The sequence below is a fragment of the Canis lupus genome, chromosome 12 (genome assembly GCF_011100685.1).
Source record: "Canis lupus familiaris isolate Mischka breed German Shepherd chromosome 12, alternate assembly UU_Cfam_GSD_1.0, whole genome shotgun sequence".
Taxonomy (NCBI): Eukaryota; Metazoa; Chordata; class Mammalia; order Carnivora; family Canidae; genus Canis; species Canis lupus.
Window position 1 is genome coordinate 18353123 of NC_049233.1, and position 144179 is coordinate 18497301.

The 144179-nt window shown below is 36.3% G+C and overlaps 3 long non-coding RNA genes and 2 pseudogenes across 3 annotated transcripts; 4 read left to right on the plus strand and 1 right to left on the minus strand.

Annotated features, from left to right (window-relative positions):
• The first annotated feature begins 13671 nt into the window (after window positions 1–13671).
• LOC102154881 lies at window positions 13672–19537 on the plus strand. Its single transcript, XR_005367398.1, has 4 exons — window positions 13672–13722; window positions 15398–15463; window positions 15761–15824; window positions 19490–19537. It is a non-coding gene; the product is annotated as an uncharacterized LOC102154881 (long non-coding RNA).
• Window positions 19538–24080: 4543 nt separating this feature from the next.
• On the plus strand, window positions 24081–24205 carry LOC119874370 (annotated as a pseudogene).
• A 28288-nt stretch (window positions 24206–52493) lies between these two features.
• On the minus strand, window positions 52494–73688 carry LOC111098157. The gene is made up of 3 exons (XR_005367399.1): window positions 73567–73688; window positions 58835–58971; window positions 52494–52622 (listed from the first exon to the last, which is right to left on the minus strand). It is a non-coding gene; the product is annotated as an uncharacterized LOC111098157 (long non-coding RNA).
• Window positions 73689–74005: 317 nt separating this feature from the next.
• Window positions 74006–74356, plus strand: LOC100685999 (annotated as a pseudogene).
• Window positions 74357–91103: 16747 nt separating this feature from the next.
• LOC119874270 lies at window positions 91104–109570 on the plus strand. The gene is made up of 3 exons (XR_005367401.1): window positions 91104–91350; window positions 97871–98063; window positions 109447–109570. It is a non-coding gene; the product is annotated as an uncharacterized LOC119874270 (long non-coding RNA).
• The last annotated feature ends 34609 nt before the right edge of the window (window positions 109571–144179 follow it).

Consider the following 144179-nt stretch of genomic DNA (forward strand, 5'->3'; position numbering starts at 1 on the left):
AATGATCCCCTAATTCTGGAGCAGCCTGGATAAAAAGAAAAGGCAATGATAATCAATAACCATTATTTACACAGCCTAATATGAAATACAGCAACTTTCACATTTGACTATGTTCACTTATTCTGTGCTCTTTTACATCATAGGAAAGAAGATCAAGCATTCTCAAAAGAATATCAATTTTCCTCTGTCATTAGAATGCACCTTTATTGACTAAGTAATTTATTTAGACTGATAGAAAAGCTGTCTACCTATGTCCATTAAGCAAAATGACTCCCAAACTTAAGAGATCATGGGTTTAAAATAGGATGTGATCAAGGACTCTCTTTTAGGAAGCAGGCCAGCCCTAGGCAAAATAACAGTGTTGTCTATTCAACAACTCCCTATTCCCCTCTGTTTCTATCTCTTCTCTCAAGCTCCTCTTCTCTTGAGTTTTTGAGCCCCTGCTATATAGACAGGCTCACAATCAAGGGGCCAAGCCTCAAGACACACTTCTCTACTAAGCTCTGCACTCATATCTCAACATATTTTTTTTCTGTGACTCCTTCTCTCGGGAATATAGGAAGTAGAATTTAGCTAGTTAAACTCAACAATTGAATCATTTCTAATAAAGACCCTGACAAAAATTATTGTATCATCTCATCAAGATACTATTCTTTTAATCATTCATTCAATAAGCAAATGCCTTTCATGTTCTAGATGACACTGATGTAACGATTACCAAGACAATAGTCTCTGCCCTCCCAGAGCATACAAACAGAGGATGCAGGCAAGTAAACAGGTGGTTTTAATATAGAATGACAAGTTTAATTTTGGAAAGTTTATGCGCTATGGCAACATATCTAAAAAACAAAATTATGTAGAATTCAAGGATCAGCAAATCATTCCAGAATAAAGTATAGCTAGGAAAGAAGGTACAGAGTGATGGTTAGGAGTTCCAAGGCGTAAAGCCAGGCTAGCTGAGCTCAAATACACACCTGCCACGTATGAGTCATGTGACTTCCAACTAGGGACTCCATGTCTTTGGGCCTCATTACCTCTCCATAAAATGAAGGTGATAGTGGCAGCACTAAACTCACAGGACTGTTGTGAAAATTTAAATGAAATGCTATACACAACAGCTTAGAAGAAAATGAAATAAAACAGTACACACAATTGGCATATGGCATATGCAGAAATACAAATTACTATCATTAAATTAAGACCATAAAAATGAGTAGGAGTCAAGTGAGCTAAGGAAAATGAGGTAAGAGAGAGACAAAGAGAACAGTATGTGTCAACCTTAGAAATAGAAAGCAAGATTTTCTGGGACACCTGGGTGGCTCCATAGTTGAGCATCTGCCTTTGGCTCAGGTCGTGATCCTGGGGTCCTGGGATAGAGTCCCACATCCAGCTCCTCGCAGGGAACCTGCTTCTCCCTTTGCCTATGTCTCTGCCTCTCTCTGTGTGTCTCTCATGAATGAGTAAATAAAATCTTTTCTTTTTAATAAAATCTTTTTTAAAAAGCAGTATTTGCTGACAAATTAAAGAAGGTCAGGGTAGTGATTTCTGCTTTTAGCATGTTGGAAAAATGAGGACTTACCTTCTCAGTTTAGACAATTAATACTGGAAAAATACATGAAACAATATTTTTTAGTCATTAGACAGTAGGCAACACTGGACAGTGACCCTGAGAGAAGGGAAACAAATAAGGTGAAGTCAGCCCTGCAAGTGCCTCACCTCCATGCATTGTGGGATTTTCCAGATCACAGCACCTGGTGAGGCAAGCCAAATGGATTACCAGAGTTTCCCTGAATGGAGGAGGCAAAATTGGAATTCCAGGAGGCCAAGATGGCTAGAACTTGCAGAGCAGAGTATCACAGGACAGAAAGCTGCACAGACAAAACTCTGTCAACCTTCACTGGGGCCTCCAGGTACTTAACCGCATATATATATATGAGCAAACTACTGAGACTGGAGAAAGAATCATCAGAGAGAAGCAGGTGAAACTGTCACCGAAGTTCATACAGGGCAAGGAAGAATTCATGTGTCCACCAGCCAGCATGGTGAGCCCTCCTCACAAACAGAGAATCGTGTGCAGAATGCAGAAGGGCACTGCCTCATTAGTGACACTAAAGAAGCCCTAGACTACAAGCTGTCTTGTCCTTCCTAACAAAGCTCACAAACAAGCCTCAAAAAGATGAAACTTAGCTGCAGCCCAAAACAAAGCCCTAAATATTATAAGAATTGGAAAAAAATCCAGCAATAACAATATAAGATTCACAATGTCTGGTGACCAATCAGAAATTAATAGGCAGATTAAAAGAAACAAAAATATTACTCATTAACAGGAGACAACCAGATAATAGAAACACATGAGAAATAAGATACTCTAAAATTAAACAAAGACTTTAAAAGAACTATCATAAATGTATGCCACACATTCCAGAAGGTAAAGGACAGTATAAGTATGATGAGGCCAGAAATGAAAGATATTTTTTTTAAAAGTGAATTCCTAGACATGAAAAACACAATACTTAGATAAGAATATCAATGGATGAAAATAACAGCAGATTAGACACTATAGAAAACAGAAAACAATGATCTTTAAAACCTAGCAATAGAAATTACCCAGAATGAAACACACAGAGGAGAAAAGATGAAAGTAGTTCAGTGTAGGTTTGGCAGAGACATCAAGGAAAAGTAACAATGGAGAAGAGGTAGAGAAGGAATAGAAGCCAACTCATACAGGAATGAATAAGCTCCATTAATCAGGTTATAGTTAATGTGTCAGCTAAAGGGAATATTTCAACAAGGAATTTCACCATGTAGGGTTCTGAGTAAAGGTATATTTGGGCAGAGGGGTTCCTTTGTAGCCCTTCAAAAATTGCCATTTCAAAATTCCAAAATGTCCATCAAGAGTTGCAAAAATGAGTAAATTGTGGTATACTCACATACTGGAATACAGCAGAAAAAATGAAAAATCTACAACCACATATGGCAAAATGGGTGAATATACTAACATAATGTTTGACAAAGAAAGCCAAATTCAAAAGAGCACAAACTGTATAATTCTATACTGAACAAAAACAGGCAGATTAATCAATGGTGTTCAAACTGAGAATGGGCGTACGCTTGGAGGTAGTGACATGAAGCAGGTGCAGGGGGGCTTCTGGGGTCCCAGTAAAGTTATGTTGCTTAATCTAAATTGCCATTACGTGGAGAAAATTCAGTTTATGAAAACTCACTGGCTGACATTTTTATGATACATGACTCTCCTGTGTGCACATTTCTCTGCAGGAACCTGTTTTTGAAGTGTGCCACTAAGAAGGTTGACTATCGGGATCCCTGGGTGGCGCAGCAGTTTGGCCCCTGCCTTTGGCCCAGGGCGCGATCCTGGAGACCCGGGATTGAATCCCACGTCGGGCTCCCGGTGCATGGAGCCTGCTTCTCCCTCTGCCTGTGTCTCTGCCTCTCTCTCTCTCTCTCTCTCTCTATCATAAATAAATAAAAATTTAAAAAAATTTAAAAAAAAAGAAGGTTGACTATGAGTCGTATCTGATGAGAAGCAGCTAGGAGAGGGACAGGTACAAATGGATAATTCAGACAGTGTTTAGACTGATGTAGCAATATTGATAGAGGTGGTAGTGGTGTTTTGCTTTGTTTTGTTTTGTTTTTCCCAATCAGAATCTGCAGATTCCAGAAACCTGAGCTGGAGAATTTGCACTAGGGTTACCTCATTCAGTCCCTAATGCCACAGGTCAGGCAGTTCCCCGAGGCACTCTCTCAGCGGCTCTGGTGGGTTCTGTTTTCACTCACTCTGTTGATAAAATTCTCAGAGCCCAGGACACAAAGGAGCTTCAAGTGCATGATAACTTCAGCAAATGCTTCATCTCTTATTCCTTCTTTTCCCATTTTGCTTACAGTCAGGCATATCCTAAAGGTATGTGAACTTTCTTTTACAGAGCGTTTATTGTGTGTCATAGAGCACAGTCCCTTGATATGAGAAGAGAATAACTAACTTATTTATTAGCATTTGAAGGAAACTTTTGACAGTTATTTGAAACTTGATTGTAAATGCTACTGAATTATGACTATTTTGCCTTCTTTTTCAAACATCAGGCTTCATCCTACTAATTTTTCTTTTTAGTTAAATAGTAGCAATGTAACAACTGAAATGTCTCTTCTATTAGCAAGGATACAGGTTTTTTTTTTTCCCTCTACATTCCCCCTCTCTCTCTCTCACTGTATTGTTGTTCTCCTCAGATGCACAGATAATTTTTACAATCATCCAATAGGACCATTAGCCAAAAATAGAAAAATAGAAATTTATCTATAAATGACTTGGGTAAGAAGATGATTAAGATGGTTAAGTAGTTAGTAGATGATAGAAATAGGTAGATAATGGTGATAGATGATGATGATGATAGATAGATAGATAGATAGATAGATAGATAGATAGATAGATTGAAATATAACCTCTATTTAAAAAAAATAAAAAAAAATAAAATAAAAAAAAGAAATATAACTTCTATTTAACCAAGTATCTGGGCACAGACAGCAGCTCTTTGGGTATGGCCTTGTAAAGAATGGTACATTTATTGTTCTTTAGAAGAAATATTATACAACTCTTTTAAAATAAATCTTGTAACCAAATGTTCATTTTTTTTTAAATGTTAGTCTTTACCCAAACTCATACAAACATCTCTGATTAAAGTCTGATTCTGTTCACACATACCAATGTCCACAAATGAAACAAAATTGTTAGAACTCTATCACTGGCTATAACCTTTTACATAATTTGAAAGGTTTGAACAGGGCAGCCTAGGTGGCTCAGTGGTTAATGCTGCCTTCAGCCCAAGGTGTGATCCTGGAGACCCAAGATCGAGTCCCACGTCGGGCTTCCCTGCATGGAGCCTCCTTCTCCTTCTGCCTTTGTCTCTGTCTCTCTCTCTCTGTGTGTGTCTCTCATGAATAAAAAAATAAAATATTTTTTTTAAAAAAAGGTTCTAACATTCACCTGTGTGTGTGTTTGAAATTACCCATCTTAAAAGTAATAGTAAAGGACACAGTGTCACTTTGCTGTATAGTTAATTTTTTTGCAAAGGACAAGCACATAGGGAGTCACACAAGACCACATGCCTCTCCAGGTACCTATTGGCACAGACTCTGTGAGCCACCAAAACTTTGTAAAAAACCTGTGCTCCAATCCCCTTTAAGAAGTGTTTCTCCTAGACATGGAAGGCAGCTTCTAGACCCACAGCCCCATATCCTATAGCATGCCACACTCATCAGTCAAGGCCTTTTTCTTCTGGCGCTAAGAAGCATTCCTTAGCCTACAGATCTAAGCCCACAAATATTAATCATTTCTCTGAAATCACAGTCCCCTCAACTTTTAGAGCAAGAAAAAATTAAGATGATATGAATCTAATAAAATGCTTGATGTAAAGTAAGTATTCATTGTGTGGCTGTCAATTATTAATTAAATTAACTCATTCAGTCTCTTAATTCCACAACTGAGAATCAGGTTTATTAATTGACTTTCTGTGACTATGAGTCATTTCTACCTCTAAAGAGATTTTGCCTTCTCCATCACTTTGGTCACTTAGCATATGTCTTAAATGTGTGCTGTCAGATTTCATAATCTCATTTACTATCCCTAATAGGCTATAACCTTCCAGAGGGAGAAACTGTATCTACACACCTGTGTTATAGTCAGAACATTCATGGTTATTGTTGGTGTGTGTGTGTGTGTCTGTGTGTGTGTATGTGCTTACATGCACACACATGTATAGTCATAATAGGCAAAACTAAATTTATAGTAGGGAACATGTGAACCTCTCTCCCAAACAAAGAACCTTTTTTTAGTTGGAGCCCTGAAAAATCTTCCTCAGGAGCCAGGAAGTTTAGTGATTTTTTTACCCATTCTTAAAAAAACTAGCAAGAAGCAGAAAATTACCAAGGCTGATATAAAATATTAAAATAAGGAATGTGTATTTATAAAGTTTGCATAATCCAAAATTACAGTTACTCTATGTAAGCCATGCTATATGATTGACAAGGAAAAATGGAAGCAGGTACATTTAGCTTGATCACAAAAATATATAAAACTTTGTAATACGTTCATGCTACATTATTAGGTGTGGTAATGTCTGATTGGATATCTGGGTGCCTCCTTAATGTCCCCTATATTTTATCATATAATGTCCCCTTTTTCATAGCAAAGGTGTTGTGAGAAGCTTTCCCGACACTACAATTAAATATTTATTTGCTTTGCCCAAAACACAGTTCTGCAAAGAAACGCAGCCAATAGCTCCAGAATCCTCAATTTTCTGGACTATTAGTATACCATTTGTATACAAAAAGAGAATAACAAGGATGCTGTGAGGTCTAATCTCCTCACCTGTGGTTTAGACATTTCAGATTCGGATAATATGGGAGACAAGAAAACAGTATGCACCAAGCACTCCGCTTGCTTCTTCTTTCTTTCTCAGAAATAAAAACAATAACAAGCCAAAAGGTTATTAAAAATATAAATCTTTCAAAGTAGTGTGAAGTTAAAAAGAGCATTTTTGCTTTGCTCTTGGGCAAGTAGAATGCATTCCTGCTGGCACAGGGCTACCCTCAAGATTTTCCACCTGGGAATATTTGACAATCTGAGCACAATTAGAGGCTGAGAATCCATTCTTGTCCCCAGGAAGAGAGATGTTAAGCTTCCAGCTGTATTTTTGAGCATTGCACAGATCTGGAATGACAAAATTGTACACTTTGAGGAGCCTTGATCATCAAGGTGGTCTACCCCATAAGATATCTGCCAAACTGTAAACCAGTACATGGTATGATACTAAAAGACTGATATAAAGTCTCTTAAAAGCAGGGAGAAATTCCCAGATTTCTATTAAGAGTGCTTGACACCTCACCCTAGGAACTTGAATGAACAATTGGCTACATCTCACTAACCTACAACTCAAGACTTAACCCAGGCAGTCCTTAATTGGATAAAAGCGATCAGATTCCCATTCTAACTGGCTGGCAAAGGAAAGGGAAAATCCTCTCTGAAGGAAGATAACGTTATCTGAAACTTTTTAAACACAATATCCAGATGCAATAAAACCTCCAGGCATAGGGGCTATCTGGCCGATAACCAAAATAATAATAGATAAGAAAACAAATCCACAAATTGATATAGTATTGGAATTTGTAAAGAACCTTTACAAATATAATTAATTTGTTCATGAAAATAGAGAAAATGATGGGCAAATATAGACTAAAGTTATAAAATTTCTCTTAGAATTATAACCTCTGAAAGGAATCAAATGGACATGCCAGAAGAAAAAAATATAATATCTGATCTGAATGAAAATCTGTAACAGCAGATTAGACACAACAGAATTAGAAAACTGAGAGAATGGGCAACAGAAAACACATACTAGAACACAACAGAGTATATTAGACTTGTAGGACACATACAGATAGTGTAACGTATGTTTAATGAGTTTAATAGGAAGAAAAGAAAAAAACAATATTTAATAAGTAATGGTCAAGTGTTTTACAATACTGATTTTGGTTTTTTTTTTAAGATTTTATGTATTTATTCATGAGAGACATACAGAGAGAGGCAGAGACATAGGCAGAGGGAGAAGCGAGGAGCCTGATGTGGGATTCGATCCCAGGACCCTGGGATCATGACCTGAGCTGAAGGCAGACGCTCAATCACTGAGCCACACAGGTGCTCCTGCAATACTGATTTAAAAAAATCAATTTCCAGGTTCAGGAAGGTCCATAAATTCCAAAAAGAATAAATTCAAAGAAAATCAAGCCTGAATAAATCCCTTACTGCTGAAAACTAAGTAAAATCTTAAAAGCGGCCAGAATAAAGATCTAGTATCTTCAAAGGAGCAGCAAGATTGACAACCGACTTTTCTTTTGTTTGTTTTCAAGAATGTTTTTTTAAATAATAAATTTATTTTTTATTGGTGTTCAATTTGCCAACATACAGAATAACACCCAGTGCTCATCCCGTCAAGTGCCCCCCTCAGTGCCCGTCACCTAGTCACCCCCACCCCCCGCCCTCCTCCCCTTCTACCACCCCTAGTTCATTTCCCAGAGTTAGGAGTCTTCATGTTCTATCTCCCTTTCTGATATTTCCCACACACTTCTTCTCCCTTCCCTTATATTCCCTTTCACTATTATTTATATTCCCCAAATGAATGAGAACATACAATGTTTGTCCTTCTCCGATTGACTTACTTCACTCAGCATAATACCCTCCAGTTCCATCCACGTTGAAGCAAATGGTGGGTATTTGTCGTTTCTAATGGCTGAGGAATATTCCATTGTATACATAGACCACAGCTTCTTTATCCATTCATCTTTCGATGGACACCGAGGCTCCTTCCACAGTTTGGCTATTGTGGACATTCCTGCTATAAACATCAGGGTGCAGGTGTCCCGGCGTTTCACTGCATCTGTATCTTTGGGGTAAATCCCCAGCAGTGCAGGGGCAAGATGGCGGAAGAGTAGGGTCCCCAAGGACAACTGACTTTTCAATAGAAATCAGGAAATCTAGAAGCCAACTAAGGAGCATCTTTAAAAACGCTGAAAGGAAATAGTATGATGGTGTTTGGGGGAAAAGAGTTATTAAGAATATGTTTTACTCATAATATTCTTCAATGAGATGTACACCAAATATTTTGGAAAGACATAGGAAATCTATAGGTTAGTGGCTCCTAGCAGGGGTATGTGGAATATCCATGAGCATAATAAATACTTGCCTAAACATAGACTTCCCTAGACTTCTTGAGGGAAGCTAGAGAGCAAAAATCAGAAAACTTGAAAAGAGATAAAGTAATAAGATGCCAAACTCACCCTAGCCCTGAGAGGGAGCTATGAGTATGGATGTTCCTTTTCCAAGATGAAGTAGACATGATCTCTCTATAAATGATTCAGTTGTTCGTAAATGGTACAGTTCTCTGTGTGCCAGGTCCCTCAGCTCCAAACCTTCCTTTTCACACTCTATGCACAGTGCTAGGGTTGAGATATTGTAAACCACATTTTGGTTTTGCCAGATGGCTTTCTCTTAAGGTCTTCTAATGCGGGCCACTGAATGCAGGTTGCAAGGCTGGAGGAGGAAGAGGAGGCTCTTCAATTCTCTTTTGGATGCTGATACTGCCAGCGTTGCATCAACAACAGGGCCCTACTCTGGCAGTGGCAGTTCTTTCCAGCTTCTGGCTTCTTCAAACTCTCCCTGGGTAAATCTTATTGTGCCCATCAGCAGGGCATAACCTCCTTAGAGGTGAGTGTCAGCTCTGCAGAACCACTTATTCAAGCTTCTAAATTCCAATAAGCTCAACCTCTTCCCATACACACACTACAAATACACAGATGCACACATGTGCAAACACCTCTTACTTAATTCACACAAATATTTCGGTGACGATAATTGTTCAAAGCACCTATCTAGTCACTTCAGTTTCATGTGTTTTTAAAACAAAGATGATCTATCTACATGTTTTGTTTTATTTTTTTAATGTATAGTCATAAACAATAATGCCTCTAATGTTAAAGGAAATGTAAAAATATCTGTTTAAGGAAAAAAAAATTCAAGATACAAATGTGTAGTTGGTCATCATCTTTGGAAGACAGAACTGTAGGTAGCCTTTTTCCCCCCACATATTCTAAATTTTTTAAAATGCTATAGTATGAAAACAGTGCCCATTTGAAACTACTTTGTGTTATTAATGTGATACCAATCAATATTTGAGCAGCTTAAAATCTAATGAATTGCCTAGATACACTCACTATTTTTACTGCCTTTATCCTTATTTGCTTTCTAGGAAACAAATGCAATTTGGTTTCTCAGAAGCCTGATAAAAAGACCTGCATTTGCTACTGTGCACCTGCATTCCTAGACTGGTAGTTTACAGCCTGTGTCCGTCTGTTGGGTTCAATATTTTTATGTCATTACTTTTCAGCAATTTAGGCCTCTGTTCCTCTCATTGCCCTGACTGGTAGAAACCACAGATGTGATTGTCAGAAGCTTTTTGCCTAATCACTATTAAGATCTGATGTTAGGCTTTTCTAGCAAACTATCTCCTTTATCATTTGTGACTATAAATTACTATTAGTAATAACTATCATAATTTCTGTATCATCTTACTAATATAGCATTAATTATAATAAAAACTGGGACTCTGGATAAAATATCCTCAAGGGGGAGAAGGAGAACAGTGAAGTCCTGACTGCTTTGGTCAGCAGCCTTCTGTTATTTCTCCTATACCAATGTTTACCTTTTCAACCCATTTAATTTATTCTTTAAAAAAGATCCAGTAGAATCACTCACATTAAGATATGCATCACTGCTACAACCCAAATCATTCTTTAAAAAAAAAAAAAAAACCAGGGTTACAAATTTCCCCACAAATAGTTTTGCTAGAAACTTTGGAATTTGTGTGTATATTGCTTGTATTGACCTTTTATCATACCCTAGTTTTCAAAAGTCTTATACAACAATTTATGATAATTGACTAATGCATGATTAAATAAAGATATTTACATATCATTTAGACTTTTAAGGTTTTTTTTTGGGGGGGGAGGGGCTTTACTGTCCTATTTCCACCATGATTTTCCCTGGTTTCTCTCCACCATGAGGTCTGGGTATAGGAAAAAGATATTATATTTTGACCTCATGGCATTGGAGGAAGGAGCTGGTTACCTCATATATACAAAGTGGTGACCTTTGAAGGTAACTGGTCTGATTCTGAGGCATCTTCCAGTGTGAGTTGCCATTATTTGTAGATTAGAGCATTCATAGTCATGTCTCTGGGCTTTGCCATTTTCCAGTGCTAAAGATTTCCACCTTGTAGTCCATCTTGTCTTCTGTCCTAAAATAGCCTATCTCAGCCTTGTGAAAACTGGAATATGCCTAGGTGAGGCATGAATAATAATATTTTCCTTCTTTTATCCAGCTGTAGTAAACCCACTATCCAGCTGTGTAAACCCACATTTACACAGATGTGTAAAACCCACAGATGGACATTTCCTGAAACTTTCTCCTAGCATCCAACAAAGCAAAGTTAAATTAAGAGAGAGAGATAATTCCTTTGTATGATCCAATTTTCTGCTCCCAGAGTGTAGGAATAAGAATCATGCTATTGACTCATTAGTAAATAAATAATCAAGCAGTTCACTTGGCTCTGGTGAAAAATGCTGATATAAATTATCTTTATAAAGAAGAGATAGATTAGTGAAACTGGCATTCTTTTTGCAGTTTTGGCTGTCTATGGCTTCTCTTTCCTTATTCTTCCTGGTTCTTCTAGTCTTTGTTCCCACACTAGCTATCTTTCACGTTGTTTCTCCCAGCAGTTTTTCTCTCAGCTTTATAGAGACCCAATAAACTTGTGAAAATAAGAGAAAACTAGCAAGCTTTAGCAATGCTGAAGGACTATAATGAGTAGTTCCAGCAAAGACTCTAAAATGGCATGATATGCCACTAAGTATAATGAAATCCCAGAAGCAAGTAGAATGGTTATATACAAACATAGCCATAACCTCTCCTCTCACATGTAAGTTACTTTTGCAGCAGTAGAAGAACTCCAGGGTGAGCTGAATGTGGAACACATCAGGTTAGCCCCGAAGACCTTAGTGAATTCTCCGGTGGTACAGCACCTTCAGTTGATGTGCAGTGAACTGCAGGGCAAAGATGATAGCATCTGTTTGTCTGTGGTTTTCTAAGGTGGCCCTACAAAGTGTTACTGAGGTATCCACTGCCCCCGAGCCATCAAGGCAAACAACTGACAGTTTCTGAACGTCTCAGCCCTAACAAGCTCTGGGAAGGTACTTTAAACAAAATTCACAAAAAGAAGTAGACTTAGAAGTGATTTCTGAATGTTTTCTTGGGAAAACACACAGGGCATTGGTAGGAGAGGTGTGATAATTGAAATGTGATGGATTTATAGTTTTTGCAATATGACTTATCTCTACTGTACATGGATCTGATATCTACAAGTTTATGTCCCTTGAAAGAGAGCCAAATACACAGCCAAATTAATCAGAACCTGATATTGAACTGGTAGCAAAAATATAAGTTCTGCCTCTTTCCCTTCACTCATCTCATCTATGTGTGTGTTTCAAAAATGAAGCATTAAAATTCACCTTTGTTCTAACAAGGAAAGAATCAAAAGCTAATAAGTTTAGCAATTCAAACAGTCCCTGCCTTAGCCCCTGGTCTAGAGCTGTCCTCCAATAACCATTCTGAAGTAGGTAGTAGGAGATCAGTCAGACCTGAGTTTATACCCCTACTCATCAATCTACTGCATGAAGACTTCCAGTTTTGCTTTCTCATCTTGAAACTGAGGAACATATTCCCTATTTCTAAAGGCCACTGTGAGTATAAAAGCAAATAGACACACTGTGCCTAGCATAGGTATTATTGGCCCTCAGTAAGAGAGATGTTATCACTTTAGCTTATGTCCTCCTCCAAGATTAAAAAAACAAGCCATTTAATTTATTCTGTAGACTTTAAAATAATTAATACCATCTCACACTTAATCCTGAGGGCACACAACAAAAGAACAGAGGAAATTGTTCAAAATATACACAATAAGTTAACATAATAAAATCGGTCTTATTGCACATAGGTCTGATTTCTGCTCTACATTTCAAGAGCCCTCCCCCAGAAAAATTCATATCAAAATTGGGTCATATCTATTCAGTGATGTTCCATGGGTACTTAGACTACGTGGTTTTGCAGCCAAAGGGCTTTGGAACTGAATTCCTACCCATATTCTCCACAGTTAATCCCAGTGGGAAATGCAACTGCAAACTTTGCTCAGCTCAAGTTAGAGTTAAAATGAGATCCGCGTGGGAGGCAGCGCAGTTTGGAACATTCACATACAATACAGGATGCATCTTTAATGCAAGAAAAGGGCTCATTGGGAGCAGAAGGCATGAAAGCTTGAAATACCAGAACTGATGTTGGGAGCAAAGCTTCCCAGTGAAAGGAGAGCTGATTTACTTTTGCAGAAAGATACCAAGGGAAGAGTACATCCCAATTTGCCCTTGAATTGGAAAGCTCGTTGATTGCTTATACACCACTGCCAGGTCTTAAATTCATTACCAGGTAGATTTTAGATTACCTTCGGAAGAATCTGACACATTGTAACAATTGGATCAATCATTGTTTTATTAAACCGATATTAATTAAACATTTTCACCTTTTAGTGGGACTTGTTAGATCCTGATTAGCCATGACAGATCATTATTTTCAGCAGAACATGGTCAAGATCCAGCAACGAGCACTGAGATGTAATCAGGCACCAATGTATGCTGGAATTAATAATTATACTAAATTGGCTGTAATGAATAATTTATGGTGTAAATTCTTATGCAATTTGCTATGGTAACACACAAGAAGATATCTGCTGTATTTTAACAAAGCACAAGTTTCCAGGAATAAAATAATGAATAAAATAATAGGGAACCCACTTCAGGAGGAAAAGGCTTAGAGATGGGTAAAGTGCAAAAAACAGAAAACATGGAATGCTATTGTCATTGTCATCATTAATTAACATTCATTATTCATCCAGAGGTACAAAGGCCACAAATGAAGCATTTACAGGTTGTAGAGAATTAACTCCTTGCCCTTCAAATATTAACAGGGACACAATAAGTAGGCAAAGGCTGTTCCTTATTGCACAGGGTACTGCAGAGTGCGCTGATTGCTTTGGTTTGTTGGTTGTTTTATGGGTGAGTAAAAACACACTCAAACCTTTATTTACTCTATTCTATCTTAACAGTAAACATAAAATTAAAGAAGTACTTTACAGAAGGAAAGTGTTGCTAAGCAGGTTGTCACCAAATGTGGGTTCTTTGAAGAAATTGCACCTTATACCTAGTAAGTGCCCAATTCTAATCACCTGGGTACTAATTATTTCCCTGTATCTAGCCCCTTATGAATATGTTCTTTTTAATTCTAATATCAATCTGATGCACGGGGTAGATGAGGGAACTTCGACTCTAAACAGTCAGGCATGTTCAGTAAGCTGAAAAATTACCAAAACCATGATGCCAGAGCATCATAAAGTCCACAGAGTTGGCAAAGTATTTCAGTGCCTCAATAGATTGAAAAATTATGCTGCATAATCAAAATTTCTATCCCTACTATTTCAAAAATCAGATTATTAAGGGGTGCCTGGGTAGTGCAGTTGGTCAAACATCAGAGTCTTGTTTTGGGCTCAGCTTGTGATCTCAAGGTTGTGAGATCAAGCCCATTCCCCTACCTCCTTCTGCTTGAGATACTCTAGCTTCCTCTGCCCCTCTCCCACTCATGCTTGTGCTCTCTCTCTAAAAGAAAGAAAGAAAGAAAGAAGAAAGAAAGAAGAAAGAAAGAAAGAAAGAAAGAAAGAAAGAAAGAAAGAAAGAAAGATATTTTTTTAAAAAATCAGATTATTAAAAGCCAGCAGTTCACATTTTTTGTTTCTGTCTTGAATTCTAACCTGAAAGGTTTGATATAAATATAAGGGATCACCCTTATATTTAATAAAATGGGATCAAATTATTATATGTTTGTGATCATTGCATTTTTAAGTGCATGTTCAACTAGCTTATCTGGTAGATAATCTCTTATTAACTTATTTATACATTTATTTTTAATGCTTCCTTTTGTGGTCATCGTTCAATACCTAAACCTAACCAGAAGAAAAAGAAATATTTCATTTTAGTGAGAAGAGCTCAAATCAGTGGAGTCTGCAGTTTCAGTTAATGGAATCATTCATTATTATCTTTACACGAAGGCATGCTATCATCTATCTTATATAAATAACAACAAGCACAAGCTTGTGGCCAGACAGTAGCTTGTATTTTATATGCATTGTACTATCCAATATGTGTTATACCTCTGAGAATGTGTTAACTACTATTATCCCTATTTTAATGGAAACTGGCTCTTAGAAAAATTGACAAATTTGCCCAATTTAGCACGGTGAGTGTGTGATGAAGCTGAATTTAAATTCAGGTCAATCTATCATCAGGATTCACAATGTTGATAATTATACTCCCTTTCCAAGCTAGCGTCAGAAGACCCTGCCTTATCTTTACTGACTTTCTTCACACAAACAAAATCACTTCCCACTGGATGAGTAACGTCCTCAATTCAGAACTGTATTTATTTGACAGACAGTTTATATTTAATTAAGAGCAATTATTTCTGGGAGCAGTTATCACTCACTCACTTTTACCTTAATGTGAATAGGGAGGTGAAGGCAGCATTTGGTACAGTGAAGATAGAGCACAAAGAAAAAGAAAATTAAAATATTTTTGGTGGTTGATGGTGTGTGTGCATGTGTGTGTCTCCTGGGATGCAGGATACAATTTATTTTTCTTTTATTTTTTTTATTTTTTTACAATTTATTTTTCAAACCAGAGTCAAGCTTCCTGCTTACTTTTGCCCACATTCCTGTTTTCACCTAGGGATCAATCTAGGCTACAGGTGAGTGTGCAGACCCCAAGTACTTTTTGCCTAGTAGCTGCCCCAAGACCCTAAGCCTCTTCCCAATTGACCATTGCAACATCTGAGTTTCAATGCAATGGCCCAACCCATCATTTATTTCAGTCCAATCACTGTTGAGCTGTCCTTGTTTTGCTAATACTCTGCCAAAGGAGAGAAAAAAAAGGTGAAATGATGGTGAGAACTCTCTTCCTAGAACCTCCCCTCTTTGAAGGGAAGAATCGGCTTGTGTTTTTATGTAGGGTCTCTATTTTCAAATTTCCCTCTTTTTTTTCTTAGAAACTCTGCCCGCAGAGACTCTCCCCGATAAGGCTCATCCGCAGTGCTGATGACGACAGTGGTGGTAATGATGATATAATCCCCTGGAATACTGGATCCTATGAACATGAAAGCAGCAGGGCAAACCTCATCTGAATAATATAATCCTAAAGTAGATGCCACTCCTTACTTCTTACTTAATTACGGAAGTACACGTCCTCTTTCAAAATGTTTTCTCAAGCAGCCATAAGAAATCCCAGGGAAACAAACAACAGAAAATGAACCTGTTTTTCCCCTCTTCAAATATGTTTGACTTAGCAGCACTAGGACTTTCAAAGAAGATTAGTATTACCAATAAATCACTGTGCTCACAGATGCGGAGCAAGACAGAACACAGGGCTGCCGAGGCATATATTATGACAATAGATGCCTTAGCAACAGTTTTAACTGTTCTGCAACAGATTGTGCCCTAAAGCAGTAAATACCCTGCACACAGGAGGTTATTTAGCATTTGCTTTTTCTAAGTAAATAAGGAGGTAGACAGACAGACAGATCCACAGAACTTCATCGCCAACATTTTATGTTGTGTTCAGATCTGTGAAAAACTGAATTGGTAAAGATTAGGTAAAAGAAAGCTCCTAAGATTGATACAAATCCAAAAGTCCTCATATTTCCCTTATAATCTAGAATATACTGAACAAAAGGCATTCTTCGCAAAACTCAAGCTGGGGCTGGGAGCACCAGAATTAGCACTTGCTCAATCTGCAGAGACCTGAGAACCTGAGTCTTTCTTTTCTTTTCTTGAACTTAATCTTCCATCTATCTTATATTCTGACATTAGATGAATTCCAACTACCAAACATGTTTCTGGTATTTCTACCTAGAAGCTAAGAGAAATGTAGGTGAATTGAAACAGTAAACAACCCCAGGTGGCAACCATCGCAAACTGAAATAAAAGGCCCAAGAAACCAGGAGGTGGGATCACTCACTAACATCCTAGTAATATGCTTTTGGTACATGGTTTCTCTACATCCCTGAATGCAGACCGTGAGAATTCCACTCTACTTCCTCCTGCCTAGTCCTTCAGTGGTGACCTGTCTCACCTAGGGCTACGACTTCAGAAGCATTTCCTTGGCATTTTGCACTTCTCACTGACTGCTCTTTACCAATCACCAAGACACCACCCCCTCAATATAAGAAGAATCTCTCTCTCTCTCTCTCTCTTTCATTGTAAGACAAGCTAAAATCTATGTGCCTCAACTTTCCAAAGAAAATAGTAATGGTAGCCATGCCACAGTTTTGCTGTGATAATTAGCTGATGTAACTTGAAAGACTGATAGTTGTCTCTTATCCTTTTTCTCAGAATACTTTTCCTGAGAAAAGATGGTTTATTGTTCCATCTGAAATGCCAAGAAATCTCAGCATAATCAACAGGACTCATTCTCCTATCCATAGATTCTCCTACTCTTGCCTTTGCTTCTTCCTTGAACTAATCCTTTACTCACCATCATGGACGTAATTTCTGAAATTTGAATGTGAGCTAAAGAAAAAAGATAATTCAGCCCTGCATTCCAGGTCTCAAGCCTGTTTCTGACCCAGGTACAGGCAATGTTCCCCATAAACAGAATGGTGCACCAGAAGGCTGCTTTAGGAACCCAGTCCAAGTGCTAGGTTTTCTAGGCTTTTCTCTGTATAGTTCCCTTAAGAGCCTCAGCCAGTAACATGTGGTCAGAATAGGGGCAAATCCCATGTTCAGGTGACCCTCCATCTTAGCTATTTATCCAGATGACAATCTTTTCCATCTTTAATATCTGTCGTTATTTTGGTGGCCTGACAATGCCTGCAGGGGGGCTTGCTGTGTAATAGGACATCAAGGGATAAAGCTCCACATGAAGAAATAAAAGCTCTGAGGTTGAGAGAGTTTAAGAAAGGGCTTCAGTGTTCAAAATTCACACCTATGGTTTTACTGAGAAGAACAGACAGGCTTGTGTGGGGTTGTGGACCCTTGGAGGCAATGGTAACCTGCCTTTGCCTTCAGGAAAGAGGACGTGTTTGTCTCTAAAAAAATAAAATAAAATCAGAGGATGACAGAGAGCTGTCAGAGTTGCTAGAGACAAGAACAAATGAGGTGAGAATAAAAAAAAAATGTGGCTAGGGGTGGATAAGACGAGGTAGAGTCCATGTCACATATTCAGGAATTCTAACAGATTTCATGGACAGGATTATTCACTCTGGTGTACTCAAGGGATGCAAAATATTTGGGATGTACCATGAACAGGTGTCACTTCAGTTCAACAAATTAATGTCAAGTGGCTGGAGGGGCCCATGGTGTTTCCTCCACAGAGAAGAGACCCTGACCACACTCCTTGAATCTCAGGACTTGTTGCTTCTAATTTATTTTGTCGTACAAATGAGTAGATGAATCTGGAGCTTATTTGCTATTAATATAGGTAATTAGAAATATTTTAAGAAAGAGAAAGAATAAAGTCTACTTTATCTTTTAAAGTCTAAAGGTCAACTCTTTAGCCATTTGCTGAATACTATGCCAAGTTTGGCTTATTAAAACTGAAAAACCAGCAAGTTTGAGGAAGGACTTGCAAAGTATTCACAGTAAAAATCATTGCCTTAAGTTGCCGTGATTTTTAATAATTGAGACTGTCATTATGTTTGACCTATAAAGAGTAACCTTGATGGTTATTTGTTATGTATTCAGTTTTGTCTGACTTAGCTTAAGCTTAAATATTAATGGAAAAAAAGAAAACCTACAAAATCCCTCAAGCTGCACTGTAGGACTCCAACGCTTTTAGCTGGTGGCAATGAATATAAACATCACTTCTGTGCTAATTTTTAAAGACAGCAACAAACACTGAAGCAAATCATTTAAAAATGCTGGATAGAACATTTGACAATTTGCATATGCAAAACATATTGCTTAAATTCTGGGAGTCTCCTTTTTAGGATAAACATATTTAAGAATGTGGGAGATAACCTATAAAATATAGGAAGGGATTTCTCGGTTGTGTTGAAGAAATGTATGGTATTAATGGTGACTGGCTACAAAGCTGTTGAGAGCTCTCCTTATTCAGGTTACTATAGCCTGCTTGCCTTAGTGGCAATATAACACACTGGCTAAGAGTACAGTCTGCGCCAGTATTTTTCTAAGTTTAAATCTTAGTTCTACCAATTACTGTGTGACTTTGAGCAATTTAAAGTTTATATGCCTTCACTATTCAATGAGAATGAAAATAGCAGCTACATTATAGGTTTGTTGTGAAAATTAAATGGTATAAGCCTTGACAAAGTGCTTGTAATATGATAAATGTTTAATCTCTGTTAACTGTTTTTATTTGGTCATAACAAGGATAGCTGAAGAGCATCCCATTAGACATCCCTGACTCCACATATAAAGGCCTATGCTTCTGGAAATATTTAGTTTAAAATAGAAAATCTTGTTTTAAAAAATCAAGTTACTCCAAACATTTAACAAATGGTTATTAAGCAACTATTCTAAGAGTATAATAGGGAAATCTGTGATATTGGTAATATCAAGGAGCTTTCAAAGCATTTGAGTATATACAGTTGACTTTTGAATGATTCAGGATAAGGGGCACTAACTCTCTGTGTCTGTGAAATCTGCGTATAGCTTTTGACTCCCTGAAAACTTAACTACTAATAACTCACTGTTGATTGGAAGCCTTACTGATAGCACAACATATTAACACATATTTTGATGTAATCTTTATTATATAGTGTTTTACTACAATGAAGAAAGCAAGAGAAAAGAAAATGTTAAGAACATCATAAGGAAGAGGAGTGACTGGGTGGCTCAGTGGTTGAGCATCTGCCTTTGGCTCAGGTCGTGATCCAAGGGTCCTAGGAATCAAGTCCCACGTTGGGCTCCCTTCAGGGAGCCTGCTTCTCCCTTTGCCTATGTCTTTGCCTCTCTCTGTGTGTCTCTTATGAATAAATAAATAAAATCTTTTTAAAAATCATAAGAGAAAATTTATTTACAGTACTATATAGTATTTATGAAAACCATCTGCATATAATCACTCTCACAGTTCAAACCCAACTTGTTCAAAGGTCAACTCTCTAATTAAGTCATCAAACATTTATTGAGTGCCAATTAATGAAAAGCAGATATCAGTTGACTTGTGGGCATTTTTCATTTAACATTTCTCTCCTCTTAACCCTTACAACTCAAGTTCTTTATGTATGCCATATCATAGTAAATAAATAAGCTAACATGTAGTTGCAAGATGCTATGATTAATGCAATAATGGGGCTCTATAAAAGGCCTAGTGGTGATAAGAAGCGAGGAGTAACAACTTATTTCATTTCATTGGATTAGATAAGGCTTTTAGCAAAAAAGCAGAATCCTTGTAAGATCCAAGGAACTGCCAAGTTGATTAAAAAGCAACATGTGTAAATACCTACCATAAAACCATCATGGTTTAATGAAGTGACTGGACACAGAATATGTGGGAGCAGAGGAGGGAGAGAGGCTTAAAAAAGGAGGCTGGAGGATCTTTTGAACTCAGTGTACACCACAGTCTGCTCAGATTATTGAGCAGTAGATAATCTTCTCATAACTGATTTTCAGAAAGATTACAAAGAGGACAACATATTCAAATTAAAATTCCAGAGCCAGAAACAACATTGGATTCATTTATGTAATTTCAAAAATTAAAAATGTGCCCAAAATGACTTATTGAAGGTCACAAGCCAAAAGAGAGCAGGCAATTCAGTTACTGACAGAACCTGACTTGATCAGGGAAAGAGAAAAAGAGTGATGAAACCAAGGAGTAACTTCATGCAGGAACTCTGACTTACTACTAAAGGATTCATTGTATTTCTCATCATTTGTACCTCTTCTTTTTACCAGCCTTTTTTTTGCACCAATTTCCCAATCTGCCTTTATGTTTTGCCTGCACAAGTAAAGGTTAGTTGTAACAATAATAAGATCCTATTTATTCCTATTTATCATGTTCACCGATGGAACAAAGTCATCTTTCCATATTTCATTTAATACCAATAACATACCTCATTGTACCTTTGTATTCTTGCTTTTATATAGGAGGGTACTGAAACTTACAAAGAGCTAAGTGATTTGTCTAAGCCAAATAGTTAAGGAGTGGTATAATTTGGATGAGAACTCAAGTCTTCCTGATGGCATGGCACAGCTCATGAACTACATGCTATAAAATTCTCATTTAAAGATGCTAGGTTAACGTGTTCATCTTAGAAAATCCATGAAGCCTTTGTAGAGAGACCCCTATGGATAGATTAATGCCTCTGTAAGCAAATTGGACAAATAAAAGAAATTATATGCTAATGGAATTGGGGGGCAACCTCTCACTGTGTATCCATTGTGTCTTATAACCCCTAAGTTGTGCCAACTGACCCATGATTCGATAGGTCCAGAGACAGCTGGATAAGGACTGGAAAAAATCAAAACACAATCTTCATGATGGGACATTAGATCCAGTGGAAAAAGATGTTGACATTATGGTGGTTCCATGGCCTAAACATTTTGCAGGGTTTTTTGGTTTGATTTGGTTTTTCTTATGCTTAGTACCTCTTTTAGCAAGCCAAATTACAAAGATTTAATCATTCTTTTATGAACATAGGACTTGCCGTGCCTCTGAATAAGACCTTGCATAGATTTCACCAACTTTAGAAATATTACAAAATAAATACAATTTTGAAGAAAACAGGTATCTCTCTAATTCTTCTCATGCTTCTGCTCTAATGTGTCTTGGAAGAAAAGTACTCCAGATCTGAGAACAGAGTAGGTCAGATAGACAAATACATGGTAGAGAGGCACTTTCAATTTTGCTTCTAGAAGGAAAAATTCCCCTTTCCTTCCTCCAAATGTATTGAGTATTTCGACTTCTAGCTTTAATCGGCTACAGTTGGTTATACAGACAAAACAAAATAGACAAATATGTATTAACTTTATTTTTGCAGATGATGACTGAATTTGGACATTCATGACTAGTATTTCCATCAAATTCTGATCCTATTCTATACAATAATGACAGGTTAACTCCTTTCTGAATGTTTTACCATGCTCTCATATTCACATCATAGTCAAAACGGAAGTCATTAAGTGCCCTTTCACAAGTTACTTATTCTCCTGACTTGGCAGTTGGTTTTTTCCATTAATGGTACCACCATTCTCCACGTCACCCAAACTCATAAACTTCAAAATCTCTTTGGACAAGTTTCAGAGGTTTTTTTTGTTTTTTTCCTTCTGTGTGGTTTCATATTTATTATAGACATCTATAGACCTTGTTTGTTATCCATCTATATTTCAAACAGAACGCATGGACCTACTTTAAAGAAAGGAAGACTAAGAGGAATAAGAATTAAGACATGAAGCCTAGTTAGCTGCCTGATACACTATAAGCACTTGGGAATATTTATTTTGAAAAAATAAGAGATGAACCCAAATTTTATTTTTATGCAAATATATTTTGTAAAATAATATTTACATGAAAATATTTTCCTTGTCTTTGCTATTCTACCCAAAAGTTTCAGGTGCCTAACAAAGTGTTCTATATGGGTGGGTATATTTGCTGACAATATTCTGGAAGCAACTGAAATATCTTAATAATAAAGACAAAGGCATATTTTTGTCTTTAATTTATATAAACAATTGCTTCTTTTATCCTTCTTGATTTATGTAGCATAAATTTGAACTCTAGACTCTTCCTTTTTTGTCAGTATACAATCTAATTATGCATTCAGTCCATACCCTCAATACCCAGCTTTCTCTTAGTAACCTTGATGGGTCATATGGTCAACCCTGGTTTTGTTTGTATACTTATCTTCAAAAAGACTAGATCTGAGAACAGATTATTTAATTGATTTTTTACTTATAATCATCTTGCCACAAAGAAAAGTTGGGTGATTAAAGAATTTATTGCAATTCTTCAATAATTTCCTGATCATGTTATGTATTTGGGTGATCTAATTTGGGTGACTTTTTACACACTGGCAAAGAATAGAAATATAAAAATATCTAACTAAGAAAAGGAAAGCAATAGTAGATTGTAGCTATAGTGGAGCTTTGCAAAGATGGGGGGAAAATCTTATCTCACAGGTAGACAAAGCTGCTGGTTCATGTAAGGACAAGGAATTTGAATCTTATCATATTTTGTTATGGCTGCAAAAAGCTTCAATGACCTCCAGAAACAGCCCTATCTTTCTGTGAAGAGCTCTTATTTCAGGGGAATTCTACTCAGAGCTTTACTACTGCTTCTCTGAGGGATCATGCTTAAGTCATTCAATTTCTTCACGTGTTAAAGTTAGTAATAACTCTTTCTTAGTCACCTGAGAGAATGCATTAGAGTATCAGTTACATGGTTTCCTTAAGTAGTTTCTTGCTCCTAGAGAAAATCCCCCACAAAGACAAGGACTTGAAATATTGAGTATAAATACCATATAAAACATCTGCTGCAGCATTTGAAACCACTCCATCAATAATTTAAAAAAGCAATGCCATCTACATAATGGGTCAACAGCATTTGAGAAACAAACAAACAAAAAGGTAAGGAGGGAAGAATGCTTTTGAATTTAATTATGTTGAAAAGTTGACTCATTTCTTCGTAACTGTCACAGGACAAAAAAGTGAAAGGCTGAGAATTACATGCAAAACTGAGAAGAATTGAATCTGAGATGTCTGATTTTGATTTGGCTAGCCCATGCTGCTGTACAAAAATAGCCCTGGGCATTAATCTGTCAGGTCCATTATTATGCCTATTTCTGAGATTTATACATTGGTTTATGGTAGCAATAGACATTTATTGAGTGCTGATCACCTGCCAAGCTCAGTGCTGCACACCTTAGTAGCGATGGTCCCAACCCAGTGGGTTTTCAATCTAATAAGACAGGCAAGGCAATTAAGACACAGACTCAGAGGAAGAAAATGAGTAATGCATGCAGAGGAAACAGAACAGCTTTCCTTTCCTTTGCTACACCTTGTGTAGCCCACTGTGGTGTCTTTGTTCAAGGAAGCTAAAGAAGTACTTTATAGACCAAGAGAGTGTGAAGATGGATGTCAGCAGCATGCTCAGATCACCTGTTCACTTTGGATGTTTTGACATTGATGCGAGTAGCAGATTTTCAGATGCTTTACTGGTCCAATGCAGTTCCTTATATGAGTTATTTTCTTATCCTCTTTGTTGTCTCATATCTCATTTTATTCTCATGCATAGCTAGCCATCATTACCTTCTTTCTCCACCACAATTATTTAATGTCTCCCTTTGAAATACCTTAATGGCATCTCCTTCCCTCATTCTGGGTAATGTAGCATCTTCATCAAAAACAGTTATCAGCTTTGCTCAGTGGCAGTATCAGAGCCAATGAGGTTTATCCGAAGTGCGATTATTGCTAATTTAAAAACACTTATCAAAACTCCCCACACACTTGATAATGAACTTAGTGAATTATACAGGTATTATCCCTGGCCCTCAACTCACATAAAATCTAAGACAAAAAATACTGAGCCATTCATAGAATGTACAGTTTTGTTTTGTTTTTTTAATTTTTATTTATTTATGATAGTCACACAGAGAGAAAGAGAGGCAGAGACATAGGCAGAAGGAGAAGCAGGCTCCAAGCACCGGGAGCCCGATGTGGGATTCGATCCCGGGTCTCCAGGATCGCGCCCTGGGCCAAAGGCAGGCGCTAAGCCGCTGCGCCACCCAGGGATCCCAGAATGTACAGTTTTAATAATTATCATTGAACAAATACATTCATTAAATATTATGCTTACAAAGGTTTAAGTAAGTTCAAAGGAGCTATAAGTGAAAATAGAAGTATGGACATCACATATTCTTTATAATGTGAAAATTATGGTAATTAGGTCTCATTTTCTTTAATTATTAGGATGTATTATATTATCCTACATCATTGGTACATGAGCAGAGAAATGCAACTTGCTTTATATTAAAGCATAAACTTCAGTATGAAAACTTTCTTCACTAGCTGAAGACTGTTAGTAATATTTTCAACCCAAGTAGACCTCTCATTTAGTTCAAAAACAAAGACAACCTTTTATAAATGCATTTCAGTAGTGTTATTTTTTTCATAAAACCACGTTTATTCATTGTCACTCATTGTCATTCTTTTTAAATATTAAAGTATCCTTTTCCCAAATAGATTATTATTTTTTTATTTCTCACTCAGCAAAATAAAGTGTTTGCAGTCCTATATTGTTCCTTCCCTTTTTTAAAATTTTAATTCCAGAGTAGTTAACATACAGTTATATTAGTTTTGGGTGTACAATATAGTGATTCTACAATTCGAGATATTGCTTGCTGTTCATCAAGATAACTGTATTTTTTAAAGATCTTATTTATTCATTCATGATAGACATAGAGAGAGAGAGAGAGAGGCAGAGACACAGACAGAGGGAGAAGCCGGCTCCACGCAGGGAGCCGGATGCGGGACTCGATCCCGGGACTCCAGGATCGTGCCCTGAGCCAAAGGCAGGCGCCAAACCGCTGAGCCACCCAGGGATCCCCAAGAAAACTGTGTTCTTAATCTCCTTCACCTCTTTCACCCATATCACCACTTAATTCCCTTCTGGCAACTACCTGATAGTTCTCTATCAGTAGTTTTATTTAAAAAATAAAAGAGATCATAACTATTGGCCCATACAAAGAAGAAACACGTATCTCAAAGCGTTTCAACCAGAAGCCAGTGTAGGCAAACATAGACTTTCAGGAGAGCAACTAATAATCCATAGAGTTCCAGACCACTAAATGAGTTTCTGGTGATTACAAGACACTTGTATTCTCTGCAATATCCCAAATATAAGATGTATCACTGTGCACTACTATAGAACTGCAAAGAGAAAGTTCTTGCCCTCAAAGGACTTATAGTTAAATTGAGAGGGAAAAAAACCCTGAACACATCAAAAAATAACCTGAAATCTAAATAAATGATGAATCAATGAGACCAATGTGTATATACAGTAACACTGATGGTATGTTGTGGTTTTGGTAGGTTCCAAAACAATCCCGACTTTGGGCTTTTCAGAGTTTTAAATTTAATTTAATTTTTGACCTCAGATTCATAAACTAGAGAATTGGTCATAAAATACACTCATCATTGGCCCATGCACAGGCTGCTTCTATTTAATGGATTGAGAAATTAATATTTGATAGAAAAAATCGAAGGTCTTTTGCAAGCAAGTCAAAGAGGGTTTTAGGGACAAGAGTGATCCAAGGCCTATTAAAATAGCGATGGTGGGGATCCCTGGGTGGCGCAGTGGTTTGGCGCCTGCCTTTGGCCCAGGGCGCGATCCTGGAGACCTGGGATCGAATCCCACATCGGGCTCCCGGTGCATGGAGCCTGCTTCTCCCTCTGCCTGTGTCTCTGCCTCTCTCTCTCTCTCTCTCTCTCTGTTGTGACTATCATAAATAAATAAAAATTTTTAAAAAATTAAAAAAAAATAGCGATGGCTACTATTAGACCATATTATTCACAAGTACCCATGACAAGTTTGCACAGAGAACCAAGGTGAAGAAATATATTTAGAAGAGAGAGACGGACGGGAGATACACACACACACACACACACACACATATACACAATAAATTTTGGATTACTCGGTGTAGCTAATTACAGCTCTACATTTATATCTGATGCTAAAGCTCTTGTGGTGCCCTTGTCCTTAACTGCATAATGCAGGGCTCTTCTTCAGCTAGAAGTTGTTCTTCAACTCACTACCCAGAAAGTGTTGTGGTCTTAACTTATAAGCATTCACTGAAGGAGAAAGCATTCTATTGTGAGAGGTAAACAACTGTGGGGCTAATGTGAAATGCACGTCTTGCTGATATTAGTTCAAGGCTGCCATGGGCTCTGGAGGCCTGTCCCACGTGGTGATAATTAACTTTTAATGTAAGCCTGGAGGGCAAAACACTTAAGAGTTATCCAGTTTTCTCCAACAGAATGAATAGGTAAATGCTAACATATGTTTATCAATAGCTGATGTACTTAGTCATTATTAGAAGGGAGAAAAAAAAGCCTTGCTTGCCAACATGTTTGTTCTCCTATTTCTCTCAATCCAGTATTATAGAGAATTGAGTGACTAATGTTTAGAAACATGTAGCGAGGTCATTGAATCTTAGAGATTAGATGGATAACAGCAAATATGAGTCATGCCTCTTGCCACTCCCATTTCTGTGTTGATTTTTGTCTGGCATTGTTAATTCATCACAGATATTTTTTTTAATTGACTCTGGACTCTGCTTTAGAAGCCGTCTTAATAAAGCATTTAGACTGACACTTAGGTTCAATGCAACATACTTGTTATGCCAGTATTAGACTATAAATTGAAGTATAGGAACTATGGCTTCTTTGCCTTATTTATGGTTTGTCCACAACTTAAACTCATCCCATTGAACGTGCTTAGTAATACTTGTTGAGCAAATAAAACATAAGAGATCTAAATAAGCATTTTGTATAATGTAGATGATATCTAATAGATACATACATACATACATATTTACATATGGATACATGTTGCAATTCAGGAAACTAACCTTCATATATTAAGTAATGTTTTTAACAATTGAAGGAATTCAGTCTTCTGTTCAATTGCTAAGAATTTTATTTTTCTAAGACACTTTTTTGTCTCAAATAAATGTAAGTGCAAATTCTGTAAAATTAAATGAGGACAATATTTCTACTTCATTTACTGGTAAAACTCAGAACTATACAAAAATTGCCTATCATAAGGTGGAGTCACAGTTTCAGAAAAAAAAGGTTCTAACCAGTCCTCCTAAAGCTCCGAGCTCATTTTGAGAAATGGAAGCACACTGAGAGGTCTATAGGAAGTGCCTCTAGGTAGATAAGTTTCTGTGGGTCTAAAGGCAAACATCAGGTATTTGACGTGGGGCTGCAGATAGAAAGAAGAGCTGCTGGCAGATTAGGAAAAAGAGATAAGCTACAAGCCACCAGGCACTTCTTCATCTGTCCTCCTGGAATAATGGCTATGCTTCACTTCTGCCTCCCAAATCTTGATCAAATCTTTTCATACCTGAAATCTTATTGGGAAGAAGATATAGGAAGCATAATTCGCAGTTTAACCACATTGGCAACAGAATAACCCAGCACAACCCAGCATGAGAACTGATAGGGTGCTGATATGAACTGACAATAAGGTAAGTTCTGCAAGAACAGGTCAGACTTAGATTCTACCTCTATTTAGAATGTTGATTTTTTTTTTATCGTGGACTTGTAGCAATTTTGATTTTTTTAAATATTGGATTAAAATATAATTTATTTGTATTCTTGAATTTTGTAGTGTTCCCTTAAGTTGTACACCTGAAGTGGGTGCCTCAATTGTCTCACACTGGTTCTGACCATGGCAGTTGGTCATGGTTCTTTGACAGGTGGATGACTCTAACCTTTATTCTGGTGCCACTAGCACTTCAGCCAGCATTGTGATATTATATTTATCCATTATCTTTTACCACAGACATCAAAGTATTAAGAGGTGCCCAAGGGAAACATATGTAATCTCTATATATTCCTATCTTCCCTGATGTGGACTAGCAACCTGATTTCCCATTCATAGATCAACCAACCATCCCATTCAGTAAAATAACCCCCTTCTTTGAATACTAGATCACTACTATGAGGTCAGGTAGTAGTCTTAACTTCCAATTTAATGGAACCATTGCTATGTTCTCCCTTGGAATTTAAGACAACTAAACAACAACCCAAGGTTATAAGGATAGGAAGCAAAAATTTTACTAGTGGATAATTTTTTAAAAGATTTATTTATTCATGAGAGACAGACGGAGAAGCAAGCTCCCTGCAGGGAGCCCAATGCGGGACTCAGTGCTGGACCCCAGGATCACACCTTGAGCTGAAGGCAGGTGCTAGGCTGCTGAGCCATCCAGGTGTCCCACTAGTGGATAATTAAATGTAACAGTGAGAGAAGACATTCCTATTTTCCATCCCTATCTCAAAGCCATAATTCCTCCCCATGAAAGAGTATCATATTGGTTACCGATTCATTTTGAAGGATATCTTCCTAGTCCTAAAAGATGTTGCCATCCAGCTAGTGCTATAACAGAGCCTTAATAGAAGCTAATTCACTATTTTATAAAGCTATTTGTTTTGAGGTATTGGGAAACATGTTACCATGGCCAGTGAACTCCATGAGCAGATCTAATTGATTGTAAAATCAGTTCTTGATCAAAAGTACTATTGTACGGAGATCTAATGAATAAGTCATTCTGTCTCTCCATGAATGATGCTTTGGGCAGAAGCCTTGTGGTCAGACATGGCAAATCAAAAAACCAGCATAAGGTCTATTCAAATAAGGTCAAAGCACTGCTGGGGAGCCTGGGTGGCTCAGTCAGTTAAGCTCCCCACTCTTGATTTCAGCTCAGGTCATGATCTCAGAGTCATGAGATCAAGCTTTGCATTCAGTGGGGAATCTGCTTAAGATTGTCTCTCTTCCTCTCCTTTATATATATATATATATATATATATATATATATATATATTTTTTTTTTTTTTTTTTTTTTTTAAGTGCTACCCTATCTGAGAAAAGTAGGCCAAAGTACTCCAATCACCATTCAGTAGCTGGCTATCCTTCCTCCTAGGAAATTCTGTATCTATTATTTTTTTCTGACTGCAAAGACCTTTGAAGGGTAATGGCTGCTACTTCACTTCTATCTCTCAAAACTCACTAATCTCTTTGGCCAACTCTAACCTGGAGCTTCACAGGCAAGAAAATTCCAGAAAACATACACTCCATTTGACCAACTCTGCAACAGAATAATCTAGCACCTCAGAAAATAGTATCTGGAAAATCATAAGGATAGTCAGGATTCAGCAAGAAAGGACATGATGATAGAATCCTCATATCAGCAAAGGTATAGAAACAAAAACACACGTTGTTTGGGAAATGACAAGTGTTAAGTTTAGTTAAAACTTAAAACATTTGAGATGGTAGGAGCAAAAGCTAAAAGGGTGATTATTGTTCAATCACAATCATAGAGAATTCTGAATCTCTGGTTAAGGTGACTGGATTTTATTTAGTAGCTGCAAGGGTGGCAGTAGAATTTTTGAGCAGAGTAATGAAACGATGAAAGTAGTATTTTAAGGAAGAATCCCAATATGCCATTTTAATGTACAGCATATATTGAAGAAAATCAAATCTGGAGAGGTAGACACCCTAGGTTTAGGTTATAATTTTTCAGGTTAAAGTATTAAAAATCTGAAACAGAAGGAATAGTCTAATTTTTTTCCACTTCCATTCATGGGCAAAATTATAAAACTGAAGCTTCAATTCAATGGGTATGCTGCTAGAATTATTTAATTTTGTTTGCACTTTTTTTTTATTGGCATTTTAAAATCACTATTTAAACTGGAAAAAAAAAAAAACCTGAAGCTTCAATCTTTTGCTTCCTACCATATATTTTCCCTGTCAGTTTCTTCACAAAGCAGAATTCTAAAACTCTCTTTCATTAAGTTATTGTCAAAAAATTATCTTTAATTCCTGCTAATGTGTAGATGGATAACATCTTAATGTCTTCAGTAGAAGTGCTTCTGCTTCTTAGAAGCTTTTTGAACCATGAACATCTTTAGGAATTTATTTTTTTTTAAGATTCTATTTATTTATTCATGACAGACTCACACAGAGAGAGGCAGAGACACAGGCAGAGGGAGAAGCAGGCTCCGTGCAGGGAGCCCAATGAGGGACTCAATCCTCGGTCTCCAGGATCAGCCCCAAGCCGAAGGCAGGCGTTCAACCACTAAGCCACCCAGGTGTCCTTTCTTCTTTCTTCTTCTTCTTCCTCTTCCTCTTCCTCTTCCTCTTCCTCTTCTTCTTCTTCTTCTCCTTCTCCTTCTCCTTCTCCTTCTTCTTCTTCTTTCTTCTTCTTCTTTCTTCTTCTTTCTTCTTCTTCTTCTTGAGGGAGGATGGAGGAGGCGGAGTGAGGCGGAGGAGGTAGGAGGAGGCGTGATGGTATGCTGTAGGAGGGGAGGCGAGAGTCGAGGCTAGGAGGAGGCGTCTGGCTGAGGCTTCTTCTTATATCGTTACTTGTTCGCTTCTGTTCGCTTCTTCTCTTCTCTTATTCGCTCTTCGTCCTTGGATTATCTCACTTCTTCTTCCTTCTTCTCCTTCTTCCTTCTCCTTCTTTTCTTCTTCTTCTTCTTTTTCTTCTTCTTTTCATCTTTAGAAATTTAATGAAAACTAAGAGTTTTCTCTTAAGGGAAATGAACGCTTATATTGAAATACAAAATATTGCAAATAATTTTAGTAAATTTGTTCCTATACACAAATCCTTAGAAATACCATGATCTTAAGGTCAATACCCAAAATCCCCCAGAAATTCATTTGTTTGGCATTTAAGCATCACTCTGCAACTGAGGTCATTTTTTGAGAGAAGAGCTTTCAAATGCCCCTGAAATCATACTGAATAGGCACCAACTTAAATTTTCTCTGTGAGAAATTCCACAGGACACAGAAGTAGCTGGACATAAAGAAAATAAGAGTTTTCTGTGTCCTTCCTTCTGTGCAGATTGAAAACACACTAGCACTTTTTAAAGATGTCTGCTGCAGTTACCATCAAAAAGAAATGTACACATAGGAATAAAAATGATAAGCTTTCTCTTTTTTTTAAGGTTTTATTTTTAAGTAATCTCTCCAGAAAACATAAAACAGTAATCTCTCCACCTAGTGTGGGACTCTAACAACCCCAAGATCAAGAATCATATGTTCTATTGACTGAGCCAGCCAGGTGCCCCTAAATGTATTCTTCATTTTCACATAAGACTCAATCCCAGCCAAGCCATAGGGCTGGGGTAGGAGGGAACTGTGAGGTAGAGCAAGGAAATCCTTCTTTGGGAGAGAGTCCAAAGATACCACCTATTTTGCTTTCTCACATATGATCATAATTCCAGAGACCCAACACTAGCAAAAAGCATGCTGTCAGCTGCTCTCAGGAGTAGGGGGAGGGGAGTAGTGATCCACCATTCCCTCTTTTGACCTGAAGCATACATTTGAGCTCTGGCTGAGCAAAGTTTGAATATAATGTTATCATGAAGCTAATGTGATAGTTACATAACTTACATAAGTTATGGAATATGTATTACTATGTAGGCCAGTTTGTCTTCTAGCACAGAACACTAACTCATAAACATTCAGGACCCTGCAATATAACCTATCTTGGTTTATGACAATCTCTTTTTACATTATGAGGATCAGTTGGTGAGATTTAATTGAAATGTAAAAGAACCCCTTACTTGATATGGCCTCAGAAAGGAGAGTATATGGACTGAATATCTCCCTCTCCAAAATGTACATAATTGAAATCTAATCCCCAATATATGGTATTTGAAGGTGAGGTCTTTAGGAGGTAATAAATCATGTGGATGGAACCCTCATGAATGAAATGAGTGCCCTTATAAGGAGAAGCCAGAGAACTAGCTCTCACTTTCTTTCCATTGTATAAGGTTACAATGAGAAATCAGCAGCCTACTGGAAGGAAGAAAGACTTCACCAGAACCAGATTTTACTAAAACCTCTGTCTGGGACTTCCAGCCTCCGCAACTATGAGAAACTAATTCCTGTTGTTCAGAAACCACTCTGTCTACGGTATTTTATTATAGTAGCCTCAAGTAAGACAAGGAGAAAAGAAAAACTGAAAAATCTGTATTAAATGCTAAATGTATTATTCAAGGTCAGGCTACTCAAAGGATAGTCCATAGACCAGCAGCATCAGCATCATTTAGGAACTTATTAGAAATGCATAATCATGGGCCCCACCCGAGGTATACTGAACTGCAAACTACATATTAAGAAGAGTCATTGGTGATGCTAGAGTACACCCTGAATTGTTGCAACCAAATTAAAAACACAGTGGCTCAAACAACACAAGATTATGAGCTTCTTTCACAAAACAATCCGATGAAGGAAGCAGGCTAGGGGAAGTAAGGAGGTTCTGTAGCACACAAAACTCAGCTTCCATCTCTGGGTCTAAAGTATCTGCTGCTGTTTTTTGTCATTTTCTAACCAGGGGGAGGAGAAAGGGCAAGAGCAATGCAGGCTCATTTTCTCTTAGTAGTATGACCAGAAGTGCCACAATTTATGTCCAAACCTCACTAACATGGTTACATCCACCACAATGTAGACATAATGCTATTTTAGGTCAGGTAAGGCATGTCCCTCTAACCATAGGAATCCCTTTGTCTAAAAGAAGAAGAGGAGGGAGGAAGAGGAGAGGAAGGAGAAGGAGGAGGAAGAGAAGAAGAAGAAGAAGGAAGAGGAGGAGAAAAAGGAGGAGGAGAAAGAGGAGAGAAATTCGGTAACAAAGTCAGGCCCTTTGTTATCTGACTTTGACAACCCTATGAAGAAGATAGTGTTACTCTCACTTTTCACATATATTATGTTATTGCTACCTGAACCAAAACAAAACTTGGTTTTGTGGCCTTGTATGATCCTGAAGCAACATAAGATGAATAGATGACTAATCTGATTTATACAGTTGAAGACATTTCATTGATATTATCATATTTCTTATATCTGAGTTCTAGGATGAGGGTATCTCCCTCTTAGCTTAAAATTCTGCTTTTTAAAATATGACACATAGTTGAGAATGTCTGCATTCCCTGGTTTCAGTCACTCTCAACCCAATAGGCACCAGTATTTCCAGAAGCTGTATGATTGCCAAAGGGAACTCCACCCTAGTGTTTGCCTTGGACTATTTCTTGATGTCTCCTTGTAAACCATTGGTTCTTAAAACATTAATTTCAAGTTCTTCATACCTAGGCTCTTGTTTGAATCATCCTTTATATCTAGACCAATCAATTGATCATATGAGCACCAAAGTCATTCTCCCCAAACTACCATGTGCTTGGCATCTACTAAGTGCTTTAAATATTTGATGAAGGAATAAGTAAACTGGAACCTCAGCAGTTTTCAGTCATTAGCTTGCATCAGGATTACTGGGAAGGCATAATAAAAGGCAGTTTGTGAATTAGTAGGTCCAGGATGGGGCATGAAATTTTGCATTTCTAACAAATTCCTAATTGATGCTGATGTCACTGGTCCAGCAACCACATTTTGAGAACCATTATTGTAGGGTTTTTTTTTTATTATTATTATTGTAGGTTTAAATGAAATTCATCTTGTTGCCAGAAGGATCGATTAATAGATGAAACACAAAGACTGACAAAGGATGGTAGCATTGCCTAACCTTGAAAACCTAGTCTATACTCACACAAGATACTCATTCATTTGAATATTTTTGCCGTATGCCTTGGATATCTCATCATTGAAATGGGGATCAAATGTAGGAAAGGTACCTGATGGCTGGAGCACACAGAATTCGCACTATATTACAGTTATCATTTTTACTATAGCTGTTTATACAATAAAATTAGCAGTAAAGATCATCTGAATTATAGAATCAACAGATCTTATTTCAAGGTATAATTTATTACCCACTCTTACTGAAAGGTTCATGAGTAAATATGTTTTCTTTCAGAATTATGTTCTATAACCACAGTAATTTGTTTAACCTCACTATGTAGATATGAGTCACTAAGAGGTACAGCTCCATTATTTTATTTTAAATGCCATAAAATATCTGGTCACATATTAATTGTAAGATCCTTATTACCAAATCACTTTTAGAGCTCTGGAGCCAGATAATTGAAAAGGTAAAAACGTCTTTCTAAAAAATCAGCCCAAAGCCTCTCTTAATTGCAGTAATCCATTTTCAAACTTTTCAAGTTTAAACTTTTGAATTTAAAAAGTTCTAGCTATTGAAACGAATGTTTAAGTAAAATTCATGAACTATGCTAGAATAGTTTTACGTACGATTCTATTTGCAAGTTGCTTTATAATTACTTTTTATCAGAGCTTCTTAATAAAAGTTCTATAAAATAGGTGAATAATACGTTCATAATTTTGCAAAAGTAGATGATAAGGGGCCTTCCTAAGGTTATACTGCACACTGGTAGCAGTTACAGATCAGAGTTTTCAGACCCTGACATTCTGTTCTCCCACACCGACCTGCATAGTCTTGCTACACTGTAAATTATTGATTTAAAACCACACTGCTACCTTAATGAGCCAGGAGAGTGTTATAAAACTTTATGGATTTACTGATTCTGACCTAGTTTATATTAATAATGCCTTATATTTTTATAACACTTTTTCGTGTTCAAAGACATTTTATATGATTTGCTTGTTTGAGCCTAACACCCACTCAAGGGAGTAACTACATTCCCTGAAGAGAAACTCTGCCCAAGATGAGAGAGAAGACAAAAGTCCAGTTCTCATGATTCATTCTTTCCACCTTTCCGTTGGTGCCTCTAGTTTATTCTGAGAACATTATGCTGAATAACATATAGAAAAATGATCCAGTGTCAAGTCAAAGAAAAAACAGTGCTAATATTTCAAGTGTATTACATCACCCAATTGGGTGAGTTCCTTCAGCTCTCTGAGCCTTAGTTTGCTCATTGCTAATATAGTGTATAATAATGTCTATCTCATAAGGTCAGTGGGAATAGAGCAAGGTGACATATATGAATGAATAGTGACTAGTACATAGTAAATGCTCAGTAAATTTAAACAATTATCACAATAAATGAGGAGTCGATTTCATGCATGAAGTTTCATGGGTAAAGCTCCAAATTGTACTACATTTAGCAAAGCTGTATAACATGATACATTCATATTTGAGTTGAATTTGATTACTGAACCTGGCCCTATTATCTCCTAACCTTGGGTAAGTTATTTAACACATCTATGTGTTATTCAGCTTCCTTATCTGTAAGAGTAATATGAAGTAAGAATACCTACTTCATATGGTTTTCTGAGAATAAACACTGAATAATATATGTAAGGCAACTGCACCATTCATGCTGTATAGCATTTGCTTATTAATATATTGCTTTTCTTGTTCTGAATTGTCTGGTGGGACACTCCATCAAGAGTCTTGAGTAAGGGATCCCTGGGTGGCGCAGCGGTTTAGCGCCTGCCTTTGGCCCAGGGCGCGATCCTGGAGACCCGGGATCGAATCCCACGTCGGGCTCCCGGTGCATGGAGCCTGCTTCTCCCTCTGCCTGTGTCTCTGCCTCTGTGTGTGTGTGTGTGTGTGTGTGTGACTATCATAAATAAATAAATAAATAAATAATTAAAAAAAAAAAGAGTCTTGAGTAAACCAGAGACCAACGAAGAAATCACTCCCTGGATGGTTCTTAAGGATATGTCCAGAAAAGAAGGCTAACTGGTTCCTTCACAGTTTTTCTGAAGTTAAGTCTTATTAAAGATATTGGTTACCAGCAAATGCATGGCCATTGCCTCATCTTTAAGATATACTTCAGATACCATACAGTTTGCCTATTTTTGTGTATAATTCAATATTTTTTGTTTATTCACTGAGTGGTGCCACCATCCACAAGACCTAAATTTAGAATATTTTCATCTCACCTAAAGGAAATGTTTTACTCATTAGAATTCCCCATTCTCTTCCACACTCCCTCCTTCCCAAGTTCTAGGTAGTGACTATCTACCTCCTGCCTCTATATATTTCCTTGTTATATAAATGTATATAACTATATTAAAGTATGCACAATAAATATGCGATATTTTGTGTCTGGATCCTTTCACTCAATGTTTTCAAGGTTCATCCACATGAGTACTTCATTCTTTTTTTTATTGTTCTCCCCCAAATCCACTGTGTAGATACTCCATATTTTCTTTACTCATTAATCAATTGATAGATATTTGAGTAGTTTGCAACTTTTAAGTATTATAAATACTTTTGCTATTATAGGTACATATATGTTTATAATTGCAATGGTTTCCAGATGAAACAACCCATTTATCCTTGTAAAATATCCCTCTATCTCTAGCAACGTTTTTTATTTTATAATCAGTTTGGTCTCACATTACTATAGGCTCTCCAACTCTTATGGTTACTATTTGCATGGTGTATCTTTTTCCATGCTTTTACTCTCAACTGATTTGTATGTTTAAATTTAAAGGATGTCTCTTACAGACAGCATAACATTGGATCCTGACTTTTTTATTAGTCTTACAATCTCTTTTAATTGGATTGTTTAATTCATTTATAGTTAGTGTTATTATTTATATAGTTGGATTTACCCCTGCCATTTTGGTTTTATTCCCATGTGTCTAATGTCCAAAAAGACATCAAAATGTTTCTGTGCCTTTATTTTATTGCTTTCTTTTGTGCTAAGTAAATATTTGGTAGCATAAAATTTTAGTTATTTTAATGATTATTAACTATATTTTTTTAGTTACTTACTTGGTGGTTGCTCTAAGGCTTAAAATGTTCATATATGGGGCATCTGGGTGGCTCAGTCAGTTAGGTGTCTGACTCTTGAATTCAGCTTAGGTCATGATCTCAGGATCCTGAAATAGGTCCCTTTTGGGCTCCTCACTCAGGAGGGAGTCAGCTAGAGAGTCTACTCTCTCTCCTCTTCCCTGCTCATGAACTCACTCTCTCTCATTCTCTAAAATAAATACATAAATCTTTAAAAGATGATCATCTACTTATCACACTATATTTACTAGATTAATTTCAGAAAGATTTAGAAATTTTACTTCTAGTTTCTCTTCATTTTTGTGGTATTATTGTTATAATATTGCATCTACATCCATGAAGAATTCAAAAGCAAACATTTATTATTATCTTTTTAAAAAGCTAAAAAAAGAAAAGAGAGCAATAACATATTTATAGAATTTAATATATTATTTTTTATTTACCCTTTCTAGTTCTCTTCATTTCTTCTTATGGATATTTTCTAGCATCCTTCTCTTACTACAATATAGGTTTAAAACTTGCTACTACCTGCTTTTTTTTTTTTTTTTTTGCTATTTCAAAAATAATACATTTCTCTATATTGTAAACTTCACATTTCATTAAATTGTTTTTTAAGTCAAATGAATAAGATGAATTTGTCTTTTATATATTATACATATTATATATATATTATATATTTGTCTTAATTTTTCCAGAGCTTCTAATTTTTTCAGGTGGATTTATACAAAGTACTGTTTGGTTATTTGCTTTCAGCCTGAAGAACTTTAATATTTCTTGTAAGATAGGTCTGCTAGAAACAAATTCTCCCAGTTTTTATTTGAGGATGTATTTATTTTGTGGGAAATGTTGCATTCATTTTTGAAACACTATTGAAAGATGACTGATAGTTCCCCATTTTCCACCCTTGGGATCTCCTATATGTCCTACCACTGCTTTTGGCCACCACTGTTTCTGATAGAAAATCAGCTGTTCTATTTTTGAGAGTCCCCTTATATATGATGAGTCACTTTTTCTCTTTTCAAGATTTTCTCTTTCTCTTCGTTTTTCAACATTGACTATGCTGGGTTTGGGTGTAAATCCCTGTGTTTATCCAGAATTGGACTGATTATTTGAATTGGAGTTCACTGAGGTTTGGATACATGGATTAGTGTTTCTTTTAATCAAATTTTTGACATCTTCAACTATAACATTTAAAAAAATTTTTTTTCTCCTTTCTCTTTCTTCTCTCCTGGTATTCTTATGCACTTGTTGGTATATTTATGGTGTATCATATTTCTCAAAGGTCCTGTACATATTTCTTAATTATTTCTTCTCTATCTTCTTCACATTGTATGATCTCTATTGATCTGTATTCATATTGACTGACTCTTTCTTCTCATGCTCAAATCTATTTTTATACCCCTGATGGGAATTTTTCACTTTAGTTATCAGACTTTTCAACTCCAGAATTTCCACTTTTAAATTTTTTTCTATTAATATCTTCTCAGATAAGGTATTGTCATCAAAGTTCCTATAATTTTTATAAATTGAGCTTATTTATAAGCTGCTTTGAAATCTGATCAACATCTGGTTCTCTAAAAGGCAATTTATATTGCCTTATTTTTTTCCTCTGAATGGGTCACACTTTTCTGTTTCATTGTATATATCATTTTTGATGTTGTTGGAAATTAGACATTTTAGATAATACAATGTAGCTACCATTTGTAGATACTGTTCTCCTTCCAGGGCTTGTTGATTGCTCTGATCCTAAAATGGCTCTCCTTTACTGTCTCTTTCTTGGGTCTCTCTGTTATACTTCTTGTTCCAGTCTCACTGATCACTCCTTGATCGTCTCTTTGATGGTTCCTTGTTTCCTTCCATCTCATTAAAACTTTCCCTTATGTTTTTCCTTATCTTCCCTTGGAATCTCTGACTTTTGTCTACATACACTCTGTTGGTGTTTTCATTTACTCCTGTGGTTTGAAGTTTGAAGTGTCAGTTATCCATGACTCATTTCCTTGACTCCTTTCTCTTTTAAGTGTCCACACCATCAGCTGACAAGTCCCTTTGAGTCTACCTCTCTAACAAATGTCATACTGTCATATATAATTATTTATCATTTTCTCTTACACCTATAAATAATACCCTGAATTGCCTCCTGCTTTTAGTATCCATCACTATTCTACATAATGTTGACATAATATTTTTCCTTAAGTACAGTTGGATTATGACACTCCCTACAATCCCTGCCGCAAAACCTAGGGGGAAAAAGAGACAGACAGAAAGAAAAAGAAGGAAGAAAGGGAGGAATAAGGGATAAGTTCAGACTCTGGACTTCATGCTACCTTTACCTTGTAATCTGAAACAGATTTTTCTCTAACAATTTTTCATTATGTATCAAATGATGTGTTCCACTTGCACACCTATGTATACATTGTCACCTCCATCTAGAATAGTTGTTCCTTATCTCTTTCCTAGTGAAATTTTCTCTTTCATTCAAGAACTTTCTCAAAGGGATAGATCTGCTCCTCGTTCTATAAACTGGAATTGATTTCTCTCTCTAAACTTTTATAACCCTTGTTTGTATCATTTACATATAATAAAGTAATATGAGAAAAAATGGATGTCAGTATACACACATCAGTTCTTCTCTTCCTTGAGGGTGAACATTATTTTATTTTTATATGATGTCTAACCAACCACATTTAACATTCATATTTATAGAAGTGTGAGTTCATTCAAGAGGATCTCAGATAATGATGATTATTACATTACCACTGAGAACTTATCCATCTGATGAATTTTATTTTCTAATATGTAATCATTTTTTTAATTGAAGTATAATTGACACATCTGATTAATTTTAACCCTTTAACAGTAGCCAACTTGGAAAGTTCTACATTTAATCCAGCAATGTTACCGCTATTCTAGCATTTGTGAATAATCTGAAATTTAAAATATTTTTTTTTTATTTTACATGGGTACCTGTAACACATAATGCAGTACCTGGCATATAGTAGGTCTGTCAATAACTGTTAAATGACTAAATGAACAAAGAAACATTTTTGATTACCTTTTTTGATATGTGGCTCAGCCAAGTATCTTTAATAATGGCAAATGTTTGCCTTTTGATGATGGCTTCTCCTTTTTGAAAATATCCAATAATAGTGCAATAAGTTTGGTGTGTAATATTAGTAATCAAGTGGATTAAAGCAATTTTAACCACAAGAACGAGAATAATAAAGAGATTGATTTTTTTCCAATTCCAAAATCTTTTTAACTAATTTTCCAGGCACAGTATTTTTTTAGTCATAATTTATATTAATTCCATTAGAAACATATCTAGAAATAGTCTGTCTCCGTTGTTGCCTATTTTGTAGTTTGATCTGCTATTTCAATGATACTACTTAAAAATTTATTTCTCTGTGGAGCGCTTGGGTGGCTCAGTCAGTTAAGCTTCTTATGCTTGATTTCAGCTCAGGTCATGATCTCAGGGTCATGGGATTGAGCACCATGTTGGGCTTCCCATTCAGCAGGAAGTCAGCTTGAGATTCTCTCTCTCTCTTTCTCTGCCTCCCCCCACTCTCTCTCTCAAATAAATAAAGTCGTTTAAAAACCTACTCCTTTGTCTGTTTTTTTCAATGTTATCTGCCAATATCTGAACCAAATTAAGTAATAAGGCATATGTATTTAAATCACACCACATATGAAGTCAGGATTGGACACCATGGTTGATCAGGCTCTGTGAATGCATGGGGTTTCCAAGTGGGAACTGTGTATATGATTCAATTGAATTTGAGACAAATACTTCTTTATATAGCTTTATGTACAACTAGGGAAGATATTATGACAAACTGCCCACTAACATGATTTATAATAGTCCGTTTGGACAGTGTTTTTCTTCCTTGCCCCTTACCAAACAAAATAAGGACAAATGATTAAAGATGTACATGTAAAAGAAGTTGAATTCTAGATTACATAAGGAAAAGAGCAAATCCAGTGAGATTCAGAAGCAGCAGATATTTAGGATAGTTTATATATAGTCCTGTCTGCAAGAAGAGTGACGGAATAAGAATCCTCTACAATTTATAGGGATAAAATATTTCCCTTTCAATTCTTTTCAGGTTCTTTTATTCTAAAATGAAAATAAGAAGCAGTAAGACCTATATATAATCTGGAGGATATCTGTTTTACCTCAAAAGTACTCAACATTTCATCTGATCATTAGCTCTGGCAAAATATATGCTATGTTATTTTTCTTTGAACCTCTGCCACAATCTTTGACATAATTCTGTAATGTAGTTGGCATCTAATTCATTTTTGCTGAAATGAACATTCTAGCTTAAAATATTGTGATTAGAAGTATGTTTTAATTTAGAAACACTGAAATATTAGATGATGGAAACTCAATGCTGCTTCTTCTCACAGTCCAACATTCCTTAAGAGTATTCCATAGAACACTTTATATTCATTCTTCAACAAAACAAAACAAAACAACAAAAAAAGATGGCTCTGCAGTCAAACAAACTATGAAATTTAAGTATCTCCCTTAGCTATTCATAGTTTTGGCCCAAAATACCATTGAAATGTCCTAAAATAAAGAGATCAGTATAAATGTTTTATCCAAGCTTTTCCAAAAAGAAAAAAAAGAAGGTTTTTTTGATCCTGGAAACTCTTGCAAGGAATTCTTATTAACATTTCACAAACATTCTGTGGCATCTACTTTGAGAAAGGCAGCCAAACATCCATTTCTGAAATACATAGCTATGCTATTTAATCTAGCCTTATGTAGTCTAGAAGAATCTAGAGGGGTATGAAGAATTTCTGGCTCATGATTTGCATAAGCTTGTGTTGTCAGAGTATTCTCCTTCAAGGACTCCAAATGATTGCATACTTCTGGTTTGACTGCTCAATGGAAATCACGCCACAGATGCTGTGCTGCATTAAGGCAATTCTGTCTCTCTTCCTCTACTATAGTTAAGAAGACTTGTTGGCTTTTTTCCACATTCTGCTCCCATTCACAGATGAGCATTAGAGAGAATTTGGAAATGGAAGGCCTTTATGTCTGCTGTGAACAGGGTCAATTCAGTGTGGCAGCTGTGAGCTGGTGACATAGACTTATATTGACACAACCCACTTTTTTGCTGCAGAATCACAAAGTGAAAGCACCCGGGGCTCTTCTGCCGTTTTCAATAAGATACGAATTTTTCTCTTCCTTGTATTAAGCAGAGATCTGTCATCTTGACTTGTACACTAAATGGTCCATTCTGACTGTCTTGCTTGTGTCCAATCCCAGCCAGAATCCAGAAACATGTGTTAACATTCGGCATGTTTGGGGGCTAGTTGGAAGGGCCTGAGGCAAGACTCCCTGATGCCTGCTGGAGGCTAGTCAATAATCATTAGCCCTTCAAGTGGTGGATGCCCAACATAAACTGTATTTATTTATTTAAAAAAAATCTTTACTTTAAGCCACAGGGAAAGGCATTTTAGAGAAGGCAGTTTCTCAGCAGTTACTAGATTGTAATAAAGACACAGTTATGAGGGCGGGGAGGTACAGAGGGGACTGTTCTCAACAGAAAGAATGGGAAAGTCATTGAAATAAATTAATTAGACTATGTATAGCAATGCCACTTAGAATGTTCACAGTTATTTTTTCATAACCAACTTTCCAAGTTCCTCCCTCGTGCCAAAAAAGGTCTCTTTGCAAAGGGGAATCACCACTACACAAAATAATACATCAAGCTCTTGTATGAACAAAGCACTCCATTGGTTAAATTAAGAAAATAGATATGATCACTGGCTTAGTGCTTTCACTCTGAAAGAGATAAACTGAAGACATTACAGTTCATAAAAGAATATACAGAAACACAAACACCTTTTTAAATATTGGTCATATCTAAGTTAAATAAAGTATCTTTTATATAGCACAACTTTATTTCAGTAGTGGAATGTGCATATAGAGCTTATTAGGTGGGACATGATGTATTTATTGCTGTGTTTTACCTCTTTTAAAATCTCTCTCCAAATTCTAATGCTGATACTCATACTACACCATCTATGAGACAGGGAAGCCCATCAAATGAGCTTTGGAGCACACGTGCATTCATTAATCCTTTAATTAAACAAAAACCATGATTCTCTATTTTGAACCCAGGCTCTGTGCTAGGAAAATTCCTCCTAACATAGAGACTACCATTTTCAGGCAATAAAGATAACTAACAATGCAACTATAGGAGTAATTTTCGCAAAGAGTAGATAAATATTAAGAATCTCAAATCTAAGCCCATTAATTTGTTGACTTTTATATAATTCCTGCATAATATAGGCATCATTTTTAAACTCAAGAATATGAGTTATTATGCATTTCTCCTGACCTACTTTTTAGGCCCTTACTCAGGTATCATTTCCACTTGAAGCTTTGCCTAAAACATATTCCCTGAAGAACTGACTTTCTCCTTGGACTTTCATTGAAAAGAAGTTAACTAGAAGGAAATAAGGCAAAGATTAAATACAAGTATCCAGGAGGGAGGCTCCAAGGACTCAATATGAGGGCAGAGAGTCAGAACTGCCACTGGGCTGAAGCCAGGGAAGAGCCAAGCACTGTGCAAAATAAAGAACCTTGGAGGAGAGCCATAATCTCTAATCCAATCAGTGTTTACTTGAAGCGTCAATATGCAAGGCAGAAATACAGAAGAGAAATACTAAACAAGGCAGAACAAGGATTATCTGAACAAGGGAATGGGACCTAAAGAAAGGGAGTGGATAGATGACAAATAGACTGAGTCTTTTGTGTGAAGCTCTCAGCTCCTTCTGGTGGTGGCATTAGATTATTATGAATACTGAACTGGTAAAAATAAGGAAGACATCATCAAAAATACAGGTAAATTATAGTTATGGATGGCATTAAAGGCAGATGTGAATATTACTTCCAGTTTCCACTAATTTTTATTTATGCTACTTTAGGCAAATTGCCTAACTTCTCTCAGAGTCTTAAGGTTCTTTATCTGGAAAATGATAATCTACCTTACCTCACTGCCTATGATATGATTAAATAACAATGTAGATAACATGAAAAACATGGTGATTAGGATATATTAGTATGCAGTAAATGGTTAGCTAGTGCTGTTAATGTTTTGAATTTCATACTAATAATATTGTAGAAGAGCTTTTATTTCCTACAGACATCAGTGGCCAAGTGAGAAGGAAATAAGTATTCTAAAGCCTATAGTCAAGTCAGACCTAAGAATAGCTTTGGATTTTGGAATTCATTCATTTGCATTTTCTTTTCTCCCCTTAGCTGTGAAAATATATAATGACCCTCATGGTCAATATAGTATGGAGACACACATATGTGGAAAAACATAAAACTAATCAGATAGCACATTGTGCAGTATAGAAGAGGTGGGCCTGTATCTTAAGGCCATAATACTAAAATGAGAAACTATCCAAAATCTACAAGTCCACAATATTTGGGGGCCATTTCATACAACCTCCACTGTATTTAAATGACTGTTGCTAGACTCTTATACTTAAACCTGACATATGAAGGTAAAATTATTGAAAATTAAAATCCTCTGTGCTCCATTTGACTCACTTCAACTCTAGCTCATCTATGGACAGAAATTCCATTTTTCTTGAATGTCATTATAGAAAAGATATTCTAGTTATTTTTTAACCAACGTGTTTTAAAAGGTATTATAATCAGTCATGAATTAGAGTTATTTGTCTTCCTTCCCTTAGTAGAGTGGTTTGCATAGAATAAACCACAATTTTCACTGGATGAGTTAATAAATAGGAGTGTGTAGATAGCAGGATCCATCTCTTATTCTTTTTTATATCATCCTTCATATGGAGTCTGACATATAAAAAAGTGTGAAACCTATGAATTTGAATCACATAATTATTGAATTGTTGCTGATTTTTCTTTCTGGCACCTTAACTTTTGTTTGATTTCAAGATTCCTATAATGAAGTCCCATATTTTCACCACTACACTTGAGTTCCTCCTCCAAACATATCTGGATCTAGCATGGTCTTTCTTATTTTGGTGACAAATTCCAAGTATATCAGAAAAGTATAATTAAAATCTCTCCTTTCATAAACTGTTACATGATTTGCAAACCAATCAGTGTTTCTAAGTTTGAATGAACAGCTCTTCTGCCATCCTAAAAAGTAACTCCTTTTTCTTTAGCTCTTTACAAACACACCACAAATGCGCGCGTGCACACACACACACACACACACACAGCATACTGCCTGAACTATGGAGCAAGAAGTCATAACCTGAAATCGACCTTGGCCAATTAGAGTGCTGTTAATATAGATGTGTTTTGTTGATCCACTCTCTCAAGGAGTTTTTAGGAAAAACTAAATTGCAGCACATTTATAATTCAGCATTATTTTCTCAGATTAGGATTGTTTACCCCATGTGTCAGAATGGGATTTCTAACAGAATAGAAAACACAATCAAACATTTTCTCATGGACACCATACGGAAGCCCTGCTGGAGACAAACCCAACTGAAAGCTACAGCATCAGATTCAGAAAAATCCCTTCCCAAAACTATTTCCAGAAGCCAGGAAGTGGAGAGAAAACTGTTAAAGAAAAATACTTTATCGGGGTGCCTGCGTGGCTCGGTCAGTTGACATCCAGCTGTTGGTTTTGGCTCAGGTCGCGATCTTGGGGTCATGGAATGGAGCCCCATCTGGGGCTCTGCACTCAATGAGGAGTCTGCTTGAGATTCCCTCTTTTCCTCTCCTTCTGTCCCTTCTCTCTCTGTCCCACATTCTCTCTTTCAGATAAATAAATAAATCCTTAAAAAAACACATTTTGCAATCATGTCAAAACATAAAGCAATGATTCTACTTAGAGGGGCTCTCTTAGTTTGTAATAGCAATTCCAATTCTATTATGCTAAATAAATTAGAATTTACTGGGGACCAATAAAACTAGAGTCACAAAAGCTAGGTTTATGTTTAAGTAGTGCCTGGGGCCCCTAAAGAGTGTGAGGAGAGGCATTGAGGGAAAGAGGCAATGAGTGCCTTCAATATAACAGTATGAAAAAATATATATATAACAGTATGTGTGTCTCATGGACAAGGATTAGAAGAAGGTGTGTGTGAGTAGAATTTCTGTTCAAACCACACAGGTCTATGAGGCTTCTGCAAAGCTTTCAATATCTCCAGGTAGACTAGAACAGATTATGTTCACATTTTCTAACCTTTCCTCAGGGCATTATCATTCTACTGCCTTTGCTTGCTCCGGACTTCAATTTTTTTTTTTTTTCTTTCTCTGTCACTTCTTGCCTCTTCAGTTCTATATCCAAGCAGTTTTTCTCACCAAGATCCAGACAATCTGTCCCAGATGGACCACCCGCTAAAATGCCCCCTAGCTCAGCCCTCTCCTCCTCTCTGTCTTATGGACTGCATTGCCGGGTAGAAAGAGATAAATAACCAATGGAGCAGAACTGCTCATTTGCCACCCACTGTGGGAGTTCAGTGTTACTTTTTTGTTTTCTCATCTTATAGTCATTTGTGGAAACTTCCTTTGTGTGGATCGTTTTCTACTTTACTTTGATGTGGGTCAGAACCCCAAATTAAGTGGCCAAATATCCCAAATACTCCTTCCTCCAAACATGTCTACAGAACCCAAATCAGACAATAGTACAAATGAGGATGAACAAAAGTAAAGATAGTAATACCTTTATTCTTATCTGAAGTTATCTAGTCAATACATAATCATTTATCTCACCTTTGTTACTTTTGCTGCTCTGGTTTCTTCATCACAACATCAAGAAAGGACTTTTCATCCTGACTTTCAGTGTGAAGACCGAGAATCACATTGTAACTCACATGTGTAAACTGCCTCAGTATTTCCAAGAATCTTTATATAAATTACTGCCTCATTAAAGATTAGAATTCAGTAGGGACAACCTATCCCAACTTGTCATTTTTCTCCATATTTTTCAATAAAGCAGAAGATGGCAAATGTTTTTTGTACGCATCAAATAAATATTTTAGGCTTCGCATGACATCCTGTCTCTGTTGTAGGCTAAAAGTAGCCACAGACAATACATAAACAAATGCAAGTGAAGTATTACAATAAAAATTTACAAAAGCAGGTGGAGGGCTAGACTTGGTCAATGGTCTATTGTTTGCCAACCCATGCTATAAAGGATTTGTTTACTAATCTTTAAATATATCTTGTATTTTCCCATCTTTTCACACTTGTAATTGGCTGTTGCTTAGCCTATTATGTACCTTTGCACAAACTAGAAAAAGGAAAAATGTGCCTCCTCTGAGATATCAATTTTGATAGAGACCAGCCCTTTGGGAGAATGAATTAAAACAAGTTTTTAAGCTCCTTCAGGGTTATGGTCACATCTAGGTATCCCACTATAAGGCACTTTAAAAAATAATTAATGTTGCTGATTTAATAAAGATGAAAATTATAGCTTCAGAAATACCTTATGTCTTTTGAACTTAAAACATTAGAACATTAAGGGCACCTGGGTAGCTCAGTCTCCTGAGCGTCTCCTTTGGCTCAGGTCATGATCCTGGGGTCTCCTTTGGCTCAGGTCATGATCCTGGGGTCCTAGGATCAAGTCCTGCATCAGGCTTCCTTCAGGGAGCCTGCTTCTCCCTCTGCCTGTGTCTCAGCCTCTCTCTCTCTGTGTCCTTCATGAATAAATAAATAAAACCATTTTTAAAAAATTAGAGCATTAATCCTTATGCATCTAAATTATTTTCTAGCTTTATGTTTACAATGGAATAAAAAAAATGATTGTAGCAATTCACAGTCCCTAAATAGTAGAGAGAACAAAGTAGTATTTTTTTTTTTTTTTTAATTTGCAGCATCTGAAACTTTTCCTTTGTTTAGAGATTCCTCCTCCAAAAGGATACTGGTGAAAGACAAAGCTTGTCTCCAATATAAAACACCAACAAACCAGACTATTTTTTCAAGTCTTTCCTGCAGCTGGCATGAAAATGTGACTACACCTCATCAATCACAGGAATTCACCTTGGACTTTGGACCTGGAGCCTTGTGACAGGAGAGGGGAGGCATTGGAGAACCACTCTTGAGGTCACAACAGTTATACCTAGGGTTCAGAGGTGGTCACTAAGCCTACAGAGTAGGTAGTAGCCTCCGCAGACAAGACCTCACCTATGATTTTATCTGTGATTAGATTCTGTTAGTTTCAGGGATCCCTGGGTGGCTCAGTGGTTTAGCGCCTGCCTTTGGCCCAGGGCAGGATCCTGGAGTCCCAGGATCGAGTCCCGCGTAGGGCTCCCTGCATGGAGCCTGCTTCTCCCTCTGCCTGTGTCTTTACCTCTCTCTCTGACTATCATGAATAAATAAATAAAACCTTAAAAAAAAATTTAGCTTCTCTTGTTTTACTCATTATGTGAACATTGTTTTCCAGCCTTCTGGATACTTTACAAACTCCTTAATAATTTTCCAATACATTCCTTTTTTCTGATTAAATCACCCAGATGCTTACAATTAAGGATGTTGGTTGATACAGCCTTTTCCTCCACATTTTCACCAATAGATGTGATAGCTCTTAAAATTTTACCAATGTGATAAAGAATATATATATATATATATATATATATATATATATATATATATAATCTCATTATGGGGATAATTTTTAGTTTCCAGACTGACTCCTAGAGCAATTAAAAGTGTTTCTTTATCAATTTTTAGGCATTTACATTTCTTAGGACTGTACCTATTTATTATCTCTACCCAATAAACTTTACCATACTCTTTAATATCAGATTTCTTATTTTTCCTTACCTATTTTCAGGATATTATTTATAATGTGGATAATACTCTGTTAAATTTTTTAATTCTGGAATTTTTTTGATGCATTGTATGAAGAGACACTCAAAGGGGAGGTGGGGGTTATTATCATTACATAGTTGACTAATTATATCAACAACATTCTTAGACTTTTTGTCCTTTCTCTACTTCTTTATAAAATTGAGCAGGTTTCTGTTTTTTGCTTTAACAATTCTAAGTCTCAAAGTGTTTATCTAACAGAATACTAATTTACCATATAATTTAATAATTCTCTAATTATGACATTTATCTCTATTCAGTGTGACACACGATGCATAACTGGGAAAATAAAGAATGAGAGATACTTTTAAAGTAGTAAGGGTAGCAGTTTAGAACTGAATACATCTTATTTATTATTTCAGCTGATAAGGCACAAAGTCCTGATAATAGAAAGTTAATTATACTAGAACTTAGTCAATGAAAGAATCTGGAAACAACAGAAACAATAAGACCCTGAAAATCTACATGAAGGATTTTGCATGTAAGGATGCAAGGATGGAAGTCTTAAAGACTACTGAGTTTCTTGTCTGGAAGGCTGCAGAGAGAAACTTAACCAAAGGTCTCACATGAAATAAGTGGACAAAATTCAAATGTTGCCTAGTAAATTATCAAGGATTAAGAAAAATATAAAGTCTAATACTAATATACATGAGCTACTGGTTGAGAGATTATGGGCCCAAACTGAAAATCATAAAACATTGTTGATTCAGTTAAAATTCTGGAAATGCCCAACTAGGGTGTGATTGATTCCCAGAGTAAAGCAGACAAAAGTGATAGTTATGCCAATAGACTCCAACAGACACTGTCAGGAAGTTGGTGGTAGTTCAAATAACTTCACACTTTGCATCTGTTGATAAATTTTACCTTATGAGTCACTATCATTTCATCATATTGGCCCTTCAGAACTCACCTATCCAGAAAGTCTTACATGTGAGAAGCAGCTCCTAAGCTTTGACATACCCACCTATGACCACTCACTATGACTGTTTGGCTTAAAATTGTAATCTTGGAAGGTCAGTGATTTGTTTTCCTATCTCTTGAGATGCTAAACAAAAGATACCAAAAATATGAACTTTAACCTTTTTATATATTGTGTTTTTTAATATTGTAGCATAATTTGGGGATGACATTCTCAGCATAAGAGCAGTTACATGGGAAAATACTTCCTCTCTAGCTTTATTTTGTAATGGGCTGGGGTAGGAGTTGAGGACATATACTAAGTAAATATGACTTAGTATTGACAGATTTTTATTTTTTTATTGACATCTGAGATAACTAAAGGTGATAGCAGTGATTTAAGCAGAAATAAATCATTATTTATCTAAGCATAAGTAAACAGTGATCTAAGCATAAGGAAACACTGAAGCAAAGAATTACCTCAGACATTCTGTGAAGATAAACTATATTCTTAATTTGGTGGGGAAAAGTAAAGAAAAGATATAAAATTCTAAGTTTTCGGTAGAAACATGGTCTTTACTGTAATATTCCAATACTAAGAAATAAGCTTACTACATGATGAATAATTACTGTCTCAAGAAACAGTTTCCAAAGGCAATTCAAAAATATGCCTAAATAGATAAAATTACAAATATATTCAAGACAAAAATAATAAACGTAAAAAAAATATTTTCACAACTTTTAATTAGAGCAGAATGAAACTTGGCAGCCTCATCTGGGACACTTCAGAAAAGGAGGTCAGTGCCCTAGGATGAACCCAGTCCCTGACTGACAGGTCAGAGTGTTTTTGCTTAATTAAACCCATGGAGGGAAGCCCTCTTTGGGTTTATGTGAGGGATATAGAAGAAACATAAGAATGCCTTTCCTTACTATACTTGTATGATTTTATGAAAGGCTGCTTTAGATACATTGCATTCAAGACATCTCCATTTCCACACCCCCAGGCACATACTTATACTAGGGGCCAGATATGGAGAGAATCTGGCAGAAGGCATTGCTTGAGTCTGTTCCCGTTACCCTGATAATTTGCTTTTTTGCAATACTTGTAAACCGTCAGTTTTAGCTTTGAGAGGACACAGCCCACCCACTGAGGCAAAGTGTTCTTTTCTTGACTAAGCATATGCCTGAATCTTGGAGAGAATGTAAGAAGAGGTGAAAAAGGCTCCACAGTTAAGAAAATAAAGAATTATTTAATGTTGAAAGACAAAATTTAGCCTTTTGAATACTAAAAGCTAAAACTTGTATCTACGTGATACCCAAAGAAGAATGCCAAATGGCTATTTCACTTTTCCATCAATTCTGTCCATTCATTTATGTGTGTATGCAATTAATTTTTCTGTCCACCTACTGAATTTCAGGCATATATTGGTCTTTGGTGATTAAGTGGAAAAGAAAGACAAAGTCCCTGTTCACATGGATCTTACAAGTGTGAAAGGACTGCCATTGAAAAACCATTAAAAAAAAATCTCATGTAAGTTTCACATTAGAATACATTAGACCCTATGTATAGACATTCAATCTTTGGAATCCAGTCATTTGGATCCATTTGATGTGAGACTTAAGGTGCAAATGTTAGTATTTGTTGTTGATGATGAAGTCATCTGGGCTGTCAGAGGATAAGAGCCAGAAAGAAAAGGCCTAGCTTTCCTCTGACTTGGTGTAACTCTCACCTTCCTGGGTAAAGGAAACATAAAATGGGCACTGGGTAGCCCTGTCTGCTTGGCCACTTGATTTATCCTTTGCCCTGTATTGTCAGATTAAATCTATTACCCATGATCACTAAACATACATGACTGCTACAACCAACCTTCCAAAAGTCACATTCCTTCTAAGTCACCCTTACTGGAGCTCTCCAATGCTGACATTTTCTAATCAAGAAGATGTATGGAAAGCAAGCAGACAAATAAAATGAAAAAGTAATTACAGATCCATCAAAGGGCACACAAATAGGTTAACAGCTAGGAAAGCAAAGGGAAATAGTTACTTTAATTAGAGTAAGCAAAATGGTCTCTCACAAAAGGTGACATTGAAACTAACAAGGATAACAAGCCTAACATTAGAAAAGCTAGTGAGATCTTTCCATTTAGAGGAAACAGCTGGTGAGAAATACCTAAAGCAATGAAGACTGCATTGGTCCTAGGAATAGAAAGCAGGTTAGCATAGCAAGAACAAGGGAATTAAGAGAAGATGGTATAACAAGATGTTGAAACATTAGGCAGAAACCAGATCAATTGAAGCCTTGCAGGCTGTGCTGACATCAATCAGATGAGGCTTTGTGTTTATCTGCCAGGTTCCTGTTTATAGCTATTCAGATGTAGAACAATAGACTGAAGTTCCAAACCATAAAATGAATGAAACTAACCAATGACTCAGCAAAAATTAACATGTGTACTAAATATTTAAATGGCAGCCACGCCACTGATAATTACTCTCCTGAAATCCGCTCTCTTTAGGACACAGATGTGAGAATCCTATGAGGCTTTTCGTTAAGAAAAAAACTACAAGTTCATGTTAAGGACTTAATTCAATTGTAAATGAGCATAGTTAAATAATGTTAGTTTTCTATCAAATTCATTAATGTTTTTCTGGAACATGATAGACACTTGGATAAAAATTAAATTCTATTTCCAATCTTACCAATAGCATACTACATTTGGCTTCTGGACATTTATTATTCTTCATGGAATTATCTTTGGAACCCATAGGTGGAAGAAGGTGTCTCTCTGGAAACCAGCTATCAAACTTGAATATTTTTCTGTTGGATTACTAAAACAAAAAGAAACTGGAGTGAAATACAAGAGTCAGCATTTGTTGGAACAGAAACAATTAAAATGTGCCTATCAACTAAAGGCTGTCACACAAAGTTTGCAAGACAATTGGAAGATGGCTTACTACCCAAAGTTTGCAAGACAACTGGAAGATGGCTTACTATCCAGATTACCTATACTTGGGACCTAAAGTAAGGTGAATACAAAGATTCTCAAATAGTTAAGAATGAGGAAATGTTGGTTTGGGTCCTTCAGTGGAAACTAGGCCACTATACATTGAATTAAATTTGAGAGCCCTTATTATTATCCTGTGAGAAGAGTTCTGGTTTCATAGGATCTCAAATAGCATTCATGTGGTAAACTTATTAGATTCATGTTTAAGAATTTACCACCTTCCTGATTATCTGTCACCCATCCTTCAGCAGCTACTTACTGTTCTAGCTCACTCTCCTTGCAATCAGTAGTTGATGGTCAGGGAATGAAGATTAATAGTAATATTTGCCTGAATTATTGGCAAATAATTCAGAAGTATATCTCCTGTTAAAATACTAAATATCCCTCAACCATTATGAAATATACATGATTTTTGGATTATCTCAAACCAAAACTTGTTGCAGATCTTGACTTACCACAGGATCTACTTATCTAAAAATAGCTTCTCAAAAAGAATTTATTATCTTTTTTGTTTTCATTTTATTGGGCCACTGGACCTTTTGAGATTCAGGTGAAGCATTCATGGTTAGGATATAAGCTTTTTTACCTGAATCCCCTTAAAGGTATCAATAAATACATTCTTGTTGACTTTCTTGTACTCTTGTATTTCATTCCAGGTAGTTGTTGGTTTTTATTGGGGGGGAGAGGGTGGCGGGGGTTATATGTGCACTAAGACACATTGGACTAAAAATTTGTTGAGTAAAATCGCCTATAGACTAAGATATCTGAGAACTTAGAAGTTGTTGGACCCAGAAAAAAAATCCAATTAGTTTATTTAGAGATCATGTTAAAGGCAAAAATAGAAAGATAAAGGTCTCTCGAATTCCAAAGAAAAGTATATTTCCCAAGCAGAAAGTCTGTTAGATCCAACTCAACTTAAAAACCTACAGTTATCTTTCATCCATGCAGGATGAACTATCCAATATTATAGTTTTTGTTATGATCCTAAAGTGAGATTGTGGCCTTCTAGGTCACTCTCATGATTTTGAAAAAAAGTCTTCAAATGGTTTCAATGTAAAACTGGAAAGCAAATACCTGCTGACAATGCTTCATTGAGTTATTTGGCATTTCAAAAAGAAGTAACAGTCACTTGTCTTTCACTTTATTCAGTTTTTGTTTAGATTTTGGCTTAAATTTAGTATTTATTGGAGGCAGTGTAATAGTCTCAGAAAAAAAATCTTTAGGACTACTTAATCTCTCAATTTACTATATGCTATAAGTATGCTTCCATACTACTATACAGTTTAATGGAATAAGTGGCTTGTTCTTAGGCAGTTTGCAAAAAGGGGTATAAACAGACTCTGCATCTGGCATGAAGAATGCTCCTGTACCATACTTCCTTTTTAAAAGAGTTCATATTATTAATATTGAAAGAGAAAACTTAAAAATCTAATTAATCTCCAAATGTAGAATTCTTAGATTTCTATTATAATGAAGAATGCAATATCACATAATTTAACAAGGGGGGGCAAGAGATCTTATAAAGATTAAGATGTTCAGATCTGCTCTAAGATTGCCCCATTGCTCTTAAATGAACTTGGGAATAGATCGGGATGAAAGGGAAGATGCATACACAGTAGAAGCAAACCATCTAGCTTCCCAACACAGGCCAAGGCCAGGTGCATTGTCTCAGTCATTGGGAAGAAGCATGACTTTCCTTTTCCCCTGTGTTAGACAAAATACAGCATTTCAACCTGAATCACATAGTGAAATGTCCTGCTATGGTATGATAAAAGATACCCACATTAGGAGAGAAGAATCTCAAATAAGAAAAAATGATGTTTCTCATTTAATAATTTTGGTGCATTGAAAAACAATGCAAACTTTACTTGAATATTTATTGAATATCTACCAGATTCTCTCCCTCCAAGGCAATTTCTCTAGCTTTCTTTTCTTCTGTTATATCTTCAGCACTTGGAAAAAGATCTACCTCATATTAGATGCTCAATATATTTGGTTATTTATGATGAGAGAGAAAATAACAGAGATTTACAGTATAATATTCTTGATACACAATGTGAATCCTAAGTCAAAAGCTACTCCTTGATTTCAACTTGGCTACCACCTCTCACAATTAAAATAGTGTATTAGCAGTTAAGAGATCAGGGCTCTAAAATCTGGGACCCTTGGGATGCCTGGGTGGCTCAGCGGTTGAGTGTCTGCCTTTGGCCCAGGGCATGATCCCAGGATCCGGTGTCGAGTCCCACATCAGGCTCCTTGCAGGGAGCCTGCTTCTCCCTCAGCCTATGTTTCTGACTCTCTCTCTCTCTCTTTCTCGCGGTGTCTCTCATGAATAAATAAAAATCTTCGAAACTGGGACCCTAAAATCAGGGATCTAAAATACACAAGTCATTTCTGACTTAACAACTTACTAATTTTATAAAACTGGGTGAGATACTTGACCTTATAAATCCAGTTTTAAATTGAAACCACCTTTCACAATGATTCTGATGATACAACAAGGTAATGCAAAATTACCTAAGTAATGTACCTCACTCATCTTAAGGGTTTGGTGAGCGGTCATCTATTAAAACAAACAAATGAATAAGCAAATATTATTCAACAGGAAAATCATGTCTATTCTGTGCTTTCTACTTCATTCATTTGAACCTGCAATTTTCACATCCAAAGAGAGTTGGCTTTTTTTTTAAGTCTTAACATATAAAAAGTTTATTCCCATACACATGAGGCAATCAGCAAATGGTACACAATCAACATATAAAGATAGCTGGATATCTTATACAAAGCTAAATACTTTATTTGTTCATAATTGAGGGAGCATGATCATTACCAACAATTAAGATATAAAGTCAATCCGTTTGATTAAACATGGCTTTAATTTCATGCTCGCTTATGATATGGTCTATCATACAGACAGACTACAAGACTTTCTAAATTATTTTATGACTTTTGAGTTGTTTCTTTATTCTATCAGAAGTGAGTGTGAATTCTTCAACTCTCATTAGGTGATGCCTACAATAAATTAAGCTAAGTGACTTCCAAAAATCAATATTATTTCTTTTCATGTGATGAGTCAGTAGATGTGAGACCACAGCTACAGTTCTGCTCCATGATGACAACTTAGTTTGTATCTGCTACCAGGTGTTTTTCAGTCTAGGCTTCTAGGCTAAAGCAGCAACCCTTTAGTGTGATGTGTCCTTTCTTGTGTCAGAGAGAGAGAATCAAAAGAGCCAGGAGAAAACAGCAGATGCCTGTTACATCCTCTTCTCAGAAATGACCATTGAGTGTAACATATCACCTACATATCTACCACATGGCCAAGTACAAAGTCAGTGAGGCATGGACCTATATTCTTGCTACACATGTTACATGACAGTGGGTAGAAATATATAATCACTTTTTATCAGAGGAGAGAGTGATGGAAAAGTCCTAAGTGTTTCATAGAAATTGGGATTCTAATGAAGTTTCCCCATCTATAAACATAATATGAATGAAATACAAACCAAGTACAGATCTTCAGGAAGGCAGGTAAAATATTTGAAAACATTTTTTGAATGACTGTAAATAGTAAGGACTTTCTCTGTCCATGTTACTTGAAAGTGTATTTGACAGAATAATAAATCTGTAAATCTCCAAGATTTCTTAATGGGAACAGATGAAGAGAGCATTAAACACACGAGGATGAAACCATAGGGCATCACCGATTCATTTTGTCTGATAAGATCTTCCCTTTATAAATAAAGAAAAACAGTTTTAGAAAAGAAGATGAAAACCAATCAAACATAAAACCATATTCAAAACCAATCAAAGAAGCTAATCTCCCAGGAAGGACAGTGGATTGATACTCTAGGAAGATGAATCAAACAACATCCAAAGCTGAGAACCAACCCTGAGATTTAACAATCAATGAATCACTGGACACCTAATCAGCCTGCCTCCTTAGAACATCATGATCTAAAGGCAAATAGATAGTAGTCGATCATATTATGATCTTGTTAAAATGGTGAATGATGAGTGAAGACCAGGCAGTTTTAAACTTTCTACAATATTGCTTTGGGCAATAAAGTGTAGAGAATCCAAGGAGAAAATCATGAGGTTGGAAACAAGGAAATATGGCCAATTTCTGACAGTTAACATGCCTGAAATAGATGGGATATCTGACTTGAAGGACTGTGCTGTGAACTATAGGTTACTTTTGTGCCTGGAAGACCTGGAGGCCAGAGATGCCCCAAAGGAGCATTCCAGAGTTTCTTGTGTTGGAGAAATGTCTTATAATCTTTCCTTGAAAAGTCTCAACAGGCTAACAACAAGAAGGCCAATCTAGAGATGATTGAGTACCTCAAGACCCTAATTTCCAGCAACTAGTGATGTGGAGGAAAGCAGTTCACCATTCCACCTCATGGCAGTTGATGGGAAACAGAGCAACATGGAAGCTTCTGTAAATCAGCACTTTTGCTTCTTTAAGTTAGGTAGTAGGGCGAGAGGTGATGGATAGACAGGTCATAGATAGATAGAGCTTTGCACACCCTTTATGTTTTCATTCTAATTCAGTAATTCTCAGCCAGGAGCAATTTTACCCTCCAGGGAATGTTTGGCAGTGTCTGGAGACATTTTTTTTTTTTTTTAATTTTCACAGCCGCATAGATGTTACTTGTATCTGGTAAGTAGAAGCCAAAGTTATTGCTAAACATCTTATGGTGAACAATATCATCTCCTACAACAAATAATAATTTAGCTCAAAATGTAAATAAGGCTGAGATTAAGAAACTCTAGTCCACCTGAAGCTTGAAACTCCTCTGAGGATACTACTCACTCTGTGACCCTCTCAAGTTCTGGTTCTACCTGAAGGCCTCTCCATTTGTTATTCCCTCTGTATAAAAAGTTCTTACCATTGTCTTCCTCATCACCTGCTGCTTCACATCCTTCATGTTGGAATCAAATACTACCTTCTCAAGTGAAGCCTTCTCTCAAACTCCCTCCGCCTCCAGTGCCTGCTTTGTTTATCAATATTTGCCATGTCATCTTATCTATTTTGTTTGTTTCTTGTCTATCTTCCCATATTAGAATATAAACTGTGTCTTTCTTACTCTCCCACTGATCTATGAGTAGTACTTATAATAATGCCAGGCACATACAAGAAATTCATAGATGCTTATCAGTCATCATGTATAGATATCTTTACCAGAATGTAAAAGTCTTAGGTGGGTATGCCAAACTCTAATAGAAGTGTCCAGGAAGACAGAACAGAATACAATGGTAAATTAACAAGCCTAATCTAATCAACTGCTTGATTTTATCATTACTGTGAAACATAAAAGAAGATGCCCAAAGAGGAAAAAAATTTGATCATGTGGCTATAGTAATTCAATACTGAGCGAGGGAAAGGCGACAGGGAAGGAGGGAAAAAGAGAAGAATGCTGTGTATAGCAGCTATGAATATAGTCATTTGAGAGATATGTATACTCTGCTGTGGGGTATGAATGACTCACCAGACATCATCACAGTGGGATTGGGAATTTATGAGTTTTCACCTCCTTTTGCTCAGATTCTATTTTTACCAAAGAAGTAAACTTCTGTTCACTTACTCAGCTTTCTAGTTACTCTAATATTGGAAAAAGATGTTTTAAAGGGTAGACAAAAATGGTTTGGTCCCAAAAAGGTGACGCAGCAGTCAGAAAGACCTACGAAAGGTGCATATTCTAATAAGCCACAGTTCCCATTCCTGTGCCTGCTAGTATCTACTGTATGAAAAGACCATAAGATTTAGAAGCAAGTGTCCAAAATGTATTAGTGTATTTTTGTGTTTGTTTTTTGATTAGCTTGATGACAAAGGTAATTTATACCTCAGTCTTTCGACCTTAGTTAACATGGGTAAGTTTTCTGAATCTGACCAGCTATGGAAATCCTGATAAGAGTGAAGTTTTAAAACTTTAAGGATGATGGAGATGTCACCAAAGCGGCTTTGTCTTTTGAAACTCAACCAAAGACAGCCAGTCATTTGGCTTGTCCTGTATAATAAAAATTACCAGCACTCACCAATATCTCTTTTCCTTCCTTCTGGCTACACCGAAGATGACACTTCTCAGTCCTCTTGAAGTTAGGTGAGGGGGGGTCACATGACTAGTTCTGGCCAATGGTAGTGAGTGAAACCTCTTATATGTGTCCCTTAGAAACTGAAATAGAAGAGCAGTATGAAACCTTCACCTACTCTCTCTCTTCCCCCTCCACAATGACTGCTGAAGCCACAGGTTGAACTATTGTTACTTCCATCAATATGTCTCCTGAATGTGTGAATGGAGTAGAATGTCTTCGTGAGATATAATGGGCATGAGTAAAAAAATTTCCTTGGTTAAGCCACTAAGGTTTTCCCAATTAGACATATGTTGTCTATAAAACTTTCCTTGCCAAAATATAGTAGGATAAACGAAACATTTGGAACTAGTGCTTAGGGGAGGCTGAAGCAATTGTGTCCCCTCCCTATTAGGAAGAGAGTAGAGAATGACTCTGTGGGAGAAAGGGGGCATGCCCACGTGACACATGAGTGATTATAATGTGATTAGATGGATTATACATGAATGGATAACGGCAGATCTAAAGTGTGGCAGGGCAGGAACCTGCACATGCACACATGTATGCTCTAACATAAAAGCCCTGAATCAAATGCATCCAGTGTTTCTAGTACTTCAATAATTCTTTATTCTAGAGTACTGCATTCCTTGAATTATAAACTTGCAGGAGATTAACTGTAGCAGTCTCTTTGAGGAATATATTATTGGTTTCATAGAATGGGAGTAACCCTTACTTCTAGCACAATATATGCTCAACTAAATCCTCTCTAGAAAGTCAGAGAAGGCATTCAAGGAGACAGCTCATGACTAAAAATTACAACACATCATATGCAACTCATTGTCCCTGAATGAGTACATGGGGTTGTTCCCTAGGACCAGACACTTGCTTAGGGGTACCCTCACCATCATATATATAAGGCTAAAAATTGCAATACTCACAAATCTCCACAATGGAGCATGATGCATGGCATAGGATTTCATCAGGATCCACTAATAAGACTTTTTTTGAGAGAGAATGAGAGAGCATGAGCATGAGTTGGGGGGGCAGGGCAGGGCAGAAGGAGAGAGAGAGAGTCTTAAGCAGGCTTTCAGCTTAGTCTCACAACCCTGAGATCATGACTGAGCTGAAGTCAAAGGTCAGACCCTCAACCGACTGAGCCACCCAAGCACCCCAAGAGATTTTGTCCATAAATAATCAGACTTGGGGCACCTGGGTTGCTCAGTGGTTGAGCGTCTGCCTGTGGCTCAGGTCATAATCCCAGGATCCTGGGATCAAGTCCAACATCAGGCCCCCTAAAGGGAGCCTGCTTCTCTCTCTGCCTCTCTCTATGTTTCTCATGAATAAATAAAATCTTTTAAAAATGATAATAATCAGCCTAACCAGAAACAAAATTTAACCTCTGCTTTTTGTGGGTTAATATAATTTTAGGAGTGAATGTGAAGTAAAGTAAAATACTACTGAATTTTGCAAGTTAGAGAAGGAAGAAAGCAGAGAGTGAAATAGTATTGTGACAGCTCCTTTAGAGTGTAAATGTTATACTCTCTCTCTCTTTCTCTCTCTCTCCCTTCTCCATCACCCTATGTGCTCTTATGAACAAAGCATATGCCTTTACATGAATCATGGCCAATGGATAAAATCTTCCAACTAGAGTTTAGCAATTTATACTTACTTTTTCTAATATTCAATTGTATCACTCAAAGAACAAATTTTCCCTTGTTCTCCATGGAATAGAAAAAATGTTGTCTACAAGGAATTCTAATTGATATGGTAACACTTGTTTTTGTAACTCCTAGTATTTTGTAGGATTTTTCAAATAGAAATAAAGATGATAATAATTTTTGCTAAAAATTTCAGAGGCAAAGAAAATTTGATCCAAGTCAATGAACATTTAAGTGATAAACGTTTGTCTAAATAAAATCTACTCTTAAAAAAGTCCATTCTTAAAAAGTTTTCAAGTTGATTAACTATCTATAAATTAACATTTTCCTTTTTTCTGCCTTTTCCTCAATTTATTTTACTCTTATCCTCTGACCTCAATCCCAATATAATCTACTCCTATCTAAATTTTGATCATGTTCAGCTGTGATTATGTTGTTCCAAAAACAACTCAAAAACAGCTTGAGAGGTGTACATCATTTGCTTTTGCAAAAGACACACAGACTTTTACTAAGTTTCAGATTCAGGGAGTTACTCAAATCCAAACCAGATGTTTGCCATAATATAAATAATAATTTACTATTTATTAATCATTCGTTGACTTCATGCCAAGGTCTTTAATTCATTAAGCTCTAATCATTACAAAAAACCTACAAGTTGGTTGCTCTGACTCCTACTTTGTAAATTAGGAAAATGAGGCTAGTTTGTTTGCCTATTTATTAGTCACCAAAACATTTAATTTGGCACATGTAATTAAAAATTATATTTTTAATTCTTCAATTTTCATTTGTCTATTTGCTATACATTTATCTCTTTAATTTTTTTTACTTGCTATATATTTAAACTCAACTTTCCTGGTCCACAGAAAAAGTTATATTTTTGTGAAGAGTTATGTTTTTTGAAACAAGTTTCTTAAAGATAGCTACAAGAAAAAGTGAAATAGTTGGCTAAGTGAATTACCAGTGGAATCTACTTATAATTGGATATTTTATCTTTTGCCTTCATTTCCTCTCCCTGCCAGTATCCCACACTCCTAGATAATTTAGAATTGTTGATACAGATGAATATCTGCGTGTCTTAGTATGTCCCCTCTTTTTTGATGTCTCTAGTCTTCCCTATAAATCAACCCTATTAAACTCTGGAATCTTTTAAGAAAGGGACTATGCCTAATCATCTTTATTTTCTCAATGACAACGAACATGCCTCCGCACTTAGTAGATGATCCCTAAGGGTTTGTTCACTTAGTTAAGATAATTCATCATTTTAAACTTTTTTTGTATTGTAGATACTTTCTCCAAGAGGGTTTCAACAACTAACTTCCCTCTTTGCCACCTAAGGTCTGAACAACATGAAAGACAAGTACACCATTATTATAATCAAGGACTAGATGGAAGATGACCTTTAATATGAAATCCTAGAAATCTCACAACTAAATCCCAGAATTAGGCAGAATTGTTCATGCTAGGCACAGGCAAGATTAGGCACAAGCTGACTTCACACTCCAGCTCCCAAATCTAGGGGACAGAAATACTAGATTAAGAGAGAGAAAGAGAGAAACCAAAGGTGCAGCTGAGCCACACAAGCCCAGCTATTGCTCCCAATACTACTAGCCAAACAATCCTCTTCACCTCTCCAAAGATGAAATAAAGAGTGAATTGGAGAAATACTTGTAGTTATAGAGCTCCCTTACAGAAAAGAAACTCATCAGGAATGGAGAAGTGTTCCCAAATGATATTATATGGTTTTCATCAGGACATCAAAATTGTGAGTTAGCTTGGAAGTTAAGTGAAAGATTGTGGGATCTACTTTATTTGCTAATTTTGAGAGAAGAGTTCCCCAAAGGGGGGGAAAAAAGGTTATACACAGAAAAATAGCAGCATTTAATAGAAAGGACAGCTACCAACTATAAAACAGCAGGAAGGCCATTTCCCAGTCTGCATTCAAGGACACACACACACACCCCTGGACCAAAATTGGCTGTGTGTAGGAGGTGGAGAGAAATCAAAATGATGAAGTCCTCATCACTGCCTCCTCTGGGGGACTATAGGAGTTCCCTGGAAAAGTTGCCAAAACAACTGAGTGAGTCTAGCTGGCTTGCGTCAGTTTGGCAGAACTGTGAAAGCTCAGCCAGAGGTTTCACAACAATCCCTAAAATCAGGGCACCAAATCTGTGGCAACAGAAAAATTGGGGAGCTGACATTAGCTTTATATGGTTATTTGAAGTGCATCATTAGAGAAAGACAAGTTTTAAAGATAACATACTGTTATTCATGGATTCTAAGTCAGCAGTTCAGTATCATAATTTGAAATTTATATAGGGTTGTTTCAGTAGCTGCTTCACAACTGTAAAGTTTTACTTTAAAGCAGTAAAATTTAAATAAAGAATCTATCAGAAGCTACGTTATAATAACTAGTATTTATTTATTGTGACTACTAACCCAACATTGAATCTTTAATGTATTATTTTGAGAATTTGAATGAACTTAGAAAATAAAAACAGACCACAAAGAAGGAAAGAAGCAAGGGAAGGGAAGGGAAGAGAGAATGAAGGAAGAAAGGGAGAAGAAGGAAACAATGGGAAGAGAGTCAAAGAACAGAGACTCTGGTACTGGTTGCCTCATCAACCACCAGTGTAACCCTGGCAGATACCCATTTCTGTAGATAACACGGTAAGGAATTAAAGCAGAAGGGCTCTCAGAAATAAGTTACTGACATATTATCATCTTATAGAAGATGCCCTGAGATCTCAGAGGAAAGAAAGTATGTTCTCATGACATGCATTAAATCAACGCAGAGCTAAGATCAAATCCACATATCCTCACTCCTGGTTTAGTTCTTTTCTTCTAAACATCTCTGTGGTTCCTTTGAGCTCTAAAATTCTGTGATTATAGTCACTTCCTTTTTGATACTTTTCATCCCTAAAATATGGTTAAAGTATATCTTCTTACTCCTCCTTACCACTCCACTTTACAGATGTGAAAGCAGAAGCTCTGAGGGTAGGAATTATTTACTACATACTAAGAAGTACAGTTTCGTTCTGAGAAAGAAGATATACAATTCATAATGCTCTCTGCTCAGCACATGTCCCCAAGAGAGCTAAAATTCCTCTTAGAATAATTTACAGAGCAAGCTCACCTTGAACTGAAATCTGTATGCATTTACCCACCCTCCTATCTGTACGCTTCTTCTCAACATAGACCAAAAAGATAATCAGGAGACCATCTCTCAAAGGTGCCAGCAAGATTCTCTTTTAAAGAGAAAAGGAAAGGCTCTAAGAAAGTTTTACAAATGTTCAGGTTCCCAATGTCTGATCTCATTCCTGACAAATAAATATTAGCAAGTGCCTAGAATATCCTTCAGCACAATTCCAGAGAGTCCCTTAAACTTACTATCTTTATTTTATAATATCTGTATTTTATAATTCCTTTTCAAAGCTAGGACAATTCCAGTGTGGGTTTATCCTTATTGTAAAGAACTTCCAAATTGAACCACTACATTCCTGCATTGACATTGGAAACTAAGCCCCATGCTTCCACCTCCAGGAGTGTTTATGACAACTAGCCATTCTCTGCACTGGAGGGAAGCAGAGTTCTCCCTGAGTTAATTGAACCTTATATACCCCTACTAGTTCATTGGTTCTAATGAACCTATATCTGTACTTAAAAGGGTCTTTTTCAGTAACAATGGCTAAGTACCATAAACATCATTTTCTTCTGGTTCTTGAGTATAACACCTGAGACCGGGGTTAGGAAGTATCTGCGCACCAACATGGGCTATTTCACATTTCCAATATCCTTATTTTTTTTTCTAATGCACAGTAATGTCCCCTTCACTCTCTACCTGTGCGGGATTGCCCTGCGTCTTCTAATCTTAGATACAGACTCCAAGGTTATCCTCTGGCATGCAGCTTCTTAAACGCAAGCTGAATTATCTAGTGTGCCTTCCCGCATCCCCTGTGGGGTCAGGGTTCCCCTTTCCCCTCTCAGTTCAGTTCTCCTTGTCATCTTTGTAACACTTAGCAAAAGATAACAGATTAAGCCAAGTGCAGAGATAATGAAATATAAATTAGTAGGTTTTCTAGCCTTTATCCACAGCCCTGTCAGAGTGTATTATCTGATAGATAGAGTTCAGAGCAAGTCAGTTAAATTTTCCCTTATCAGAAACTGAGTGTGAAGTGTGGTAATGTTGCTAAGTGCAGAACAAAAATCTTTCTCTTTTGCATCCCATGACTGCTCCAGGCAACATTCTTGGAAACCTCTGACTAGGAAGGAAGAGAAGACCCTGAGATATATACAGTGTGACAAGCCAGGAGGCTATGCTTCTCCAGTAACCGTCCTATGAACGGCAGTCGCCTGTGGCTGTGACATTACCACACTTTGCTCAGCTTCAGAAAGGGAAATTTAACTGACGACTGCTATGAACTGAAGCCACAGCCTAAACCAGATAATACACCCTGACAACACTGTCAGGCAAAAAAGGCTGTGTTCCCATTGATTTCAGCGCATTAGAGACATATTACCCTGAGCAGTGTGTGTTCCAGGGTATATTGTGAACACTGTGGGAATATCAAAGAAAATGCACACTGATTTAGGCAGAAGCAGGCCTAAAAGAGAAGGATCTCCGATTGGCCTGCCAGGAACATGCAGCATTTGGCAAAGTGGAGAAGGCAATACTATTGACAGTAATTAAAACTTGGTTCTCCATCTGTATCAACTGTTACCTGCTGGGTTTATTTGAGAGAGGAAACTAGTTCAAATATAACAAGAACAAAACTGAACCTTTCCTTCTCTTTTCTTACAGAAAGATAGCAGAAGACAGGATGTGTGAAAATTATTTGAATTAACCCAATGTTGACTAAGTTTTATACCTCATTCAATTTGGAGATATAAAACCCTCTAGAACTTTCTCTTCTTTAACTATCATGTATGAGCACCTTTTACAAAACAATGTTGCCACACGTCCAGTCAAATAAATCAACATTCCTATTATAGTCAACTAATCTGGCAAAATCTGAACTTCACTGTGTAATGTGAAGGCAAAAGGAATTGAAGAGGAGAATTTTCTAATTTATATATTTTAAAATTTTAGAAATATCTCATAATTTTTAATTTGGTATTTTTAATAGTTTGTGTGTGTCCTGTTTGAATCAGAAGGTCATATAAGGAAGAACTGCTCTAGAAAGAATATGTCTTTACTTCTCATAAACTCAAAAACTAAATTCTAAGATCATCTTGAGAGACACCTGAGTGGCTCAGCAGTTGAGCATCTGCCTTCAACTCAGGGTGTGATCCCAGGGTCCAGGATTAAGTCCTGCATTGGGTTCTCTGTGAGGAGCCTGCTTCTCCTTCTGCCTATGTCTCTGCCTCTCTCTTTCTCTCTCTGTGTCTGTCTCTCATGAATAAATAAATCTTGAAAAAAATAAAATTAAAAAAAATTATCTTGAAACTCAAGCTCAAAAAACTATTTTATTAACATTTCCACTAAGTGTTAAATAATCTCATATTCAGACTCCCTAGCTATTCTTTAATTACATCTTTTTATTTTAAAATCTTCTGAAGTATTGCTCTCAGGATCAGTTATCTCTATCATAACTCTGATCCTAGCACTTTCTACTTCTGAAACCTTTCATTCCTCTGTAGACAATGTTTTGGACTTCTGTGACTCATTTTTTTTTTTTTTAACTGTAACCTACTGACGTGGGTAGGTAATCAACATCCTTAATTAGTCTTAGTACTATTCAACAATGGATACTTTCATTCAAATGATCTATATGATAAATTAAAGATTCACTGTTATCATTGGTTACATGGAGCACCTGGGTGGCTCAATTGGTTAAGCATCTAATTCTTGACTTTGGCTCAGTTCATGATCTCAGGGTAGTGAGATCCAGCCCACACAGGGCTCAGCACTGAGCATGGAACTGTCTCCTGTTTAAAATTCTGTCTCTCTACCCCTCCCTACTCTCCTTCCCACTTGCTCACTCTCTCTCTTAAAAACACATATATATATAAAACTATATATAAATATATATTAAAAAAACAATTTTATATAAAACTATATATAAATATATAAAAACTATATATATAGTTTTATATATGCTTTATATATAGTTATATTTATATATTTACATTTATGTATAATATGATTCTATGTAAATATATACAGTTATATGTATATTTATATATAAATATATAATATAGTTATATTTATATATAGATATATAAAATGTGTGAATATCTAGGGAAAAAAACACCAAAAAAACCTGCTCACACCTTTCTAAAACAAGGGTTAACTCTTAATCAGGAGGGTGATTTGTTATTCAAAAACCTCAGTTTTGATGCCATAATTTTTTAATTAATTTTTTTAATTTAATTCTTTAATTAGAATAATAGGCTAGTAGTTTGGGAAGAGAGAGGAAGTAGTGAAAAGACAAATTCAAATGTACTTAAGTCAATTCAAATCAGGTTCCTCCACCATCAAAGAATGATGTCAATATAGGAAAACAAGATGACCATCCTCTCCTCCGTGTCTTCTTTTCAATATTTTAATTAACAATATATTTGAACTTATCTTGATACCTTTTATACTATGTTTTTCTGCTGCTTTCCTCCCTCCACTTTCTTTTTATAGTTAGATTGACAGATTTTTCTTTCTTTATAAGTTATAATTTTCCTCCTTTATAAGTTATGAGTTACCATTCCATTTTGAACAAATTCATTAAAGTATTATCAACATCAAGAGCCTGTAAACTTGCTCTTCTGCATACCCAAGTATGTCAATAGCTGCCCAAATCTGGCTCAAACACCTTCCAGATATAGATTTTGGGTTTTATTTTCTGGTTTAACTTTTAATTTGGGGATTAATGTGTTGGCACAGGGAAAGGCATACTCTGTGTATGTATGTGGGTATATAGTTATTTTGGGTTAGTAAAATATATCCTCATTAATCTTTGTAGAAAAAAATTTGCAAATGATGAACTTCTTAACTTCTCCAATAACCAAAAATGTCTTTTTTTTTTTTTTTTACTTTCAAAGTTGAACGCAATTTTAACTGGGTATAGAATTCTAGGTTTAAAATATTTTCCCTGCAGAATTTTCAAAATATTGTGCAATTTACTTCTAGTATCTCAAGTGTCCATTAATAAATCAGTTGTTAAACTCATTCTTATTTCTTGTTCCTTTGTGGATGACCTTTTTCTTCTCTAAGGGAGCCGTTGTAATTATTCTTCCAAATTTTTAGAATTGAGTGAAAGAGTTTCCTGTTACGAATTATGCTTAATGCATTGGGTTAAATGTTAAGTATCTCTTTGGAAATAATTTATAAATTCAGTAAGTATTTATAGGTACATATTGTTTGTCTCACACTATCGAACAAGATAAATATAGCTCCACACTGGTTATGCTCATAATTTCCTAGGAAAATTACAGACATTAAATTACTGACAGTAAATTTGCAAGCCTATATATAATTACACTTTTGATAAGAGCTACAAAGGAAAGTAATGATGAGTGTAAAATGGTATAGGCAGGAAAGGGTGGGGATCAGGGTCAAGTCAAGTCAGAGAAACCTTCCTCAAAGAAATAGTATGTAATGCTGCAACTAAAATGTGAGCAGTCAGGTAGGTAGTTAAGTGTACAAAAAGGAAAAACTGAGACCTATATCATTTAACCTTGCAATAGTAATGAAATGACGTAAGTTTTTAAAGATTTATTTATTTATTTGAGAGAGAGAGAGGGGCACGAATTGGGGGAAGGGGCAGAAGGAGAGAATCTCATGTAGACTCATGCTGAACATGAAGCCTGATGTGGGCTCTATCCCACCACCCTAAGATCATGACCTAAGCCGAAATCAAGACACTTACCAACTAAGCCACCCAGGTGTCCCTTGAAATGATATAATTAAATGAGAAACTAGACAAAATCATAATCCTTAAGTAAAAATCACCATTTTTTCAAGTTATTATTTAAAATACCCTTTATATGCTAAAATTCCACAAATAGTTTTATACTAAGGTCTCTTCTATAGGATGACACCAGCAAGTTGAAAAATAGATGATCTGGTGCTATGAACCAACATGACTGCTAAATCATAACACAGCACAGGGGGCAACTGGGTGGCTCAGTCATTTAGGTGTCCAACTCTTGACTTTAGCTCAGGTCATGATCTCAGGGTTGTGAGATCGAGCTCCACAATGGCTTCCACACTTAGTATGGAGCCTGCTTAGGATTCTGTCTCTCTGTTTCCCTCTGTCCTTCCCCCCACTCCACCCCTTTTCTTTATCACTCTAAAAAAATAAATAAATACATAAAAATAACACAGCAGAGTGGATTTGATGGTTTGTGCCCTATGACACAACTACTCAAGCCACAAAGGACCTATTGCTGAACACCTTATGTGACAGCCTCAGGGAGATAACAGTATCAACGTTCATTTCCTACTTGTTAGACTTGTTAGACTGGCAAATTTAAGGCATGACTCACTTCTCAATACAAAAATACTTTTTGAAAAAAAGATTAATGAAGAAAGAGCAAGAGCAAGACCTTAGCTACTCTACAGCCTAAAGTTGGGGAATTTGAACCATAATTTTGCTAGAATTTATTTGATTCTACAAATCAAAAACTTGGATCTGGGGAGTTAGAATCCATTCTATCATAAAGTTTACTAATGTTTTCTTTTTTCTGTACTGTGAAGGCACACTCTTAGAGATAGAATCACACAGTGTTGGAAAACTAGGACAGTGGGTAATATAATGAGGGGACTTTTTGGGAGTGTGATTCCAGAATCTCCTGAGCAAATCGATACACTAATCAAATGTCACAGTTTAAATAAGATGCAGTGGCAACAGCATGAGGTCAGAGAGTCAATTATTTCCTTTATGCCATCCCCAGACTTTCTCTGTATAGTATATTCATAGTATAGTATGGGGACCTGCTCCTTAACTAGATATAACCAGAGGAGTCAAGAATCAAAAATCAATTTTGTCACCAGCGAAGTGATGACAAAAACCCTGTAACTATGATAGAATTAATCTGGTATTATTGTTATTCAGCCTATACCAGCAATTCTTAAAGTTTCTAGAATGTCACATAATTTTTAAATATTAAATAATCATAATAATTGGTGCCCCGTTGAAAAACAATTTTCTCTTCTCCTTTTAATAAGGTTGAAAAGTGGTAGGAGCAATCCCTTCAATTTGTTCCATCTGTTATATTCATGTGACTGTGTTTTTTTCATTCCTTTTTTTTCCACAGATCAACAAGATAAATCTAACTGCCTTGCTGCAAAAAAGGATGAAAGGGGCTCCACTGTGAACTGAAGTTTGAGTTGAGATGCCTTATACTGGCTGGTGTTCTGAAATTAGCATGAAACAGCACCAGAGGAAACAGAGGGATTCTTCAGTGTTGTACAAAGGACCCTGTGAACTTTCCAAATGCCTGAGATCTCATTACTGACAACATTTTTTTGCCCTCCAAGTTTTCACGTGGTGACCTTATGGCTTCCATAGGAGCGCAGATGCAGATTTCCTCTCCAGTGAAATGGCACGAACAGAGTGAAAAACACAGTCTTTAAGAAGACAAGCTGTGCGCCACCGACATAATTAGGAAAGCTGCTTGGGAGGCAAGCAGTGGACATCTAATGAGCTAGAGAGGATAAGGTGGGAAATGAGAGTGTGGCTATGTAGTGGAGGCACTGTTTGAGTTTTCCTTTAGGTGGGCTGAAAAACAAAATATTAAGCCTGCTGAAGCCCTTCCAGAGTTTGGGGATTCAAAGCTCTAAGGATACTCATGCCACTGTATAAAGAGAAGAGAGACAAGAGAGTGTTCTGCCTTTAGTGACTGTGGCTGATGACTACTCTTTGACCCAAATCCACTTTGAAAGGCAACATCAATGCCAGCAGGAAAAAGTCACAGAAAATGTTTTTAATGATTTCAATCTAGAAACAGGATTTTAAGTAGGCCATGTGACATATTCTGACAGAAGTGCAAGGAAGATTTTAAGTACAAGTAATCTGACTTTAAGGGTAACCACTACAAAACAAAGGACTCTTTGTCATTGTATTTTAGAGCCCCTTTAAAAATGCATGAACCCTGAGTAGCTGTGTGACTTTAGACAAGTTGCCAAACTTCTCTGACCCTCCAGTATCCTTTTTTTTGACCCTCCAGTTTCTGATCTACATAAAGACAAAAATAGTAGTCTTTATTTCAAAGATAAATTCTGTGAGAATTAACTAAAATAGTCCATAAAAACACTGAAGAGCACTATCCCATAAAAATGAGTGTTAGCTATTTTTGTCATTGTTATCAGAAATGATGAGGATCTAAACACAGTGGGAGCAGCAATAGAGGGAAACATGATGACATTTGAGAAATATCTAGATAGTAAAATCAGGAAATCTGGAGATTCATTGACTATGTGTGTAACAGAAAAGAAGTTATCAAGGATAATTCCCAGAATTTAATATGGACAGTTGTGTGGATGAAAGGTAATCATTTGAAATGGAGAGGACCAATGTTGAATGGAGAGGATGATGAAGAAGACTAGTTAGGAAATCATGAAGTTCTCATTGATTATTCCAGGACAGGACAACAAAGTGTTTGGTCTTAGAAGACAAAGAGCTCTTAAAGGAGACTAAAATAAATTGGTACCAGAAGCATGTGGAAAACCCAGTGTGTTTAGTGAAATGGAAACAAAGGATTAGAAAGGGTCAAAGAGACAATGATTTAACCAAAGAAAGGAAGAAAAATAGTGCAGAGAGAGAACAGTACACATAGAAGCCTAAAGGGCAGAAAAGGGTTTAGTGACTAAAAACAGGGCAAAACAGAGGAAATAATATAAAAAGGACTAAAAATGAAGTCAAGAAGCCTGTAATATTTTGGATTTTACTTGAAGGCAATAGGAGACCATTGAATAACCTCATGCAGGGGCATGCTCTAATCAAATTTTATCATTAGGAAGACAATTAAAAAGGAAAAAAAAAAGCTATGGATAATAGGTCAGAGAGGAACAAGCCTGGAGTCAGAATGACCATTTGGGAAGCAATTACAAGAATGGAGTGGGGAACAGGGGGATATAGATAGGATGAGATTGTGATTCTAGGGTAGTTAAGGGAATAGACTCAAGACATTTGGAAAGTTAATAATACAAAGAAGGTAAGGATGAAAACCTGATTTAAGACCATACATCTAGGTAGATAATAATGAGCAGAGAGAAAGAAATAGATTTGTTGGGAAGATAAATAGCCCCATTTTAGGTTTACTATGATTTTTCATTTTCTTTAGACATTGGATAGGAGATGTTGGGAGATGCCTCCACAGATATTTGTCTCAGGAGAGAAAACTATATTGGAAATACAGATCTGAGAGCCATTAGCCCATGAATTATACTTGGTTTGCAGGAGAAAGTGAAAGGGCAAAAGAAAGTGGCCCAGGAAAGAACTTGAAGAGCAAGCATTAATATAAGAGCACAAGAGGAGGCACCTGAAAGTAGACTATGAAAGAATGACCATCGATACAGGAGCAACTCGAATAGATCATTTCACCATAACATTGAAAAAGGAACATCTCTGGAAGAAAGTGACTGGGTTATTAGCGGGAGAAAATAATTCAAAGAAGTCAAGCAAGGTGAGTACTCAGGAATATCTGTGGAACCTAAACACAAAATCATCAGAACCCTTGGGAAGAGAGAACTAATGAAGGTGAGGAAGGATTGTAACTTGGCCTGTGGTAATATTACATCTTCCATTCAAAATGTGGGTGATGAGGCTGGCAACAATTTTAGAGAGTGATCTCTCTTCAATAAGACCTCCTAACCGGGGGATCCCTGGGTGGCGCAGCAGTTTGGCGCCTGCCTTTGGCCCAGGGCGCGATCCTGGAGACCCGGGATCGAATCCCACATCAGGCTCCCGGTGTATGGAGCCTGCTTCTCTCTCTGCCTATGTCTCTGCCTCTCTCTCTCTCTCTCTCTCTCTCTCTGTGTGCCTATCATAAATAAATAAAAAAAATTAAAAAAAAAAAGACCTCCTAACCTAGAATGGGTCTTAAAAGATGAGGAAGTAAGTGATCTAAAGAAACAGGAATATAAAGTGAAAAGATATCAAGGAAATGAAGTAGAATGAGAAAGTCACTTCACAAAGATTCTGAGAGGTACATTCTTATGTTTTTGTATTGTGATTTCTGTGGATACTGTTCCTTGAACATGAATGTACCTTTCCTCATACTTTTAGCCATCAGTTTGTTTCTACTTGAATGATCTTCTTATTTCTCATAGCTTCTCTTAGCCTTATTCCAACTGAAATAGCTGTCCTTTCAAATAACAATAATAGTAGCTAACATTTATATGCTTATTATATGTCAGCAAGGCTCTATGTGCTTTATAGGTATTAACTCATAGCCAGTTAAGGTAGATACTAGAATAAATGTGAAAACGGTGGTATAAAGAATTTAAGAATTTAAGCCTATCAAGTGGAGGATCTGGAATCAAACACAGGGTCTCTGGCTCTAGACTGTGTTCACAACCATTACAGTTAGTGCCTGCTCTACAGAAATCATCATAAAGATAAATATATTTATCAGCAATTCTACTTGACATTTTTTATTAGTTATTGAAACTGACACATTAACAAGTGCTTGACCGTTCTACCCTAACTCTGGCTCATCTGATTGATTTATGAGCCTGTATTGTAGATTAGCTCAGACCCGAACAAACCAGGAAGAATGTTTGTGACTGTGCAGAAGGGAGCAAGATGAATGACAGTAACCTCTGCAATAACACACACCAAGATCTCCTCCCCATTCATCATGCTTACATTGCCAGTTTTTGCATACGTCCCATGAAGAGACATGATTCTTGAATGTGCGCGCTTATACAGGAAGACACCCTCCTTTTCCCTATATCCATTCAGCATATTCCATTCTACCTATATATCCCATAACATCCTTATCCTTAAATACACCCAACCTCAACTCTTCAGAGAGATGGATTCATGGCCTGCCCTCTAGTCTCTTGTTTGGCTGTCTCAAGTAAAATCTTTCCTTACTACTTACCTGATGTCTCAGTGATTGCCATTACTGTGCATTGGGCATACAAACTTGAATTCAGTTATGTTATTTTCATTCTGTATATGATACAACAGATATTTTTTCTCTTCAACTAAATTGTGAGCTCCTTAAAGGAAAAAAAAAAAAAAAACGTAGTGAGCATTTGTTGGGTTTTGATTATCCGGCATCCAATCATTTTCTTCTGGTAGAAGGATCCAAAGTTTCTTTAAGGAAAATATCTCATTCACTCTCCACACATTTCCACTTCTTCACTACATGACCCAATGTATATCGGTGAGTACACCAAATCTCTTGAAACACTCATTTAGGAGTAGATGCCAAGTTAGTCCAGAGTGAATCCTAGAATGTGTGGGAAAAACTTCCACAGAGATATTGCCTTACCTACTGGACTTAACCTTGACCTGCAACCACAGCCACTACCACCATGAGTCTCTTCAACAACCCCAAGAGCGAGAGGACCCCAGAGGAGCTGCAGAAGTGGGAAGAGGAAGAATTAAACATGGGTCATTTTTCCGTGCTCACGCAGTTAGTCAAGAACAACACCCAGGTGCTCATCAACTGTCACAACAACTAAAAGCTCCTGGGCTGCGTCAAGGCCTTCAACAGGCACTGCAACATGGTTTTACAGAATGTGAAAGAGATGTGGACCAACGTCCCCAAGAGTGGCTAGGGCAAGAAGTCCAAGCCAGATAACAAGGACTACTACATCTTCAAGATGTTCCTGCACAGGGACTCGGTCATCATGGTCCTACAGAACCCACTCATCACTGGCTAGTAGCGGCCTCCTTCCTGCAGAATTTGCTCCCTCCTCTTGCGAAGACCTGTCCTTTGTATTGGGAATAATAAAGTCCTGGGTGTTTTTCTAGTGGGAAAAAAAAAAGTGATATGAGCCTTGAAGCCTTGAAGCTCTCACAGGAACTACATGGAGCTTCAGAACAAAACAAAAAAGGATAATCTGAGAGAAATATGGGGGAAGAAAAATAATTTTTCCTCTACCTTTGTAACTTCTTAACTGATAGCCCCCTATAATAAAAGGAGAAAAACAGAGGATTCATAACATATATACCTCCTTTATACATGGGAAAGACCCAAGGAACCTGAGTTACTCCCCAACATGGCCTAAGCTGTCACCTTAAACACCATCTCCAGCTAAAGACAAAGACGGTATTTGGGGGGTGGGTAACCATTTATGGAAGCTTTCGAATAAAGCATAGTAAAAGAAGGTAAGGTTGTTACGCAGATTTAAGTCTCTGCCTACTCCATTGATAAAAGGTTCTAGAGATTGTGAGTCATCCTTCTCTTGGTTCAGAAAGGAACACTTACAAATGAAGATCTTCCTTATAAATGTAAATGTCTCTTACAAAAGGGTAACTTTTGCTGCTTTTTCACTGCTTTTCCTATGTGTGCTGTTTCTTATATATAACCAGCTCAATGTCAACTACACCTCAATTTAAAAAATAATGAAAAATCAGAATAACGACCAGCTCAAGATGATCCTTATAACAAAGAGATACATTTGGGGGTGGCAAATTGTGCTCCCCTTCAGAAGCAAGAAGTATAAGGAAGGAGGAAAAAATGGAAAAGAATAAAGGAATGGAGAAGATAAAGAGAGAGAACAAGAAAAAGGAAAGGAAAATAAGAATTGGAAAGGGGAAGAAAATTATTTTGCACATCTACAAAAATTCCTCTCTGCAAGCTAGTCACTTTCACATGAATTATCCTATTTAATATTTATAAAAATCTTGTGAGGCTATAAACAAATATAATGGCTAGGGCTCAACCCAGCCCTAACTACTTTTTTTTTTCTTTATTCATCACTTTATGCAGTTTCTTAAAAGGAATAAAATTAGTATAATGTGTTAAGCCTATTTTAAATATTCCGTGTACAAAATAAATGTAGTTGATATTAATGATAATGTACTGATATACTTGTAAACATAGTGTCATAAAATTTTCTTCTGAAAATAAAATGTCTAGTTTAATATATTAGAAATATAGTAACTAAGGTGAGCTCTAAGAAGAAACTAAAATTTTTAAAGTGGCATCTTTAAGTCCTAATAATTGTCATTTAGATTATCCTTCAAAATCTAGGGATTGGATTTTTTTATACTAGACAAATAGCAATAAATACTAATTAAATTTATTTCACCAATTGTTTTGCTTCAGGGTAGTGAAAATCGGGAGACTATGAATAAAGTAGAATACAGTAAAGGAATCAACAAAAAACAGTTCTTAAATTACATCATTATAGGTTGATATAAAATAAAAAGTTATTTTATAGAGCTCAAGCCCAACAAATTCATGTTCCCATTTATTATCACATTTATATTACCAGGAGGCTGGTCAAGGGTACACATTATACTTTCCATTCTGATAAAATTTATAGAAAATCTTTCTGATTCAGCACTTTTACAGATGGCCCATTGAAAGATGCCTTCACTTTCTGAGAACCCTGTATTTCAAAAGCATGTCTAATGTAGATTCTCTGAGAGTATGTGTAAGGGTCAAGTCTTAGGATCTTCCTGGATATGTGATTTGGCAAATAGAGAAGTGAATGTGGCAAATAAAAGAGCAAATCCAGTTCAGTCTCGGCTATATTCCCCTAAATTCCATATTCATAGGTTTTAAAAAATAAGGTTAAATAGTTAGATATGTAATGTTATAAATTATCAATATTTCATTTGTCAGAAAAAAACTCATTCATATTAGTCTTCAATCTTCCTATATTGATAAAAATGATTATAGTGGTCATCTCTTGATTTTGTCTCTTCAGGACACCTCCCCTACTTTGTCTGGTGTTAGAGAACTTTTTGTCTGAGGATAGCCCACTCTACATGGCTCAGACAAGCCTGATTCTTCTCCTACTCCAGGTGTAGGGATGACTCTGTTCTGACCCATCACAGTAACCCACTCAGCCAAATACAGTGAGGCAAACTAAGTCCAACAAAATCTTCTTTATGCGTTTTGCCAAAGATAATGGCCAAATCATGAAAATGCAACTTAAATTGTGGGCTCATGCAGCATTGTTCTGTAATCATTTATATAATTGACGTCTAACTCCTGCCTCTCACTCATCCCTAGTTTGCTGCCAAAATGGGAAAAACAAATGCTCCCTACTTCTGTGGTGATTTGCTTGCTCCTTCTTGAGATAATTAGCAAGGAGGCACTGAAGTGTTTTTTTTTTTTCTTTTCCTTCAAATTAAACATGAGAAGCATCAAGAGATATTTCAAAACTCTCAGGTTACATCTCATCTTACTTTAGATTATAATAAAGTCTATAGAATTAACTGTGCCCCATATAAAAAAAATTCAAACAGGGGCATGTGGGTGGCTCAAATGGTTAAGCATCTGACTTTGGCTCAGGTCAAGACCTCAGAGTCTTGGGATTGAGCCTGCTTAGGGCTCAGTGGGGAGTCAGCTTCTTAACATGTTAAAATTAATGTGACTATGAAATATCCATGGATATTTCCGCAAGTGGAAATAGTAGCAAGTTGCCGGATATATGTACCTAGATCTTCAAGAGCAGGTCAGGACTCATGGTACTAAGTTAAAAATTTATATACATAAAAGCAAAATAAGATACATCACACCCACTGGGATGACAAATATAAAAAAAGACAGACAGAAAAAAACTCTGCATTGGCAAAGCTGTAGACAAACTGGATCTCTTCTAAACTGCTGGTAAAGTGGAGCAGCCACTCTGGAAAACGGTTTGGAGGTTTCCTCAGAAGCAAAACAAAAACTTACCATTCCACAGTTAGAAAGCATTCCAAGAAAAATGAAAACATATGCCCACACAAAGAATTGAACGCTCATAGCTGCATTATTCACAATAGGCCAAAATTGAAAAAATTCCAATGTCCATTGACTGTTTAGTGGATAAACAAAATATGAGGTACCTATATAATGAAATACTACTCAATAAGAAAAAGGAACAAAATATCCATACATAAGTTCATCTAAGTGAATGAAGGCTAACACAAAAGACTACCTGATTGCCTAATTCCGTTTATATAAAATGTCTAAAAAAGGTAAGTTCATAGAAATAAAAAGCAGATCAATTTTTGCCTTGACTGTGGGTGGAAGCAAGAATTAACTTCAGATGAGCAAGAGAGCACTTTTTGGGGTGATGGAGGAAATGTTCTAAAACTGGACTGTGGCAATGGCTGCACAGTTCTATCAATTTTCTAAAAAAAAATCACTGAATTGTACACTTGCAATGAAAGAATCTTAGGATATATAAATTATATTTCAAAAAAATTGTAAAAGATCATATTCTTGAAAATGGTGATTGAAGTCCCAGAAGTTGTTGCAATCTCAAGAGTAGAGGTGAGAGTTCAGAACCAAGAGCTACATTTATAGGGATTTTCATTTGAAAAATAGGAAGAAGATGAGCTACTGATGAAAACAAAAAGTAGACTGGGAAGTTAAGGGGAAAAAAAGAACCACAGAGTTAAAAAAAATCTATGGGAAAAGTTATTTTAAGAGGACAGTTCTGTCCAAAAATATTAAATACTACAGAGAGATCAAGTAGCATGGGAACTCAGGAAAACACATTGGTTCTGGCAGTTAAAATCTAATTGGTGAAGTTCAATTCAAGAAGCCAGAAAAATAAAGATAAAAGCAAAAAAAAATTAATTAGGAAAAGAAAAATGTAGAGTAATAAATAAATTCAAGAACTGTTTCTTAGAAAAGACCAACAACAGATTGTTTTTAAAAACCCAAGTTCAAAAGATAAAAGAAAGAAAAAAAATATAGAACAGACCTAGAGAAATAATATAAAATTCTGTAATTGTCCTAATAAAATATAAAACTATTATGCTAAATGAAATTTAAAATACCAAAATCACAATTAATTTTCCAGAAAAAAATACAAATTTTCAAAGCTAACTCAAAATGTGATTTTAATGGGATGCCTGGGTGGCTCAGTCAGTTAAGCATCTGCCTTCGACTCAGGTCATGATCCTAGGGTCCTGGGATTGAGCCCTGCATCAAGCTCCCTGCTCCACAGGGAGTCTATTTCTCCCACTGTCCCTCCTCCCCTCTCCCTCCTCCTCTTCCCCTCCTCCCTCCTCTTTCCTTTCCCCTCCCTTCTTTCTGCTCTTGCACACATGCTCTCTCTCTCTCTCTCAAATAAATAAATCAAATCTTCTTTAAAAATGTGATTTCAAAATCATGAATACACAATTATGTAAAACAAGAAAGCCATTTTTTAGTTGCCTCCAGAAACTCAATGAGCCAAGACCATTTCTCCAGAATATTCTACTAATTCCAGCTCCCAGATATTGTGTGACCTTGAGGCATTAATTTAACTCCTCCAAGCATCAGCTGATATAACTTAGTAATGAATTACTGATGCAAATTAAAGTTCATCTCAAGCCATCTTCAAGAAGAGACGTGTATTGAATTTTGCTATTGGCTGGCTTCATTTTGGGAGAGATGAAGATTAACAATAAACTAGGCTTTGTTTTTTATAGAATTTACTCTATTAAAAAATATGCTTTCTGGAAATTACAGTTCCAGTATTTACTAGTTGTGTATATGCAAGTTACTTAAACTTCTTTGAGTTACAGTTTGTTTGTACCTCAAAAGCAAAATAAGGATAATAATACCTTCCTTAAGGCATTGCCATTAAGGAAAAAAAGGACATTATTGTTAGACACATTGGTGATACACATATACACATCTGTTGTAAAATGCCTCACTTATGGTAGGCATTTAAGAAATAGTATTAAATCACATTTTGTACCTTTTAAATTTCTCCACATAGTTACTATGCAAATATTGTTAGCTGCATTTGCTTATTTAGAATAAAACAGAAACAAAGTATACTGGGCTTCACACTAGAAAAGTTCCTGAAAGTTTATTTCTTATTTCCAAAATAATTGTTTATAATTCATTTGTCAATTTGTCATGTATGTTAAATAACCTTGTCATTTGAATAAACCTAAGCAACAGTTGAATCCTAATGAGTAAAGAGGCACTCAGGTTGTAGAGAGTAACCTGTGCAAATTACTCTTAAACATTTCAGGGAAGAAGTGTGTGTGTGTGTGTGTGTGTGTGTGTGTGTCTGCGCGTGCATAGGAAGACCAAATGATAAAGCAAATATGGTAAAATGTTTTCATTTGGGGAATCTCAGTAAAGCAATTTAGGAATTCTTTGCAATTTTTCTGCAAGTCTAAAACTATCTTTTAAGAAATTAGCCCCTGTGCATTTTTCAAATGTTAGCCTTCCTTAAAGAATATGTAGTACATGCTTTTTAAGTATAAAATGAGTCAGGCACAGAAATATTTTGAATTTAGGATTAGAAGATCCAACATTGCCTATATTATTGGTTTTATGTGGCCAATGACCAGAGGTTCTCTAAAGTACTGGGGAAATTAACTTCCCACCTTTCTATGTGAGTCCTTGAAGAAATCCTATAGGTCACCTGTCTGTGGGTCAGATACTCTTTGCGTCAAATTCTCTTTGGTGGAATAGAGGTTTCAGAGAATGTGCCAAAGGCAACCTTTCTGTGTGTGTCTTCATATACCAGAGAATGCCCACTTAGACATTTACTCTTGGAATCTTGAATGGGAATTGCAAAACACAGTTGGAGATTAAATCTGATGAGAAAGCCCACTAACTTGATGCTTTTTCTTTTCTTTCCATTTATCTCTTGCTCTCTTTAGCTTATTTGAGTGCAGTCTAAATCCCACCATCCCATTGTATTACTCCTCATACCATTTTCATGGGTTGTAGTGAGCCAGTTTGTTTCTTCCTTTCTTCTTTCCACAAAAGCAAACTAAGTTTGAAAACCAAATCAGAATTAATAAGGATTAGAAGTCAATGTTATCAAATACAGAAGGAAAGAGGGAGGAAGTAGATGAAATTTGACAATATTTATAAATAGGAAGGAGTGGGAAACTAGCAGAGAAATGAAAAAGACAGATAAATTATGTCTGTCTCATCACATCCATTCCTCTTCCATATGTTGTATATCACCTCTAGCAATTTACCACACTCTAGCTTCAAGATAGCGGGAGGCAAAGGATTTCCTGAGAGACCACAGCTCAGCACTGCTTCTCACCTCTTCTTCACAGGCCCATATTCAGAAAAACAAAAACACTCAACAGTAACCAAAAGTTCACATTGGACTGCTTGTTCCTCCTCCAGGCCTGGTTTCTAGGCAGATTTTTTTCTAGCCTATGGAAATGTTTTAGCGTTAATTTGATCATGGTTTCTTTCACACTTCCTTACTCAAGTACTAAAAAAGGGAATTCACAGAAATTCATGGAGTGCCATCAGCGACATTTTCACAAGTGTTAAAGAAATGAATATGATAATAGATTTCAGACTAAGTTCTTCAACTTATTTAGTTCGCTGGGTGTTATAAATTAGTCATAGTCCAAGAGTGTATATCAAACAAAAAATTTGAATTTTTACCATGTAGGTACTAAACTCGAACCATAATTATTGATCCTATATCCATGTAATCCTTTCTAATTTTTCCATATGCAGCTCTATCCTCAACTTCCAGCTCCCAATACCTATTTTACTGCAGCTACTTAAGATGTGTACATGTTCAATTTCATGGCTTATAGTACAAGCTTCACTCACTATAAATAGCAGAATTGTGTTTTCCAGGACATATCAGGCCTATATATTTAGATCAAATTATTTGATTTGATTTGTAGCCTTTTAAAAATATCTGTTCTCTCTGGAGAATAAGTTTGAGGGCAAGCTTGCCATAGAATTAGTAACCACTTATGGTCTTCTGAGCGGCTTAATCTCAAAAGGACATAATGTGCCAAGAACAACTGAAATTATATTTAAAATAAAATGAAATGATTGAATGTAATCAAAGGTTTTCAAAAAACATATATTTTAAAAGATCAAGGAATCCTATCACTACAAGATACATGTGTTTATCAGGTCAGGGTACCATGAAAAAAAAATGCCGCAGATTGGGTAACTTAAATAACAGAAGTTCATTTTCTCATAGTTCTGGAGGCTGGAAGTCCATGATCAGGATGCCAACACAGTTGGGTTCTTGTGAGCACTCTCTTCCTGACTTGCAGATGGCACTTATCATTATGTCCTCTTGTGGTGGGCAGAAAGAAAGAGCAAGCTTTCTGGTATCTCTACTTATAAGGGTACTTATAAGGGTACTATCATGAGAGCCCCACCCTCATGATGTCATCTAAACCTGATTTCCCAAAGGTCACATCTCCAAATATTATCACCCTGGAGGTCAGAGTTTTAACATATGAATTTCCGGGGACACGACTAAGTCCATAGCAATAAACAGAATTAACTGTGTTTTGGCAGTCCCATTACATTGCTGATTCATCCTGAATTCAATGGAGTGTGAAAGCCCCATGTCTTTTTACACTTTGCTGTCACTGAGCCCCTCATCCTTTATTTGGGTAGTGGGCCTAGAGTTATTAGTGTAGACTATTATACTAATCAATATTCAATTTTATTTATTTATTTTTTGCCTCTGATCCATTATTCCAGGATTTTTATACTTTTGGGGTAGGAGGAAATTCCTAGCTTTGTATTATCTTTATGTGTTATAATCTTGCTTTATATATGTCCATCTGAGTCAATAATTAAAATGCCAAATACATAAGGGAAATGTGGAGAATGTTAGGGTCATGGAACTTTCCCTATGTGTTATATAAACCCATCATCCAGGGTTCTGTCATTCAATAAATCCACCTAGTTGTAATCATGTATATTTTATATTTTATCTAATTATAAGAAAATTATCAGATGTTTTTGTAAAATACTTTCAAAATTCCAAGTACACTACATCATTTTTTGGACTCCTCATTCCAGTAACACTGAGAAAAATTTGAAATGAGATAGACTACCATATTTTGCTCTCGGTAAATTATGCTGATTTCTAAGTCAAGCATTCTTCTTTCTAACTTTCAGAATCTTTCCTAATCTAACTCTCATCTGCCTTGGCATGTAGTTTGCCTTGAATTTCTACTAACTTTATGCTTCAGTGATGAGTTCTATGTTGGAAATGTAGCTCATATTTTCTCTTTCTATGTTTAGATTTAAATCATTTCATTTTTTTCCATGACATGATGTTACAGGTAACTTCTGTGTTGTTTAAAACTGAGTTGAACATATAAGAAGCTCTTCAGAAGTGCCCATTAAATGAATAGCATTCCTTAGTGGAGCAGCTATGGGAGTTTGTCATTATGGGAGAAGCAAATGCAAAAGGAATTTTGAGGTAGGTATAGGAATTCAGGAAGCAGCGTAAAATGAGAATGGGGGACATAGCACAGACAAACTGAAGAAAATACAGAAAGAGACAAGAGGAAGATTCAGAAGAGAATAGAAGACAGAAAATGCTGGTTCAGCTACAACTTGGGAATCATTAAAGGTTCCATGGGCATTAGAGGGGTAATGCACAGGCTGCCCCACGATAGGCCACCTTGACATGAGTGTTATTTTGAGTTAAAAGTAATCAGAACCCAGCAGATGCAGGAAAAGCTCTCATCCTGGTCCTCAACTGCTTAAATTTACATTGGAAAGGAGAGTCTGTATCAGGAAGATGGCTGTTAACAGACTCCCCTTTACCTGAGAAACTTAACTGCACAATAGGGCAGCTTTCATTTTTTCAAAACATTTCCCTTCACCTTCTCCTAATAGCCTTCCTCCTCTGTATATTCTTAGACCCTACTCCTCTCCTTAGCTCATATAAGCTTCATGTTACCTCATTGTCTTTAAAATTTAATGTCTCTGAATTCTCCATAGACACACTATTAAATTTTACCTTCTCCTGTTAATCTATCTTATGTCAATTTTATTTTAAGTCCAGCTAGAAGGATCTGGAAGGGCAGAAGAAGCTCTTCCTCTCCCACAGGAGCAATAAAGACCAAGGGTACAAATTAAATTGAGTAAACAACGTCTGTTAAGAGAAAGGCAAAGAAGGGGCAAAATAAGTTTTTAACATTCTAGAAAGCAAACACAAAAGAGCTACAAGATCATTGTTAATTATGTCTGAAGTTGTCTGACGAGGTTATTATTCTGAGCACATTTAAAACAATAGGATGGGGATCCCTGGGTGGCGCAGTGGTTTGGTGCCTGCCTTTGGCCCAGGGCGTGATCCTGGAGACCCGGGATCGAATCCCACGTCGGGCTCCCGGTGCATGGAGCCTGCTTCTCCCTCTGCCTGTGTCTCTGCCTCTCTCTCTCTCTCTGTGTGTGTGACTATCATGAATAAATAAATTAAAAAAAAAAAACAATAGGATGACAGGGTGAGCTTGGAGAGGACCAAAACACCCCAGAAGTTATTAGTTACTCTTTTCTCTCATCCTGCAGAACTATTTGATGCAATCTCACCCATAACTTGACACCCACCCTCTACTTCAGCTATAGTATTTCTATTTGATTATCTTTTTTTTTAAAACTTAGTTATTTCCAATTAAGGTTTTATGAGAAAACTAATTCTGCAAATAGAAATATTTGTACGTCATTGATTTACATCAATACATAACCCAATTACCTTCCATTGAAAAGTAATGTCAGAAACAAAAATGCAGGGTTTTAAAATTTTAAAGTAAAATAATTATGCTCAAAGCATGTATACTACATAGAGGAAACTACAAATCCAAGTGAATAATATTTTTCACTTGTCAAGGCTTCATTTGATGTTACTGTTGTGAGTTCCATAGAATGCACTCATTACATGAAGCATTTTAACCCAACTTGTTGATTTTTTTTTAAGATTTATTTATTTATTTATTTATTTATTTATTTGAGAGAGAGAGTTTGAATGAGGGGGAGGGGAAGATAGAGGGAGAGAAGCAGACTCCCAGCTTAGCAGGGGATCATGACCTGGGCAGAAGGCAGACGCTTCCTCCCTAGCCACTCAGTCACTGCACCAACTTGTTAATTTTTAAGGACATTCTTGGTTTCCTCATTTTTTCTAGTTACCATTGACTTCTTTTTCCTGTGTCAGTCAAAAGTTTAGTTTTGCTTTATCTTGTTCCTCTTCTGCATTACTTCAGATCACATATAGCATTCTCCTAGTTTCTTTCACTTCTCTCAAGTATCTCTAATGAAGACTGTATCTGTAGAGCCCAATTTACTAAAGGTTTTTGGCAACAAAGTATGAAAATTACATAAGAAATATTTTTTAAATCTTCATATTAGTTATCAGATACAATTCTATATTCTACTGGGCATCTCCTACTGAGTAATTTCTCATTGATCATGAACAACTTTGGATGTAACTTTCTACATCCTTTTCTTATCTCTACCAGGTAGCCTCCAAATCACTGTTCTGGTTCATTTCTTGTGAGGAGCAGTTCAGCTCTCTATCCCCCACACCAAATGTTTGGGCTCAGGGTTGCATACTCAAAAATTCATGAACATGATTTGCTAAACAAAGGGCTGTTGACTTTAAATTTCCACATTTAATAGTAAAGCACCCGAGGGCTCTTCAAAATTGGTTTCCAAATTCTTAGGAAGTTTCCCTCCAGCTGTCTCCAGCAAGATCCTACATGTCCTGAGTTTTATTTTATTTTTCCAGAAAATTCAACAACCACAGATACAGGCAAAAAACAAAAAACAAAAAAACAAAAAATAAAACAAAAACAAAACTCAGTATCACAGTTGTTCCCCAATCATCAAAAACCCATTTTACTGACAAATTCTACTAATGGTTCAGCCATATTATCAATCTGATGAGAATACATAAAGCACAGTTTAAAAAAGAAACTCTCCTCCTGCCTTATGGAATTCACTTTTGATCACCTTCCCGATGGTAGGGGCTTGTGGAACCTAGATTAAGAAAAGAAGCAGAAGGAAAGTAAAAGAGTCACTCCACGCCTTGGAAGTTGGAGGAATGCACTAGCTTAATTTGTAGTCACCAAAGGAACACGACTCTCTCCTCTCTCTGTGGACTTTGTTGCCACTTGGATTTATGGTGACAATATTTCCTGGGTCTCTAGATTTATGCCGAAGACTGAAGTTGCACAGACGGCCATTTACATTTCTTTAGAAGACTTGTTAACTCTGTAGCTCTAACAACTGCTTTTGAGCAAAGGGAAATTAGGTAACTTTGAAGATCAAAGCCATGCATTTTGTGTTTCTTCCTTACCATTGCTATACTATGTGTGGCTGACACAGCCTGAAGATACAGCATGATACACCATATGTGTTTAAGGGCGGAGAACAAATCAACCTCAAGGAACTGACAGTCACCTTCAATATACCAATTTGTGTACAACTATTGATATTCTTGCTTCTTTTCTTCAAGAGCCAGAAGGTGGCATCTGACTACTTAATATTTGAGTTTATTTCATTAAAATGTATTACGCTTAAATAGAGGACTCAAACTTAGTTTTACTATTAAGTATGGGATTAAGCACAACAAATTAACTCTCTGGATATATATATATATATATATATATATATATATATATATAAAACCAAAGCAAAAAATATGGAAAGTCAATAAGGCCATCTACTTTCACACCCAGAGTATAGATCAGAATGGTTTTCAAATGATTATGACCTAAATAAGTTTTATATTTTTACACTGATTTCAAAGTGTTTAAATGGTGGTAAAATTATTAAAATGGGAAGATAAGAAAAACATACATCTTTCACATTACTCTGATTCGGGCTTAAATTCCAGAAATCTAATTAGATCTTAGATCTAGAAATGGAGAGAAATGCAAAGAAATACTCTTCAACTTAGAAGGCTGAGTAGCTTTCCTTTCCCTCCTAGCCTATGATTTTGTTCACTGCGATTTATTGGTTACAATATTAGTAAAACTGAGGAAGAACAAATAGTAAAACATAGATGAAATGTTTTTAAAGATGTCATTCCTCTTTTTATAATTTCATTGCACTTCTATATATTCATTCACTGATTTAAAAAAATACTTTTTGTTACTATTCTGTACAGACTTTCTGTGCTAAGCATGTTGGATACAAAGAAGAACAAGCTATAGTCACCCTTGAGTCACCCAAAATGTAGCCTGGACGCTATTACAGAGAGATAATCAAAATGCAACACTGTGAGGACAGTGACAGACAAAGGCAAAACAATGATGAAAGCTCAGAGTAAGGCATTTTCTGGGGATCACAATGAGAGCAAATAGGAGAGTCCAGAAAGACTTCCTAAAGAAGGGGACCTGAACTGACTCTCCTACCATTAGCAGGAATTCCACAAAGCCAGGTGGTTTAAGAAGGTAGTAATGGCATCCCAGACAAGAGACAATAGGAAAAAGAGTAGGGAAGTGAAGATGACAGGTGCTAAATTACTGAGCTGCTTATATGCTACCTTAAAGAGTTCGAAATTTTACCCTGTGAGAGTTAGGACTTCTTTGAAGGGTTATATACCAATAGGCAACACAGTCAAATTTGAGTTTTAAAGAGATCATTCTGGTGGCAGGATGAAGAATTAATCACAGCAGGATAAGCCTGGACACGAGCATATGACCAGGTAGGAATCTATTACATGAAAGGATGAGGGTTAACCCAAAGAGTGTTATAAGGACAAAGAAAAGAGAACTTATTCCAGAGTTTAGGTGGGGAAATCGACAAGATTTCATGACATCTACCATATGGTATGTAAGAAGGGTGGGATCTGTAGCGACTTCCTGATTTTTTGTATGGCTGCTGGATACAAAGTACACTATCAAATAAGATAGAGACCATAGAGGGAAGGAAAAGTTGTAAGAGGAAACAATTTAGGAATGCCGGTATTGAAGCCCCCCATAAGGCACGCAGGTAGAGGTACCTAATTGGCAGATGAATAGGAGAGGAAACTATAAAAGTTCAGATTAGCATGATCAATTTGGCAGTCTTCAGTAATGTTCAGGGGCATAAGAATGGCTGATATCTTTCATACAGATCATGACCAGGAAATCCAGGGCTTTAGAAAAACCCTTGGCAAATTCCAACTGGGAAGAGGTGGGTAGAAGGAGTTCCCAGCACAGAAGACAAAAGCTGATGTCCATTTTTCAAAATGATCCATATGATTTAAGAAGAGTACTCACTGACTATCCTAATAGTCTGCATTTTCCTCTAAAAAATGGCAATGAGGATGGCAGATATTTATGTGCTGAGGGTGTAGACCCCACAAATTGGAACTTGTAGTTATTAGCCTTGAATGTTTCTCTGCCTGAATTTTTATTTCTAAATATAAACTCTAGTGAAAGGTTGCTAATAATCTTCTTGCAGATAAAGGCTTCCCTTTCAAACATTTACATATTTTTTTTCTTGTTTGAAACACTTAGTAAAAAGAATTCCTTGCAGAGCGGCAGTGAAGAATTGGAAGAACTTTGAGAGCTTGACTGCAATGGAGCAAAATAAGACAACAGGTTTCTTACCAGATGAAGAAAAAATAATAAACAAGTTGCTCCCTGCTTTATTAGTCAGGGGTTAGCTGTGTATAAAAGACCATATTGCAAAATCCTACATACAAAGACAAGTCGAACAGTTTTCCTTTGGAAAATTAGTTATATGTTTCTAGTACATTTTCCCCCCACAGTTAAATCTCTGTTCCTGTCCTTGTCATTTCACATCTGATATTCCAAAACCCATTCCTCACCACCTGTCTTAGCTCTCTTTTCAATCTGTCCAAACTCTTCTAGTTCAAAACATCTTTTAAATCTCTTCTTTTACCATAGTACTCTCTTCCATAAGATTACTTTTCAAGGTAATCATTATGTCTAAATCAACATGTTCTGTGAGCCCTTGGGGACATTCTAGTAACATCTACTTAGCCTCAGAATAAGTATCTGAACCTAATAACAAATATACATTTTTATTTTTTTAATATTTTATTTATTTATTCATAAGAGACACTGAGAGAGAGGCAGAGACCCAAGCAGAGGGAGAATCAGGCTCCCTGTAGGGAGCCTGATGTGGAACTCCATCCAGGACTCTGGGATTATACCCTGTGAAGAAGGCAGGTGCTCAACCACTGAGCCACCCAGGCATCTCACAAATATATATTTTTAATAGAAATAAATTGCAATATATTGTACTATGCACAATTAAGCAAAAATAGTAACATCACTGAGGTGCATATTTATTAAAAATGTTAAGGTCTTTTGTCTGGTTTATTTTATCACTGTCTATCCTTTGCTAGATGTTATTTTCATTTTAAGATGGAAGAAACTAAGACCCAGATTGTTTAGAGATCTTATACAAACTTAAACAAAGATTAAAATGAACACCATAGCTCAGTTTTCTCAACTATTTACCCAGTGCTTTCACTACTAAAGTAAAATGATATGCTTAACACTCCCTAGTATGAATGCCAGTAAAACAAGTGGGGGGAGGCAACATTACTAGTGCCTATCATACATCTGTCACTGAGCTTAAGAAGTTATACAATTACTCCCCTTAATCTTCTCAATAACCCATCTCTTTTTTGTCTGAGGACATGGAGAGTATAAGAGCCAGTAATATGACTCATTACCTAAGTAATAAAGTAGTATAATTTTACATAAGGAATAGAGGACTGATTTAAAACTATGCTTCTGACCCCAAAGTCTGTGCTTTTTCCACTTAAATGTACTATCTCACCAATAAAAATTGTCAGGTCCATCTCCTGCTGTTATATTTTCACAGTAGAATTTCATTGAGTGGCTATTATGTTACATATGTATCTCAAACAAGGTGATAATTACTGAAAGGGAAAATGCCATCAGCCCTGACCTTGAGAAGCTCCCAGTCTAAGAGGAACACAGATAAGTAAACACAGCAAAAAGTACAGATTTTTCCTTGACAATTTGGGGAGAGGAGGAAATGAAAAAAGATAAAACAAAAATGTAAAAAGGTGATTGCTCAGTAACAAAACTCTGAAGCCAGTGAATCCCAAATTTTATTTTGTTTTATCTTAGGACATTTTATTATACACAAGGATAATCTATATCTCTCAAAGAAAATTAGGACAAATTTTAATCCACATAGCAAACCATCCACAGCAGAGGGATATCAAGCATAAAATTAAATAAATAATGATATCTCCTCTGGAACACAGTCAAGAAGCATTGTTCTTCAAGACATGAAATATAGTGTGTTTGGTGCCAATTTTGAATGCATACCTGATAAGGTATGCCTATTTAGAAAATGCTCATTGATTATAGCAGTGAAAAGCTGCTATTGATTATAGCAGTGAAATGTTAAATAATCTGCAAATAGAAATCAGAATTGTGCTTTGTTTAAAACATACTAGCCCTTATTTAATTAGCATAATAAAATTATAAAGCTCATATATCATTTTCTACTACTATCCACCCTCCTGCTGCTAAATTATTTCCATCTTTCTAAGGTACAAGTATGTTAACGTAAACAGAATCCCATGACAGTCATTCTATTATTCTCGCCCAATTCAATAATCAATACATATTTATTAAGGACCTACTATGAGCCAGGCACTTAATAGAAGTTTCCTTGAAAAATGGACAAAATCTTGACTGACCTCACCGAACACAGAAACTATGTCCCATTCATTCTGCATTACTTTAACACACATTAAATAAAGTCACATTTGTAACAGGCTTAGATGAGTATTTGTCAAGTGTGGATTTAAGGAGTCTTATTCTTGGTAAATTCAAAATCCATTTGAAACATATGGGTTCCTTATTTCAATCCAAATTCATCTTTTTCAAGTTTAAATGAATTGGTTTTGAAACATGAATTTAGAAAGGCAAAAAGACTAATCAAAGAGGTTCCTAAGACTTCTCGCCCCTGGAGAAACATATGGATGTTATTTAAAATCAATTCAGAAAAAAGACAGGTTGAAATTTCTTATTTAAATCAAAGCTTGTCTTTGCAGTATTACATACTGCATGATTATTAGAATATGAGTATCAGATGGAGTTCACTTTAGCAATCAACACAAACTGACTCTGGCTAATGTAAGCAAATAAAAAGAGTTTTTTAAAGATGTTGGGGAGCTCCCAGATTTGAATTACAGCAGTCTCCCCTATCCGTGAGGGATATGTTCCAAGACCCCCAGTGTATGCCTGAAACCACAGAGAGTACTGAACCCTATTATACTGCTTTTCCCCATACATATATGCCTGTGATAAAGTTTCTTATAAACTAGACACAGTAAGATATTAACGACAATAATGAATAATAAAACAGAACAACTGTAACATATACTCAATAAAAGTTATGTGAATGCAGTCTCTCTCTCTCTCTCTCTGAAAATATATTATTGGACCGTATTCACCCTTCTTCTTGTAATGATGTGAGATGATAAAATGCCCATGGGAGGAGCGCGTGGGTGCTCAGTCAATTGAGCATCTGACTTCAGCTCAGGTCATGATCTGGGGATCCTGGTATCCAGCCTTGTGTCAGGCTCCTAGCGGAGCCGGGAGTTTGCTTCTCCCTCTGACTTTCCCTCTGCTCTCTCTCTAACAAATAAATGAAATCTTAAAAAAAAATAAATAAATAAAATGCTTACGATGAGACGAAGTGAGGTGAGACAGGCATTGTGACGCAGCATTAGACTACTACTGACCTTCTGACAATACATCAGGAGGATCATCTGCTTGCAGCCTACACTTGACCTCGAGTCACTGAAACCATAGAAAGCTAAACTGCAGATGAAGAAGCCTGGAGAAGAGAAAGAATCAAGTAGGAACAACATAGCTAGAACGGTAAACCCTTAACAGCAAAACTGCCAGTTATATCGTCTGCAAAAAACGAGTTAATTGGGAAAGACCAAAGAATTGCCACATGGGACAAATAAGCTAATGCAAAAACCATAGGCAAGTTCAGAGAACAAAGGTGAGGAAGGCACCTTTAAAGAGCAAAGGGGGGAAATTACTCCAATGGAAAGTCCGAAGTATAGTGGTTTTTCCGCTGGCTGAGTTGTGATAGTCTCTTACTGGTGGGGCTATTGCTGGGAAAGAAAACTTCCTCCTGCTGGGAGAGGAAAGTAGTAGCTGAAATATTCTCAACGGGCAAGGTGTTGTCTCTGTTAGGTCTGCAATTGACCACAAGTGGTCGGGCATGAGCGCTCCCCCTGCTGGCCTCTCGACTGCATTTTAATGAGGTTTCCTTTGTTAATGAGGTTTCCTTTTGTTAATGTTCAGGGAACTACCGTCAAAATCCAACTAGAGAACTTCTGCAAAGAGGAGCCTTGTTGCTGCCACCACGAATTTCTCAATCCCACATCTCACTCTCCCACATTGTAGGCACTGGATGCTGTATGACACCACTTTCCACTGGCACATCCAAGGGGTTTCCTGCTCTCTCTACCTGGCATCATTTGCTTATGATTTAAGGTCCAAAGTGAGAGGTCTGATTACTGAGTGGTCTGATTGCCTGAGTAGCCCAGATAACAATATGTTACACTCACAAAATAAAAGAAGACTCAAATATTGCATAGAAAGTTTTAAAGATAAATATTAACAAGATGATAATTGCCCTCCATTCTTTGACTCTTATTCTCTGATTTCGTCAAATTTCTCCTTTTCTATTTTCTTTTATAAGTCTATAAGGTGCTTTCTCTTACAGAAGTTAATCACATCCCTATCCCATAAGACTTGACTATATCTGTACTATATGATACAGATATAGTCATATCATATTATATGATATAATGATATCATACAATCATATGATATATATGATTAGACTCATCTGCACTAACAGAAAGCCTTTAAAACAGCACTGGTTTCAACAACATAGTTTTCCATATCCCTTACAAAATGATTTTGGAAATCAGCTGCCCAGAATTGCCATGGTGGCTCATTAATTATGAGATCAAGACCCTCTTCTTCCATTACACCATCAAGGTCACCTCATGGTCCAAAACAGCTGCCAGAACTCCAACCATCACATCTGTGTTACAAGCTAGCAAAGTGAAAAAGTGAAACAGCCAAAATGATACTTGCCTCTTCCCTGGTAAAGAAATCTCTTAGAAGTCACACATAAAACTTGCTTATATCTCATTAGCCATAACTTAGTCACCTGTTTCTACCTAGCTGTTAGAGAGTTAGATAATATATCTTTAACTTGGGCTGCAATGTCCTCAGACTAAAAATTGAGATTCTGATACTATTGAAGAAGGGATGAGTGGCTAATGGGAAAAGAGATGGTATACATGGCATTGTCTCAAACAATTCCTTTTAACTGTACTCCCACTATCCCATATGTGGTATTTTTGTTCCACAAATAAAATTGGCTGCAATAAATATACATCATCTTCTAGAATGCACACAACTCTTTAAAAGTAGGCCTCTCTACTACATATTCATTGTTTGCCTCCCCAGGTGCTATTCCCTGCTCTCCCAAAATAACAAGTAGATTATTTTAAGGAAATTTTGTTCCTTCAGTCTCAGCCACATGATTTACTCTACTTCATCCTCAATTCCAGTGCTCAGTATAGCCCAGTACCATGGTTCTAATTTTTCAATATATAACTGGTATCTTTTGGGGACTAATTTTACTCAATAAAAAATAAATAAACAAAAAGAAATTTGGGGGTAGATGTGTCTGGGGAAAAAATCAGCCAGGTAATCAATAATTTTTGTTTATGCACAATATGCCAACTATTATTGTAGGCACTTAGAATATAGCAGGGAATTGATTCAGATGTGGAGAACAGAAACTATTCTAGACAGCTTAAGCAGAAAGGGATTTAGTGCAGGGTGCTTACAAAATCATTGGAGGAGCTAAAGAAGACAGACAAAAATCTCAGTGTTCAGAAATGATTGCCAGAACATCATAAAAAGATTCCCAGGACACCAAAACACTGGCCTGACAAGGCTGTTGCTTTCACTGTTACCAGAAAGCTGGATAATCAGAAAGTGGCACATTGAACTGCTAACTACAGTATCTTCCATTGTTTCCTCCAAGATCTAGGCTGTTGGCCCCAAGATCACATCGCCTCAACTAAAATCAGGCCCCATCCCGTGACTCTTGACACTCATGAGACAAAAACTGGACACTGGGAACTCTAATAACAGTGATGAAGAAAAAGCAAACAAACAGAATCTCCACAATTGTGCTTATCTGCAGAACTAGCTGAAGCCAAAAGTGGAGACTGGCTTCTTTCTACCTTGCAAATCTTAACATTGATGGCTTTCCTGGCAGAAATAACATCATCTGAAAGGGAGTCTAGAAACAGTCTTAAACCTCCCAGTTTGAAAACAAAAGAAAAATGTATTATACATGAGTGGGAATGGAGTTTTTGCATCCAGTATGTAATAGCTGTCTCACTCAGTCAACAAAATAGACGGAATCTCTGTCTTCCAAAATATTTGAGTAAGTGAAGAGCTTATGTCCTCATAAGGAAACTCCCTTCTTCTGAGAGAGCTAAACTTACAGGAGGGCCATTAGACTAAGGTGACTCTAATGCCTTGGCAACCTATGCAACAAACTAAAATCTAAGCCTACAAATGCTTCAAGGTTATGAAATCAAAACTCTAAGGACAACCAAGCACAAGCAGCCAACTAGGCACTAAGCTATAGCCAATCAATAATTTCCTTATTTTTCTCCCACCTTTCTCTATAAAAGTGTCTCTCCTGGGCTCCTATCTGTTCAGCACTCCATACCACTGTGGTATAGTGCTAATTTGCCTACTTCAAATTGATTTTTGCTCAAATAAACTCTTAAAAGTCTTAATATGCCTCAGTTTATCCTTTTAATGGGAGCAACCAGAATGGCTATATATTCTGGATAGTGTAGTTACTATAGGTGAGGCTCTAACTTCTCTTAGTCATTTAACATCTTGATAATTGGATGGAAAACAACCTAAAAATGACACTGATCAATGAAGAATAGTAAAGCCAAGAAATTCATAGAGAAATATATAACTGAAACTTTGATGATAACAGGAAACTCTAGATCAAGCAATAGCTTTTGTTTTCCTTGAACTTCTCTGTTAGCTAACAGAGTCCTCAGTTCTTTATTATTGGTTAAGCTACTTTGATTTGCATTCTTCATCTTCTGGAAATGATTCCTAGTCATATAGGGTTTAGAACCAGGAATGGGGTATCAAAAGAGAGCTAACATACAGAATTGGCTAAACTGAAGTATGGATAAGAGTAATGAGGATTCTGTTGTCCAGATCTGAAAAACTGGCACCTTTATTGTACGAAAACTGGTAGCAATTGTAGCTTTAGGCTCAGACCATGTATCTAGTAAGGCTAAAGCGGTAAAGGATTTAATAGGAAATTTTCAAGATATGAGTGTGTTGGCTGACTCCTATGACCTTTTTTTGCCATCATTATATCAACTATTTACTAGGCACCAGGCATTTTTCTAACAGTTTACTTGTATTCACTAATTTTACACTAATAATAACTGATGACACTGTAGCCAACTTCAAAGGGTTCACCTCTTGGGATGCATTAAATTGAACACAAGCCAAGGAGTATTGAAAGTAAATAACTTTTCATTACTTGTTACAAGTAAGGAGACAGAGAGACAGTTTTCAAAACACCGTCACCCCTTGGGGTTGGTATAGGAGGCTTTTATTCGGTGTATTGGGGTTGAGGACAGGGAACTTGCATACATATATTTTTTTAAGATGTATTTGTTTCAGAGAAAGACAGAACAAGCAAAGGGAGGAGCAAACAGAGAGGGAGAGAATTTTAAGCAAATATCTTGCAGCTGGACATGAGGCTCCATCTCACAACCCCAAGATCATGACCTGAGCCAAAATCAAGAGTCAGATGCTCACTGAAGTGAGCCACCCATGTGCCCTAAGAACTTGTATACATATTAAAGAACTTACACACATATTCTATTACTTAGGTTCAATCATGCATGCCTAGCATGTCAACATATATATCATATGTTCAAAAAAATGGTGGAAAGATGACCTTAGTATTATAATGAGCTAAAAGTAACATCAGGACCACTTAGGGGGCTCCAAAGCAGATGAAACTGGCTCATATAAAGGGCTATCAAGTGAAACATTTAGAAAGTTTTATGGTAGGAACTACTGGTTCTGAAAAACAAAACCTATTCCCTCCCTGCCTTTGTCCTTTCCTCTTCTCTTCTACTGATAGCTTTCAGCTCTCTGATACAAGATGTACCCATTACATCCTACCTAACAACACAGCTATCATTTTTATTTCCATTTCATTGATGAGTAGACCAACATACTCTTCTCTAAGGAAAAGAGAATAATCTGGTCCAAAAAAAAACAAAAAAAGATTCACTGTTCTCTGAGTGATCCTTTTGGTCTGTTCTTAGCAATCAAAACTGACTGGAAGTTGACTGTGCACAGGTAATCAATCAATTAATTAATTGATTGATTGATTAATTAAAATAAAAAATCTGACTTATCAGCCCACACTAAAGTCAAGTTGCAATAAAAATCATGGGGAGAGATACTCACAAGTGATAAGATTGGGGATGGAGACAAATATTATCACCTAAGCATCTTCCAAGAAAACTCTTGTTCATTACTGCATGCAAAGGGGACCATCTCCTCTCATTGCAGGTGAGTGACTCTCCAACCCCACAACTATCTTGGGGTTGCTCTGAATTGATCCCCAAAAAAGAACAAGGCAGAGGCCATTAAACAACACCTATTTTTGGGAAATAAATTTCTCAGGTCAAGTTATACACTCAAAGACCATTACCTAATAATATCTCTGGTTTTATTTACTAGCCTTTGAAGTTCAATAAAAGGAGTTTAAAATCTGTTTAAAATTCAATTAAAGTATTCAGGAAATAGTTTGAAGACAAAACCTTCAAACAATTAGTGAGACATTAAGGATGTTGATGGCTCTACCCCCAAGGCAATTATTGGGCCTACACCCAGAGAAAGTGTGCTGTGTGAAGGCAAATACCACTCAAATCCTACCCAAGAGGTAATCACAGTAACATGGGATAAAGGAAATAACTCCCACGGGGGATAGAAGTACCAGATCGATGATTGAGAATTTACTCCCAAGTCAAGGAGTCTATGTTATACAGTCCAGCAGGAAACATGTATATTATAGACCATTGATTAATATATATTTTTATCTGTTATCCCCCACCGTATATTGACTGCACTTTAAGAAGTTAAACTTCCAAGTTAAATTTGATCAGATCATCACATTATAGGAAGTTAGATATGAACAAAGCCAAGAATATGGCCCACTACCTAGAGTAACAGTCAACAAAGTACAGTGTGTGTGGCCCAAATCTGCTCATTCCCCACCACCTGCATTTATAAATAAAATTGTAGTGAAACAGCCACACCCATTTGTTTATGAATTATCTGCAGCTGCACTACAACAGCTTGCAGATTTAGGTTATTGTCACAGTATTATTACTTGCAAAATGTATTTAAGATTGGGCACCTAACCACTAACTCAGAAAACCCTAGTTTGGATCTGGATGCTGCAATAAGATTGTTTCAAGGGTAACGCAACCACACACACTTTCAGTGTTCCTGACAAGGACTCACAAAATCCAGAACTAATGTTTATTATAGCAAAAAGATACAAAGCAGGATCAGCAAGGGGGAAAAGTCCTTTGAGTAGAGTTTGTCTGAAGGTAGGCACATGTTCCTAAGGCCCTAAAGGAATCACACAGGATGCACTGTTCCATGAAGAAAGAATTGTGGCACTAGCAAATTGTGTCTGACCAAGGAGGCACTCCTGAGTATTAGAGGAGAGGACTTTTATTGGAGCTTGTGTATGTGAGCTCATTTACTTGCATGGCCAGCCATGATTTCTGAAACTAAGACCCCTAGAAGGAAACCATTCTCCACCAGAAGTCTGTACAAGCTGTCTTAACAAGTGGTATAGCATGGGTGGGTGCCCTGGGTATACAAAACAACTATATTCATTAGTAACAGGGGGAACATCTCCAGAAGCTGTTCCCTGGAGTTAGCCAATGGTCAGTCACACAGCAGACCCTCTTGAAGATATGCTAGTGTTGAAAAACCAGGTGCATTGTGTTAATTCTTTCCTACTCAGGGATGTGAAGTTGGATGGCCTCCTTGGAGGAGGGGAGATGGGACAGGTACATCTGACTTAGTCCTTAGCGTACCTTCATGGGAAGAAGAACGTAAGAGATGTGGGATAGTCAAGTGATAGCTAGCAGATGCTGGCCTCCCCAGCATTTTTCCTCTAAACAAAACCTACATTTCTTTTGGAGAACTACTTCTGAACCAGAAATTATTTGTAGGATGGATAGCTTACCCCACTTATGTGGCCACTGTGATTATTTTAGAGGCTGTCATGTAATCAAATTTATTGCAAGAAGAGCCTTTCATTAGTAGAGTTCTAGTTCATTTTCTAGTCTTTTGTGGAAACTATTTTTTTTACCTGTCCTCTTTTCTGATTTGTTTAGTCTGCAATTATGTAACCTGGATGTTTTCCAGTCATTTTTGCTACCATTAATACAATTCGTATGATGTCCCAACTCAAAAGAAGATAACAGCAAAACTGAGAAATGCAGAGAAAGAGAGCTGGAATCTTGATGACACATGACCCTAAATGAAACGGCTCCTCTGATACTGGTATGCCTTTGGATTTTCTATTAGGTGAGCCAAAAAACAAAACAAAATAAAACACCTCTATTTCTGTTTAAGCCAATCTGAGTTCTATTGGCAGCAATAAACATTCCTGACAAAGTATCATCATATTGGTTTTACAAGTAAGAAAGTTAATGCGTAGAAAAACTAAATAATTAGTCAACTGTTGCAGCCAGAATAAATGGCAGAGCCAGGATTCAAGAACAGCTCTCTTTGAGTCCCAAACCAATACATTTTTCTACTAATTCATACAGCCATCAGACTAGAAGATTCTCAGTGAACTCATCCTACATCCCCCACCAGAATGACCAATGTGCTTGAGACCTTCCACACATTCAGATACTACATGGGAATTTGTTGTGGCATCATTGGGTTTGTAGCTGTTCATTCCTATAAGTTGTGAATATATGAGGCTTAACGTGAAAACAGAGTGGGGACCAAATCAACCAGGGCTTTGGTCTTATGTTCTCCTCCTCCTTAACTGCTTAATACACTATATTCCATCTTTCATAAATCATATGTGGAGAGAAATAGATATCTTTATTATTCTGGGATTCTTGAGGAGCTCCAGATTTTAGGTTCAAAAGTTATTTCCGAATAGAAACAGCTGCATTAAGCTTCTAGTAGAAACCATCTCAAATGATTTTACTAGGCTTGTCTATAATCGTATTTATCAAATATTCATGCTTATGTATAATCTCAATTACATTCATACAGGAAAAAAACACTACGCATGTCCCCAGAAAGAAAAAGGTGAAGTATAACTGTGGGGGAAAAATCTTTTCAAATATTCTCATACTGTGAGCCTACTATAAGTGCAAAAAGATTAAAGATATAGTATAAAGGTGTATATCTAAATGACTACAGCTAACTGTTTAACTGGAGCTGCCTAGGGTACATCAGTAGCCCCTAAATGATCAAAGGCTATTGCTGCAGGCAAGGTCCAAAACCACCTGCTTATATAAAGAACTTTAGATGACAGGACTGATACTATGCATGTATATTGATACTTCTTGAAACAACGATTAAAAAAAAAGTTATCTGTCTAAAACTGACAGAAGGCAAACAGATTGAGAGTTAAGTTTGTACTTCTGCCACCAACTCATCCTTAGCCTTGTGTAGAGATGTGATAATTTCTAAGGATGTTTCATGAGTTTCCTATCCAGTTATTTTTATTTATAGGAAAAAGAAAATTCAGGTTTTACTGGAAATTACATGGGCATCCTTTCACTCCCCCTGTGCAACCCCAGCCAAAACTGAAATAGGATAGGTTCAATTTATTTTCCAAGTCTACCTGAAGTACTACCTTGTATGAAAAGATGTAGTAAACTAGTTACACTATTACTGTACCATAGGAAGAAATATGTATTGCAGCCAGCTTAATAACCTGCATTTATATGTATAGATAAAAACATATAACTTTCGTTTTTTGTTTACATATACTAGCATATTGATATGCAATTACATATTACACATATAAATAATACAGATATTATATGTTTTATATATATTACATGTATAGGCACAAAAGTTATACAAAACAATTTTTAACTGCACTTGATTTAACACACTGTAACTTTTTTATTCTGTTCTTTTTCATCTTTTTAAAATTATGCAGGTCATAACTTGATGTTAAATTGATTTCAAACCTGCTAATAGGTTATATTAGCAAATTACAAACCAATAACTTATACTAAAGAATAGATATCCATCAATGCCCCCAAATTCCTACTTATTTATATGGCAACAAACATAAGAAACCATTGAAAGATGTTTTATAGTAGAATATTGGACATCAGTGAGGATATAGGAATACTGACTTGAAAGGTTCGAGAGTTCTTCCAGGAGTTTCTCCTTGCAAAGTTCATGGCAAGACCACTTATCCCAAACTCCCTTACAGTTGGTGTGGCCAGGATAGAAATAATATAAGCCACTTCCAAGTCTGGTCTAGGTCTCCTCATGCATGGTCCCCATCCTCCACCCTCTGACATAAAGCAGTTAGCAGAGTGGTCTTGAAAGCCAAACATTGAAATGGCAAAACCACAAGATGGAAAGATCCAGGACACCTTAATCACTACTCAGAAAAGTCCCACCGATCGGCCATAAACATCAGTGTTGGACCTCATATGAGAGAAAGAAACTTTTATTGTGTTAAGCCCCAAAGATCTGGGGGTTTGTCTGCTGTAGCAACTGCCATCACTGTTAGAAACAGCGAACCTATCATTTTAGGAAGTACTCACCCTCCAGTGGGACACTAACAGAAGGTTTTCACCTACAAGATGTAGATGAAGGGTAGCTACAGGCTAAGAAGCACACAGCACTCAAAACCCACTTCTTGATCAGAAATACAGACTGTACCCAGAATCCTTCCTATGGCAACTCTTCTAAAGTCTACTTTTCAGGTTTTCTTTCACAGTCTTTTCATTTCCACAACTTTCCTTCACACCCCTATATAAATTGCTTAGACACCCTTATCCTGAGCCTAGACTTTCTTCCATAATCCAAATCCAAATTCCTTTTAGTGCATCAGCAATGGTAAACACATTTTCACACAAATAAGATAATAAAACAAGCGAAAGAAGGATAATCCCGTTTCCAGCACAGGTTGCATATGCACTCAAATCAGATAGGTTCTTGATGTACTTGAAATGTGATGGCCTTCTCTTTCTCTCTCTCTCTCTCTCTCTCTCACCCATGCTCTCTCCTGCCCTTCCTCGATCCTTTCCAGATCTAATCCCACATACTCATTAAGAAGCCTCCTCTGGGGATGCAAGGGTGGCTCAGTGGTTGAGCGCCTGCCTTCGGCCCAGGGCGTGATCCTGGAGTCCAAGGATCGAGTCCTATGTCAGGCTCCCTGCATGGAGCCTGCTTCTCTTTCTGCCTCTCTCTCTCTCTCTCTCTCTCTCTCTGTCTCTCTGTCTCACATGAATAAATAAATAAGTAAAATCTTAAAAAAAAAAAAAAAGCCTCCTCTGTCATGGGAACTTCTGTCTTCTCTTTGTGGGAAGAAAGTAGGTTTCCAGCATTTCCTACTGTTCATCTTTAAGGTGGGGTTTGTTCTGTTGTTACTGATGTGTTGTCTTTAGCGGGTTTGGGTGTCATGAATCAGTTTTCCCTGTACCTGACTTTCTTGGAGAAATCTATCACTGAAAACAAAAGACCATAGTACAGAAAAACCAAAGTAACATTTTTAGCACCTTATATAACTCTTTTTTTAAAAAGATTTTATTTACTTGAGAGACAGAGAGCATGAGCAGGGCAGAGGGAGAAGCAGCACCTCCTCTCTTCCCTGCTAGCAGGGAGCCCAGCCCAGTGCCAGGCTGGATCCCAGGATCATTCCCGATCATGACCCTAGCCAAAGTTAGACGCTTAACCGACTGAACCACCCAGGCACTCCCCTTATATCACTCTTATATGACCTGCTGTGCAGTACATGGAAAATTATCAAAGCTTCAATAGACAGAATGATTATTCAAACATCCCTTCAAAATCCAAAAACACATCTCACAGCTGTATTGGCCATGGGGATAATTTGTCAAATGAAGAAATGCAGTGGAATTTTCTTTTCAAAGGTCTCTGTGCAAAGTCATGTTATCATTAAAAATATGGAATCACTATCATATTGAAAACTCTGAAGACTTAAAAGAAATTTTTAAAATAGCAAATGTGAATTGGGCACTGTCCCTTACAGAAAAAAAAAGTTCTCTCCTGTATATTTTATCTTAATACCGTGTTTCATAGGAATTTATATTGGTAGAACTAAATACATTGGATGAGGGAGAGAGACCCAGATGTAACTAATCTACTTATATTTACAGAAAAATTTCCAAAAGTATGAATCTTTAAGAAATGCAAAGCTATGGTTAATTTGACTTCTATTTAATTCCAGATTAAAAGAAAATGTATTTTTTTTTGAGTACCTGTCAACAATCTTCCTAAACTGTTCAATTTTCCATTGAGGTAAGAAGAGAATAGCTAGAACAGATTATTTCTCAAATGACTAAGGTTTTGCACATTCTGGATTAAAAATGTTAATATTTTGCCATATTTGATTGGACTTGTTTTTTTAGGAAATAAAACATCACAGGGTTAGTTGAAGCAGCTTATCTCTCTTCAGATATAATTAATAGTTAGAAGATCCTGTGTCTCCCTGCAAATCATGTCTTTATACTCTACCACATTTTTGGTAATCAGAAATCATGTAGTTTTTTTGTGTATTCTAAAGTCACAAAAATGATATTTGGGGCTTTTTATTTATCTGACAATCTGTTTTTAATTATGTGTTTCATCCATTTATTTCTCATGCTTTTTATGCATTTGGATTTATATTTACTATTTTATTTTATGCTTTCTCTTTTCTGTGATTTTTCTTTGTCTACTTTTCTTCTTCCTGCCTTATATGAGATAATCAAATTTTCTTTATTTCCTTCTATTGACTTAGAAAATGTATTTAGTATTTCTATTCTTAATAGGTATAACTGATTTGAAGTTAACCAGCATCATTACCAAGGTCTGGTGTTCTCTATCTGTTTTCCTTCTTACAGGAGTACGGGAGTACATTTTTTTTTAGTACTTCTTTCACTGAGATTCAATATATAGTGAATTGTCTTAGTTCTTTTCTGGTATACCTTTAGTTCACTTCTGTGCTAAATGACAGCTTTGCAGGGTAAACATTTCCATAGTATCAGTTATTTTCTCTCTGTATTTTAAACATACTATTCTTCTGTGTTCTGGTCATTAGTTTTGTAAAGAGAAAATTACATTGAGTCTAAGATTTTTTTGTAGGTAAGTCATCATTTCTATTGGCCCTTATAATTTTCTACTGTCTTTGGTGTTTCACTATTTTTCAAATTTCCAGTGATGCATGCAGTGGTCTTAAATACTTCACTTTAGATTTGATGTGCTTCTTTGTCCTGGGATCTAGATTTGCAAAAATTCATGGAAATTGTCAGATATTAACTCTTAGCATTGGCCCTCCTCCATGTGTAGGCATGTGTAGGGATTTGTTATTCTTCCCACTGTTACTTAATCTCTTTCTCATATTTCCCATTTCTTAATCTTTTTTTTTTTTTTGCTATGATCCCAAGCACTTAATAAAATTTGTTTTTCAGTTCACTAATAGACTCTTCAGATTGATCTGATTATCCTATATATTGCATCTCTAGATTTTTTTAATCTGTTAGTTCTTTGTTTATAGTGTTTTATTATTTCATTGTGGTGTATGTGTGTGAATTATATGTTCTTTATATGTCTTATTGTTTTAAATATGCAATGTATACTTCTATTTTTCAATTGTTTTACCTTCTTAATCTTGAGAAAAATACAAGTTTAGTATATCCATTTACTCTTTCTCCTATGAAATATTTCCTAATGTATTTGATAATTTTTTTGGTATGAGATAATCTTCAATAAAGTTTTTTTGTTTTGTTTTCTTTCATTTTTTGCTATTGTTGTTTCTGTTGGGGGTGGGAGACACTGCTTGCTCTGATTAGAGAAAATGTCCCTTACAGAGATATTCTATGTTTACTTTCACCAAATGTCCAGGAGTATCCCAAGCAGAGGGCTAGTTTTTATGTTAAGTTTTCAGCTTGGACTTCAGTATGCTTTTGTATTGTTCAAGCTTTAGCTACTTCACTATTGTTTTTTGCCTTGTGGTAGATTTTTTTTCCCAGTCAGGTACCCAAACAGGAATAAGTTTCAAAAAGGTAGAATTCTCTAGTCTCCATTTCACAGAGCATTTTCAAATGTGTACAGTTTGGTTTTATCACATGACTTTGCATGGGCCCTGAGCCCTATCATCTCCTACAAGAGCGTCTTTGGCCCAGCCTCTAGCCATGAAAGCCAACATCTCTGTCCACTACACTTATCCTTAACCTTTTGCTCAGCTTCTAAGCATCATCTTGCATTCTTATTGATGTGGCTTTGAGGTTATGGTTATTATCTTTTCTCCTTGGTAGGCAGGAATTTTCCTTCCATTCTTTTATTTGTTTTTTAAGATTTTATTTATTTATTCATGAGAGACACAGAAAGAGAAAGAGGCAGAGACATAGGCAGAGGGAGAAGCAGGCTTGACGTAGGGAGCCTGAAGTGGGACTTGATCCCAGGAGTCCAGGATCACGCCCTGAGCCGAAGACAAATGCTTAACCGCTGAGCTACCCAGGCGTCCCCTTTCTGTTCATTTAAATTTGCAGGGAAATTAATGTTTTGGCTTTATTTTGTACAGCACTGCTTTGTGTTTGTAGTTAAAAGTAGTTCTCTGTGAATAAAGGCTACAATAATGCTTTAAATAAAGTTTGTCTTCTTTTTCCAATTAGTGAAGTATCATAAAAAGTTTTGGCTAATAAAGGTATTCAGTTAAATGAATTACATATAATTTGGAATTTTATTCTGATTAACAAATAGAAGTAAAAATGAAGCTAATAAATTGATATATTGAATTTTATGTGTTAACTATAATAGAAAAATATGCTAATTTGGGCTTAATCAAAATTTGAAACTTCTGTTCATCCAAAGACAGTTCTTTAAAGACTTATAAAGATTTATTTATTATTTTAGAGGGACAGAACATGAGCAGGAGGGCCAAAGAAAGAGGGAGAGAGAATCTCAACTAGACTCCATGCTGAGTGATGAGCCTGATGAGGGGCTCAATCTCACAACCCTGAGATCATGAGCTGAGCAGAAACCAAGAGTAAGAAGCTCAGCCAGCTGCACCACCCAGGCATCCCAATGTTTTTATATGTATGGAACCCAACATGGGGCTTAAGCCCACAAACCTAAGATCAAGACCTGAGCTGAAATCAAGACTTAGATGCTTAACTGACTGAGCCACGAGGCACCCCATCCAAAGACAATATTAAGAAAATGAAAAGTGAACCATAATCTGGGAGAAAATTTACTCACTGCATATATCTGACAAAAAGCTTATATTCAGAATATATAAAAATTTCCAACAAAATACCAACTTTTAAAAATTACAATAAAAATGGGCAAAAGGCAGGAATATATACTGCACAAAAGAAATATATGAATGATTATTAAGCATGCAAAGAGGACTCATCATCTTTATTCCTCAGAGAAATGAAAATCAAATCCACAACTAGATAGCATTCCATATCTACTGGATTGGCTTAAACTAAAAAACCAAGACCACCACCAAATTTGTTGAGAATGGAGAGTAAAAGAAACTCTCTAAAGCTTTGGGTGGAACTGTAAATGTTATAGCCACTTCAGAAATGGCTTGATATTTTCTGGTATATTAACTGTATATCTACCTCATGACCAAGTAATCCCATTTATTCAAGAGACATGAACACATACCCACCAAAACATCAATACAAAAATGCTCCTTACAGCTTTATTTCTAATAGTAAATATATGTAAACAATTCAAATGTTCACCAACAGGAGAATGGATGAACAAATTGGGTTATATTTATACAATGGTATACCATTCAGCTCATATAAATGAGTAAACTATTAATACAGTAACATGCATGACTAAAAATATTATATTGAAAGAAAATAAACATCAAAAATATGAATCATATGAAGTTCAAAAACAGGCAAAACTAATTTATAGTGATAGAAAACACAACAATGGTTGCCTCTAGCTGTGTGGGGTTGCAGTAAGAAATGCCAGGGAATACTAGAGGATTTCCTGGATAAGGGAAATGTTTTACACCTGACTAGATGGTTAAGGTTACATTAGAATACACCTCTGACAAAATATATTAAATTGTTCACTTAAAATACTGTTCATGAATCCTAGCTAAAGTAAAAAAAAAAAAAAATTCCCCGAAACATTAAACCTGTGGTAATAAAATATCAAGGGCAATATTTTAAAATCTTATCAATAAGAATTTAAAAAATGTATTACTCTTAAATAATTTTTCTGGTTCCACTCTGGCCAGAGGACCAGCTGAGTGCTCTCTGGAAGCTTTATCTAGCTTTGAAGTTCTGCACCATTTCTTGTGCCTTCTAAAAGACGGCATAAAACTTTCGAACTACTTTCACAAAAAGTTAGTTAAAGAAGTAACCCTAGAAAAATCACACAACCACACAGCTATTTCACTCTTCTAAGTAAATGCCATTAAATAAAATGCATACATCGCTAATGCTTTGAGCTTCAACTTAGTAGCTGGAACCAAACCTTTTCTCACCATCAACTATAAAGATTATGAAGGTGAACTAAGAGGCGATTCTCTCACAGATGTATAAGGCAGAACCAAACACAGTTTCTCCATCTGTAGCTCTCAAGTTTCTGTACTGCTGTCAAGAAGAACAGTGTGGATTTTGTCAATAAATTCAGGGCACTTGACATGGATACTTAGGACACACAGGGAGCAGAGATTTACAGCATGCTACTGTTTTTACATAGTTTCTCTTATCCCTCCAAAGTCAATGGAAGAGTAATGGGAGCATGATCCCTGAGGAACTGGTTCTTTTGCACACTGTCATAGCAGATGTGGCTGGAGTTTCAACTATTTCACCCCTAGACTCTGAGTAAGGAGTCTTTGAGAGGCTTTGTGAGGTGCCACATGCAAGAGAGAATGATGGGGGAAGACAAAGGACCAAGAAGAGATAAGAGAGCAGATAAATCATAAGACTTGGTGATAAGTCATGAGCTTTGGTTAAGTCAAAGATTTGGAAAAAAATTTCTTAAAACCTTGAAAACTCTCCGATGCAAAAGGAAAGATGACTATCTTGTTTTGATTTGATTTGTTTTAACAGCATCTCATCACATAAAATAAAAGGTGGATCTAATAGTCCACCCTTCTCTTCTAATATTAATAGAGTTCAGCAGTCTGTGTCCATCTCTAATTCTTTTTTTCTAAGATTTACTTATTTATTTTAGAGAGAGAGTACACAAGAGGGGAGAAGAGCAAGAGGGAGAAGTAGACAAGCAGACTCCACACTTAGTAGGGAGCCCGATATAGGGCTCGATCCCAGGACTCTGAAATCATGGCCTGAACTGAAATCAAGAGCAAGAGGCTCAAAAGACTTAGCCACCCAGCACCCCTGTCCATCTTTAATTCAAAAGACATAGATGTAAGATAAACAGAGTTATATCCTTGCTCTGTCTTCCTGGCGTTACATTACTTCTTTTCCTCATTGCTCCTTTTGCCACCTCAGGGTAGGGGACTTGAATTCTCACCTGAACTTCTGAAAATGCCTCCTAACTTGTCTTTCCGCTACTACTTTTCTGCCTTTTTGATACGTTCACCATCCAGTTCTTAGTGGTATCTCATGAAAACACACATTATATGATGTAACTTGCGTTAGGAACTCCTCTTAGAACCTTTTGATTGCTACAGACTCCTTTCTAAAGCCATAAGAATTTAGCAGGCACTATTCTGTACATCTCCTTGTAAATGTAATGGTAAATCTTGGAGGTAGTAGGTTGAAGCGGGTACCCCTTGATACCAGGAAGGTGATCCTATCTGAGGTGTATATTCAAGTGATCAATTCTGGCCAATAAGCATGAGATGAAGTCTGCTGAGGGCTTCTGGGAAATCCTAACCTCCCTGAATTGAAGAAGGAAGAGGAACGGACAAGAAGAATGGAATGGAGGGAAGAGGAGGAGAGAAAAGGAGTCCAACAGAGAATTCTTTTCCGTTTGCTATTTCTTGCTTCTGAAATAAATTGTGTAAATATGTTACACATGAAGATACCGCAACCATCCTGTAACCCTGAAGGAAAAGTGAGAAAAATTGCAGAAATATGCTTTCCATGCTCTGACATTAAGTTGCTTGGAAAAACAAAACAAAACAAATAAATAACAACAAAAACTTTCATAACTGTGACTCCTATCTATCTCTCCATCACATTAAATTGAATCCAGAATCATGAGGTATCTTTTACTTCCATGAATATATGAACTTCTTTCCCACTTTTGTTAGGGCTATTGTCAGGCAGCAATGTGAAACTGTGTAAAATATAAATTGAACTTATAAGAGGCTTAACTCACATTTGGTTTCTTCACATATTTGTCTATTTATTATAGTAATTATCCAGCAATGTCTTTAGGAAGGGACATTTTTTCCTACATCATACAAAAGACCATTTGAGCTACAGCTACCTTTTCACGTGCTGAAAGTGTTTCCTCTGATGGAAACACTTCTCCTGAAGTATATTTGACTACTTCTTTTAAATCCTTCAGCTTTCAATGGATACATCATTTCCTCACACAGGTTGTTCCTGGGAACTCTATGCAAAATCATGCTCCATCATTCTCTCACACAGCTTAGTGTTTCCTCCTAAACTTTAACAATATCTGAAACTATTGTATTTAATAGATCTTTTTCTACTACTTATAAAAGCTATAAGAAAAGAACTATATCTGTCTTTTTCACTGTTAAATCACAAGCACTTAGCCCAAAGCCTAGCATATAGAAGACACTCAACATTTGTTGAATGCGTCGATGGGATACAGAAGGAAAGCAACAAGGCAAGAGGACATGAAGACAGAAAGGTAGGCAGAGAGGGAGGCAGAAAGAAGGAAGGGTTTTTCTTGAATTGAGGCACACCTGTCATTTGTAATAACCAAATATTAATTAAAATCAAGTCAGAGATGAGAAGCTCTGGTGGTTATGATTAATTAATTACATAATCAAGTATTTGATTAATATAATATATAATTAAGACATAATTATAATATATATATTATAATTGCATACTACTATATATAATATATAATATTATAAAGTGACATATACATTGCTTTATGTGAAGATAACAAAGAGAATGCACCCAGCTATATATACATGGGGGACCTATGAGTAGCAAGTCTGATTATGCAGAGTAAAGGGATCCTGCAGCTCTCCCTAGAAAAAGGCACTCTGGCAGTGTCTCACTGGGAAGAATCAGAGGGAAGGGCTCAGAGCTCTGAGTTAGTTACCAAAAGCAAATCAGTGCAAGTTATATGTTGTTTAAGTTGAACAAGAGAGTAAAAAGGAGAAAGCTGAGTGGAGACAAATTAGCAGAACAAATTCGTAAGAGTTATATTTAAATAGCGAATGAGCTGGACCCAGTCAACTCTAGCAGCCGAAATGTATCATCCAATAGTACAAATCGGCATTCCTATCTTTCTGACCCTACCTTATTCCAGACTACGAACCTGAATGTTGTTTTTCTCTCTCATAATTTTGACCTGCAGCATTCTTGATCTCAGCTTCACCACCACTTCAGTCCTCTTGACCTTGACATCTGACAAGCTTTGTCAGTGTCATCCTGTGTTTGATGATGATAGAAAAAGATCAGATGGGATCTGGATCCCTGAGCTCTTTGACAACCAATGAACTGTGTGTGTGATTGGTCTTGTCTCAGTTTTTCTTATTTATAAAAGATACACATGAAAATATTCTCTCTAAATTCCATTTCTAATCATTCCAAAGGTAAGGATGTCATGTTTGGTGGGCAGTTCCAACAATCAACAGATTTATTTCCCTAAAGAAAATTATGTGCCACTACAGATGAATAGCAGGGACTGACTTATATATGCATTTTTGGAATTACAAGGTAAATGCTTTCCTTTAAAATTCCTCTTTTAATTACCTAAAAAGTGGACATTAGGTATCTTTATTTGACTCAATTTCAGTGGTTGATAGTACCTAAAAATGCTGTCACTTCAGGTAACTCAGAAGTGACTGTCTACTTTTCTAAATTAAATTTGCTCCATAAAAATCAGCTTCTATTCTCACCTCCACATCTACTCCATTAACTCATTCTGTTGCTTCTACTCACAAAATATGCATTGAGTCCATCACTACAGCTGCCCCCCTCAACTCTCAGCATGTCCACTGCCACCACTACCAAATGACCACCTTGCTCCACTTTTGGCTGCAGAGAATAACATTCTACACAGAGTAGCAGAAGTAAACTTGTAAGTATGCCATCCTACTGTGTAAAATACTTCACAACTTCCCACTATCCTTAGAAGACAAATAGAATGTTGGCATGATCTGGCCCCTAGTCATTTCTCCAGCCTTCTCTTCACCTCAACTCATAGATTCTTTTTCAGTTACAGGAGAAAACACCTCCAACTCTGACCCTGTGAGGAGGGGATAGCACTCATAGTTCTGAGATCTTCAAAAATCCTCCCCTATCCCATCTTTAATGACCCAACCCTTTTTACATCCTCTACATTTAGGACAGATTTAAGATTCATAGGGGATTTAAGACCACCTGCATGGAGGATGTCTCAAAACTCTCTTTGATCCAATGCATATCACTTCAGCATCCAAACTGAAGCCACCACTTCAGCATCTCATTACTAAGTCTCTATATACATCAGCTTTCTCCTATGTAGGATAGGAATGATAGTATTTGCCCTTTAAGATCATCATAGGGACTAAGTGTATTTGCCCCAGACATAATCCCTAGCACAAAGTAAGCACTCACTGATTGCATATGTGGTCCTGGGAATATAGTCATATGTCATTGCCCCTCTTACCTTTTTTTTTAAGATTTATTTATTTATTTATTTATTTAAGAGCGAGAGAGAACAAGGGTGGAGGTAGGGGGAGGGGCAGAGAGAGAGGGAGAGAGTCTCTAGCGACTCCACACTGACCACAGAGCCTGATGCTGGCTTGATCTCATGACCCAGAGATCAGGATCTGAGCCAAAATCAAAGGTTAGACCCTTAACTGACTGCATCATACAGGCACCCCTCCTTATTGTATTTTTTAATTTCTGTCAGAGCTAAATTCAGCCCTTCTCTCCTCATCTGTGTCTGAAGGATGTCAATCATTCAGGATATCCAAGAGAAAGGAAAGAAAATAGGCTAAGAAAGAGATTATGAGAATAGAAGTTTTCAAAGCAGATTTCTTAAACAACTTCTCTTTTTTCTATTTTTTGTAAAACAAGTTTCAAGAAACATTCCAAAATTGTTATATGCTTTATCTTTTCTCCCTGGTCTGCTAATCAGCTTCAGGTTATTGGTTTTGTTTTGCTTTACTTTGCTCTAATTGAGTACTGAAAAAAAAATGAAATATTGTTGCCTTTTGAGAAAAATTAGTTCTCTCAAAAGAGATCTACTAACCCTTTAAAAAAAATAGAGATACCAACTGTCTTGACCAATTATCAAAGCAATTAGGAGTTCACTTAAATTTATCCCATTTATCACTCCCTAGTATAACATTGAAAATGCATTCAGTGCCGAATTAATTCCTTCAGTCAGTATGTATTATTTATTTGTTGGTAGATCATTTTGTCCTCAAGAAACCAACACTTTCTCCCCACCTTGTTTCCTCAGCCTCACCCTTCCTGATATCATGAAATACAAAATGGAGGTCTGCTGAATGAACACCCAAAAATATCTTTTTTTTTTGTTTTTTTTTGTTTTTTTTTGTTTTTTTTTTTGTTTTTTTTTTAACACCCAAAAATATCTTGATTTAACACTGTGGACAGTAGTTGTGAAAAATACGTTCAATAAAAACTACCTCTTTCTTTTCACTTGCTTTTTGCAGATTTCATAACATAATACCTTGCATTTTTAGAATGTTTTAATTTTTTAATTTCATATTTATATCAAGAAGTTAAATTTACTCTTAAAAACACTTTCTTTTGATACACTTTCTTTTTGTTAAGTGTCTAAATCATTTTTGAAATGAGGCAGGGCAAAAAGAAATAAATATAATCTTCTAAGGGCACTCATATTAAAAAATAGATACTACTATACATAATTAATCATAAAAGTACCTACCACTCAATTACCCTTTTGTATTCAACTTAAAGTCTTTTTTTTTCAAGTTTTTATTTAAATTCCAATTAATTAACATACAGTGCAAGTTTCAGGTGTAGAATCTTGTGATTCATCACTTACATACAACACTCAATGTTCATCTCAAGTGCTCTCCATCACTGATTTAACCCATCTCCCTGCCGACCTCCCCACCAGCAACCTTCATTTTTCAACTTAAAGTCTTATACTTAAATACATCTCATATAATAATTTAATCACTTCCATAGATAAAAAAGAAACAAAAATATTTCAGGCTAATAAAATCACTAATAAAACATTGTCCATCCTATAGATGAATCTGAGTTAATAAAGGTAAATTTTTCAAGTATTAATTTTCCCAAAATTAATAAGGATTTTTTTTCTAATTTATTAAAGATTAGACCTAAAATGCAGGTGTTCCCATCTTAACATAGAGTTCATTTTCACAGCCCCCCAAAAATATAATATTAAATATCATGTTCATCTTGAAGATTCCCTTACCTTATGCCCAGATATCAATTAAGAACTCCTACTATTTTGTACCTCTGCTTTGTTGCTTAATTAATTTCCTTGACTTATAATTATGGAACTATCTTGCCTCCTCTTCCCCACCCTGTACCTCTATTATAAGTCACTTCAATGCAGGAATTTTTGTCTTCTCATTTTTATGTTACCCTTTACAAGGTCTTAAATTATGCACGTAAGTCAGTAGATTCTCAGTAACCTTCATTGAATTGAAATGTATGCAAACTACGCAATTTTCAACCAACCTGCAAAACTAAATCTTTTTATAAAATCAGTCATGAAAATTATCTTATGCTCAAATAAAGAAGAACATTTTTGTTAAATCTAATATTCCATTTGGTAAGTCAGGAAATAATAGATAGTACCGGCTACCATTGACAATTTTTCATCCATCATCTGTGTCCCCTTTCTTTCAAGAGGCATCTGTACCTACCACATACCTTTGAGATGGGATGATGTGAGACAAAAGCAAATACCTATTGTCAATACCTCAAACTCCAAATACCACCTATGGTGTTTGACTGACATGACATATGCCTTTAACAAGAGCTGTCTTACAGAGACTATAGGAAGGAGACAGGCAGGCAGACTTCAGACAGCAGCTTAAAGTGACTGGTATTCCTCTTTTGACAGTTTCATTTGACTCTAGCTCAAGTTAACTTATCTTCCTACTCCACATAGGTTTTTAATTTACAAGTACCTAGCATCTTAGGAAAAGAAGGAAAAGGAAAAGAAATATTAGCAGAGCTTAGGAAAGCAGAATAGTTGAATTTAGTGCTTCAGTTTTCTCTAGAAACAACACCTAAGGCTTGGATTTTCACTTTGGATCCATATAAGAGAAGTGGAGTTTTTGATGCCCATGTGAGGTTGACTGTTGTTACTTTTGTCTAAGATCCATTTCCTATTTTCTCTTAATAAAGAGAGATTGTTTTCCTTTAGGCAAATTGACTCTTCCCCGTCCTCAGTCGGTGACTGTTAACCAATATACACCCTGTCTCTGGGAATGAAAACATAATCCTCATACAGTCAATCAGTTTATTCTGTTTTCCATCAGTAACAAAGCATTTATCTTCCAGCTAGAGGAAAACCACTGAAAGTGACCAGTCATAACTAAATAACCAATTCCAGGATATTACAGCAACTTCATAATCACAACCTGTGAGGTAGATATCCTTAAGACTCTTAACTTTTCCCTTGTACTCCCATGACTGCATCTATAAGCAAGAAGTGAGGGAAGGGTACATGCCAGGGTGGAATGACACTCTTCATGCTCATCTCACCTTTTATCAGGGAGAAAGCCCTTTCCCAGAAATCCCTCCAAAGACTGTTTACATCTTAATAGTTAAAACTGGGCCATGTGGCCATCTGTAGTTACAATAAAGAATAGAGATTCAAGTACCTGGTTTATACAACTTTTATAGTGGGAGGATGGTGAAGAGCTCAAGGGAAACACTTTGGGGTAACTATCCTGACCTTATCTGCAATATCTTCCTTTGGTCAGGGTGATTATGTCAAGGATAATTGTGTAAGCCATGCCAGGCCAATGGAGCTATGATATGAGTTATCTTAATTGATCTGTATTTAACCAATTATCTATATTAACTAATACTCTTTATGCCTTCAATAAAACACAGTGAACTGGAAACCATACACACTGAATGGATCTGTCTAGTTTAGCAATATTATTATGAAGTCATCAATACCTCTTCTCAAATTTATTGTAATCATAAAATGCTACTAAATATGGGGGCACCTGTGTGGTACAGTCAGGTAAGCAACCGACTCTTGGTTTTGGCTCAGGTCCTGATCTCAGGGTAGTGGGATTCTCTCTCTTTCTCCCTTTGCCCTTCCTGCTCATGCTCTCTCTCTCTCTCTCTCTCTCTCTCTCAAATAAATAAAAACATAAAAATGCTATTAAATACTGAATATACTAATGAAATACAAGGAAAAAGAAAGGTAGGTGTTATTTTTATAAGAAGTTGAATGCTTTGGAAAGAAAGACTAGATCAAAGAAAATCCTATGGAATTGCATGTGGATGAGACACCAACAACAAGTGACAGGGGACATTATATAACTCCATATAGTTTCTGTGATCCAGCTGCATCACAAGTTTATACTTCACTTTAAATGCACTTACACTGAAATCATAGGTATTTCATTATAAGATTTATGAAAGAATGAACATCTGGAGCTCTAATCAGGAACTGAAAAAAAAATTCTACATTCAGTCCCACCTGAATCAGCTATAAGCAAATAGATACCATATATTCATTTCTTATTGTTGTCGTAAATGATTATTACAACTTAGTGGTTTAAAACAACACAAAATTTATTCTTTCTTGGTCCTAGAAGTCAGAAGTCTAAATCAGTGTGGGATCCTCAGTTGGCAGGATCATATTTCTTTAGCACCTTCAGTGGGAAATCTGTTTCCTTGTCTTTTTCAGTTTTTGGAAGTCATCTATGCTCCTTGGCTTATGGCTCCTTCCTCATATCACTCAACTACTTGCTTTCATCATCACATTTCCTATTTCGGTTCTGATCCTTCTTCCCTCTTATAATGACTTGAGACACACTGGGCACTAACCCCACTCCCATGCTGACCATTCAACTTACTAGTCTATCTATCTATCTATCTATCTATCTATCTATCTATCTATCTATCTATCATATCTATCTATCTATCTATCTATCTATCTATTTAGAGGGGAGAGAGAGTATGAGTGTGGGGGGGGCAGGAAGGGGGTGGGAGGTCTTGTGGAGAGGGAGAGAGGGAGAGGGAGAGGGGGAGAGAATCTTAGACAAGCTCCATGCCCAGGGCAGAATCCTACTTGGGGCTCCATCAAAAGACCCTGAGATCATGATATGAGCTGAAATCAAGAGTCGTTTCTTAACAGACAGAGTCACCCAGACATCCCACTTACTATTGCTTTTAGTAGTGTAAGGATGATGTCTTGATCATGTCATGGATCCATGCAGTTTGGTAGGAACAGAACTCTTTTCCATGCAATCATCACTCTGTGTCTTTGACATTTGTGAGATCCCAGCTTCCTAACAGATCCTTTGAATCTGGTCCACCATCAGGGAAGAAAAAGTATAAAGGATGCTGCCAGAAGGTTCAGCAGTCCAGCGTGGTCTGGCAGAAGCACACAGTAGTTCCTCCCACATTCCAATCACCAGGAACACAATCAAATGGCCCCACTTAGCTCCAAGGGGCTGGGAATTAAGCTATCAGTTTCTCAGAAAGAGGAGAGGCCATATCTGCTACTGGTTCCATTCCTCTGCCTTGTCAAAATGACCATTTAACTTAGAAAGCAGTATCGACATTAACATTGGTTATCTTGCCCTGACAAATCAATCCAGTCACCCAGACCTCACTGTAGCGGACCCTTCACAGTCCCTTTCAGGTCTAGAGAGACTCCTTCTGAATCTAGATGAACCCTACACAGAAGCACCAAAGCACCAAGCCCTTTTCTTCTAAAGAAGTCCTACCTTATAATTGCCTGTGAGGCACATACCTTTCATACAAAATAAGGAGAGTGTTTTAATGACAGTCTCCATCTAGCCTGAAATGAAGAGACATAATTTCTTCTTCCTGACCCCATGACACTCACAAATCTGCAAATAAAGAATATAAAAGCCTATCTGATGGGAGAGGCAAAATGACCTTTAAATTCTTCTGTTGATAAGATTGCTCCACTTAAAATCAGTAACGACAATGAAAAAACACAAGTTAACTTCTGTATTAACTTATGAATAATCTCTGCTGTTGTGCCTTCTTTCAGGAATGCCATGTCCCAGGTATGATGGTAGGCTCTAGAATACAATAGTAAACAAGACTTCTGGAAATTCCGTGATAGAGCTTAAGGTCTGGTCTGAAAAACACAATAAATGTAAAAAACAATAATAATAAATGACAGTAGTGACAAGTTTGACAATTTCATATGCTTGCTTTTTAGACCTTGGTCATCTCACTCACTCTTGAAACTTCCAATTAGCATAAGCAGTCATATTCACATCTATTTTTCCCATGTATTTCTCTCCTGGTCATGACATTGTCAATTCCAACTGCTTGCTGAATGACTAGATAGGTATGTACACATTCTGCCAATATCACAGCTATCAAAAATGGATTCAGCCATTTCCCCAAATTGAGTATTGTCATGCCATTTCTCTCATCTCAGTTAATCATATTAATTATCTTCCAGGTCTGTGTAAGTGTGTGGCTATTAACTCTCTTTAAGCTGCTCCTTGATCTAAGAGTACATAAAGCAATCATTTTTCAAATGTGTGCTACCATCCATGAAGAACAAACAAAACTGAAGGAAAGAAATTAATCTCGGAATCTACTCCCCATCCTTGGAAACTAATCTGAAAATATTTTTCTTGCTAATCAGAGGACTTCTTGCATCATCTTTGCACACAGTGGGCAGCAAACTAATATTCTTTTGCACAAATTTGTCATGTCGGAACTATAACATTACTTGTCCTTTTCCAAGCATTGTTTAATACACACACACACACACACACACACACATGCACACATGTACATACCCCACATCTCATTCAAGTATTTATTATCATCTTCCATTTGGGCATCATATCTAGGTCTGATCTTATATCTTAACTTTGAAGACCTGAAAAGTAAGAACAAATGAAATTCAAAGCAAGTAGTTGGTTGGTACATGTTTTTAAACCCATTTTATTTTTGCTTTCTGAAAGTTGTCAATGTACAATCTTGAACTTAGCAGGCATAGTAGTTATCAGGCAAAGGAGTTGGCATATCTTCCATTCTTGTTCAGATGCTAGCTTGCAATAATTTTCCAAAATCCACAGGGGATGTTTTGGAGAGAAGCTGTGAGACAGCTAATCAGAAAAAGATATTCTAATGTTTAGTTATACTACAGTGTAGCAGAGGCTCCTGGGGGATAAGCAGAAGCCCCATTGGTTGATTCATTTTAACAGGGTTGAATAAAGCAGGGAAAACAACTATCAGAGGAAATCTCACACTGGTAATTCTTGAAATGAGCTCAAACATGTGTTTCCTAATTTCTGTGATGTTATTTTCTTTTAAGAATTCACCTTTATTTTACTTTCTCTTACTTTCCTATCTGTTTTAGTTTTATATTCCATATCTATCTACCAGCATCTGAGATTTATTTAATTTCTACTATGAGTACTGAAATCTTGACAAAGGGAACAGAGACATTCAGAAAAACACCAGTTAAACAAGTTAAATTCCTTAATTATCCCTATTTACTTTCTAGGTGTAAATAGATGGCACTTATATATTAGGCATTGCTTTTGAAACATTAAAAAAAAAAACAGGAAGTTGCCATAGCAACCTCAGCTGCCAACAATCTCCATGAGAAATGAATTCCCAATGGGTATGGAATCCTTGGCAGTTTACACAGCACTTTCAAGCTATAAATGCACTCATTATTTATTATAATCATGTAATTAAGTGGGGCTGTTAATATTATTATCCTTATTTCCAAATAACAAAACCTCAGCTTGAAGACATTAGAAGACTTGTCCAGGGTCATGTTAACAGGAAAGTGGCAGGCTCAGAACTCAAAGCCCTGTCTAATGATCATAAGAATCATACATTTTCCACAGTCAGACTAATTATTGGAAATAAAAATGTATCTATATTTAGAATAAATATTTTTCAAACATGTGATTGATCGAATAAGTTTTGCTGGACATTTTCTTGTTGTTAAGCTAAGTGTAAGATGTACAGCCCACTAGTATGGAGCACAAGTCCCCCTTGATAACTTTGATTTGAGCAATTAGCCATGGTGACATTAACAGATAATACTTTCAGATTCAGTGGTGTAAGCCAGCTACACTTTGTCAATTACTCTAGTTCAGTCTACATTCAGGCTTTCTCTGGAAAAAGGCAAATACAACTTTTCCTTCAAGATGGAAGAATGAAACGAGATAATATTACTAGAGGAATGAACATAAGAGAGAAGGGACACCTGGGTGGCTCAGGGGTTGAGCGTCTGCCTTCGGTTCAGGTCGTGATCCTAGAGTTCCAAGATCTAGTCCCGCATCAAGCTCCCCGCAGGGAGCCTGTGTCTCTGCCTCGCTTTCTGTGTCTCTCATGAATAAATAAATAAATAAATAAATAAATAAATAAATAAATAAATAAATCTTTTTAAAAAAGTGTGAGAGAAGATAATTGTTCTATATACGAATTAAGAATCACTGTACAGGGATGCCTCGGCAGCTCAGTAGTTGAGCGGCTGCCTGTGGTTCAGGTCATGATCCCGACGTTCTGGGATCAAGTCCCACATCAGGCTCCCCGCAGGGAGCCTGATTTTCCTTCTGCCTATGTCTCTGCCTCTCTCTGTGTGTCACGAATAAATGAATAAATAAAGTCTTAAAAAAAAAAAAAGAATCATGGTATATGGTATAAATCAATCAATCAATACCTGTAAATCAGTAGTTCTCAACAGGGGTTATTTTGCCCCTCTTCCTACTCAGGAGACATTTGACAATCTCTGGAGACATTTTTGGTTGTCATAATGAGATTGCACTTGCATCAGGGAGGTAAAGGCCAGGGATGCTAGTAAATATCCCACAATACATAGGACAGCTCCCATGACAATGAATTATTTGACCTAAAACGTCTATAGTGAGGCTGTTAAGAAATCCTACTATACATAATGCAAATAATTAGATTCTGATGCATTTAGTTATCTATAAAAGTAATTCTTGAAATTTTTTCTAAAGCTTATGATTAAAAGCTTTTTTTCTTTTTTAAGACATTACTAAATATAACATGACCATGACAGAAAAATAGAAAATAAGCATAAAGAAAAAATATCAAGTCACCTTAAATCCCACAATGTAGTGATATTTTCTGGTGTCTTCTTATAGACCTCATTTCACATGTGTATATTTATATATACACACACACATTCTGGGACAAACATATATCATGTTATACTTCCCTATAATTTCCTAACATATTGTAAATAATCCACTATGTCAGAAAATCATGATTTACCTCATTATTTTAAATGACTGATTAGTATTCAATTTAGGGATGTAACAAATCATATTAATCAACCTTATCAGATATTTAGATTAACTCTGTTTTTCTTGTTATAAGCAATATTGTCATAAATATTTTTATATAAATTTTGGCATAAGTGTGTTTATTTCTAGTGTATGTTAAAAAATGTGAGTCAAGGGAAATGTGTCATTCTATTTGATACACTTTGCTAAACTTTACACAGGTTTACAAAGGTTACACAGATTTACAAATTCATAATTAAGTCCATTATAAACACACTTAGTGACAAGTGAAAAAATCATTCCTTCTCATTCCTTCAATTTCTGTGCCAAAAAAAAAAAAAATAGACCTCATGATGGCCATGGGTATATATGGATGAATGGTCTAAATCCATGTTCTTCAACAATACACAATATTCAATTTGTAGAGGTAAATAAAGAGGGTGCTAAATTTCTGTAATCCTCAGTTTGTTGTCAATAGAGTAAAAAGGACTGACTTCCATATATATATATATATATATATATATATATGTCCATTTAGATACTTTTATAAAAGGATAGATGTGAGTAAAGTCAAGAATTCGGTAGAACCCATAGCAGAAATTAAATAGAAATAATGAAATCCTCTCAAAAACTCTAGAAAATATTGGTAATTGTGTTGCACTTCCTATTGTTCATACAATGAGGTTATGAGACTTTTCTTAAATAATAAAAAGGAAGTATATCCCTATTATGCTGGAAGATTTGGGAACACCCAGATCACTGGCATCTGGATTATACAAAACAAAAATTTCAAGGAGTTAAAAAAAAATTCAAGGAGAGAAAAGGAATCCAAGGAAATTATCGAAGCTTATGTGTTACTCTGTGTATTCCAAAGCCAGAGGGAAAATGCCACTATGGCAGCAGGCAAAAACATTCTGCCAACCGTCCCCCTCCCAATTTGATGCCTTTTTTTTTTGTTGAATATTAGAAAGATACTTATGAAATGCGATTTAATATATTTGCTAAAAATTAACACAGAGATAGATTTTCAGCTAATTAACCTACTCTCAAAAAAGGCAGTAGGGAAATGCTTGTTAATGTTTAAGCCATAAGATACACAAAAATGCAAGCAATATTTCATCGTGACACCCAGGAGACCCATGTGTGACACAATATAGAGTCTATCTGTATCTCACTCTCCACAGGAACTAATTTTGAAGCACCAGAATGCTGTGAATTGGCTGTAAAACAATGTTGAAGAAACTCAACATAGAACAGAAGGCACACTTTCCTTAGGAAGAATGCTGATAAAATTTTAATGAACTAACATGTTGTCATGGGGATTTGTTGCTCTTCATTAATTCATTGTGCTGTTCCTCTATAGTTTTGCTGAAGTTGAGTGACAAATTGTCAAGTAGCTGTTGTGGTGGTTTACATTGTCTCATTGATACCCTAAATTTAGGGGGCAAATTCTCTTAGAGACTTACCCCATTGCATGAGGGTAACACATTTTTTAGCATCATGTGCACTCAACTGTATTTCAAATGAAACTCCATCTCTAGGGTAGGCCTTTGACTCTGCAGAACAGTAAAAATAATCACAGAATGACTGGCAGTCCTGGTCACAGATGGAGACTGCCACAGGAGCCAGGGCTGGGGAAGGCTCTACCATACAAAATAGTCAACTGGCCGCCTATGAGTTAGGGTAAAATTCTCAGTAGAAAAAGAATAATTCAATCATAAAATCATAGACAGCCAGAGTTTAGAGGGACTGCAAAATCAGTCTAACTGTTTCATTTTTCAAATGAGAAAACTGATGAGGCCCACAGAGATAAAGCTTTGCCAAGGATGTGAATGGCAGGGCAAGGATTAGAAACTGAGTATTTTGACTTATATCAATTTTCTTATCATGATGCCTCCCTGGGTTTCTTCTCTTGTTCTTTCCACTTCCTATAGCATTCGTATTTTCTCCTTGAAATTAGTCTTAATGGCAAAATAATGTGAAACACCGCCCCTGGGGTATAGGAACATAGACAGAGGTGGCCTACCATACTCTCTCCTACTGTTTTTTAATGCATACAAATTCTATGGTATAAATGATCCATATTTGTGTTAATTAGAATTTTCCAGGTCTTTGAGTAAAATGGATGTTCTAAGAAGATTAGGATAAGTTACCCAGTATTTTATAGCCCCCTGGCTGCACACCTACTCGGTAATAATTAGGTGAGGATTATGGACAAAAAGCAATCAGAGCACAGATTATGATATGAGGAATGTGTGTGTCCTCACCAGGGTCATCAGTAAACAATACTGATAGAATTTGGTTTCTGCTTCTGTGCCATGGTAGAGGCCAGCTGAAAAAACTCACACCATTCTCTGGTGACCGTGACATTGAGAGCAGCCAGAGATGAGAAAATCCACAACTTGGCTACAAATATTCATGTCAAATTGGCAGACAACCAAAGATTAGTGGATGGAGAGGTTCGTTTTTTGTTGTTTGTTTGTTTGTTCGTTTGTTTTAATCCTAGTCTTCTCCCACCTGCCAACTGTTTGAGAATATTAATTTTATATAAATGTCTTGACTTCTTAGGGTGTCTGGGTGGCTCGGTTAGTTAAGTGTCCCACTCTTGATTTTGGCTCAGGTCATGATCTCAGGGTCGTGAGATCAAGCCCCACATCAGGCTCTGCACTTGGTGTGGAGCCTGCTTAAGATTCTCTCTCTCTCCCTTTACTTCTGCCCCTCCCCCTTCTCTCTAAAAAGAAAAATACAGTGTTGACTTTTCACTTTTGCAAGACTGAAGAAACTCAAATTCCTAATATGCAAATATACTAAATGCCCAAACCAAAAAGCTAAAGAGGAAAAAAATATTATTTTAAAATTTAAAAACTCACAGAACACCTGGGTGGCTCAATCAGTTAAGCGACTGACTTGGTTTCAGCTCAAGTCATGATCTCAGGGTCCTGGTATTGAGCCCCATAGGATTCTCTCTCCCTCACGTTTTGCTCCTCTCCCTGCTCACATGCTCTCCCTCTCTCATTCTCTCTTAAATACATACATAAATAAATACATAAATAAATAAACAAACAAATAAACAAATAAATAATAAAATCTTTTAAAAAATTAAAACTTGCTATTAAACTTCACTAACTTTATTTTTTATTCTAAATCTTTGTTACTCAATGGAGCCATTAGACAATCAGTACCACCTGAGATCTACCAGAAATACAGGACTCACCCCAGACTTAACAGGGTGCACCCCAGATTTACAGAATCTGCTGTTTAGTAAGATAACCAAATGATTCATTAAAGTTTAAGCAGTTCTGGGCTTCTTCACATAATACAGACACAGAATCCTCACATGTTGAGCTAATAAGGCACATAACACATAACCCAACCAGACACTAGGATCTTTCCTCTCTGATGTTCCCAGCAAGCAAGAGTAATTGTTATTATATTGCTTTGTACCTTTCTTAAAAGTTCCTATTGCCACAAATAAAAGCTTTTGTAACCAGGGATTATGTATGTAATGAAAATATTTGCTATTCCTGACTTCCACACAAGAAATGCAATGCTTGAAGAAGTCAATCGGAGAAGGACAAACATTATATGTTCTCATTCATTTGGAGAATATAAATAATAGTGAAAGGGAATATAAGGGAAGGGAGAAGAAGTGTGTGGGAAATATCAGAAAGGGAGACAGAACATAAAGACTCCTAACTCTGGGAAACGAACTAGGGGTGGTGGAAGGGGAGGAGGGCGGGGGGTGGGGGTGAATGGGTGACAGGCACTGAGGGGGGCACTTGACGAGATGAGCACTGGGTGTTATTCTGTATGTTGGCAAATTGAACACCATTAAAAATAAATTTATTATAAAAAAAATGCAATGCTTGTTAAATCTGAATACATTTTTCTTTGGTAATGACTATATTCCTCCTATAATAGCAGGAGTTAACATTCATTGGAGGCTCTCTATGTGCCGGGCACTGCATGAAGTAGATTATGCACATTACCTAATTTAATCCTCTCCACAACTCAAAGATGTGGACAATAATATCACCTTCATTTTATGGAAGGAGAAATTAAAGCAAAGAGGTTAAATAATCTGTCTGAGAATACAGTTGGCATGAAGTGAGTGTGGAACCTAAACCCACAGAAGTAGAAAATCTGCCATCCACCCTACTAATTTTGGAGTAAGCCACTAGCACTGGGAAATTAACACCTAGATTAAAACATAAGTATTTCACCTAATGACCCCAGTGCTATTCTTCAGCCATGACATGTTTCTATCTCTTAGAACACCTAATGACTAATTACTACAAGTCTGCTATACCTCGAATAGCCTAAAACGAAACAATTAACAATATATTAAGTAGATAGGGAAATGTCTAGTGCTAATCACTTGACTTATTTTTTTTAAGATTTTATTTTTAAGTAATCTCTACATCCAGTGTGGGGCTCAGACTCACAAATCCACGATCAAAAGTTGCACACTCAACCAACCAAGCCAGCCAGATACCTCTTTTCTTTCTTTTTTTAAGAGTTAATCATTAGGGGATCCCTGGGTGGCTTGGCGGTTTGGCGCCTGCCTTTGGCCCAGGGCGCGATCCTGGAGTCCCGAGATCGAGTCCCACGTTGGGCTCCCGGCATGGAGCCTGCTTCTCCCTCCTCCTGTATCTCTGCCTCTCTCTCTCTCTCTCTCTGTCTATCATAAATAAATAAATAAATAAATAAATAAATAAATAAATAAATCTTTAAAAAAAGTTAATCATTAACTTTAAATGAGATTCAAAGTCCTCTCACATGATCAAAACTATTAAATATCCTCTGACTTATAATTTACCTGAAGCAAATCCATCCTAAAATGAAAATTAAAAATAGATCTAAACTAAATCAGAAATAGGAGTTATCTCTTGCAGGTGCCTGGGTGGCTCAGTTGGTTAAGTGTCTGCCTTTGGTTCAGGTCATGATCCCAGACTAGGGAACCCGCTTCTTCCTCTCCCTCTGCCTCTTCTCTCCTGCTTGTGCTTCTCTCTCTGTCAAATAAATAAATCAAATCTTAAAAAAAAAAAAAAAAGATATCTCTAGCAGTCATTGTACATCCTTTCAAATTTAACTAATATTACATCCAACATTGGCATATTACTTAGGAATTATACTATATTCATATATTAAAATATAACAGGGTCAAAAATATATATTCAGAGAATTTGCTATAACATGGGAACATATTCATTAAATGGGACAAAGAAGTTGAGTACAAGCATTACATATCTATATCTATATAATGTGATATATTTTTTCTGATCTCTCTCTCTCTCTCTCTCTCTCTCTCTCTCTCTCTCTCTCTATATATATATATATATATATATATATATATATATATATATATTCTAAGTAGTTTATAGGGACACCTGGGTAGTTTCTTTGGTTAAGGATCTTCCTTCTGCTCAGGTCATGAATCCAGCATTCTGGAATCAAGCTGTGTGTCAGGCTCCCTGCTCATCAGAGTCTGCTTTTCGATCTCTCCCTTTGCCCCTCTCCCCTGTTTGTGCTCTCTCTCTCTCTCTCAAATAAATAAATAAACTCATTTTTAAGAAGTAGTTTACATTCTATATGTATATAATACATACATTATACATATAATACATGCATTATACATATGAATGTCTGCATTATGTTTATATTTTTCCTTCTTATTTGGGGGGTACTGCCAATAATAAGCATTCATCTATGCTACTTTATTATTTCTCAAAGCAGGAAAAATATGTTTTGTATTCATTAAATCGATTCCAAGAGCCAGTGTAACTATTTATTAGAATTTCACAAAATGTGTTTAAATTTGAAACTTTTTGCACTTTTCAAAGTGGGAACTTTGAATCATTCAATATTTTCCCAAGGAAATATATGCAGATAAAAAGTTTCGTTTGGATATAGCAATCAAGCATTTATTTGAAGATCAATCCCAGGCTCATGTTCGTTGTTCATGGTCTACCATTCAGTTTATACATACAGCAGGTATTTGAATTGATACATAGGACACAAATTGGAAACTAGAGAAGAATAAAAACCCAGGTAGATTTTACCTTATGTCACTGGAGAGTTCCAGTGGGCCCTATTCAAGAGCAGTTGCAGATTTAAATCTTCATTATCATGTTCTCATTTTAAGACAGATACCATTGTCACTTAAAAGTCCCTTTTATTTCTTCTTTTTTAAACTGTTAATGATCGGGATCCCTGGGTGGCGCAGCGGTTTGGCGCCTGCCTTTGGCCCAGGGCGCGATCCTGGAGACCCGGGATCGAGTCCCACGTCGGGCTCCCGGTGCATGGAGCCTGCTTCTCCCTCTGCCTGTGTCTCTGCCTCTCTCTCTCTCTCTCTCTCTCTCTCTGTGTGACTATCATAAATAAATAAAAATTAAAAAAAAAATAAAATAAAATAAATAAATAAACTGTTAATGATCATGAATTGTTCAAAAATAAGTTTCCTTTTGAAATTCTTGGTTTTGAATGCATTTTTTGTCATACATAGGCACAATTTCACCCCTTATATTTATGTTCATCTCCACCTTAATGGGATTCCTAATAACTTTCAAAATTATTTCCACAATCACACACATAGTCCCCAGGTACATTTTTTTCCCCTAAAGACCTTAAAGTCAACATGAGGCAGGTAAAAAAAAAAAAAAAAAAAAAAAATCACTAACAAATAAGTTCAGGTGATCTAGCCATTTTCAACATAGAGTTATGTTCCAGAATCCTATGTTAGGAAACCTTATACAAGCAGTCAAATCTTGCTTTTTAAATTTACACACTAAAGAATGTCCAAAGCAATGTATGACATTTCATCATATGATTCCCGTAATTAATTTGTTACGAGCCCCCACAAATAAAATAAATGTTGAATGATACAGACTTCTGTTGTCAAAAGCATCCCTCTCTCATTCTTGCCTCTCTGGCTCCTGACATTATTTCTTGGTTATTGGTTGACAGTTCAGTGCCTTGAGTGTTGCTCTCGCTGTAGGGTTAGCAGGATAATTGACAAACCATAGGGATCGGATCCCTGGATTAGGATGACCAGACTGTCAAAACAACCATGACATATTCTCACATCAGCTTCCACTGCAAGTCAAGACTGGGAGGGAAACATTCACTCTGGCAGGGCCAGATGGGAAGTATTTAGTTTAAAATATTTCCCACTGCAAAGTATACTTCAGCAAGGAACAGCAACAATGTAATATCATTTTAAAAAAAAACTCATAAAAAGATATAATTCACTGAAAACATAACTCAGGAAAAACTCACCATAGTCACAGTTAATTCAAGCATTTATGATAAATAAACACCCCAGAGGCTTACTTCATTTATATGATGTATCTTTTGAATTTTTTTAAATGTCTTTAACTTTTTTTAGAAGAATGATGTGTATTTGGGAGAACTATATCTGTATTGATAGAATGTGTTGATGAAACGTATGTATGTATGTATACTCATAATCAAACGGGAGGGTGTTAACTATCCAGTTTTATGATGTATGTATAATTTTTTAAAAGATTTTATTTATTTATTCATGAGAGACAAGAGAGAGAGGCAGAGAAGAAGCAGGCTTCCTGCAGGGAGCCCAAAGTGGAACTTGATCTCAGGACCCCAGGATCATCACCTGAGCCAAAGGCAGATGCTCAACCACTGAGCCACCCAGGCGTCCCTGTATGTATAATTTTGTTTAAAACTATCTTGTGAACTATAAATCAAATTCATGCATTTATGTAATTCATATTAATAAGCACTACACCGTAAGTTGTGGTATCAATTAGGGGGCCATATAATCTTTCATCTTAAGGTGCACAGTTAAAAAATGTTTCAAAAACTCTAAATAAATTTGCCACATTAAACATTGTCTCTAGACTTTCAGATTCTTATCATAGATCTTTGAAATGACAGCTCAAGTGACATCTATTTATAATGCAGACATATTCTCTGTATGAAAACATAGATTGCAAAACCGTTAAAGGGAAATTAAAATGCAAATACAAAAAAGGGTTATTTACTTAGTTCTGTGCCAGCTAACACATGGGATATGGGCACCTAGGATTAGAATGATCCAATTATTTTTAAAATATAAAACTTAAAAAACTTATTCATGCACCACTTGGGCCTTGGAATATGATCAAAATAGTTTTGGAATAGTTAATCAGTATTTTTCCATCAGAGTCAAATTTTTCAAAACATTAAAAAGAAAAAGCAAGAAGCATGAGTGAATATTATTTACTGACAGACACTTCAGTGTAACAAATACTGAAATGTTCAAAAACAAGGATTGGAACAAGATGACATTAAACTGTCCATTTTTATCTTGGAAAACTGACATTTTTTGAAACCATCATTAACATTTGTGAATAAGGGGGAAAACATGAAACTTTGTTAGTCCCAACCAAGTCAGTCTCATTTTTCTAGTACTATGCATCAAAATATCATTCTGGAACAGCCTGTAAATATTCTCACATTTTTTATGCACATTGTACTTGTTTAAGAAAAAGAACTTGAGCCTAGAGTTAGAAGTAACATGGTAAGTGGGGTGTTCTGAAGGATACAGTAAATTTTCAAAACTGTGTAGCTGATAAATGCAATCTTAAAAACTACAAGCAATCAGAAGCATTGTTTCACATAGAAGAGTAACCCATGGATTCTTATACCTCCAAGTGATCTTGTCCAATGTGAATTAAAAGAAGAAATATCAAATGTCAACTAATCTTACCGCTGTTACCATGAATTAGGCAGGGCAGGTATTAATACCACATTATTTCCAGGCAAGGAAATTGTGAGGTTAAATGATATCTATGTGTGGCATAGCTAGGACTTGAACCCACGTTGAGTAACATACTCAGCTCTTTTTCCTAAAACTTAATAAAGGAGTGTCCCCTGCACATGAAAATAGAAGCATAGTTCTTTCTTACTGCCATTTTTGTTCATGCAGTCTTTTGTTCCATATATGAACTATATTAGGACAGTTCCAATAAATTATCAAATAGCCAAATTCTCCCTCTTTTACTTAAAAGAGAGGCATAAACCAGATTATTTGGTGGCAATAATAGTAAATTTGAAGAATTTTGGCTATGATCTTTGTAATGTAGGGAAGAAAGCACCTAAAGTATAACTTCACTGTTAAACTACATTCTACTGCTTCCCCATTTTGTAGATGATCAGTAGAAGTTTACAACTTGTTCAAGATGATCCCAAGGTCACATAATTATAATAGAAAAAAGCTATGAGGAGTCTTCTTTCCATTAAATCAGGCTACTTGTCCATGAAATTCACAACATTTTTACCATTATCACATTATCGTTATATTATTGCCTATGACAGGGTTCAAAATGTTTAAGGGGCTCGGAGCCCCTAGGTGGCCCAGTTATTTAAGCAGCCAACTCTTGATTTCACCTCAGGTCATGATCAGGATCCTGAGATTGTGAGCCCCATGATGGGCTCTGTGTTCAGAGAGGACTCTGCTTGTGATTCTCTCTCTCTCTCTCTCTGGCTCTCTCTCTCTCTCTCCCTCTCCCCCTATATACACACAGACACACACTGTCTCTCTCTCTCTCTCTCTCTCTGTCTCTCCCTCTCTGTCTCAAATCAATAAATAAATATTTTTAAAATGCTTAAGGTGTTCAATCAATAGAAACTCTAAATATTGATTGAGGTATTCTTCATCCTTAGGCAATACTGTATTTTAAGCATTTAAGAACAATTAAGCAATTATTCAGCTTCTTACATTCTTCAATACTGACCTTATGTTTAAGAGTTCACACCTATATAACTTTGAGTGCATGCCTGACACACAGATATTCAATAAGGTTATTTTCCATTCTTTCCTTTTCTTGATCACATGGCTGAGAAATCTTTTTTATTACACTATGAAAACTTTCTTAATGAGTAGAATTTTCCAAGATAAAATTCAGTAGCAACCAGGAACTATATCAAATTGAAGACAAGTTATAAGACAGTATGAAATTCATGATCACATAATGGTTTTTTTCTTTGGCAAGTATTTGATTTTATTGGAAGGGAGAGTTTTGATATTTGTGGATATAGTTAATGAAATTGCTGTCCCACTGATTGAAATTGCCTTTCCAATGAGGATGAGTAAAAAGAAAATGTACAAAACCAATAATTCAAATTAACATATCATGAAAATGACACTAATAAAGAAAACAAAGAATTCTGATTAGCTTGAACAACTAAAAGGAAATTATTTTCCTTTGCTATTGAAAAATCTCTTTCCAGCTACATATATAGTTCTGAACTTGATATCTGCCACAATACTTTCAGATGAAAAAAAGCTGGAGAGAAGAAGAAGCCTGGTAAAGGAAATTATAAAGCAGTTAAGATACAAAGATGATAAAAAAAAAGAGAAAAAATAAAAGATAAATTACAGACTTAAATCTAGAAAATGATCTCAAAGAGCAAGGTCAATTTAAAGCTCTTACTTTAAAGCAATGTTAAATCCCTTAACAAGAAGTCCACGGAGTTTGAATGATTTCTATACAATCAGAATTTGTAACAATAGAATTTCAAGTTAGCAAAGACCATGTGTCTGGATTTCCTTTTCCATGCCTCCCAGAGAAGAGTAAAAGGGAGCAGAGGAAAAATACAACTCCAGCGTGGTGGAACAGACCCCCAAGAAAATATTATAACAATGGCCCCTATCATCTCCTCTCCAGTTCTTCGTCCCCATTCCTGTTCCTTCCAGTTCCTCCAGTCAAGTTATTACAGAAGGGGAAGAGGGAATGGAAGTGACAGAGGAAGGGTGGGGGGCAGGGATGGAAAGAAGAGCAGTTAAGGTTGGAGTTTGAACACAACAAGGACACATTGGCTTCATGTAGTCCTAGGCAGAATCTATAATGTAAATTTATATACTATATATAAATATACACTATATATACATAAATATATACAGGTGGCCTTTGAACAATGTGAGGGTTAGGCACCAATCTGTCCCACAGTAGAAAAATCTGCATATAATTTTCGACTCACCCAAAATTTAACTACTAAGAGCCTAACTACTAAGCTATAGCATTAACCTAAACAGTTGATTAACATATACATATTTTGTAGATTTGTGTATACTGTATTCTTACAATAAAGTAAGCTAGGGAAAAAAGTATTATTACGAAAATCATAAGGAAGAGAAAATACATTTGCAGTACTATATTTATCAAAAAAAAAATTTGCCTAAAACTACGCAGTTCAAACCGATGTTGTTTCACAGCCAACTATATATAGATAGATATCTATATCTATATGTTTATGCATATAAATGTATATATACACATATCCTTTTTAGGGATACACACACACACACAACCATCTCTTTTAGAGAAAATTATTTACTCAGATACTACTATTATCATTTATGGGCACAATCCTTTGGGTATAAAACAAATATTATGCTACCAAAGTAGGTATATACACAAAAAACATTTAGAATTTCTCAAGTTTATTTTTTATGAGAGTATTTTTAAAACAGTCCTAGGCAAAAAATTCAAATAAGCTTTAACTTTTACAGCCTGGGAACCAATATAGAGTCAGAAAGTTAGCTCTAAAATGCCTGAGGGGGCAAACAGTTGTTTAATGAGGACAAATGGAATAAAATTAAAATTCAGCCTAATAAAATAACTTCTAAATGTAACATTAGCTCAGTCATGTGGCTCAAATATTTTTGCTCAAAGGTACATAAATGTAATCTTAGTAAAATGAAAATATAAAATGAAAGGGAAAAAGAAAAGCAGTCAAGAATCCCTAGCCATCATACTATAGAAATAAGGAGTAGAAAAATACAAATAAGATTATAACCAGATTATTATTGTAATATCTCTTCAACCCCATGAAATTTTCTCATGCAAAATATGATGCTTAAGATCCCAAGGAGGTATAGGTATAAGCTTCACATGGAAAAAAAAACACAACTCTCATTTGTGAAGAGAGCTTCAATGTAGAATTTTTTTAATGTTTCATTAGTTTCAAGGTTGATTAGAATTCTCTAGAACAAAGCCCTACAATTATAGTTTAATTTTAGTTGAGATATGCACAAGCTAGGCCCCAGTAGACTTTAAATGCTCCTAAGTGTCCCAGAAGGCCGAGAATATCTTGCCATCTTCCAGGTCAGTCCAATCTGGCCTCTGGGATACTAAGAAAAAGCCCAGAAAAGTTAAAGAATTCAAGACACCCTGGTCACACACATTAATCAGCATTTAGATATATTTGGTATATTTAAAATCATATTATATTAAGGAAATGCTTGCTAATAGTATTAGAAAGGAGCCATGGCAATGTCGGGCATTCAATCAAAGGGTTAAGCCGAGGCACCCTGGCTTAGTCTACTGATGAGACTACTGAGGGAGGAAAGTTTCCTTTCTTAAAAAAAAAAAAAAAACCTCAAACATCTCCTGTAAAGATGGAGATGATAGAGTATATACACACATTCCCCCTACCAAGTACAACTAAAACCTTTGAATATTACATATATTAAAATAAAATAGAAGACTCTGAAAGATGGGAAGAAGACAGACTAGATGAGGACCTTGGAACCCAAAAAAAAGACAAGGTGATGAGATTGTTTTCTCTTTACCTCTTGTATCCCAGACTTAGAGCTGAAGATGTTGACACCTGAAGAATGCCAAAGGTACAGATAAAAAACCAAACAAACACTACAACAAAACAAAACAACAACAATGAAAAAAACCCAAGAGCATTCTCTCTCTAGCCAAAGGACCAAGAAAAGGGAAACCTATCAGAACAGAAAATTTTTAGACATCAACCATATTACTGCATCTAAATACCACAGAGAAAACCGAGGCCCCATTTATGTCCATGCCACCAAACGACAAGTGAAGAAACTAAACTTTTGCCCTTACCAGGCTAAATGAAGCATACCAAAGCTTGCACCAGCACATACACCACACACTACCCTATAGGGTGATGTCAGAGAAGACTGAGTAGAGAGCCAGGACTTCCATCTGCATTGAGCCAGTCAAGAGTCACCTACCTCAGAGTTTTAGTGGAGACCAAGTGGGTATCCCAGACTTCCACTCCATCCTTCTTTCTGAAATGGTGTCAGAGGCCTAGTAAAGAGTCAAGACTTTCACCACAGTAATGGGACTGCCCTCTGTGATATCAGCAAGGCTATGGGAGGACTAATATGTGATAAGAGACATTCCTATCTTTCTCAGTCAAAATGGTTAACAGTAGAGGCCTAATAGGGCAGACAGAAACTCTCAGCCCACCCAGGAACAATGAGGAGCCGTCCCTTGCTCCCTCTCCATCTGTGTCAAACGAAGCCTAGTAGAGAAACTGGATGTCAATTCTTAAATGTCAATACCTTAGCAACACACCCACCCCTCATCCTTCCCCTGCCAAAGTAGTATCACTGGGAGCCAGCTAAAACAAAAGGTTTAAATAAGATCCAGTCTTATAATATCCAAACTGTCCTCTTTCAAGCAAAAATTATTCATCATATCAAGAACCAAGAAGCTCTCAACTTGAATGAAAAAAACAATCAATAGATGCCAAAATCAAGATGAAAGAGGTGTAAGACTTATTGGATAAAGATTTAAACTAGCCATCATGAAAGGGCTTTGACAAGCTGTTATGAACATGTATGAAACAAAAAATACAAAGTCTCAGCTTACAAAAGAGAGAGAGAGAAGAAAGAGATATAAAGAAGAACCAAATGAGAATTTTAGAACAGAAAAATACAAGAGCAGGAATTATTTTTTAAGATTTTTATTTATTTATTTTAGAAAGAGAGAATGATCAGGAGGAGAGACAGATACTGAGAGAGAGAATCCTTAAGCAGACTTCCCACTGAGTGCAGAGCCTGATGCAGGGCTCCATCCCAAAACCCTGAGATCATGACCTGAGCTAGCCGCCTAACCAACTGAGCCAATCAGGTACCCCTACAACACCTGAAATTTTAGAAAGCAGCTCAGTGGATGGACTTAACAGCAGAATAGAAGGAAAGAGAAAAAAATCTGTGATCTTGAAGATAAAACAATAAAAATAACCCAATTGGAACAACAAAGAGAAATATACTTTAAAAAAAGTAACAGAACTTTATACACTTGTGGGAGTATAATAAAAGAACTAAACATTCATGTCATTGTAGTACAAAAGAGGGTAGATGGAGAAATACTCAAAGAAAGAATGGCTGTAAATTTCCAAAATTTGACAAAAGACATAAACTTACGGATTTAACTAAGCAAACTCCAAAATGGGATCAGCCCAAAGAAATCCACACCAAGACACATCATAATGAAGCTTCTCAAAACTAAGGGCAAAGAAAATATCTTAGCAGCAGTGAGCGATAAGTAACAACTTAATTTAAGGAGGAAAACACCCTGAATAGCAGTGGATTTCTCATCTGACACCATAGAGATCAGAAAAAAAAAAGCATATTTTTCAAGTACTAAAAAGGAAAAAAAATGCTGTGAACTTAAAATTTTACATTGACAGAAAATATCTGTCAGGAATTAAAGTCAAATCAATACATAAGCCCCAACATATCCACTGCTATATTAACTATAAATTGCCTGCATATCCCCACTAAAAGACAAAGCTTTGGTAGAATAGATTAAAAGTGAGCATCACCCAATTCTATGCGTATGCAAAAAGCACACTTCAAATATAATGATATAAGTAAGTTGAAAGTAAAAGATTAGGAAAAGATATATTATGCAAACATTATTCAAAATAAAACAGGAGTGGCATATATTACTAAACGAAAGAAGCCAAGCTGAGAAAGTTATATACTATGATTCCAACTAAATGACATTCTAGAAAAGGCAAAACAAGGGAGACAGTGAAAATATCGGTGGTTGCCAGGGGTTTGGGTAAAGGGGAAGGATGAAAAGGCAGAGCACAAAGGAATTGGAGGGCGGTGAAAGTATTCTGTATGAGACCGTAATGACAGTACATGTCATTATACATTTGTCCAAATCCATTATACAACTGACCAAACCAAGAGTGAACCATAAAGGTAAACTATGGACTCTGGCTGACTATAATGTGTTAATGCAGTCTCACTCGTTCTAACAAATGGAACATTCTGGTGGGGGATGTTGATTATAGGGGAGGCTATGCATGGGTAGAGCAGAGCATGTATGGGAAATCTCTGTACCTTCCTCTCAGTGTCACAGTCTATGAACTTTAAACTGCATTAAAAAAATAACTCTTTAAAAAAAGGATATGGAAGATAAAGGAAACTTAATGGTAAAAGAATTTTGAAAAAGGATCAAGTAGGAGGAATCAAATTACCTGACTTGAAGACTCACTTTAGAGCTATTCCAATCAAAACGGTGATAGTGGTGGAGGGGCAGACACTCAAATCAACAGAACAGAATAGACAATACAGAATAGGACCACACAAATGTGCTCAACTAAAGTTTGACAAAGCTGCAAAAGCAATACAATAGGAAGAATATCTTTTTCAACAAATGGTGCTGGGGCAACTGGACATTCATAGGGGGGGAAAAAGAGAATGTCTGCCTAAACTTCACATCTTATATTTAAAAAAATAGCTCAAAATGGATCACAGACTTAAAGTTAAAATTATTCATTTTTAGGGAAAAATATAGAAGAAAGTCATTGGCGTCTGTGGATAGGCAAATATTTCTTAGACTTAACGCCAAAAGCATGATTCACAAAGAAAAATACTGATAAACTGGATTTCATCAAAGCTTTAATTTTTTTTTCTGTAAAAAACCAAGAGGATGAAAGACAAACTAGCACTGACAGAAAAGACTTGCAAATCACATAGCCAACAAAGGACTTTATGCATCTAAAATTAAAATACAATTAGAAAATGGGCAAAAGTTATGAACAGATATTTCATGGAAGAAGATATAATATACAGACATTCCTTTTTATTAGCCACTAGGGAAATGCAAATTTAAAACATATGGAATATTACTACACACCCATCAGAATGTCTAAAATAAAAAATAGTGACAACACCAAATGCTGGTGAGGCTAGAAATAAACCAGATCAATAATAAATTGCTGGTGGAAATTAAAATGATCCAGCTACTCTGGAAAACAGGGTGACAGTTTCTTCAAAATACACAGACACACATACAGGCAACTACCATACAACCCAGGAATAGTACTCCTGGGCATTTACTTCGAAGAAATGAAAAGCTATGTTCAGACAAAATGCTATACACAATGTCCATAGTAGGTTTCTTCCTAATAGCCAAACACTGGAAACAATAAAGATGTCCTTCAGTGGGTGAAATTAAAGAAACTGTGGTGCATCCATACCATGGAATATTTTTCTACAATAAGAAAGAATAAATCATTGAAACATGCCACAACTTGAATGAAAATCTAGAGAATCATGCTGAGTAAAAAGAGCCAATCCTAAAGGCTGCATATTGGAGTCTATTTGTATAATATTCTAGAAATGACAAAATTATAGACAAAGAGACAGATTAGTGATTGCTAGGGCTTAGAGATTCAGAGGGGGACTGGTAAGGGGGAAGGAGGTGCGACCACAGGGGGAAAAAAACATGAAGGATCCTTATGGTAATGGAAATGTTCCACTACTTGACTGTGGCAATGTCAATAAACTATTTTTAATTATACTATGTAGTCTTGCAGAATGTTACTGTAGAGACACACTGGGCAAAAGGTACATTGATGTCTTTGTATTATTTTTACAAGTGTATGTGAATCTATAATTATCTCAAAATTAGTTTATTTAAGATATATGAAGCAAGTTATGGAATAATTTTACATAATTTTATTTTTAATGCCATTTCTCAATGATTTTTATGTTGTAGAAGTCATAAAATTACATACACACTTGTAAATTATGGATCACTGTTTTACTTGAATTAAGTGAGATAATAAACTCTCAAAAGCTTTTTGAACCCTAAAAGCCCATTCAAAGATGACTCTTTCCCAAATGGTATTTATTTTACATATATCATCTCATTGTATAATCAAAAGACAACTGACAGTAATTCTCTTCATGTCCACTAGCTGAATGAGGAAAATTGGAGTTGGAATAACAGTAGCATTGAGGAATTCCTTAAAATTAGTTAATAAACAAACTTGGAGAAGAACCCGACTTTTATAGCATCTCTATCCAGAGTTGCCACCACCAGAGGAATAGAATGAGTGTAGGATACTTTGCTGATGGGTGTGTGAAATGGTATAATCTCTTTGGAAACCAGTTTGGCAATTTCTTAAAAAAAACTAAACATGTAACTACCACAGGACTGGAGAGTAAATGTGAAGGAGTAGACACAATGGCTAGTAAGAGCCATTCTATTTTCAGTGGAGATGTGAAAGGAGAAGGAGGAGGAGGAGAAGATGGAGGAGGAGGAGGAGGAGGAGGAGAAGAAGAAGAAGAAGAAAGAAGAAAGAAGAAGGAGAAGAAAGAAGAAGGAGAAGAAGAAGAGAGCTAAACTAAGAGATCAGTCATGAGCATCTACAAGGGGAATGGATGATGGATGTTAGGGGTATAAAAACATTCAAGTAGATGTAAGGAAAATCTGAGGACATAAATGATGGTACCCTTCTTCTTTAGATGTGGTATAGGGAAGACAAACATATTTGAGAAGGCAGGCAGTAGGCATGATGCTATGGTGAACATGGCAGCAGGCGGTAACTTACAAATAAATGAGGTAGTTGCTTAGATAGTTTCTTAGAGCCTTGCAGAATCTTGAAACTCCAGAGTGATGTAGAAGTAATAGCCTCAAGAGGGGCATGGAGGTTCTAGGATCATCAGAGTCCTAGAACAAGTCCAGGATCAAGATGGATCACAAGCTAGCTCTCAGAAAGCTTGCAACAGGATATTAGTACAGTGGCTGTATGCTTTAGTAGCAAAGATTGGAGCCATGTTCAAGAGAAATGAATGGCACCAGCCACCACTACTGAATACCAGTGCCAGCGGTCCAGACAAGATCAATCCAACTATTCCAAACTGGCAGCACCTTAACCAAGACCAAAGAAGAGAGTGAAGATGTATACAGGTGCATGTCAATGGAACCATGGTGAATTAACCCACTCCCCAACCCCCATCCCCTGCCACCCACACTAGACATGAGAGATACTGTTTTAAGAAAAAAAAAAAGGTAAAGTTATTTTTATTTGTGAAAAGTATCTCTTCATCCCCCCACAAGATACATGGAGCTCCAGAGCAAAATGAAAAAACCAATTCAACAAACCAACAGTATTTCCAAAACATTTTGTGAGATACTTTGCTGAGCCGAGGATGTGTGATACAGGGCTTCTCCCCTTGTAATGTATTTCAAGTGACAACCCTGCATCTTATTAAAGTTTTAGGAAGAGAATCAAAAAAGGCAAAGGCTTTGTTGGGCTAAGCACAAAGTTTGTGGTACTAGCACCATGCTACAAGTGGGAAGGGAGGTACGTGTAAAGCTTAATCTCTTCCTCATACTTTTCAGGATAAGCCACCCTGGATCTTTGAAAAATAAAGAGAAAAACATAACCTAATAAAATTTTTTTTATGATCACCCGATTTATAGATATCACTCTTTAAAGCGATCTCTTTCTGGTTGTTGGAGTACCAGGGGATTTCACCACCTGTATGTTTACATTTTGGATACACACAGAAGCCTATAGGAAAACGAGCAAGAGTGATCTATCTCTCCTGACTCAGATGTGACTCAGGCAAATGACTTTAACAGCACTAATCATTGTAAACATTTTTCTAAGTAAACACAGTTTAACAAAGCCTATTCACCTGAACATTGTGATGCAGTTATGTAGATATAAGATATCTAAACCACAAATACTGTGTAACCAACAGATGACCCATCCCTCATCTTCGCATACCCCTCATCCACCAATAACTCCAGAATTTATATGCACTTCTTGAAACTTCCATCTGAGATCTAGACTGATCTTGATATTTAAACTCAGATGTCTCTCCAGTATCTCAAATTTAACATGTTCAAAATTGAATTCTTTCTTCTTTACCCACAAAATAAGCTTCTCCAGTGTTCTCTAACTCTGATCATCACCCACCCAGGTGCTCATAGCAGAAACCTAGGAATCTTACTTGACACATTCTTCTCCTTTGCACACTCATACCCATTATCAAGTTATATCTATTTCATCTTTAAATTAGATCTTAAGTCTGTCCAGTTCTCTCCATCACCTGGTCTAATTTACCACCAATCTAGACTCATACTAGCCTCATAACAAGTCTCCCTCATATCATTCCTATTTACCTCCAACCCATTTTCCATAACCCCAAAAATAATCTCTTAAATACACTATCATTCTCTTACTCAAACTTCTAAATGGATTTTCACTCACCTTGAATGGAATCTATTCTCCTTGCCTTTACCTTTAAGACCTTTCATGATGTAGCCCTACTACCTCTTTACCTTGTCTTGTTCCCTAGTCACCCTCACCGACTTCACCCAGCCATGCTGGCCGTCTTTGATTCTCCAGTGGTCCAGAAGTATTCCCTCCCAGGCCTCTACACAGAGGCTCTTTTTCACCTAGTCTTCATCAATCTCCATGTTACAGCCTAAACTCTCCTTTATAAAGAGGATTTTCCCTTACCCTCCTTTCTAAATTAAGTTGCCCGTTATACTCTCCTAACACTAATCTTTTTTTCCTTTATGACAAGCATTCCTTAATGTGTAATTATTTATTTGTGCACTCATTGCAGTCTGCCCTGCTAGCTGTAAGTTCTATAAGAGTAGTAGGGGAACTATCTTACACACTATTGTAATTCTAGAATCCTGGCACAAAGAAGTTTCTCAGCAAATGTCTGATGAATAAATAAATGAATTAATAATAAGTTGATGAGTTATCACCTAAAAGATGGTTTGCAACATTAATTTAAAAGGATAAATTAAACAAACAAATAAATAGACAAAAAGTTTCCTACCTGTTGGAGGAGATCATGGAGAGGATATAACTGCCAGTTGACTCAAGAGCTGGAGCTGGTGGGCAGCTGGAGCTCCTCGCACAACTCCCTTGTCCTTTGAACAAGTGTTCTGTTTGCCTTCTCCACCAGAGAAGCTGCTACAAGGACTCCACCGTGAGATAGTGATGTGTTGTTGAGATCTTCTGGATGGTACACATGACTGACCCCAGTTAAGTTTATTTGCTGTTGGTTTGAAACCTCTGGAAGCTTTCCATGTGTAATTGGAAAGTGGCCCCTATTGTACAGAAAGCAGGGAGACACAGAAGAGAGACAAGAGAATTTACAAGCAGAGGGCAGGGAGAGACAAAAGAAAAAGACAAGAGAACTTAGAAATAAGGCTTGTCTTGGGCAGCCACAAGAGGAGTAGATCTCCACACCTTCCTGCTAGCATCCTAAATGTTTACAGAGAGGCTTTAACTGGGCTGTCACACATATAACCCAGATGTCTCAACAACACATCACTATCTCAAGGCTATGTCCTTGGGGCAGCTTCTGGGAGTAGGAAAGGCAAATGAAATGTGTATTACAAGGATGCGGGGTGGGGTGAAAGAGCCTCTAAATCCCCAGGTGCAGTTCTGGGGTCAATTAGTGGTCACATCCTCTCAATGAACTCCTCCAACGCTTGCTTCTTAAAACTGACATCTACCAATCTAACGTGGCCCATGTCTTTTTTCAGTTCTCCTTTGCCCTCTGTGTCTAGGGGTGTCTAGGAGCCAGTTTATGAACAAACACTATCCTGAAATTGAGGAAACCAATGCACATGCTCAGCTTCTGTAAAACCTGGCCGAAACCCAATTGGTGATGTTTATGAATGCATAAATGATCAATGATGCATTTACAAGATGTCCAAATATATGTATATATTAGGACACTAACTTCTATGATCAGTGCAAATTTAGTTACCTGGCAACACATGTCAATATATTGGTAGTAATTGTTTTTGTTATAGCTTTTAAAATATACGTAAAAAATCATGTGTAAAAAAATGTAAATTTAAAATCAATCTTTCATGCAGTCCCTTATAGGGATCCCATAGAATAAAGGGTGAAACCCATGCTCAGATACCAAGATGTTTTTTCTAGAGGGAAAAACAGTTGTGATAAAAAGTTCCTCACATAAATTACAAGCAGTACTCTATTGGAGAGATGAGTTGAAACATTGGTGAGTATAATAAAATCTTAGGTCAGCATTTATATTTCACTATTGTGGTTACTGATAGTAGAGCTGTGATAAACAGTAAAATAATTTTTAAAATTGAACCAACAGGAAAGCAATGGATCTGGAGGCCTAGGTGGCTCAGTGGTTGAGCATCTGCCTTCAGCTCAGGTCGTGATCCTAGGGTCCTGGGATCCAGTCCCACATTAGGCTCCCCGCAGAGAGCCTGCTTCTCCCTCTGCCTATGTCTCTTCCTCTCTCTGTGTCTCTCATGAATAAATAAATAAAATATTTTTTTTAAAAAAGGAAAGCAATGGATCATTTAGTTTAAAAAGAAAACTGAGTTCTTATTCATAGAAATGTTTCCATTAGTAGAAAAAGAATCAACATTTTAGTTCACAAAATGATGATAATTTTGCCTTAATCCCACTATTTAGCCAATTTAAATCTCCTCTGATTAAAGATAATTCCAGCATTTTAAAGATCAAAGCTTCTCTGCTGGTTGATTAGTTTCTAGGTCCTAATTTTACACTCTTAGTCAAACCATACAGTCTTTAAAAAAAAAAAATCTAAATTTGAAAAAGCAAGGAATATTACCTCTCACAACATAATGAAGAAAATAATTGTTCCTACATGAGCTTACTCTTCCAGTAAACGATAAATGCTAGTCAAAATAAACATTAATTATCCCACCACATGCCCTGTGGCTGGAACTCTCTGCTTTTCTTGATTTGCCAGAACTCTTATACTGAACACTAACCTGTAAAAATGACACTATTTCCAAGAAAGCCTCTCCATACCCCAGAATATGTAATCAATATTTCCCCTTCTATTACCCCATTTTTTGACATACATAATCATAATTCAAGAGAGATTATTTCAAAATAGTCCTTCAAAATCCTTATTTCTTTAAATGAGAAAACAGATTACTTCCTTTAAATAAGTTATTTTTCCTTATCCTTGACTAACAGAGAAACTGAGTCTCAAGAAGATTGATGAATTGCACAGAACACTCCAGCGAAGGTTCTTACTTGGCTCTAAAAAGACATTCTTTATTTTACTCTACAACCAGATGCCTCCTACAATGTTATCTGAACCTTCTCTTCCCAGCCTCCTCTCATTGTCTACATGGAACCTGCATACGTTCTTCAACTGATTCACCTTCTCTGTTTAGTCTTTCTAGCTCCTTTACAGAATTAGTAAAAACATGTAGTCAACACCTAGATATTCCTAGTTTACTGAGGTCAGTGGCATCTGTTCACAAAGGACAAAAATCCACATTCCTAACCTCACACAGCATCCATGACAAAGAGGTTATCACTCATCAAACCCTTTTTGATGTGTTTGACGATTCTAAGACCTCCTAGAAGATTTAAGAAAGACTCAGCATTTGGTGCTTCCACAAATTCTGACATGTAAGGCAATTCATGGGCTCCAAACCAGTTCTAAAACTCCAGGACACCAATTCAATTTCTTACAATGTGAATATTCTCAAGTTTCCTTCTTTTTTCTTTACAGTGAAAGTTTTAGGAAGTTTATATGAATTAATAAAAATCCTGGGCTCTATGAAGCCAATCTAGCTTTGAACACGCTTTTATTGATCTTTCAGGTAAATCTACTGTGAATGTTATGAGCCAAGCCCAGATCACCAACTTCAAACAGAATTGGAGTTACCTGTAGAGAGTTATGCTGGCAGACAGGCTTTTACTAAAGCCAGCAGAGCAGAGGTGAGGATTTAAAAAAAAAAAAATTGCTTAATTAACATTTCAGATGTGTTGTAGGTTGAGTGATTTAAGGCAGCTTATTAAATTTTCCCTCTTACATCCTGGAGGATATCATTTTTCTTTCTTTTCTATTTTACAGATGTAATCAATTTGTTTCTAATATCTGAACACATTAGCATAGGGAAGATTTTTTAATATGCTGAGGTTCTTTTTATATTCATTCTTATGAGTCAGTTATCTTCCTTGAAGATAGCAATTTTACTACAGCCAATATAATGGAAAAATATTTTCTCAATTCTCACTTCTTAGAAACAGCATTTCTCAACCGCTAAAGAAAATATTTTTCCTTCCATCTTTTGCATATGGATAAAAGGAACAATAATTTGATTATTCATCCCAACCATCTCCAAAATTCATACTCATATACATATGGTACATGTTTCCATGTATCAAAATGGATTCCACTCATAAGTCTTGGAAATCCAGAGGCATAAGCCATCAACATCCCTATCATGTGGCCTTTTTCCTTGGCTTACACAGAGTTTTGAATCTGCATCCATCAAATAAGCCATGAAGTTACTTGTAAGTTCCACATAAAGCTTTAGGAAAAACGAATTTCAAGAATCTCTTTTACTCCCTCTCCTTATTACTTTAGAATGTATCCTAGACATTGTATCACTTCTTCTGTAGTTACTTTCATATGTCTCTTTAAAAGATAAAAACTCCTCTCAAAAATAGAAACCATATATCAACAAAAACATTATAATACCTAAAAGCAATAATGCCTTAATGTTTTAAACATCTTGTTAATGCTCAGATGTTCCATCATAGCATAGAAGTTTTTTTTATTTTTTTTTTAATTTGTATTTGTTCATGAGAGACAGAGAGAGAGAGAGAGAGGCAGAGACACAGGCAGAGGGAGAAGCAGGCTCTATGCAGGGAGCCCGATGTGGGACTCAATTCCAGGTCTCCAGGATCACGCCCTGGGCTGAAGGCGGCGCTAAACCGCTGAGCCACCCAGGCTGCCCTAAATCATTTGTTTGAATCAGTATCCAAATAAGGCCTACATATAGCAATTAAATAATATTTCTGTTAAGCCTCCTTTAATATATAGCTTTCTTTCTCTTATTTCTATTCCATTCGTTGACAAAATTAGGTACTTGCTCTAGATTTTTCTACAATATGAAATTTTCTGATTGCATACCTGTGAAGCTTTTGTTCTTGTTGTTGTTGTTGTTTGTTTTTTAAATATTACCTTGATTTCTATATTTCTTGTGAATTTTCAGTTGGACCTAAAGACTTGATTAGATTTAGGAATGATGTCTTTGGAAAGGATATTTCCTAGTGGGTGGTATGTTGCTCCCCTGGGGACTTGTAATATCTAGTTGTCTCTCTTCTAATGATGTTAGCAACCATTAATGTGCAATATACAGATCTAAAAATTCATTAGGAGTACAAAATATTGATATTTTAGTTTCATTATTTTCTTCACTTATTAGGTAATATACTTCTGCAAAAAGAAATGTCCACTCCTTTACCACGTTCTTGTTCAGTTGCACAGCTGTATATAAAGGGAAAATTAATGCTTTATTATATGTTTTTTAATCAACTTTCAAATTATTCCATACTCTAATGATGACTATTTCTTTTTTGATACATTTTAAGAACTCATAAGCACAATTGATTTCTTTAAATCTATCGAAGCTATTGCCCTTATTGATATGCACACTTGGTGAGAGGAAGCCTTTCAAGTTGTCTCCTGTCTTTTTACGCAAATCTGGTAGTCTTTGACAGTCCCCTTGGTATCTGCCACAGTAAAATATTGAGTATCATCTTGTACATCTTTCCTGACATAGAATCATCCATATTTCTAAGGAATCCCTGTTCCTTTTAGTAGGAAGGTGTATAGTTGACAAATACCATATTTTCTTTCCCCCTCCTTCTGTGTACCATATGTGTGTGTGCATATATGCGTGTGTGTATGTGTGTGTTCATACATATATCTGTACCATTTGAAAGTTGCAACATCATGGCACTTT